The sequence below is a fragment of the Melanerpes formicivorus genome, unplaced genomic scaffold, assembly GCF_026170545.1.
Source record: "Melanerpes formicivorus ecotype bairdi unplaced genomic scaffold, bMelFor1.0.p_v2 SCAF_129, whole genome shotgun sequence".
Lineage (NCBI taxonomy): Eukaryota > Metazoa > Chordata > Aves > Piciformes > Picidae > Melanerpes > Melanerpes formicivorus.
The window spans coordinates 795,717-928,234 of NW_027142481.1; the positions used below are offsets into that span (position 1 = coordinate 795,717).

At 58.1% G+C, this 132,518-nt stretch overlaps 3 protein-coding genes across 16 annotated transcripts; 2 read left to right on the forward strand and 1 right to left on the reverse strand.

The window, feature by feature from the left end:
• Nucleotides 1-320: 320 nt before the first annotated feature.
• THAP9 (THAP domain containing 9) lies at nt 321-6,478 on the reverse strand. Its single transcript, XM_068168009.1, has 5 exons — nt 6,396-6,478; nt 6,107-6,305; nt 5,733-6,027; nt 3,941-4,091; nt 321-2,709 (listed from the first exon to the last, which is right to left on the reverse strand). Exons 1-5 carry the CDS (start codon nt 6,473-6,475, stop codon nt 762-764), a joined length of 2,673 nt encoding a protein of 890 aa, XP_068024110.1. The 5' UTR covers nt 6,476-6,478; the 3' UTR covers nt 321-761.
• A 3,555-nt stretch (nt 6,479-10,033) lies between these two features.
• Nucleotides 10,034-82,599, forward strand: SEC31A (SEC31 homolog A, COPII coat complex component). 14 transcript variants are annotated; one of them, XM_068167993.1, is made up of 30 exons: nt 10,034-10,232; nt 10,580-10,819; nt 11,396-11,478; nt 12,535-12,658; nt 19,693-19,891; nt 23,885-23,980; nt 25,220-25,360; nt 27,379-27,521; nt 32,028-32,127; nt 32,737-32,898; nt 34,224-34,376; nt 35,835-36,068; nt 39,037-39,111; nt 40,479-40,529; nt 41,496-41,573; nt 42,447-42,522; nt 44,293-44,471; nt 50,289-50,415; nt 53,016-53,161; nt 55,115-55,288; nt 57,426-57,599; nt 61,022-61,114; nt 63,897-64,026; nt 65,715-66,071; nt 70,238-70,276; nt 71,878-71,933; nt 75,784-76,056; nt 76,687-76,806; nt 80,464-80,535; nt 81,885-82,599. In XM_068167993.1, exons 3-30 carry the CDS (start codon nt 11,400-11,402, stop codon nt 82,062-82,064), a joined length of 3,831 nt encoding a protein of 1,276 aa, XP_068024094.1. In that variant the 5' UTR covers nt 10,034-10,232; nt 10,580-10,819; nt 11,396-11,399; the 3' UTR covers nt 82,065-82,599. The 14 variants fall into 14 exon arrangements, with proteins under 14 accessions (XP_068024094.1, XP_068024095.1, XP_068024098.1 ...); XM_068167994.1 differs by having other exon boundaries at nt 71,878-71,928; nt 75,782-76,056; XM_068167997.1 differs by having other exon boundaries at nt 65,715-66,026.
• Nucleotides 82,600-90,114: 7,515 nt separating this feature from the next.
• Nucleotides 90,115-124,280, forward strand: SCD5 (stearoyl-CoA desaturase 5). The gene is made up of 5 exons (XM_068168039.1): nt 90,115-90,376; nt 114,989-115,119; nt 116,894-117,099; nt 119,844-120,076; nt 123,101-124,280. The coding sequence occupies exons 1-5, from the start codon at nt 90,238-90,240 to the stop codon at nt 123,289-123,291; spliced, it is 900 nt and encodes a 299-aa protein (XP_068024140.1). The 5' UTR covers nt 90,115-90,237; the 3' UTR covers nt 123,292-124,280.
• Nucleotides 124,281-132,518: the final 8,238 nt, after the last annotated feature.

Sequence of the window (132,518 nt, forward strand, 5' to 3'; positions counted from 1 at the left end):
ACCTGCTGGGGCCACGTGGTGGGACCTGAAATGTTCACCCTGCTGCAGCACACCCCTGGGTGGCTTCTGCCCAGAGAGGAGGGTTTCAGTGCCCCAAGTGCTGCTAGGCCCAGCAGCCTTATCACAGCAGCCTCAGCATCACCCTCTCACCTTCATGGCCAACAGTCTCCCCAGCAGGCATCCAGCACCTCACCTGGGAACCACAAGTGATGCTTTAAGGGCTGCTCTTTGCTACTGCTGTGTCCTCTCCTCAACAGCTTCTTGAGCTGCTTGAGGAGAGAGATGCAGGAGTGGGGGTGAGAAGGGGCAGACAACCTGAGTGCCATTTTCATGTCATAGCTTTATTCTGCAAGTCAGAGCTTTGTAGGCTTGCTTTCCTCCAGCTCTTTTTAAAGCAGGTCTGCTTTGGTAAGGTCAAACTGCCAGTCACACACGATCCCCACAGCAACCATGGGAGACAACATCCATTCTCTTCTGTCAAGAGCACTCACAAGCCCTCAGCCACCCAGCACCTCCAGGTGTCCCCTACCGCTTCCCCAGGCATCCTGAGCTCATCCTGACCTGCCACCCAAGCCTCACGGAGTCTGTGCCTGCCTTGCAGGACTCTAGCTCTACACAGGGTGTGCTTTTGCTCAGATGGCTTGCAGGGGCCCAGCACACCACACCACTGCTCCTCACTGCCAGCTTTGCCAGCTCAGTGATGGCAGGACACCCCCCTGTGCCCTCACTGTGGCTGCATACCGGGGCCCAGCAGCCAGCACTCAGAACTCTGCATGGGTCTGGCTTGACTGACAGCCACCCGGGGGCGTCCCCTTCAGTCTCTTCCACCTGTGCCTCCCGCACTGGTAGCTCAAGTTCAGGTGCCTGGTGGGGTCTGTTCTGATGTCCAAGTAGCGGCGCATGACCTGCCTCACCAAGGTGGTGTAGTGATTGTCAACACACAGCTCCCTCTCCAGGAAGTGGGCAGTGAAGCTGGGGAAGAGAGGACGTCCTCCCAGCAGCTCCTGGAGGACTTTCTGCTCTAGAGACAAACGCTGCAGCTCGGTGGCTCTGCCGCCCTCTCCTGCTTTGCTGTGCCACTTCAGGACGCGTTCCGAGGCGCGGACGATGCGGCACAGGCTGGCCGAGGGCAGGACCACTCCGGCTGCCTTCCTGACGTAGAGCACCGCCCCGTGCCCTGGCCTGCTCTCATCCAGCTGGAAGAGGGAGGCCAGGCAGTCCTGGCAGCCCAAGCCCTCGGCCAGCTGCTCCGCCACGTGGCCGGTGGCGCTGGCGAGGCTCCGTGTCCGCAGGGACAGGTCCGTCAGCGCCTCGCTCAGCAGAGAGCTGCCCATGGGGGCTGCGCAGCAGGACCGCTGCACCGCCAGCAGCCCCCTGCCCGCCGGGGCGCACCGAGCGCGAACGCTGCCCAGGGTCAGATCCCTGCTGCCCGACGGGGCCGGCGCCAGGCCCAGGGAGCCGGCGTGGCCTGAGGAGCTGCCGCCGCGCGCCGAGCCCGGGGCCAGGCTGCAGGCCCCCAGCAGTCTGTGGTAGGCAGCCTGGAAGGCGGCGCAGGTGGGGCTCCTGCTGCCACAGGCTTCCAGCAGGGCCCTGACAAACTGCTCCAGAGGGGCGAGGCTGAAGGCAGAGGCGAGGAGGTGGTGGGAAGGAGCGTCTTCTGAACACATGTAATTGGTGTAAAGCCACCTGAGGCTCTGGGTGTTGAGCAGGAAGCTCAGGAAGCCCAGCTTACGTTTGCCCTTGATAACGAGTCTGCCCCTGGAGTCCCTGAGGGTGGTAAAGCAGCTCCTGATCTCCTTGGAGAGGTGGCCGATTTTGGTGTGATTTGCAGCCAGCGAAAGCCCCCTCAGCTTCCTCCTGCAGGCCCCTCTGCCGTCAAACAGGGCGCACAGCCTGCTCATCAGGCGCAGGAAACTGGCAGTGCCGCTGCAGTTCCGGAAGGGGGCCAGGCGCAGCTTCTGCAGGTGTTCCAGAGCCTCAGCAGCGCCCTCGCTGAACACCAGCGCGGCAAGGTTGACCTTAAGGTAGGAGTTCTTACTCCTGGGCCGGCGTGACTTGGGGCCGCTGATTCTCGGCGCCTTCTGCTCCGGCAGAGCCGCCAGCTCCACCACGTGCTGCCACTGCACGGCGCCGTCCAGCCACTCCACCTTCTGGAAGTCCTGCAGGGCGCTGCTCACCAGCTGCAGAGCGTGGCAGACGTCGTACAGGAAGGTGATGCTGTGCGCGGAGCCCGGGGGGTGCCGGAAGGTGCACTGCACCCTCTCGGGGTCTACCCTGATGCCCAGGGCGGCGGCGGTGGCGGCGCCGCGGGCGGTGGCGCCCGAGGTCACGGCCAGCACCGTGACGCCGATGTTGTTCAGCTTGCTGATGCTGTGCCGAAGCAGCTGGGCGAGCAAGGGGCCGCTGGCGCCGCTCACCAGGAAGTAGCCGAGCGGGGCAGCCCAGGGGCTGGAGATGCCCACCGCCATCAGCAGGATGGCCTCCGAGGCCAGCGGAACCTCGTCGGCGTCCAGGGCGCCCGTGCCCAAGTCGATGAAGCCTGCCTGGCACCGGTCCTGCAGCTCCCACTCCTGCTGCCTCTGCAGGGGCACGTCCTGCACCATCAGGGCACAGTAGCAGTAGGCCTTCTCTCCTCTCTCCAGCTTCTCCTGGAGGCGTGTGAAGACGCTGCTGCTGAAGCCTGCAGCGGCCTCGCTGGTGGACAGCCAGCTGGAAGACAAGAGGGAGAGATGCAGTTAGGAGGCGGACTCCTGAGGCACCTGCAGCAACAACCAGCACCTCGCACCACCGTGCCCAGAGCTGCAGAGCAGGGCACGCAGAGCAAGCAGCCCTGCCTTCCTCAGGGCATACTCTCAGCTCATTTGTCCCCTAGTGAAGGGGAGCCAAGCCTGGGTGGAAGCAGGCAGGCAGCTTCCTGCCTCCCTGACATACAGGCTATCGGGAGAGATAAAAATAAACCGAACACAGAAGTGCAACTCAGGTCAGTGTCAGCAACACCAGGCTGCTGGCCTTCCCCACTGCCTCTCTCCAGACTGCAAATCCAGCTTGGAAGAGGTGAAAGCCTCAGCAGCCCACATGGAATGCTCCTGGCAACCCCTTCCAAGCAGGTGCTCTGAGGGACCGTGTGTGAGCACCACCCCCCGCCCAGGCTGGCATGGATCTGTTGGGCATCCTCCAACTGCACCTCAGGAGTCTGCAGGGGGAGAATTCTCTCAGCTTTTTCTGGTGTGCTGTTAGAGCTTCACTGCTCTTGTAACAGGTCTCACAGCAGCTCAGGTAGGAAATGCTGAGCCTACACCACCCCCTGGGATGGGCGATGCAGCTGAGCTATGGGACACAGAGACATCTCCCTGGGCTGCCTTTCCAACAGACACTTGTCAAGCTCCACGTGTTGACCTCCCAGAGTCCTTGTAAGCCCTCCTCTCATTGCTTGATGCAGTCCTTCGCTTTCTCATGTTCCCTTCTTGGCTTCTCCTTCCCCCAGAAAAGGCTTCCAAACATTTCCATGACCTTGCTGCTATTTGCCCCCACCCCCACTACCTGGCTGCTCCCTCCCCTCTCTGGGTATTTCAGAGCAGGAGCACGTGCTCCTCTTTGCTCCCCAGGGGCACAGCCACAAACACAGCCCCTCCAACAGCCCTCCCAGGGGGCTTTTCTCACACATCTGGGAACACCTGGCACTTTCCACACTAGCCCTGAACCTGCTGCTGTGAGGAACAGGCAACTCCCATGCTGTGACCACGAGCAACACTTCAGCTTCCAGAGATGAGGGCTATCAATCAGTAGTTCTGGATGCCTGCTGCCCACTCTGCTTCTGTTACTAAACCAAAGCAGGGGACAAAAAAATGCTCCTGCTGGATCCTTTCAGGACAGAGCCATCAGACTCCTTCCACACAGGAAAGAAGGGAGATACTCCCTGAGAGAATGAGTGACAACTTGCTTTGTCAGGCTGTAAGGATTGGGGAGGGGAAACATCTTCCGCAGACAGTCGTAGGCCTTCCTGTTGTAGAGTTGGAGAGCACAGGCAAACTGCCTCATCTCTAGTGAGTACTCTGCCATCTTCCTCCAGCTCTGCTGCTCACAAGGTAGATCTGCTCAGAACAAAAACAGACCAGGTCAGCCTTACAGGAGCAAACTAAACACCTCAGAACTTCACAGAGGACACAACACGGCAAGAAATCCAGGCTGGGGGAGGAGGGGCTGGAGAGCAGCCTGCAGGAGAAGGCCTTGGGGGGGTCAGGTGGGGACAAACTCCCCAGGAGCCAGCAGTGGTCCCTGGCAGCCCAGAGCCAGCTGAGTGCTGAGCTGCAGGCAGAGCAGGGAGAGCAGCAGCACAGGGAGGGGATTCTGAGTGCTGAGCTGCAGGGAGAGCAGCAGCACAGGGAGGGGATTCTGTGTGCTGAGCTGCAGGGAGAGCAGCAGCACAGGGAGGGGATTCTGTGTGCTGAGCTGCAGGGAGAGCAGCAGCACAGGGAGGGGATTCTGTGTGCTGAGCTGCAGGGAGAGCAGCAGCACAGGGAGGGGATTCTGTGTGCTGAGCTGCAGGGAGAGCAGCAGCACAGGGAGGGGATTCTGCCCCTCTGCTCTGCTCTGCTCAGCCCCCACCTGCAGCACTGCCTCCAGCTCTGGGGCCCCCAGCACAAGAAGGACCTGGAGCTGCTCCAGAGGAGGCCATGAAGATGACCAGAGGGCTGGAGACCATCCCCTGTGGGGCCAGGCTGGGAGAGCTGGGGCTGTTCAGCCTGGAGAAGGCTGCAGGGAGACCTCAGAGCAGCCTTCCAGTACTTGAAGGGGCTCCAGGAGAGCTGGGGAAGGACTTTTGGCAAGGGCTGGGAGTGAGAGGACAAGGGACAATGGCTTTGAGCTGGGAAGAGGGGAGATTTAGCCTAGAGATTAGGAAGCAATTCTTGACAGTGAGGGTGGGGAGACACTGGAACAGGTTGCCCAAGGAAGTTGTGGATGTCTGTTCCCCAGAGGTGTTCAAGGCCAGGCAGGATGAGGTCTTGCACAACCTGGCCTAATTTTCTAGAAGCTGTCCCTGCCCATGGCAGGGGGGTTGGAACTGGGTGGTCTTTAAGGTCCCTTACAACCATCCCATGAGCAGGGTGGCTGCTGAACCACACAGTCCTGTAGGCTGAGGTAAGGCTACAGCTCAGCAGTGACACCTCTGTGCCTCACCCTTCTGATGGCCACGCAGTGGCCCAGCAGCACAGGCCCCACCACGCTGTCTGGGGCCTCTTCCTCCCCAGTGGCACACCATGCATGAGGGAAGGAGTGTCCTACATGTGGCTGCTGCTTAAAGACTTGCTGGACAGGAGGGAACCCACTGATTTATGGCTGACTGTGCAAGCTGAAATGCCTTCTTCAGGGTGTACTCAACAGAGCTGGCTTCTGGAGAGCACAAACAACACGGGTTTCCCAGTTAAATGCCCCCCCAGTCTGGAGTCACTGGTCAGCTGGAGCGTGGCATGGTTTGCTCTGGCAGCCTTGGCCACAGGGCTCGGCCTCAGCGCTGCAGCCAGCCTCCAGTAACTGCACCTCTCAGAGAGATTTAATCCCTTGCATCACTTGGGTGCTGCAGTCCTGCCCTGCATGTCACAAAGCTTCCGGGCCTGGGAGGCCAGCGCTGCTCAGGGAGTGCAGACCTGACAAAACTCAGCCAGGCTCACAGAGCCGGGGGCGAGGGCGCAGCCCCCCGCAGCGCTCTGCCTCGGCAGCCCCTCCAGCAGTACCTGAGAACTGGGCCAGCAGCAAGCTCATGGTTTCCTCGGGCAGGTGCTGCTTCTCTGCCAGCTCCCGCAGGATGGTCCCCACCGTCCTGGGCTGGGGCGCGGGACCGGCGCTCTCGCCCGCAGGCGGGGTCTGCGGCGGCGGCGGCGGCGGCGGCGGCGGGGGGGCGGCGCCCGCCTCCTCCTCCTTCAGGCTGTAGTTGTGGTCGCCGGCCGCGATCTCCGCGGCGGGGCTGGGCACGGGCTGCTTCAGCGACCGGATGGAGGGCTTGCACCACCAGCCGATGCCCACCGGCTCCTAGAGGGGGAGGCAGAGGGGAGGTGAGCCCGCAGCGCCGCCGCCCCGCGGGGGGCAGAGCCCCGGTACCCGCACGCACCAGCACGGGGAAGAAGCGGGAGGGCACGGCCCCCCGCCGCAGCTTCCGCCGCATGCCGTAGCGCTCGAAGTCGTCCTCGGTGAAGTGCCTGGAGCAGAGGATGGCCCCAGGGCCGGGCCGCCAGGCCTGCCGGCTCCGCGGGTCCATACGGTTCACGGCGCGGATCCACTCGCGGCGCTGCGCGGCGTCCACGGGGAACCTGCGGGAGAGAGGGAGGTGAGGGCAGGGCAGGGCAGGGAAGGCGCGGCGCCGCCGGGGCTATCCCCGCCGAGCCCCGGCCCGCACTCACTGGTGGAAGGAGATGCCGCGCTCCCGGCTGCGCCCCGTGTCGCGGGCGGTGCAGCCCAGCGCCGAGCAGCTCCGCGTCATGGCTGCCCCCAGCGCCGCCGCCGTCGGCGGCTCCGGCCCCCAGCGCCGGCTCCTATTGGCTGCCGCCGCCCGGCCTGCCGCGCCGCACGGCAGCGCCCTGTCACTGCGCGGCCGGGGCGGGAAGGCAGCGCCGCAGCTCAGCAGCGCCGCAGCGCGGCCGCGCCAGCCCCTCTGCGCCGGGAATGCCTGTAGTGAGAATAGACCGCTATTGAGGATAGACCTGTATTGAGGATAAACCTTTATTGAGAATAGACCAAACCAGCTCGGAAGAGACCTTCAAGATCATCGTGTCCAACCCATCAACCAATCCAACCCACCCAAACAGCTAACCCATGGCACCAAGCACCCCATCAAGTCTCCTCCTGAACACCTCCAGGGATGGGGACTCCACCACCTCCCCAGGCAGCACATTCCAATGGGCAATCACTCTCTCTGTATAGAACTTCTTCCTAATATCCATCCTGAACCTCCCCTGGTGCAGCTTGAGACTGTGTCCTCTTGTTCTGGTGCTGGGTGCCTGGGAGAAGAGACCAACCCCCTCCTGGCTACAACCTCCCTGCAGGGAGTTGGAGAGAGCAAGAAGGTCTCCCCTGAGCCTCCTCTTCTGCAGGCTAAGCAACCCCAGCTCCCTCAGCCTCTCCTCACAGGGCTGTGCCCCAGACCCCTCCCCAGCTTTGTTGCCCTTCTCTGGACACCTTCCAGCATCTCAACCTCCTTCCTAACCTGAGGAGCCCAGAACTGGACACAGGACTCAAGGTGTGGCCTAACCAGTGCAGTGTACAGGGGCAGAATGACCTCCCTGCTCCTGCTGGCCACACTCTTCCTGATGCAGGCCAGGATGCCATTGGCCCTCTTGGCTGCCTGGGCACACTGCAGGCTCATGTTCAGCCTACCATCAACCAGTACCCCCAGGTCCCTCTCTGCCTGGCTGCTCTCAGCCACTCTGCCCCCAGCCTGTGGCACTGCCTGGGGTTGCTGTGGCCAATGTGCAGCCCCTGGCACTTGGATGTGTTCAATCTCCTGCCCTTGGCCTCTGCCCATCTGCCCAGCCTGGCAAGGTCCCTCTGCAGAGCCTCTCTACCCTCCAGCAGATCAACTCCTGCCCCCAGCTTGGTGTCATCAGCAAATTTACTGATGATGGACTCAATGCCCTGGTCCTGATCATCAATGAAGATGTTAAAGAGCATGGGGCCCAGCCCTGCTCCCTGGGGCACAGCACTGGTGCCTGGCTGCCAGCTGGCTGTGGCACCATTCACCACCACTCTCTGGGCTCAGCCTCCAGCCAGTTCCTAACCCAGCTCAGAGCTGCTGTCCCAGCCAGGGGCTGACAGCTTGGCCAGGAGCTTGCTGGGGGGGATGGTGGCAAAAGCCTTGCTGCAGTCCAGGCAGACCACATCCACAGCCTGCCCCACATCCACCAGGCAGTCACCTGGGCATGGAAGGAGCTCAGGTTGGTCAGGCAGGAGCTGCCCTTCCTAAATCCCTGCTGGCTGGGCCTGAGCCCTTGGCCATCCTGTCAGTGCTGTGTGATTGCACTCAGGATGACCATGATGACCTGCAGGGATGGAGCCTCAGCCACCTCCCTGGGCAACCACTTCCCGTGTTCCACCACCCTCACAGAGAAGAGCTCTCCTGCCTTTCTTTAGCCCAGAGGCAGGAAGAGGGCTGAGGGCAGGGTAAAGAATCCTGCAGCATATCCTAGAATGGTCCAGGCCAGGAGGGACCTCCAAAGCTCCTCCAGTCTGACCTCCCTGCAGTCAGCAGGGACATCCCCAACTACATCAGGCTGCCCAGGGCCTCCTTGAGCCTCACCTTGAATGTCTCCAGGGAAGGAGCCTTAACCATCTTCCTGGGCAACCTGTTGCAGTGTTCCAACATCCTCATGGTGAAGAACCTGTTCCTAATATCCAGTCTAAGTCTCCTCTTCTCTAATCTGAAGCCATTGCCCCTGGTCCTGTCCCTGCAGGCCTTTGCAAAGGGACCAAGGGCAATGGCTTCTATCCTTCAGGTACTGCCAGGCTGCTATTAGGTCTCCCTGGAGCCTTCTCTTCTCCAGGCTGAACACCCCCAGCTCCCTCAGCCTGGCCTCAGAGCAGAGCTGCTCCAACCCCCTGAGCATTTTCATGGCCCTTCTCTGGACCCTCTCCATCAGCTCCAGGTCCTTCCTGCATTGAGGGCTCCAGACCTGCACACAGCACTGCAGGTGAAGTCTCACCAGAGCAGAGCAAAGTGGCAGAATCACTTATCTGGATCTCTGGCAGCACTGCTTTGGATGCAGCCCAGGCTGCCACTGTTCTGAGCTGCAAGCTTACCCTGCCTGCTCCTGTCCAGCTTCTCCCCCACCAGCACCCCCAAGTCCTTTTCCACAGGACTGCTTTCCATCCCCTCCTGCCCCAGCCTGTGTTGATAGTGAGGATTGTTCCAGCCCAGGTGCACAGCCCTGCACTTGCTCTTGTTGAACCTCACGAGGTTCCCCTGTTGCCACCTCTGCAGCTTGTCCAGGCCCCTCTGGATGCCATCCTGTCCCTCTGGTGCACTGACAGCACCACTCAGCTTGGTGCCATCTGCACACTTGCTGGTCCCAGCGTGATAGGACTAGGGGGAATGGAATGAAGCTGGAGGTGGGGAGATTCAGGCTGGAGGGGAGGAGGAAGTTCTTCCCCATGAGAGTGGTGAAGCCCTGGGATGGGTTGTGCAGGGAGGTGGTTGGGGCCCTGTCCCTGGAGGTGTTTAAGCCCAGGCTGGATGAGGCTCTGGGCAGCCTGATCTAGTGTGGGGTGTCCCTGTCCATGGCAGGGGGGTTGGAACTGGCTGATCCTTGTGGTCCCTTCCAACCCTGACTGATTCTATGATACTATGATACCCCTGAGGGACACCACTGCCACTGCTCTCCATCTGGACTTCAAGCCATGGAGCACCACCCTCTGGATGCGACCATCCAGCCCATTCCTTACCCACTGAACACTCCACCCAGCAAATCCCCGTGTCTACAACTTGGTGAGCAGGACGTTGTGGGGGGACCGTGTCTAAGGCCTTGCACAAGTCCAGCCAGATCACCACCGCAGGGTCACATCCACAAGTCGTCCCTCATCTCCTGACACAGTCACTGTATCGTGAGCAGCTACGAGGTTGTCCAGGCAGAATTCGCCCCTAGGAAAACCACGTTGGCTGTCCTGAATCGCCTCCCTGTGCCCCGTGTGCCTCAGGGGGACGTCCAGGAGGATCTCCCCGGGCACGGAGCGGGGTCTGACAGGACGCCGCTGCCCAGGGCCCGCCTCTCTGCCTCCTCGAGCGTGGCTCCCATTGGCTGCTCAGCCGCCACTCCCGCCGGAAGGAGCTGCTGCCCTATTGGGCGTGGCGGCGGCTGCCGCACTTCCGCCTCGGTTTGACGGGAGCAGGGAAGCCAGGCGGCGGGAACCGTGCCAACCAGTGAGCGGCAGCAGAAGGAAGAGCAGCCAATGGCAAGCAGCGATCCTCACAACCAATGGGAGCCGCGCTCCCAGTCCCTATATGTAGCGGGCGCGGGAGCGCGGGCTTCCTCTCCTTGCGCGCTCTCCGCCGGCGGCGCCGCTCGCCCGAGCGATGTTCGGCTGCGCCTACGCTGGCCGCGGCCGCTCGGCTGCGCGCAGCGGGGCGCCGCAGCCGGGCCATGGGGCCGAGGCAGCGCCCGCCCCGGGCACAGTGTCTGCCCGCTAGGCGACCGCGGGACCCGGCGGCAGGAGGCAGCAGCGGGGCTGCGCTCCGGCTGTTGTGAGAGGTGGGTCGGGGGCCGCGTTCAGAGGCGCCCCTAGCCACGCCCGCAGCCTGCCCCCGCCCCGGGCCTGTGAAAGGCGCCGAGCCGCCGGGTGCGGCGGCTGGGTGGCTGCTGACTCGGGCTTGTTGGCGCCGCTCCCCCGCGCCGAGAGGCGGGGGAAGCCCCGCTCCCGTGTCCGGCCCCGCTCCGATGATGAGCCTCACTGCTGTTCACATCATGACACTGCCATGATTACTGCTGTTGAGCTGAGGACAGGCGGCACCGGAGCTCCCGAGTTACGCGCAGCCTTCCCCCGGCTCCTCGACGCCTCCCCGGGGCAGCCCCTTAACGCCTGTCTCCCTCTTCCCCAGGGCCGACCGCCGCTCCTGCCCCGCGAAACCCGGAGAGACACCCCCCCACACAGCCCAAAGGAGGAGGTGGCAGCACCCCCCCGACCCCCAGGACGCTGTTCCTGCGCGGGGCAGGCGGAGCCGCGGTGCCGGCCGCCCGGAAGCGGCGGGGCGCGCCCGGAAGCTGCGGCGGGCGGGAGGCGGCGCCACGGCTGCCACGTTGGAGCGGGCCGGGGACGGCTGAGCGCCGGGGACGCGGAGGTGAGCGGGGGGGAAGCCCTTCCTTTCCGCCTTTCTCTTTTTGCCTTTGGGTTTGTGTGGGAAACGGGGCGCGGGTGCCGGCGGAGGGGCTGCCCCCCACCCCCTGGCCGCGCACGGTGCGTCCGCAGCTGGGGCAGCCCTGGGGCGTGGGGAAAGGACCCGAAAAGGAGGAGGTGGATGGGGGTTAAAGCGTTGTTTTGCTCTCCCATCCGGCTGGCTGCTGAGGGGTCTTGAGCGAGAGGCGAGGGGGCGGTTTTTGGAGGGGGCTCTGTTCCGTGGGTTGCTGCTGTGGGCTGCTTGGTGTGCATCCTGGTGCCGCTGCAAGAGGGGTTTCGGGGCAGTTGAGGCTCTGCTCAGCAGCCACCAGCCCCCTTTACGCGTCGGTGTTACTCTGCAGAGGGAGACTGCTTCCTCTCCTCCGGGTGTGCTGTGCAGGGGATGGCCTGGCTGGCCGTGCCATGGCTTTGGGCTCACCCCGGCTGCCTCTGCCACGTCTCCGTGCAGCTGCCGAGCCCCCGGCAGTGCGGTCTCCCCACGCTCCCTTTAAGCATCACCTCTCCTGGTTTTGTTTTCCAGCGAGATGAAGCTGAAGGAGGTTGATCGAACTGCCATGCAGGCATGGAGCCCTGCCCAGCAGCACCCCATTTACCTGGCCACAGGTGAGTTCCTCGGGAGCTAGCAGGGCCTGGGGCTGTGTGTGCTGGCTGCTGTGATGTGCAAGCAGGAGGAGAGGTATTTCAGGCCCTGAAGGCTGCAGCAGGTTCTGTGCTGTGGTGCCCTCAGAGGAGTTCTCCAGTTGTGCTATGCATGCTGCAGGGGACAGCAAGCAGTCTCTGCTTTAAGCCAGGGTGCAGTGCTGGCAAGCCTTAGCTGCTAGTTCCCTGCCCCTCACTGCTCAGCTGTGACCTCAGTCCTTTTCTGAGTGTTGTCAGGGAGAGAGCTGTACGTGGCCAAAGCTTTTCCTCTTCATCTTGGTTAAGAAACTCCCAATGGGAAAAGAACCCAGCACTGGTTAGGCCACACCTGGAGTCCTGTGTCCAGTTCTGGGCTCCTGAGGTTAGGAAAGATGTTGAGCTGCTGGAAGGTGTCCAGAGAAGGGCAACAAAGCTGGGGAGGGGTGTGGGGCCCAAGGCTGGGGAGGGGTGTGGGGCACAGCCCTGTGAGGAGAGGCTGAGGGAGCTGGGGTTGCTTAGCCTGGAGAAGAGGAGGCTCAGGGGAGACCTTCTTGCTCTCTCCAACTCCCTGCAGGGAGGTTGTAGCCAGGTGGGGGTTGGTCTCTTCTCCCAGGCCCCCAGCAGCAAAATAAGAGGACACAGTCTCAAGCTGTGCCAGGGGAAGTTTAGGCTGGAGGGGAGGATGAAGTTCTTCCCAGACAGAGAGATTGGCCATTGGGATGTGCTGCCCAAGGAGGTGGTGGAGTCCCCATCACTGGAGGTGTTTAGGAGGAGACTGGATGGGGTGCTTGGTGCCATGGTTGAGTTGCTCAGATGGTGCTGGGTGATAGGTTGGCCTTGATGATCTCCAAGGCCTTTTCCAACCTGGTTCATTCAACTCTGCTCTAACCATGAGGAGAGTGATGTGCAGCCACACTGAAGCAGCAGCAGCCTGACTGCATCCCAGGGTCACTTTTTGCAGAGGTGATGTCTCTGTGCTGCTGTTGCAGTTGCTGTTCTGTGCCTCATGGCTCTCTCACAGCCCAGCACCCTCCCCTGCAGGTACATCAGCTCAGCAGCTGGATGCCACCTTCAGCACAAGTGCTTCTCTGGAGATATTTGAGCTGGACTTAGCAGACCCTTCGCTGGACATGAAGTCCTGTGCCACTTTCTCATCTTCTCACAGGTAAGCAGTGGGGCTGTGAGGGAGAAGCAGTGGCTGTGGAGCTGTTGGGTGGGGTGGGGTGTTGGCAAGACCACTTCAGGCTTATTCTACAGTAGGTGAGGAAAGGAGAAGCTCAGCACTGGAGGGTGAAGGTGTGGTGAGTGCCACTGGTGGTGTGGCACACTGTGAAGGCAGCAAGCTTGGACTTGGGGAGCTGCAGGTGGTGGTTTGTGCTCTGACATCAGTGTGAAAGCTCTGACATGGGCTGGTGTGTTGTGATGCTGATTGTCTCAGGAGCCTCTGGGACTCTCCAGGGAGCAGCAGGGAATGTCAAGCTGTGAAAAATGCAGTCACAGCTGCTCCCACTGCCCCATCCTGTTTGCATTGAGGTGTTTCAGGGAGACTCCTGTAGCAGAGCTAAACTGGGCTGTGTGTATCATACCTCACCCTGCAGCTGGGAAGCCACCTGCCTGACTCTGCAGCTTCCTTTAGCTCTTAGCTTCTTACTGTGTGCCTGTTAAGAGAGATATTGTTCACATCAGAAGCTCCACTTTCCATCCCAGCAGTGCCTTGTAGCTGCTCTCTGGTGGCTGGTCCAGTGCTGCTCCTTATCAGCCAGCTGGGAAGCCACCTTCCTGACTCTGCAGCTCCCTTTAGCTCTTAGCTTCTTACTGTGTGCCTGTCAAGAGAGGTATTGTTCACATCAGAAGCTCCACTTTCCATCCCAGCAGTGCCTTGTAGCTGCTCTCTGGTGGCTGGTCCAGTGCTGCTCCTTGTTGTCAGCCAGCTGGAAGCCACCTTCTTGACTCTGCAACTCCCTTTAGCTCTTATTTCTCTGGACAGGCACACAGTAAGAAGCTATTGTTCACATCAGAAGCTCCACTTTCCATCCCAGCAGGGCCTTGTAGCTGCTCTCTGGTGGCTGGTCCAGTGCTGCTCCTTATCAGCCAGCTGGGAAGCCACCTTCCTGACTCTGCAGCTCCCTTTAGCTGTTAGCTTCTAATTGTGTGCCTGTCCAGAGAAATGTTGTTCACATCAGAAGCTCCAGTTTCTATCCCAGCAGTGCCTTGTAGCTGCTCTCTGGTGGCTGGTCCAGTGCTGCTCCTTGTTGTCAGCCAGCTGGAAGCCACCTTCTTGACTGTGCAGCTCCCTTTAGCTCTTATTTTCCTGGACAGGCACACAGTAAGAAGCTATTGTTCACATCAGAAGCTCCACTTTCCATCCCAGCAGTGCCTTGTGGCTGCTCTCTGGTGGCTGGTCCAGTGCTGCTCCTTGTCAGCCAGCTGGGAAGCTACCTTCCTGACTCTGCAGCTCCCTTTAGCTCTTAGCTTCTTACTGTGTGCCTGTCTAGAGAGATATTGTTCACATCAGAAGCTCCACTTTCCATCCCAGCAGTGCCTTGTAGCTGCTCTCTGGTGGCTGGCCCTTTGCTGCTCCTTGTTGTCAGCCAGCTGGAAGAGCATAGATGGAAGTGCAGGATGTTTCTGTGGGTGGAGCAGGTGGAAGTGCTCATTGCCAGTGGGCTGGATCTGTGACTCCTCTGCACCAGCCACGCTGTCAGTGTGGGCACTCTTTCCCTTGGGGGCCCAAAAGGGCCTGGCAAGGTGCAAGCAATTATTTCACCTATATCTTCAAGGGAGAATTTGACCCTTTTGGAGGGGCAGCTGCTGCCTCTTACCTCTGGCACAAGCTGACATTGGTTAGATTCCATCATTATGTGCTCTGAAGCTCGAACTTCAAGACCTAAGGACCTGCAACTCTTCCCTGAAGTTGTTAGGCAGCTGCAGTTTGGGCTCCTAGAGGCTGTTGAGAGTGTGTGCAGCTGGACACAGGTCCTGACCTACTTTGGGTGAGCAGTGGCTGTGGTAGGTTCTGCAGCAGGAAGCACAAGCTGCAAGGTGCTGGCTTTGTGCTGTGTCAGCCCTGGGGTCTGGCAGAGCAGTGGTGCTGGCAGGCAGCTCACAGCCTCTGCCCTGCAGCTGTTTGTGCTGTAGTGCAGAGAGCTTGTGAGAAACAGCCTCCCCCAGTCTCCACTGAGTGCCCTGCAAGGTGCTGTTAACAGATCTCTTGAGCTGCTGGGAGCAGGAGGAGGTGTTGGGTCTCTCACAGTGTGCTTGTGCTGTGTTGTTTTACCTGGGACTGAAGGGACACTTCCTCCCTGAACTGCACAGTGTCACAGTATCACTGAGGTTGCAAAGGACCTTGAGGATTGAGTCCAACCTATCAACACAGACCTCATGACTAGACCATGGCCCCAAGTGCCACATCCAATCCCCTCCTGAACACCTCCAGGGATGGGGACTCCACCACCTCCCTGGGCAGCTCATCCCAATGGATAACAACTCTCTCTGGGAAGAACTTTCTCCTCCCCTCCAGCCTAAACCTCCCCTGGCACAGCTTCAGACTGTGTCCTCTTGTTCTGGTGCTGGGGGCCTGGGAGAAGAGGCCAACCCCCAGCTGGCTACAACCTCCCTGCAGGGAGTTGGAGAGAGCAAGAAGGTCTCCCCTGAGCCTCCTCTTCTCCAGGCTAAGCAACCCCAGCTCCCTCAGCCTCTCCTCACAGGGCTGTGCCCCAGACCCCTCCCCAGCTTTGTTGCCCTTCTCTGGACACCTTCCAGCAGCTCAACCTCTTTCCTAACCTCAGCAGCCCAGAACTGGACACAGGACTCAAGCTGTGGCCTCAGCAGTGCTGAGCACAGGGCACAAGGACTTCCCTGCTCCTGCTGGCCACACTCTTCCTGACCCAGGCCAGGATGCCCTTGGCCTTCTTGGCCCCCTGGGCACACTGCTGGCTCATGTTCAGGCAGCTATCAATCAGCACCCCCAGGTCCCTCTCTGCCTGGCTGCTCTCAGCCACTCTGCCCCCAGCCTGTAGCTCTGCCTGGGGTTGCTGTGGCCAAAGTGCAGCCCCTGGCACTTGGACTTGTTGAATGCCATCCTGTTGGCCTCTGCCCATCTGTCCAGCCTGGCAAGGTCCCTCTGCAGAGCCCTTCTGTCCTCTCACTGACCAACATCTGCTCCCAGCTTGGTGTCATCTGCAAACTTGCTGCTGACTGACTCAATCCCCTCCTCCAGATCATCAATGAAGATGTTAAAGAGGCTGGGGCCCAGCACTGCTCCCTGGGGCACAGCACTGGTGCCTGGCTGCCAGCTGGCTGTGGCACCATTCACCACCACTCTCTGGGCTCAGCCTCCAGCCAGTTCCTAACCCAGCACTGAGTGTAGTGGTCCAAGCCATGAGCTGACAGCTTAGGCAGCAGTTTGCTGTGGGGGACAATGTCAAAGGCCTTGCTGCAGTCCAGGCAGACCACATCCACAGCCTGCCCCACATCCCCCAGGCAGTCACCTGATCATAGAAGGAGATCAGGTTGGAGAGGCAGGACCTGCCCTTCCTAAATCCCTGCTGGCTGGGCCTGAGCCCTTGGCCATCCTTCAGGTGCAGTTATTGCCCCCAGGATAATCTGCTCCATCACTTTCCCTGGCACTGAGGTCAGGCTGCCAGGCCTGGAGTTTACAGCTTCCTCCATCTGACCTTTCTTACTCCTTACAGGGTGCAGTGCTCCCTTGCAAGCACTTCCCTTGATGAGCAGCAGCAGGATTTGACTTTGCCCTAGGAAATGCATTGCCCAGGAGCCTGGATTCATTTATTAGTTGACCTTTAGCTCAAGATAAGGAGGAGTGCCCCAGCTGGGAGTAAATCAGGCTTGGCTTTGATTTGCAGCACCTGCCAAGTGGCCAGGGGATCAACCCCCCAAAAGATAAAGCCTCCACCAGGCTTCTGGCAGTTCATCCTTGAGGGAAAGTTGTGCCCTGGTTTCATAGAGCCATGCTGTGTCTTGGCAGGAGCAGAGGGCAAGGGGAAGGTAATTGCTCACTTCACTCTGGTGCCTGTTCCTCACTCTCCTCTCCTTTCACTGTGGGTTAAGCCATGGAATGGTTTGGGCTGGCAGGGAGCTCCAAAGCTCCTCCAGTCCAACCCCCCCTGCAGTCAGCAGGGACATCCTCCACTGGAGCAGGTTGCTCAGAGCCCTCTCCCAGCCTCACCTTGAATACCTTCAGGGATGGAGCTTCAACCTCACCTCCCTGGGCAACCTCTTCCAGTGTTGCACCACCCTCCTGCTGCTGAACTTGTTCCTTACTTCCACTCTAAATTTCCTCCTCCCTCATTTCAAACCACTGTCCCTCAGGCTACCACTGCAGGCCTTTGCAAGCAGTCCCTCTGCAGCCTTCTTGGAGCCCCCTTCAGGGACTGGCAGGCTGCTGTTAGGTCTCCTCAGAGCCTTCTCTTCTCCAGGCTGAACAACCCCAGCTCCCTCAGCCTGTGCCCATGAGGAGAGGTGCTCCAGGCTCTTGGTCATTTCTGTAGCCTCCTGGGCCCCCTCTCCATCAGGTCCATGTCCTTTGCTGTGTTGAGAGCTCCAGAGCTGGGCACAGCACTCTGCTGCTGCAGCAGTGATGCCTGTGCAGCCTTAGGCCTTCCATTTCTCATAACCTTGCCTTGTGAGGTGCAGGAGTGTGAAAATCCTACCTAGGGAAAGGGTCTGCCTGACGTCCCTGACCAGTTCCTGTTGTTCTTTGGTGAACCCCCCCTGAACACTGCCCTAGCAGGGCAAGGGCTTGGCTGTGGCAGTGTTTTTCACCCAGTCTGTGCTCTGACTTGCTGCAGTGTGTGTGCTCTCATGCTGAAGTTGCTGTGGCTTGATGAGATCACTTGCAGGCTGCTCAGAGATAAGATGATTCCTAACAGCAGAGTGACTGCCAAAGAAGTCCTTGCCCCCACCTGGCCAGGGTGGGTTTGCTCTGTGCTTGCCTGGGGCTGGTCTGTGGCAGCTGTCCTGGGGTGTAGGTCATGGCTGAGCACACAGGAATCGGGGTTTGCTTGTGCAGCAGCTTCAGTGAGGTGAAGGAGGTTGGGTTCTTCTGGGTGGGGATGGGTTATTCCTCTTGACTGAGCCTGGGAAATGGACAGGAGCCAGCCCTGGGCACTGGCAGCACAGGAGGCCAAGGGCAGCCTGGGCTGCATCCACAGCAGTGTGGTCAGAGATGGAGAGAGGATCCTGCTCCTCTGCTCTGCTCTGGGGAGACCTCACCTGCAGGGCTGGGGCCAGCTCTGGAGCCCTCAGCACAGGAAGGACATAGACCTGGTGGAGTGCATCCAGAGGAGGCCACAAGGATGCTCAGGGGCCTGGAGATCCTCTGCTGTGGGGACAGGCTGAGGGAGCTGGCGGTGTTCAGCCTGAAGAGAAGGCTTCAGGGAGGCCTCAAAGCAACCTGGAGGGGGCTCCAAGAAGGCTGCAGAGGGACTGTTTGCAAAGGCCTGCAGGGACAGGACCAGGGACAAGGGTTTGACAGTATACAAGAGGAGACTTAGATTGGATGCTTGGAACAAGTTCTGCACCATGAGGGTGGTGAAACATTGGAGCAAGTTGCACAGGGAGGTAGCTGAGGCTCCATCCCTGGAGATACTCCAGGTCAGGCTCTACAAGGCTCTGGGCAGCCTGATCTAGTTGAAGATGTCCCTGCTGACTGCAGGAGGGTTGGACTGGATGAGCTTTGGAGGTCCCTTCCAACCCAGACCATTCTAGGATGCTATGAAAATAGATTGTGGTCCAGGAGATGTCTCTGATGTGAACAAAGCACTTCCTGATCCTGCAGCACAGCAGAGAAGCCAGCAGTGAGCACCTGCAGCCCATAGAGCCAAGCAGAGCCTGGGCTGCAGCAAGAGAAGTGTGGCCAGCAGGGCCAGGGAGGGGATTCTGCCCCTCTGCTCCACTCTGCTGAGCCCACAGCTGCAGCTCTGGGGCCAGCTCTGGAGCCTCTGTGCCAGGAAGGCTCTGGAGGGGCTGGAAGGTGTCCAGAGCAGGGCCAGGAGGAGGAGCAGAGGGCTGGAGCTGCTCTGCTGTGAGCACAGCCTGAGAGAGTTGGGCTTGTGCAGGCTGGAGAGGAGAAGGCTCCCAGGAGACCTTCTGGTGGCCTTGCAGGAGCTGCAGGGGGCTGCAAGCAAGCTGGGGAGGGACTTTGGAGGGGGTGAGGGAGGGACAGGAGTGGGGGGGCTGGAGCTTGGCTGTGAGGAAGAAGTTGTTGGGCAGGAGGGTGGTGAGAGCCTGGCCCAGGCTGCCCAGGGAGGTGGTGGAAGCCTCCTGGCTGGAGGTGTTTGCAGCCAGGCTGGAGGTGGCTGTGAGCAAGCTGCTGTGGTGTGAGGTGTCCCTGCCCATGGCAGGGGGGTTGGGGCTGGCTGAGCCTTGAGCTCCCTTCCAACCCTGCCAGCTCTGTGGTTCTATGGGTGTTGCCCATCCAGAAGCAGAGATGTGGAAAACAAATTGGGGTTTTTCCTGTACTTCCACTTTTTTTCTCCCCTCCAAGGGCATCCTGGCCTGGGTCAGGCAGAGTGTGGCCAGCAGGAGCAGGGAAGTCCTTGTGCCCTGTGCTCAGCACTGCTGAGGCCACAGCTTGAGTCCTGTGTCCAGCTCTGGGCTCCTGAGGTTAGGAAAAAGGTTGAGTTGCTGGAAGGTGTCCAGAGAAGGGCAACAAAGCTGGGGAGGGGTCTGGGGCACAGCCCTGTGAGGAGAGGCTGAGGGAGCTGGGGTTGCTTAGCCTGGAGAAGAGGAGGCTCAGGGGAGACCTCATTGCTCTCTCCAACTCCCTGCAGGGAGGTTGTAGCCAGCTGGGGGTTGGTCTCTTCTCCCAGGCCCCCAGCAGCAGAACAAGAGGACACAGTCTCAAGCTGTGCCAGGGGAGGTTTAGACTGGAGATTAGGAGGAAGTTCTACACAGAGAGAGTTGTTAGCCATTGGGATGTGCTGCCCAGGGAGGTGGTGGAGTCCCCATCCCTGGAGGTGTTCAGGAGGGGATTGGATGTGGCACTTGGTGCCATGGTTTGGTTGTCAGGAGGGGTTTGGTGACAGCTTGGACTTGGTGATCTCTGAGGTCTTTTCCAAGCTTCCTGGTTCTGTGGTTGTCTGGATGGTGGCAGTGCTTTGGTGGCTGGGGCACAGCAGTGGGTGTGGAGCTGCTGGTGGATGGCTCTGGGATGTTGGGGACCTCTGTGCCTTGCAGGTACCACAAGCTGCTCTGGGGGCCCCACAGCATGAGCTTGGCCGAGAGAGTCTCCGGAGTGCTGCTTGCTGGGGGGGAGAATGGCAGTGTCATCCTCTATGACCCAGCCAAGATCATTGCTGGAGACAAGGAAGTCATCATAGCCCAGAAGGACAAGCACACAGGACCAGTCAGAGCCCTTGATGTCAACATGTTCCAGGTGGGTTCTGCTGCTCAGTCACTTCCTCACTCGCTGGCACCTGAGGGCCTTGCAGCCTTCCATCCTCCTCTCCCTTTCTCATCTCCTAAAAGCCATCAGCTGAGTCTGGTGTTGGGCTGTCTGCTGGGGGCAGGACAGACCTGGCCTCTTACCTGCTTTTCAGGTTGGGGGGTCAAAGTTTAAGGTGTCTGGCCCAGGTTCATTCCTTCCTCAGCTGCTGCTGTCACTTCAGTGAGGCTGTTCAGCTCCCTTGCCTGGAGAGCAGAGGCAGTCCTCTGGTGCTGTGGTACTTTTAGGCTGTGTACCTTCAAGATTTTCCACAGAGCTCAACCATTTCTTCCTCCTCTCCACTCTCAGTCTCTCCTCTCCCAACTCCAAGCCATTGTTCCTCAGCCTGGCACTCCCAGCCCTTGGCCAAAGTCCCTCTCCAGCTCTCCTGGAGCTCCTTCAGGTACTGGAATGCTGCTCTGAGATCTCCCTGCAGCCTTTTTCTTCTCCAGGCTGCACAGCCCCAGCTCTCCCAGCCTGTGCTCACAGGGGAGGTTCTGCAGCCCTCTGCTCAAGCCAGTCTCCCTCACCCTTGTCAGAAGTCCTGGGGTAGCTTTAGGCTATGCCTTTAAAATGTTCCCCAGATCTTGAACAGGAGGTGGTCAAATGTGACTGAGTCCCTCTGGGGTGTGGAAAGGAACATGCTGATAGTTCCAAACAATCCCCAGGGGAGGCTTCCCTGCCATAGGAATTAGCTCTGCAAACTCTCACTCTCCCTCTCTCTTTTGGCTTCCTTGCTCTGGGAGATCCTAACTGTGCTGTGCTGGCTTCTGCCTGACCTTGCCTGCATTGTTTTGCCTAAGCTCTCACTGTTCTCTGCTCTTTTCTCTTGTCCCTTTGTGTCCAGGGAGGTAAGGAGAGGAGGGGGGAGAGGGTCAGGGAGTGGGAAGCTAATTAGCTCCCCTGGTTTTTGGCCTGGGGTGGGGTTGGATCTTACGATGCTTATGGATGGTGAACCCCATGGCTGAGTTGATCAGATGGTGCTGGGTGATAGGTTGGACTCAGTGACCTCAAAGGTCCTTTCCAACCTGGTGGATTCTGTGCTAACTGTTGTAACTCCTGTGTGTTCTGTACACATTCCTTGCATGCCACTGTAGGCTGCAGCTCTGCTTGTGAGCACAGCTCTCACTTGCTTCCAGCTGGGCTGGCAAAGTTCATGCTGGAACTTCTGGTTCATGTTGGTGCTCTCAGCAGGACTCCTTTGCCAGCCCTGGCACTCTGTGCCCCTGTTCTCACCACACAGGGAGGCTTTTTCCTGCTCCCACTCCTGTTTCTGGTGACATCAGCTGCTTGGCTGTCCCCTTGGGTGTTGGCTTTGCAGCCCTCTGAGTGTATTGTTCTTGGAAGGAGGAGGCAGAGCAGAGGAAATGTGGTGAGGTGGCCTCTGGCAGAAGAGCTCTCAAGGCCAGCAGGCTCTCCCCTCTCACTGCAAGTGTTTGCTTCCTCCCAGAGGCAGTGAGCTGTGTTTGCCTTGTCCCACCAGCTGTGCCTCAGGGTTGTTGCCTGAGTAGCCCTTCTGTCCCTGCACACTTGCTTCCAGCAGGCCACACTCTGCTCCTTGTCCTCTGAAGTGCTTCCCTTTGCTTTCTGCCCCTGATGGAGTCCAGCCTTGCTTGTCACCAGCCACAGGATGTGGTCAAAGGGCTCTGCCTGCCCTCAACTGGTGTTGCCCTGCCTGGACTCTTGCATCCCAGAGGCAGGACTGCTCTGGGTGGTTAGAATAGAATTAGCCAGGTTGGAAAAGACCTTGGAGGTCATCAAGTCCAACCTATCACCCAGCACCATCTGGTCAACTCCACCATCGCACCAAGGGCCTCATCCAGGCTCTTCCTGAACACCTCCAGGGATGGGGACTCCACCACCTCCCTGGGCAGCACATTCCAGTGGCCAATTCCTCTTGCTGGGAAGAATTTCTTCCTAACAGCCAGCCTAAACCTCCCCTGGCACAGCTTGAGACTGTGTCCTGCTGTTCTGTTGCCCTCCCTCAGGGCAGGGTGCTGGACTCACAACCACCACACTCCTTCCAGCTGCCCAGATCACAACCCTGTAGCACCCTCACCCTGATTCCTCCTCACCTGCCCCCTCCCAGCAGTGTCCCTGCTCTCTCCACCCTCTTGCCTGTGGCTGTAGCCCCTCCATGGGTGTTTGCTGGGCAGTGGAGGAGCAGCCCACAGGAGGGGAGCCCTGGGCTTGGCAGTCTGGTGCAGGGGATGGATTTGAGATTGACTCAGCCTTGCCTTGCTCTCTCTCAAACCCAAAGGCTGTCTCCTGAGCTGGCAGGAGAAACTGGCACAGTCATGGAGCTGCTACCACTGTGAGGACTGAAAATCAGGGAGTCACAGGATGGGTTGGATGGGCAGGGACCTTCAAGCTCATCCAGTTCCACCCCCCTGCCATGGGCAGGGTCACCTCCCACCAGCCCAGGTTGCTTCAAAGCCTCATCCAGCCTGGCCTTGAACACCTCTAGGGAGAGGACAGCCACAGCCTCCCTGGGCAACCTGTGCCAGAGTCTCCCCAGCCTCACTGCCAACAATTTCTTCCTCATCTCCAGTCTCACTCTCCCTTCTCCAAGCCCAAAGCCATTGTTCCTCAGCCTGGCACTCCCATGCTTGTCCAAAGTCCCTCCCCAGCTCTCCTGGAGCCCTTCAGGTACTGGAAGGTTGCTCTGAGGTCTCTGTGGAGCCTTCTCTCCAGGCTGAACAGCCCCAACTCTCACAGTGTCACAGTATCACTAAGGTTGGAAGAGACCTCAAGGATCGAGTCCAACCTATCAACACAGACCCCATGACTAGACCATGGCTCCAAGTGCCACATCCAATCCCCTCTTGAACACCTCTAGGGATGGGGACTCCACCACCTCCCTGGGCAGCACATTCCAATGACAAATGATTCTCTTGGTGAAGAACTTTCTCCTCACCTCCAGCCTCAACATCCCCTGGCACAGCTTGAGACTGTGTCCTCTTGTTCTGGTGCTGGTTGCCTGGGAGAAGAGACCAACCCCCAGCTGGCTACAACCTCCTTGCAGGGAATTGAAGAGAGCAAGAAGGTCTCCCCTGAACCTCCTCTTCTCCAGGCTAAGCAGCCCCAGCTCCCTCAGCCTCTCCTCACAGGGCTGTGCTCCAGACCCCTCCCCAGCTTTCTTGCCCTTCTCTGGACACCTTCCAGCATCTCAACCTCCTTCCTAAACAGAGAGGCCCTGAACTGGACACAGGACTCAAGGTGTGGCCTAACCAGTGCAGTGTACAGGGGCAGAATGACCTCCCTGCTCCTGCTGGCCACACTCTTCCTGATCCAGGCCAGGATGCCCTTGGCCTTCTTGGCCACCTGGGCACACTGCTGGCTCATGTTCAGCTGCTGTCCACCAGCACCCCCAGGTCCCTCTCTGCCTGGCTGCTCTCAGCCACTCTGTCCCCAGCCTGTAGCTCTGCCTGGGGGTGCTGTGGCCAAAGTGCAGCCCCTGGCACTTGGACTTGTTGAATGCCATCCTGTTGGCCTCTGTCCAGCCTGGCAAGGTCCCTCTGCAGAGCCCTTCTGCCCTCTCACTGACCAACATCTCTCCCAGCCTGGCCCCACAGGGGAGGTTCTGCAGCCCTCTGGTCATCTTTGTGGCCTCCTCTGGACCCACTCCAGCAGCTCCAGGTCCTTCTTGGACTGGGGGCATAAGATGAAAAAGAGGGTTCAAAAACCTGTGCTGAAAGGCTATCAAGGCTTAAGCAGATGTCCTCTAGGGAAAGGACATCCACAGCCTCCCTGGGCAGCCTGTGCCAGAGTCTCCCCAGCCTCACTCTCAAGGATCTCTTCCTCATCTCCACTCTCAGTCTCTCCTCTCCCAGCTCCAAGCCAATTTCCCTCATCCTGTCACTCCTAAGCCTTGTCAAAAGTCTCTCCTCAGCTCCCCTTTAGGCACTGGCAATACTCTTTAACCTCTGTTCCTGTGTCTTGCAGACCAATCTGGTGGCCTCTGGTGCTAATGAGTCTGAAATCTACATCTGGGACCTGAACAACTTTGCCACACCGATGACACCAGGAGCCAAGACTCAGGTACCAGACCTGTGCCTGTTCCAGGCTGCAGAGCAGACTGCTGTCTGTCTGGATGGCACTGGGGTTGAGAGCACACTGGAAGCTGCAGTTGTAAAGCTCTGTCAGGATGGGGGGGGAGGATGGGGGGGACCCTCTTCAAGAGCAATGTGGGTAGCAGTTAAGGGTAGTCAGCCATGGGCTGCCTGGTTCTGTTAGGTGCAGCCCTTGAGGGCTGGTACAACACAGCTCTCACATCACAGAGTGGTTTGGGTTGGAAGGGACCTCCAAAGGTCATCCAGTCCAACCCTCCCCCTGCAGTCAGCAGGGACATCCTCCACTAGATCAAGTTGCTCAGAGCCCTGTCCAGCCTCACCTTGAATGTTTCCAGGGCTGAGGCCACAACCACCTCCCTGGGCAACCTGCTGCAGTGTTCCAGCAGCCTCCTGGTGCAGAACTTCTTCCTCACATCCAATCTTAAAGAATCACAGAACTGGCAGGGTTGGAAGGGAGCTCCAGGCTCAGCCAGCCCCAACCCCCTGCCATGGGCAGGGACACCTCACACCACAGCAGCTTGCTCACAGCCACCTCCAGCCTGGCTGCAAACACCTCCAGCTAGGAGGCTTCCACCACCTCCCTGGGCAGCCTGGGCCAGGCTCTCACCACCCTCCTGCCCAACAACTTCTTCCTCACAGCCAAGCTCCAGCTCCCCACTTCTACTTCTGCTCCAGCCCCCCCACTCCTGTCCCTCCCTCACCCCCTCCAAAGTCCCTCCCCAGCTTGCTTGCAGCCCCCTGCAGCTCCTGCAAGGCCACCAGAAGGTCTCCTGGGAGCCTTCTCCTCTCCAGCCTGCACAAGCCCAACTCTCTTGGCTTGTCCTCATAGGAGGGGAGCTCCAGCTGCAGGAAGTCACTCTAAGCACCTTCTGAAAGCAAATGGCTTCAAACAATGGGAGTTGGCTTAAAGTAGAAAGCAAAGAGTGTAGAACTCAGAGCTTAAAACCAAGCTGGGAGCCTTCTCCTCTCCAGCCTGTACAACCCCAACTCTCTCAGGCTGTGCTCAGAGCAGAGCAGCTCCAGCCCTCTGCTCCTCCTCCTGGCCCTGCTCTGGGCGCCTTGCAGCCCCTCCAGAGCCTTTCCTGCACTAGGGGGACTGCAGAACTGGACAGAGAGCTGCAGGTGGGACCTGGGGTGAGGGTTGTGGGCTGTGCCAGGCTGTGGCTTGGGGCAGGCTGTGAGAAGGCTGCTGTGTGTTGTGCCCCAGCCTCTGGAGGACGTCAGCTGCCTGGCCTGGAACCGTCAGGTCCAGCACATCCTGGCCTCCGCCAGCCCCAGCGGCCGCGCCACCGTCTGGGACCTGCGGAAGAACGAGCCCATCATCAAAGTCAGCGACCACAACAACAGGGTGAGTCAGCCCTGCTGGGCCTGGGGGGCCTCTGGCAGGGGTGGGGAGCCTCTCACATGATGGGAGGAGAGCAGTGCCTGCCTGGTTTGTGTGATTCAGCAAGGCCTTTGATGCTGTCAGCCCCCGGCTGGGACAGCAGCTCTGAGCTGGGTTAGGAAGTGGCTGGAGGCTGAGCCCAGAGAGTGGTGGTGAATGGTGCCACAGCCAGCTGGCAGCCAGGCACCAGTGCTGTGCCCCAGGGAGCAGTGCTGGGCCCCAGCCTGATCAATATCTTTATTGATCATCTGGAGGAGGGGATGGAGTCCATCAGCAGTGAATGTGCAGCTGACAGCAAGCTGGGGGCAGGAGTTGAGCTGTTAGAGGGGAGCAGAGCTCTGCAGAGGGACCTTGGCAGGCTGGGCAGATGGGCAGAGGCCAAGGGCAGGAGATTGAACACATCCAAGTGCCAGGGGCTGCACATTGGCCACAGCAACCCCAGGCAGTGCCACAGGCTGGGGGCAGAGTGGCTGAGAGCAGCCAGGCAGAGAGGGACCTGGGGGTGCTGGTGGAGAGCAGCTGAGCATGAGTCTGCAGTGTGCCCAGGGGGCCAAGAAGGCCAAGGGCATCCTGGCCTGGGTCAGGAAGAGTGTGGCCAGCAGGAGCAGGGAAGTCCTTGTGCCCTGTGCTCAGCACTGGTTAGGCCACAGCTTGAGTCCTGTGTCCAGCTCTGGGCTCCTGAGGTTAGGAAAGAGGTTGAGCTGCTGGAAGGTGTCCAGAGAAGGGCAACAAAGCTGGGGAGGGGTCTGGGGCACAGGGCTGGGGAGGGGTCTGGGGCACAGCCCTGTGAGGAGAGGCTGAGGGAGCTGGGGTTGCTTAGCCTGGAGAAGAGGAGGCTCAGGGGAGACCTTCTTGCTCTCTCCAACTCCCTGCAGGGAGGTTGTAGCCAGGTGGGGGTTGGTCTCTTCTCCCAGGCCCCCAGCAGCAGAACAAGAGGACACAGTCTCAAGCTGTGCCTGGGGAGGTTTAGGCTGGATGTTAGGAAGAAACTCTTCATAGAAAGAGAGATTGGCCATTGGAATGTGCTGCCTGGGGAGGTGGTGGAGTCACCATCCCTGGAGGTGTTCAGGAGGGGACTTGATGGGGTGCTTGGTGCCATGGGTTAGTTGTCTAGGTGGGTTGGATTGGTTGATGGGTTGGACATGATCTTGAAGGTCTCTTCCAACCTGGCCTATTGTATTCTGTTCTCCATCATGGGTTGGAAGGGACAGAGTCCCAGCAACATTCAGGTTGGGTCACTGAGGATCACCCAGTCCAACCATTACCCCTGTTCTACAAGGCTCACCCCTAAGCCATATCCCCAAGCACCACATCCAGACCACCTTTGAGCACCTCCAGGCTTGGTGACTCCACTGTCTCCCTGGGCAGCCTCTGCCAGTGCCTGACCACTCTGGCTGGGGAAAAACCTTTCCCAATGCCCAGTCTAAGCCTACCCAGTCACAGCTTGTGACAGAACAACCCTAATGGCCTCTAATTACCTGGGAGAAGAGACCAGCACCAACCCCTCCACAACTTACTTTCAGGCAGTTGTAGACAGCAATGAGGTCTCCCCTCAGCCTTCTCTGTTTCACACTAACCATCCCCAGCTCCTTCAGTTGCTCTTCAGATTTATTCTCCAGGCCCTTCACAGCTTCCTTGCCCTCCTCTGCCCTGGCTCCAGCACCTCCACATCTCTCTGGCACTGAGGTGCCCAAAACTGGGCACAGTACTCCAGGTGTGGCCTCCCCAGAGCTGAGTACCAGGGGACAGTCACCTCCCTGCTCCTGCTGGCCACAGCATTGCCTGTCCCAGCCAGGATGCTATTGGCTTTCTTGGGCACACTGCTGGCTGCTCTTCAGCTGCTTGTCCATTGGAACCCCCAGGGGGAGGGCAGGCAGCCAGCCTCCCCCAGAGCAGACTCATGTAGCTACACCGGGTCTAGCTCTGTGTTGTCCTTCTGTGCTGCCTGGTTCTTAACACTGTGGGGCCCTGTTGTCCTCCAGATGCACTGCTCGGGCCTGGCTTGGCACCCTGATGTGGCCACCCAGATGGTTTTGGCCTCAGAGGACGACAGGCTGCCTGTGATCCAGATGTGGGACCTCAGATTTGCCTCCTCGCCCCTGCGTGTTTTGGAAAGCCACACAAGGTATGGAGCTGGCGGAGCCTGAGCTGCCTGCCGGCCCCGCTGCTGCTGCCGGCGGCGGCGCTGCCGCTGTCTGTCTGTCTGTCCAGCTCCTTTCTGCTGCCGCTGGCACTGCTGCTGTCTGTCTGTCCAGCTCCTCTCTGCTGCCGCTGGCACTGCTGTCTGTCTGTCTGTCCAGCTCCTTTCTGCTGCCGCTGGCACTGCTGTCTGTCTGTCCAGCTCCTTTCTGCTGCCGCTGGCACTGCTGTCTGTCTGTCCAGCTCCTCTCTGCTGCCGCTGGCACTGCCGCTGTCTGTCTGTCTGTCCAGCTCCTCTCTGCTGCCGCTGGCACTGCCGCTGTCTGTCTGTCAGTCTGTCCAGCTCCTCTCTGCTGCCGCTGGCACTGCTGTCTGTCTGTCTGTCCAGCTCCTTTCTGCTGCCGCTGGCACTGCTGTCTGTCAGTCTGTCCAGCTCCTCTCTGCTGCCGCTGGCACTGCTGCTGTCTGTCTGTCAGTCTGTCCAGCTCCTCTCTGCTGCCACTGGCACTGCTGCTGGCTGTCTGTCAGTCTGTCCAGCTCCTTTCTGCTGCCACTGGCACTGCTGCTGGCTGGCTGTCAGTCTGTCCAGCTCCTTTCTGCTGCCACTGGCACTGCTGCTGGCTGGCTGTCAGTCTGTCCAGCTCCTTTCTGCTGCCGCTGGCACTGCTGCTGGCTGGCTGTCAGTCTGTCCAGCTCCTCTCTGCTGCCGCTGGCACTGCTGCTGGCTGTCTGTCAGTCTGTCCAGCTCCTCTCTGCTGCCGCTGGCACTGCTGCTGGCTGTCTGTCCAGCTCCTCTCTGCTGCCGCTGGCACTGCTGCTGGCTGGCTGTCAGTCTGTCCAGCTCCTCTCTGCTGCCGCTGGCACTGCTGCTGGCTGTCTGTCCAGCTCCTCTCTGCTGCCGCTGGCACTGCTGGCTGTCTGTCTGTCAGTCTGTCCAGCTCCTCTCTGCTGCCGCTGGCACTGCTGCTGGCTGGCTGTCAGTCTGTCCAGCTCCTCTCTGCTGCCGCTGGCACTGCTGCTGTCTGTCTGTCCAGCTCCTCTCTGCTGCCGCTGGCACTGCTGCTGTCTGTCTGTCTGTCCAGCCCCTTTCTGCTGCCGCTGGCACTGCTGTCTGTCAGTCTGTCCAGCTCCTCTCTGCTGCTGCTGGCACTGCTGCTGGCTGGCTGTCAGTCTGTCCAGCTCCTCTCTGCTGCCGCTGGCACTGCTGCTGGCTGTCTGTCAGTCTGTCCAGCTCCTTTCTGCTGCCGCTGGCACTGCTGCTGGCTGGCTGTCAGTCTGTCCAGCCCCTTTCTGCTGCTTCTTGGTGCTGGCTGGCTGTCAGTCTGTCCAGCCCCTTTCTGCTGCTTCTTGGTGCTGGCTGGCTGTCAGTCTGTCCAGCCCCTCTCTGCTGCCGGCCCTGCTGCTGGCTGTCTGTCAGTCTGTCCAGCTCCTCTCTGCTGCCACTGGCACTGCTGCTGGCTGTCTGTCAGTCTGTCCAGCTCCTCTCTGCTGCCGCTGGCACTGCTGCTGGCTGTCTGTCAGTCTGTCCAGCTCCTCTCTGCTGCCGCTGGCACTGCTGCTGTCTGTCTGTCAGTCTGTCCAGCTCCTCTCTGCTGCCGCTGGCACTGCTGCTGGCTGTCTGTCAGTCTGTCCAGCTCCTCTCTGCTGCCGCTGGCACTGCTGCTGTCTGTCTGTCAGTCTGTCCAGCTCCTTTCTGTTGCCGCTGGCACTGCTTCTGTCAGTCTGTCCAGCTCCTCTCTGCTGCCGCTGGCACTGCTGCTGGCTGTCTGTCAGTCTGTCCAGCTCCTCTCTGCTGCCGCTGGCACTGCTGCTGGCTGTCTGTCAGTCTGTCCAGCTCCTCTCTGCTGCCGCTGGCACTGCTGTCTGTCAGTCTGTCCAGCTCCTCTCTGCTGCTGCTGGCACTGCTGCTGGCTGGCTGTCAGTCTGTCCAGCTCCTCTCTGCTGCCGCTGGCACTGCTGCTGGCTGTCTGTCAGTCTGTCCAGCTCCTTTCTGCTGCCGCTGGCACTGCTGCTGGCTGGCTGTCAGTCTGTCCAGCCCCTTTCTGCTGCTTCTTGGTGCTGGCTGGCTGTCAGTCTGTCCAGCCCCTTTCTGCTGCTTCTTGGTGCTGGCTGGCTGTCAGTCTGTCCAGCCCCTCTCTGCTGCCGGCCCTGCTGCTGGCTGTCTGTCAGTCTGTCCAGCTCCTCTCTGCTGCCACTGGCACTGCTGCTGGCTGTCTGTCAGTCTGTCCAGCTCCTCTCTGCTGCCGCTGGCACTGCTGCTGGCTGTCTGTCAGTCTGTCCAGCTCCTCTCTGCTGCCGCTGGCACTGCTGCTGTCTGTCTGTCAGTCTGTCCAGCTCCTCTCTGCTGCCGCTGGCACTGCTGCTGGCTGTCTGTCAGTCTGTCCAGCTCCTCTCTGCTGCCGCTGGCACTGCTGCTGTCTGTCTGTCAGTCTGTCCAGCTCCTTTCTGTTGCCGCTGGCACTGCTTCTGTCAGTCTGTCCAGCTCCTCTCTGCTGCCGCTGGCACTGCTGCTGGCTGTCTGTCAGTCTGTCCAGCTCCTCTCTGCTGCCGCTGGCACTGCTGCTGGCTGTCTGTCAGTCTGTCCAGCTCCTCTCTGCTGCCGCTGGCACTGCTGCTGTCTGTCTGTCAGTCTGTCCAGCTCCTTTCTGTTGCCGCTGGCTCTGCTTCTGTCAGTCTGTCCAGCTCCTCTCTGCTGCCACTGGCACTGCTGCTGGCTGTCTGTCAGTCTGTCCAGCTCCTCTCTGCTGCCACTGGCACTGCTGCTGGCTGTCTGTCAGTCTGTCCAGCTCCTCTCTGCTGCCGCTGGCACTGCTGCTGGCTGTCTGTCAGTCTGTCCAGCTCCTCTCTGCTGCCACTGGCACTGCTGCTGGCTGTCTGTCAGTCTGTCCAGCTCCTCTCTGCTGCCACTGGCACTGCTGCTGGCTGTCTGTCAGTCTGTCCAGCTCCTCTCTGCTGCCACTGGCACTGCTGCTGGCTGTCTGTCAGTCTGTCCAGCTCCTCTCTGCTGCCGCTGGCACTGCTGCTGGCTGTCTGTCAGTCTGTCCAGCTCCTTTCTGCTGCCGCTGGCACTGCTGTCTGTCTGTCTGTCCAGCTCCTTTCTGCCGCCGGCCCTGCTGGTGGCTGTCTGTCAGTCTGTCCAGCCCCTTTCTGCTGCCGGCCCTGCTGCTGGCTGTCTGTCAGTCTGTCCAGCCCCTTTCTGCTGCCGGCCCTGCTGCTGTCTGTCTGTCAGTCTGTCCAGCCCCTTTCTGCCGCCAGCCCTGCTGCCGCTTGTCTGTCAGTCTGTCCAGCCCCTTTCTGCTGCCGGCCCTGCTGGTGGCTGTCTGTCAGTCTGTCCAGCCCCTTTCTGCTGCTCCTTGGTGCTGGCTGGCTGTCAGTCTGTCCAGTCCCTTTCTGCTGCTCCTTGGTGCTGGCTGGCTGTCAGTCTGTCCAGTCCCTTTCTGCTGCTCCTTGGTGCTGGCTGGCTGTCAGTCTGTCCAGCCCCTTTCTGCTGCTCCTTGGTGCTGGCTGTCTGTCAGTCTGTCCAGCCCCTTTCTGCTGCTGGCCCTGCTGGTGGCTGTCTGTCAGTCTGTCCAGCCCCTTTCTGCTGCCGGCCCTGCTGGTGGCTGTCTGTCAGTCTGTCCAGCCCCTTTGGGCTGCTGGCACTGCTGCTCACCACCTGTCTCTTGCTGCTGAGTTCCCTCTGAGGTCTGACCTGGTTGCAGGCAGTGAGGCATGCTGGCTTGCTGACTTGCCAGCCCTCTGTCCTTAGGGGCTTGAGGTGTTGGGGCCTGCTAGTTTGAGGAGCACTGACCCCCAAACAATCTCTACCATCCTGCTGAGTTACTGAAGCTGTTAGGTTGCTGCTGCCTTGCTCAAGAAGAGGGAGCTGAGGTGCAGAGAGCAGTGCAGGGTTTTGCTTGAGTGATGGACTTGAGAGTTACCCCATGGCACATCCTCACATGTGGACAGAGTTTCCCTGCCCCTCAGTTCTCTGCATGCCTTCAATTTGGGCTCAGGAACAGGTTTGGCTTCTTGCCTCTCCTCAGCTGTCAGTAAAAGCTTCTCTCCTGCCCTAAACCAGCCCCTGGTACAAGGACAGGGGGAGAGCAGCAGCTGCTCTGTGTTGGGGCTGCTGCCACAGCTGCTGCCAGGGGTTGTGCTGCCTGCAGTCTGCTGCTGGCAGAGCTCCTGGTCCCTGATGGTTTGCACACTGCAGGGCAATGATACTGCAGGCAAGCAAACCCGTTTGTAACCTTGGTGTCTAGCTTCTCCCTCATGGCTCCTGCATTGGATTTTCCAACCCCTGCACCTTTATGCCTCTGGAAGCAGGGAAGAGGAAGCATCTCTTTCACTCAGTGAAGTGCTGGTGGCACTGAGCAGTTTGTCCTCCTGTAAGAGGGGAGGAGTGGGGAGGGGGAATGCTCAACTGAGGCAGAAACTCAGCCCCTGGATGTGCTGTGTCTGTAACCACCCTGTGCTGACATGAACCTCCTGCCTCTGGCTCTTCCCACAGGGGTGTGTTGGCCATTGCTTGGAGTATGGCAGATTCAGAGCTGCTGCTGAGCTGTGGGAAGGATGCAAAGATCCTCTGCTCCAACCCCAACACAGGAGAGGTATGGCACAGCCCTCCCCACACTTCTTCACAGCAGCTCCCCTCAGGGGTGGGGAGTGCAGAGCAGTTGGTGGTGTGCTTGCCCTCCTGGGCAGGGTGTTCCTGTGGGATGTCCTGCCCTCTCCTGTGGCCCTGTGCTTGGGCCATGTGCCTTTAGAAGCTGTGCTGGTGCTGAAGGATTCCCTCCTGAGACTGCTGGCCTCCAGCTTTCCACTCACTGCTGCCCTCCTCAGTGAGGTCCCTGCTCAGATCAGGGCTTGGCTCCACTCTAAGTCTTTGCTCCCTGCTCTTCTGGTGGCTGCTGGGCTGCTGCTGCCTTGTTCCACCTGGGAGTGCAACTTCAGCCCAGAGGAACTGGGAGGCTGCTGGAGGCAGAGCAGTGAGGGGCTCTGGGATGTGTTTCCCCCCCCCCCTGCCCTTTTGGGCCTGGAGAATCATGGAATGGTTTGGGTTGGAAGAAACATCAGAGACCATCTAGTTCCACACAGATACTGATCAGGCTGGGGCCCAGCCCTGATCCCTGCAGACTTACTGCTGATGCACTCAGTCCCCTGGATGGTTGCTGCTGGCTGTGGTGCCCTGATCTGTGGGCCTTGTTCTTGCTGCCCAGGTGCTGTATGAGCTGCCCACAAACACCCAGTGGTGCTTTGACATCCAGTGGTGTCCCAGGAACCCCTCGGTGCTCTCTGCAGCTTCCTTCGACGGCCGGATCAGCGTTTACTCCATCATGGGAGGCAGCATGGATGGCCTCAGGCAGAAGCAGGCTGACCAGGTACTGAGAAACCCCTGGGCTCAGGGGGGGCCTTCAGTGGCTGTCTGCAGCCCTGCTTGCAGGTACAAATAAGCCACAGCATGGTTTTGGTTGGGAAAGCTCTCTAAGCTCACCCAGTCCAACCATCCTCTGCCCAGGCTGGGGCTGAGCCATGGCCTCAGCATCACAGCTCTGCCTCTCTGAAACCCCTCCAGGGATGAGCATCCAACCCCCTCCCTGGGCAGCCTGGGCCAGGCTGGAAGAACCCTTGCAGGGAAGAAGTTGCTTCTGATGCCTAACCTAAACCTCTCCTGGGGCAACTTCAGGCCACTTCGTCTTGTCCTACCCACCTGGCTCTTCTCAGGGAGTTGCTGAGAGTGAGAACCTCTCCCCTCAGCCTCCTCTGCTCCACACTCCCCACCCCCAGCTCCCTCAGCCTCCTCTGCTCCACACTCCCCACCCCCAGCTCCCTCAGCCTCCCCTGCTCCACACTCACCACCCCCAGCTCCCTCAGCCTCCCCTGCTCCACACTCACCACCCCCAGCTCCCTCAGCCTCCCCTGCTCCACACTCACCACCCCCAGCTCCCTCAGCCTCCCCTGCTCCACACTCACCACCCCCAGCTCCCTCAGCCTCCCCTGCTCCACACTCACCACCCCTAGCTCCCTCAGCCTCCCCTGCTCCACACTCCCCACCCCCAGCTCCTTCAGCCACTCCTCCCCAGCCCTCTTCTCCAGACCCTTCCCCATTGTTGCTCTTCTCTGCACCTCCTCCAGCCCCTCACTGTCTTGCCTGGAGTGAGGCACCCAGCTCAGTACTGAAGCTGTGGCCTCACCAGTGCTGAGTCCAGGGGTGTGATCCCTTCCCTGCTCTTGCTGGCCACACCATTGCTGCTCCAGGCTAGGCTGTTGGTGGCCTTCCTGGGCACCCCCTGGCTCATCTTCAGCCAGCTGTTGAGCAGCACCCCCAGGGCTTTCTCTGCTGGGTGGTCTCCAGCCACTCTGCCCCAAGCCTGGGGCTTTCATGGGGTGGTTGTGACCCAGGTGCAGGGCCCAGCCCTTGGCCTTGCTGAACCTGGCCTTGGCCCAGCCAGCCAGCCTGGCCAGGGTCCTTCTGCAGAGCCTTCCTACCCTCCAGCAGAGCAACACTGCCACCCCTTTTAGTGCCACCTGCAAGCTTCCTGAGGGTGCCCTCAATGTCTTTGTGTCTCCTTTACCAGTGACAAAGGCACTGCAGAGAGCTGTCCCCAGCCCTGAGCCCTGGGGAGCAGATGGTTTCGTGCACTGGAGATGTGACACTGGTTTTCTTGTGGTGTTTCCTTCTCTCCCCCCCTTTTTGTTACTGAAGCTTTCATCATCTTTTGGGAACCTTGATCCATTTGGTACAGGCCAGCCCCTGCCCCCCCTGCAGCTGCCCCAGCAGGCTGCCCCCCAGAGCATGGTCCTGCCCCTCAAGAAGCCACCCAAGTGGATCCGGCGCCCCGTGGGAGCATCCTTCTCGGTGAGCAGCAGGCAGGGCTGGGGCAGGGCTGGCCAGGCAGGGGGGTGGAGAGGGGAGGTGGCACCTGCAAAACACTCCAGGCTGAGGGGGAGGTCAGTGTTGTGCTCCACCTGGGGAGAGCTGCTCCTGTTTGCCATCATCATGGGAGCTGGATCGGTGCAGCAGCCTCCAGGCTGGGCACCTGGGGGCTGCAGGTTGGCACAGGGCTGGCAGAACTGCTTGGGAAGAAGGAAGGAGGAGGTGGGGTGATGGCAGCAGGCACCTGCTTCCCTCTGGGGGGGTTAGGGCTTGGCTTTGCTTTGGGAAGGGCTTGCTTGGAAGGAAAGAAATAGACACTGGGATAGGCACTGAGCTGGGCACCCAGCTGGGAGGCTGGGAGAGGGGGCACCCAGCTGGGCAAGCCTCTGGGAGGCTGGGAAAGAGGGGGCACCCAGCTGGGCAAGGGTCTGAGAGGCTGGGAGAGGGGGCAGCCAGCTGGGCAAGGGTCTGAGAGGCTGGGAGAGGGGGCAGCCAGCTGGGCAAGGGTCTGAGAGGCTGGGAGAGGGGGCAGCCAGCTGGGCAAGGGTCTGAGAGGCTGGGAGAGAGGGGGCATCCGGCTGGGCAAGGGTCTGAGAGGCTGGGAGAGAGGGGGCAGCCAGCTGGGCAAGGGTCTGGGAGGCTGGGAGAGAGGGGGCACCCAGCTGGGCAAGGCTCTGAGAGGCTGGGAGAGAGGGGGCACCCAGCTGGGCAAGGGTCTGAGAGGCTGGGAGAGAGGGGGCAGCCAGCTGGGCAAGGGTGTGAGAGGCTGGGAGAGGGGGCACCCTGCTGGGCAAGGGTCTGGGAGGCTGGGAGAGAGGGGGGCACCCAGCTGGGCAAGGCTCTGAGAGGCTGGGAGAGAGGGGGCAGCCAGCTGGGCAAGGGTCTGAGAGGCTGGGAGAGGGGGCAGCCAGCTGGGCAAGGGTCTGAGAGGCTGGGAGAGAGGGGGCAGCCAGCTGGGTAAGGGTCTGAGAGGCTGGGAGAGAGGGGGCAGCCAGCTGGGCAAGGGTCTGAGAGGCTGGGAGAGAGGGGGCAGCCAGCTGGGCAAGGGTCTGGGAGGCTGGGAGAGGGGGCACCCAGCTGGGCAAGGGTCTGAGAGGCTGGCTGATCCCTGATTCCTGGGGTGGTTCTCCCCCAGCTGCAGGACTGCCCTTGGTGAATGGCATTGGGCTGCTCCCTGCCCAGCTCTGCAGCCTGCCCAGGTCAGCCTGGCTGGCAGCACAGCCTGGCAGGGTGTCAGCCACTCCTCCCAGTTGGGTGCCATCACAAAGTGGCTGAGGGAACAGCTCTGTCCCTTTGGCTGTATCATTGATGTGTAGTGGGTAGGGCTGGAGGCTGTGGCCAAGCTCAGTGAGCTGATGTCAGGAAGGGTGCTGCATGCATGTGTGTGCCCTGTCACACCCCCTCCAGTCACACCTGTGCCTTTCTCTGCCTTGGTTGCAGTTTGGAGGCAAGCTGGTGACCTTTGAGAACCCCAAGGCTCAGCAGCAGCCAGGCCTGGAGCAGCAGCAGGGTCACCAGGTCTACGTCAGCCAGGTGGTCACGGAGAAGGAGTTCCTGGCCCGCTCAAACCAGCTGCAGGAGGCTGTGCAGTCTGAGGGCTTTGTCAGCTACTGCCAGGAGAAGGTGGACATGGCCCAGACTGACTTTGAGAAGAATGTGTGGGCCTTCCTGAAGGTAACAGCAGCCTGGGAGCTACCCACTCCCTTGGAAAGCCAGGGCAGGAATCCTGCTCGTGGTGCTGGTGTAGCAGAAGAGGAGCTGGGAGCCAAAGCTGGAGCTGTGCCCACAAGCACTGTTGGGGGGGGCTGAAGTTTCCCCCAGCAGGATTTAGGAAGGTGGATGTGGGGCAGGCTGTGGATGTGGTCTGCCTGGACTGCAGCAAGGCCTTTGCCACCATCCCCCCCAGCAAGCTCCTGGCCAAGCTGTCAGCCCCTGGCTGGGACAGCAGCTCTGAGCTGGGTTAGGAACTGGCTGGAGGCTGAGCCCAGAGAGTGGTGGTGAATGGTGCCACAGCCAGCTGGCAGCCAGGCACCAGTGCTGTGCCCCAGGGAGCAGTGCTGGGCCCTAGCCTGATCAATATCTTCATTGATGATCTGGAGGAGGGGATGGAGTCCATCAGCAGTGAATGTGCAGCTGACAGCAAGCTGGGGGCAGGAGTTGATCTGCTGGAGGGTAGAGAGGCTCTGCAGAGGGACCTTGCCAGGCTGGGCAGATGGGCAGAGGCCAAGGGCAGGAGATTGAACACATCCAAGTGCCAGGGGCTGCACATTGGCCACAGCAACCCCAGGCAGTGCCACAGGCTGGGGACAGAGTGGCTGAGAGCAGGCAGGCAGAGAGGGAGCTGGGGGTGCTGGTAGAGAGCAGCTGAAGAGGAGCCAGCAGTGTGCCCAAGGGGCCAAGAAGGCCAAGGGCATCCTGGCCTGCAACAGGAAGAGTGTGGCCAGCAGGAGCAGGGAGGTCATTCTGCCCCTGTACACTGCACTGCTGAGGCCACAGCTTGAGTCCTGTGTCCAGTTCTGGGCTCCTCAGTTTAGGAAGGAGGTTGACTTGCTGGAAGGTGTCCAGAGAAGGGCAACAAAGCTGGGGAGGGGTTTAGGGCACAGCCCTGTGAGGAGAGGCTGAGGGAGCTGGGGTTGCTTAGCCTGGAGAAGAGGAGGCTCAGGGGAGACCTTCTTGCTCTCTCCAACTCCCTGCAGGGAGGTTGTAGCCAGCTGGGGGTTGGTCTCTTCTGCCAGGCCCCCAGCAGCAGAACAAGAGGACACAGTCTCAAGCTGTGCCAGAGGAGGTTTAGGCTGGAGGTTAGGAAGAAGTTCTACACAGAGAGAGATTGGCCTTTGGAATGTGCTGCCCAGGGAGGTGGTGGAGTCCCCATCCCTGGAGGTGTTCAGGAGGAGGCTGGATGGGGTGTTTGGTGCCATGGGTTAGTTGTTTAGGTGGTGTTGGATGATAGGTTGGATGTGATGATCTTGAAGGTCTCTTCCAACCTGGTCTATTCTATGCAGCCAGACTAACTCATTTTTAAAGGCATAGCCTAAAACCACCACCCCTGCCTTGGGAGGTGGCTCACCAGAGGAAGGAGGGTGCCCAGGGTCTGGGATCATTTCAGGAGAAACCATGGCACGAGCCAAGGCTTGGGGAAGGCAGTCTGTGGGGTTTGACATCCTCCATCAGCACATCTGGGAATGAAGCTGGAGGTGGGGAGATTCAGGCTGGAGGGGAGGAGGAAGTTCTTCCCCATGAGAGTGGTGAAACCCTGGAATGGGTTGTCCAGGGAGGTGGTTGGGGCCCTGTCCCTGGAGGTGTTTAAGGCCAGGCTGGATGAGGCTCTGGGCAGCCTGCTCTAGTGTGGGGTGTCCCTGCCCATGGCAGGGGGGTTGGAACTAGATGATCCTTGTGGTCCTTTCCAACCCTGAATGATACTATGATCTTTGTGGAGGGAGCTGGTGAGAAGGGAGAAGCTTTGGGATAGCTCTAGGTGCACTTTTCACTGCTCACTATGAGCACTTTGCTTCAGGATGCACTTGGCATCCTTAGGCTATTCACCTGCAGTCCCCAGAGTGGAGCCCTGCCTGCTCAGGTGCCCAACTCCCTGAAGACCACCTCAGCTCTTGCCTGCACTCAGTCCCCACAGTCAGCAGCTCTCTCTGGCAATCTGTGACAGGGAGGGAGGGAGATAAATCATAGCCTCAATAAGGTTGGAAAAGACCTCAAAGATTATCAAGTCCAAGCTGTCACCCAACACCTCCTGACAACTAACCCATGGCTCCAAGTGCCACATCCAATCCCCTCTTGAACACCTCCAGGGATGGGGACTCCACCACCTCCCCAGGCAGCACATTCCCATGACCAATCTCTCTTGCTGGGAAGAACTTTCTCCTCGCCTCCAGCCTCAACCTCCCCTGGCACAGCTTGAGACTGTGTCCTCTTGTTCTGCTGCTGGGGGCCTGGGAGAAGAGACCAACCCCCAGCTGGCTACAACCTCCCTGCAGGGAGTGGAGAGAGCAAGAAGGTCTCCCCTGAGGCCTCCTCTTCTCCAGGCTAAGCAACCCCAGCTCCCTCAGCCTCTCCTCACAGGGCTGTGCCCCAGACCCCTCCCCAGCTTTGTTGCCCTTCTCTGGACACCTTCAAGTCTCTTAATGCCCTTCTTAACCTGAGGAGCCCAGAGCTGGACACAGGACTCAAGCTGTGGCCTCAGCAGTGCTGAGCACAGGGCACAAGGACTTCCCTGCTCCTGCTGGCCACACTCTGCCTGACCCAGGCCAGGATGCCCTTGGCCTTCTTGGCCCCCTGGGCACACTGCTGGCTCCTGTTCAGCTGCTCTCCCCCAGCACCCCCAGGTCCCTCTCAGCCACTCTGCCCCCAGCCTGTAGCTCTGCCTGGGGTTGCTGTGGCCAAAGTGCAGCCCCTGGCACTTGGATGTGTGCAGTGCCATCCTGCTGGCCTCTGCCCATCTGCCCAGCCTGGCAAGGTCCCTCTGCAGAGCTCTGCTCCCCTCTAACAGCTCAACTCCTGCCCCCAGCTTGCTGTCAGCTGCAATCTTGCTCCTGATGGACTCCATCCCCTCCCACCCAGCTCCTCAGCAAATGAAGCCTTGTGAATTGCAGTGGTGCTTAACTCTTTCTGTTTTGGCTCCTTTCTGAAGGTGAACTTTGAAGAGGATTCCCGTGGCAAATACCTTGAGCTCCTGGGGTACAGGAAAGATGAGCTGAAGAAGAAGGTAAATGTGCCTGGCAGCTCTGCTGCTGCTCAGTGCTCCAAAATGCTGACCCATGGCAGGGATGGCTGCAGTGCCCTGGGAGAGCAGATCCCAGTGTCCACAGGCTGCTCAGCACAGCAGGCCTCCTGCACAGCACTCTTGTCAGGCTGGTTCCAAGCAGGTGCTGGCTGTCAGGGCTGCAGCTCTCCTCCTGCCCATGGTGCCAGAGCCTCTGGCTTGGATGTGATTGGAGGAATTCCTCTGTCTCAGAGGACACTGGAAGTCTTGCACTGCTTTTGTGAGGAAGTGGGGGGCTCCCATGAGGCACCTGGAGCTGCTGGGGGGGGGGTGGTCCAGAGCAGGACACAATAATCAGGGGGCTGCAGAACCTCCCCTGTGGGGATAGGCTGGGAGAGTTGGGGCTGTTCAGCTGCAGAGAGACCTCAGAGCAGCCTCCCAGTACCTGAAGGGGCTCCAGGAGAGCTGGGGAGGGACTTTGGGCAAGGGCTGGGAGTGCCAGGCTGAGGAACAATGGCTTTGAGCTGGGAGAGGAGAGATGGAGACCCTTGTGAGGCTGTGCAGGTGCTTCTGCAGAGGGGTTGGGGACACCTCAGAGCTTCTCACAGGGCATACAGATACCAGTGCCTGGCTGGTTTATGAGCCATGGTAAATCCTACAATGGTTTGAGTTGGAAGGGACCTTAAAGATCATCCAGTTCCAACCCCCTGCCATTGGCAGGGACACCTCACACTAGGAGCAGCTTGCTCAAGGCCCCATCCAACCTAAGCCTTGAGCACTTCAAGCCCTGGAGCTTCCAAATGGGAACAACCTATTCCAGTCTCTCCCCACCCTCACTCTCAACAATTCCTTCCTCATCTCCAGTCTGTATCTGCTCTCTCCCAGCTCCAAGCCATTGTTCCTCATCCTGGCCCTCCAAGCCTTTGTCCAAGTCCCTCCCAGCTCTCCTGGAGAGCCCCTTCAGGTACTGGAAGGCTGCTCTGAGATCTCCTTGGAGCCTTCTCTTCTCCTGACAGGCTCCCTGCTCCCCAGGGGTCACCACCACTTCCTTTTCCCTAACCAGAGCAGAAGTTGGCAGCTGCTCTGATCCTGTTTTCATGCCTGTGCTTTCCATCAGCAGCAGTGAGGTTTGAGGTCCTTGAGTTCCCAACTCTGAGATCTCAAGCCACAGAACAGCTGTTGTTGCCATCAGAGCTTGGGGTGCAGCAGGCTTAGCAGGGAATCCATCCCCCCCAGGCTGGGAAAGTGCTGGAGTTCCCTGTGGGGTGTTCTGGAAGCCACACAGCAGCCCCAGGTGCCAGCCCTGCAGCCCAGGAGGGGAGTGAGAGCTCTGTGCAAGGGCACTCACTGAAGCCTTGCTTGCCTTCCAGATTTCCTCCACCCTGAAGAAGAACCTTCTGGCAGATGGGGACTTGGGAGAGGTAAGCAAGCACCTGGGCACAGCTCTGCCTGCTTGGTCATGCCACAATCAGAAGCACTTCTCTTGCTGCTGGCCCCCAAGGCAGTCACAGCCCAGCAGGTGCCAAGCTCCTGTCTTCAGTTAGCTGAAAGCATTTCAAGTGGCAGCCACTCCTCCTACTGCTTGTCCAGCACAGGCCTCTGGCACAGCTTTGACTTCAGGGCCTCAGTCAGGTCCTCCACTTCTTGCTGCCTCTGTCTTGCTCTCTGGGACACTTTGTGCTGCCTGTGAGACAGGGCAGAGCCTTGCTGCCTGGCAGCTGATTGCAGCCTGAGGAAAAACCTCTCTGGTGTGAGGCTGCTGGAGGCCTGGAGCAGGCTGCCCAGGGGGGCTGTGGAGTCTCCTTCTCATGGAGCTTCTCAAGCCCCCTCTGGATGTGTTGCTGTGTGACCTGCCCTGGGTGACCCTGCTGTGGCAGGGGAGCTGGGCTTGCTCTCCAGAGGTCTTTTCCAAGCCCTCCCACTCTGTGATTCAAGAGCAGCTCCTTGGCCAGGCTTTGGGAACAGGCAGGGTTGAGAGTGTGGCCCTGCAAGAGTGAGAGCCACACCTGAGGCATGGCCTGGGGTAGCTGCAGTGGCCTCAGGCTGCCCCCAGGGCACTGCCTTGCTGTTGTGCCAGAGGCATTCTGGATGCCATCTGCAGGTTTTAAGAGGGGAGGAGAAGCTTTGCTGCCTGTTCTGAGGCAGCTGAGATGCAAACAGCACCAGGTGGTGTGCAGTGCCCCAGAGCTAGGGCAGGGAGGGCCTCTGCCATGCTGCTTGTGCTCAGGCAGGTGTCCCCAGAGCCTTTCTCTGCTGTCCAGCCTGGTTGTGGCTGCTGCTGGTGGTGGGAAGGTGGCTGTGCTCTGCAGGGCAAAGGATTGCTTCCTCTTCCCCCTGGCTTTTTGGGTTTGTTGTGGTTTCATTGTGGCCTCCTCTCCCTTCTGAAGGCTCCTGCAGGGTCTGATGAAGCTGTGCTGAGCAATGGGGACAAAGGCCTGGCTACAGAGGAGCAGCTCCTGCCAGAGGTATCTGGTGCCCACCAGACTGGGGCCCTCCTGGCTGGGTGGCTGCCTGCCTGGGAGGGGATCCCCTCTTGGCCCTGGGTGGGTGCCTGCCTGGGAGGGGGTGCCCTCTGGGCCCTGGGTGGGTGCCTGCCTGGGAGGGGGTGCCCTCTGGGCCCTGGGTGGGTGCCTGCCTGGGAGGGGGTGCCCTCTGGGCCCTGGGTGGGTGCCTGCCTGGGAGGGGGTGCCCTCTGGGCCCTGGGTGGGTGCCTGCCTGGGAGGGGGTCCCCTCTTGGCCCTGGGTGGGTGCCTGCCTGGGAGGGGGTTCCCTCTTGGCCTTGGGTGCCTGCCTGCCTGGGAGGAGGTCCTCTCTTGGCCCTGGGTGGGTGCCTGCCTGGGACAGGGTGGGGGACCCCAGGGGCTGTGGAGGTGTCTGCTTGGGGGGGGACCTGTCCCCAGGAGCCAGGTGAGTGGTTGCTGGTGTATGGTGCTCTCCCTGTGTGCACATGGCTCCTGCAGAAGCCTTCCCTGGTGGGAAGCCTTCCAGCTCTTTTCTTCCCCCCATCCCTCCCTTGAGATCCATTTCTCAAGTGCTCCTCTCTTCCCTCCCAGAGCAGTGATGTAACAGTGCTGGGGTGACTTGCCCTGAAGGCCCTTTGGGGCCCAGGCCTTCCTCAGTGTGCTTAGGAGGTGGCTTTGTGCTGGCACCAGGGGCAGTCCCTTACCCTGTGCTCTGGTGGTGAAGGGCAGGGGCACACCTCCCTTCTGAGTTAGTGACCTCTCAGGTGGTTGGGAGCCTGAAGGGCTGCCCTTGACTTGGCATGCAGGAGCCAGCTGTGTGTCTCATGGGCAGGCTTGTTCCATAGTGCCAGCAGGGATGCTTTCCCTCTCTCTTAGGGGCTGAAGGACCACCAAAAGGAAACTGAAGACCTGGGAGCTGCCCAGAAGACTTTCAACATCTCTGTTAGTGGAGGTAAAAAAATCCCCTTCAGATCCTGGTGTGGGTTGTAGGTGCTGGGGAGTGCTGCTGGTGGTGCTGGGGCAGCAGAATGACAGCAAAGCTTCTGCACAGGATGTGGAGGGATTGTCTTCACTCAGGCTGGAGAGCAGCCTGGGGGGAGAAGGCCTTGGGGGTGTCAGGTGGTGACACACAGGAGCCAGCAGCCCACAGAAAACCCTGTGTAGGCCTGCCTGTGGTGGAGTTGGAGAGCACAGGCTAACTGCCTCATCTCTGCTCAGTACTCTGCCATCTTCCTCCAGCTCTGCTGCTCACAAGGTAGATCTGCTCAGAACTAAACAAACCAGGTCAGCCTTAGAGGAGCAAACTAAACACCTCAGAACTTCACAGAGGTCAGCAGGGGACACAACATGGCAAGAAATCCAGGCTGGGTGAGGAGTGGCTGGAGAGCAGCCTGGAGGAGAAGGCCTTGGGGGTGTCAGGTGGTGACAAACTCCCCAGGAGCCAGCAGTGGTCCCTGGCAGCCCAGAGGCAGCTGAGTGCTGAGCTGCAGGGAGAGCAGCAGCACAGGGAGGGGATTCTGTGTGCTGAGCTGCAGGGAGAGCAGCAGCACAGGGAGGGGATTCTGAGTGCTGAGCTGCAGGGAGAGCAGCAGCACAGGGAGGGGATTCTGAGTGCTGAGCTGCAGGGAGAGCAGCAGCACAGGGAGGGGATTCTGAGTGCTGAGCTGCAGGGAGAGCAGCAGCACAGGGAGGGGATTCTGAGTGCTGAGCTGCAGGGAGAGCAGCAGCACAGGGAGGGGATTCTGTGTGCTGAGCTGCAGGGAGAGCAGCAGCACAGGGAGGGGATTCTGTGTGCTGAGCTGCAGGGAGAGCAGCAGCACAGGGAGGGGATTCTGTGTGCTGAGCTGCAGGGAGAGCAGCAGCACAGGGAGGGGATTCTGTGTGCTGAGCTGCAGGGAGAGCAGCAGCACAGGGAGGGGATTCTGTCCCTCTGCTCTGCTCAGCCCCCACCTGCAGCACTGCCTCCAGCTCTGGGGCCCCCAGAAAAGGAGGAACTGGAGGTGCTGGAGAGGCTCCAGAGGAGGCTGTAGAGGGCTGGTGACCATGAAACCATCCCCTGTGGGGACAGCCTGGAGAGTTGGGGCTGTTGAGCTGGAGCTGGAGAAGAGAAGGCTCCAGGGAGACCTCAGAGCAACCTTCCAGTACCTGAAGGGCTCCAGGAGAGCTGGGGAGGGACTTTGGACAAGGGCTGGGAGTGCCAGGCTGAGGAACAATGGCTTTGAGCTGGGAGAGGAGAGACTGAGAGTGGAGAGGAGGGAGGGAGGGGTCTGGGGGCAACATGGCCGTTGGGGGGAGGGGCTGAGGGAGCTGGGGTTGCCTAGCCTGGAGAAGAGGAGGCTCAGGGGAGACCTTCTTGCTCTCTCCAACTCCCTGCAGGGAGGTTGGAGCCAGCTGGGGGTTGGTCTCTTCTCCCAGGCCCCCAGCAGCAGAACAAGAGGACACAGTCTCAAGCTGTGCCAGGGGAAAGTTTGGGCAGGATGTGAGGAGGAAATTCTTCCCAGCCAGAGGGATTGGCTGTGGGGATGAGCTGCCCAGGGAGGTGGTGGAGTCCCCATCCCTGGAGGTGCCGTGGCCGAGCCGCTCCGCTGCTGCCGGGGGCTGGGTCGGGCTCGGTGCTCTCGGGGTTGATTCTGTGCCGGTGCGAAGCGCCCTGAGGGCTGGGTGGCCCTGTGCCCTTGGCTGGCCCTGTGCCCTCGGCTGGCAGGCCCCTGTGTGCTTGCAGATGTGGATGGCTTGCTGAGCCAGGCCCTGCTGACGGGGGACTTCGAGGGGGCGGTGGAGCTGTGCCTCTACGACAACCGCATGGCCGACGCCATCATCCTGGCCATCGCCGGCGGCCGCGACCTGCTCGCCAGGACCCAGCACAAGTACTTTGCCAAGATGCAGAGCAAAATCACCAGGGTACTGCTGCCTTGCCTCTTCTCCTCCTTCTTCCACTTCAGCTGCTCTCCAGCTCCCCTCTCTTTTTTGGTCCCTTAAAAGTGTTTCCTTTCCTTGCTCCGCCCTGGTTCAGCTGCAGCCGGCGTGGCCCTGTGGTGTCTTGAGAGCAAGCAGAGCTGGGCCACCTCTTTCTGACAGGAGGGTGTGAGGGTCAAGACTTCCCCTTTAGGGGGAAGTCCTGGCTCACTGGAGAGGTCCCAGATGACAGGAAGGGCTGGATGGAGGAAGCTGCAAACTCCTGGCCTGGCAGCCTGATCTCAGTGCCAGGGAAAATGATGGAGCAGATGCTCTTGGGGGCAATCACTGAGCATTTGAAGGATGGCCAAGGGCTCAGGGCCAGCCAGCAGGATTTAGGAAGGGCAGGTCCTGCCTTTCCAGCCTGATTTCCTTCTATGCCCAGGTGACTGACTGGGGGATGTGGGGCAGGCTGTGGATGTGGTCTGCCTGGACTGCAGCAAGGCCTCTGCCACCATCCCCCCCAGCAAGCTCCTGGCCAAGCTGTCAGCCCCTGGCTGGGACAGCAGCTCTGAGCTGGGTTAGGAACTGGCTGGAGGCTGAGCCCAGAGAGTGGTGGTGAATGGTGCCACAGCCAGCTGGCAGCCAGGCACCAGTGCTGTGCCCTAGGGAGCAGTGCTGGGCCCCAGACTGATCAATATCTTCATTGATGATCTGGAGGAGGGCATTGAGTCCATCAGCAGTGAATGTGCAGCTGACAGCAAGCTGGGGGCAGGAGCTGAGCTGTGAGAGGGGAGCAGAGCTCTGCAGAGGGACCTTGCCAGGCTGGGCAGATGGGCAGAGGCCAAGGGCAGGAGATTGGACACATCCAAGTGCCAGGGGCTGCACATTGGCCACAGCAACCCCAGGCAGTGCCACAGGCTGGGGACAGAGTGGCTGAGAGCAGCCAGGCAGAGAGGGACAGCCCCAGGGGCAATGGTTTGAAGTGAGAGCAGAGCAGATGGAGATTGGATGTGAGGAACAAGTTCTGCAGGAGGAGGCTGCTGAAACACTGCAACAGATAGCTCAGGGTGGCTGTGGATGCTCCCTCTGTGGAGGTATTCAAGGCCACACTGGACAGGGCCCTGAGCAAGCTGGGGCTGGTGGGAGGTGTCCCTGCCCATGGCAGGGGGTTGGAACTGGATGATCTTTAAGGTCCCTTCCTTGTTTCCAGTGTGTCTGAGTTCCATATCCATTGGGAGACTCTCACTGCTGAAGCTGGGCACCTGCAGGGCCCTACCTTGCAGTCTGTTCCCATGTCAGCTGTCTCCAGAGCTGCTCAGAGCAGCAGCTTGATGTTGACTTCTGCCTGGGATGACTCTCAGCAGGCCCTGCCAAGGCTTGGTTTCACTGCATGCCCAGCAGGGAGCTGAGCATGCCAGGGCAGATCAGGCCCCCTTTGTCCAGCAGCCAGCCTGTTCCCAGCCAGCTGCTTGTTGTTCTTGGCAGCTTTTTGCAGTGCTAGCAGTTGCTGAGGCTGCTGGTTCACATCTTTTGTCCTTCTCTGCCACCATGAGAAAGTAGCAGCAACAGCAGCAGGGCTGAAACAGCAGCAGACTTCAGAGAGCACAGGGCAGTGGGGTGGGCACATGTGGCTGCTTTCAGTTGCTCATGGTCACCTCCTAGCAGTCCACTGTCCAAGAAGGACATTTGAGAGAGTAGCAGGAGGCAGGCTGTGAGGTGGGCATGTGCTCAGCTTGCTCTCCTGGAGCAGGGCTGAAGGCCACAGAGCTCTCCCCAGAGGCTTGGGGAGTCAGGGTGCACAGCACCACATGCTGGTGGGGGGGCTGGAGGTGGCATCTTGCTGATCACCTGGAATCCAGCTTCAGGTAGGAATCATTTGCATGTTTGTCATGGGAGCATTGATCAACAGCTGGCTGAAGGGGAGCCAGCAGGAGCAGGGCAAGGATTGTGCCCCTGTGCTCAGCACTGGGGAGGCCCCACCTCAAGTGCTGGGTTCCCTCACTCACAGAAGGGCATTGAGGAGCTGGGGCAGGGCCAGGGAAGGGCAAGAAAGGTGGGGAAGGGTCTGGAGAAGAGGGCTGGGGAGGAGCAGCTGAGGGAGCTGGGGTTGGTTAGAAGCCTGAGGGGAAATCTTCTGGCTCTCTACAGCTCCCTGAAAGGAGGTTGGAGTGAGGTGGGGGTTGGGCTCTTCTCCTTAGCAGCAAGGGATAGGAAGAAAGAAAATGGACTCAAGTGGCACCAGGGGAGGTTTGTGTTGGACATCAGAAGAAGCATCTCCACTGAAAGGCTTCTCTCCAAGCCTGGCACAGGCTGCCCAGGGAGGTAGTGGAGTCCCCATCCCTGGAGGTGTTTCAGGAGGCAGAGCTGTGGTGCTGAGGGATGTGGTTGAGCCCCAGCCTGGGCAGAGTTAGAGTTGGTTGGCCTGGGTGACCTCCAAGGACTTTTCCCAACCCAAACCATTCTGTGGTCCTGGCCCAGCCTCAGCACCACTCAGCTGCTTGTCCACCCCTCCCCCAGAGGACAGGAGGGAGGATCAGGAGAAAAGAAGGTGAAACCTCCTGGGTTGAGATGAGGAGAGCTTAACAGAGCAGCACAAAGAGAGAGGAAGCAACAGGAGCAGGAATAACAGAAGTGAAGCCCTGTAGAGAATGGGATGTACAACACAGCTGCTCAGCAGCCAGGCCTGGCTGGCTGCCTGTGGGAGCTGCACCTCTCCCTCAGACAGCTCCTCCTGTGCTTGCTTGCTTGGTGGTTCAGCTGGCCAGCCTGGATCATAGAATCTATGGGCTGGGCTGGAAGGGACCTCCAAAGCTCCTCCATCCTGACCTCCCTGCAGTCAGCAGTGAGACCCCCAGCTAGACCAGGCTGCCCAGGGCCTCCTTGAGCCTCAGATGTGGCCACTCTCAACTTCTTGGGACAGTTACCCCATCCTAGCTGAACCTAAGACACATTTCTAGTCGTGGGTGAGCATTAAGGAGGAAATCTCAGGTGCTGAGCTGGAGCTGGGGGTGTTCAGCCTGGAGAAGAGGAGGCTCTGGGGAGACCTAATAGCAGCCTGCCAGTACCTGAAGGGGGCTACAAGAAGGATGGGGAGAGACTGTTTGCAAGGGCCTGCAGGGACAGGAGGGACAATGGCTTCAGACTAGAGGAGGGCAAATTCAGATGGGATGTTCGTGGGTGCCATGGACAGTGGCACTGAGTGCAGCCTCAGCAGGTTTGCTGATGACACCAAGCTGTGTGGTGCAGCAGACAGCTGGAGGGAAGGGATCCATCCAGAGGGACTTGGGCAGGCTGGAGAGGTGGGCACAAGCCAACCTCAGGAGGTTCAACAAGCCCAAGGGCAGGGTCCTGCAGCTGGGTGGAGGCAATCCCAGGCACAAATCCAGGCTGGGCAGGGACTGGCTGGAAAGCAGCCCTGAGGAGAGAGCCTTGGGGGTGCTGGGGGAGGAGAAGCTCACCAGGAGCTCTCAGTGTGCACTTGCAGCCCAGAAAGCCAACCAGATCCTGGGCTGCAGCAGGAGAAGTGTGGCCAGCAGGTCAAGGGAGGTGATCCTCCCCCTCTGCTCAGCTCTGGGGAGACCCCACCTGGAGTACTGCCTCCAGGTCTGGAGCCCCTGTTGCAAGAGGGATGTGGAGGTGCTGGAAGGTGTCCAGAGAAGGGCCAGGAGGATGGGCAGAGGGTTGGAGCACCTCTCCTATGAGGACAGACTGAAGGAGTTGGGGCTGTTCAGTCTGGAGAAGAGAAGGCTCTGAGGTGACCTCATTGTGGCCTTCCAGGATCTGAAGGGGGCTCCAGGAAGGCTGGGGAGGGACTGCTCAGGATCTCAGGCAGTGATAGGACTAGGGGGAATGGAATGAAGCTGGAGGTGGGGAGATTGAGGCTGGAGGTGAGGAGGAAGTTCTTCCCCATGAGAGTGGTGAAGCCCTGGAATGGGTTGTGCAGGGAGGTGGTTGGGGCCCTGTCCCTGGAGGTGTTTAAGGCCAGGCTGGATGAGGCTCTGGGCAGCCTGCTCTAGTGTGGGGTGTCCCTGCCCATGGCAGGGGGGTTGGAACTGGATGATCCTTGTGGTCCCTTCCAACCCTGACTGATACTATGTTAGGAACAGGCTCTTTACTATGAGGGTGGTGAAACACTGGAACAAATTTCCCAGGCAGGTGGTTGAGGCTCCTTCCCTTGAGACATTCAAGGTGAAGCTCAACGAGGCCCTGGGCAGCCTGATCTAGTTGGGGATGTCCCTGCTGACTGCAGGGGAGCTGGACTTGGATGAGCTTTGGAGGTCCCTCCTGGCCTGGACCATCCTATGGCTGGCTGCAGGATTCCTTACCCTGCCCTCAGCCCTTTTCCTCCCTCTGGGCTAATGCAATGCAGGAGAGTTTGGTGGTCTGGGGAACATTGTCCCACTGCAGTTCCATTCTTTGGGGCAAAGGTCTTTTTGTGGGGAGCTACCCAGTGGTGACCTTGTAGTTAGGACCTGGCAATCTGTTCTCCAGGGAGGTGTTTTGTTCTTGCCTAGTCCCAAAATGCACACTTGAGTGCTTGTTCAGCTGTTCCTGGGCTTGTGCTCTTGGCATGACAAGGGCTTTGCTCACTGAAGAGCAGCAGAGCTGCCAAGTCTGCTTTTGATCTGAAGCAGAATAACTGGGAGCAGAGTTTGAGGCAGAGGCAGCTGGAATCCTCTCCTGAGAGCTGGGTGCAGGCTTAGGGGTGCTGCAGCCAGCTTGGCTTGGTCCTGCTGCCAGTTTGCCTCTTACAAGCAGCCCTCCTCAATTGCCTCTCACTGCTCAGCCTGAGGCCAAGAGCTTAAAAGCCAACTGAAAGCAGTTTGACAAACAACAGTGATGCCCCTTGCTGGGCATGGTGTCAAAAGCTTCCAGCTCAAGAGAATCATAGAAGTGTCAGGGCTGGAAGGGGAGGTACAGCACAGCTCTCACATCAGAGAGTGGTTTGGGTTGGAAGGGACCTCCAAAGGTCATCCAGTCCAAGCCCTCCCCCTGCAGTCAGCAGGGACATCCTCCACTAGATCAAGTTGCTCAGAGCCTTGTCCAGCCTCACCTTGAATGTTTCCAGGGTTGGGGCCTCAACTACCTCCCTGGGAAACCTGCTGCAGTGTTCCAGCAGCCTCCTGGTGCAGAACTTCTTCCTCACATCCAGTCTTAAAGAATCACAGAACTGGCAGGGTTGGAAGGGAGCTCAAGACACAGCCAGCCCCAACCCCCTGCCATGGGCAGGGACACCTCACACCACAGCAGCTTGCTCACAGCCACCTCCAGCCTGGCTGCAAACACCTCCAGCCAGGAGGCTTCCACCACCTCCCTGGGCAGCCTGGGCCAGGCTCTCACCACCCTCCTGCCCAACAACTTCTTCCTCACAGCCAATCTGAATCTACCCACTTCTGGTTTTGTTCCATCCCCCCCACTCCTAGCCCTCCCTCACCCCCTCCAAAGTCCCTCCCCAGCTTGCTTGCAGCCCCCTGCAGCTCCTGCAAGGCCACCAGAAGGTCTCCTGGGAGCCTTCTCCTCTCCAGCCTGGCCTTGGGGTTGTTCTCTTAGTCAGCAAAAGCAGTGCTGGAAGGCACTGCAGTAAGTGCCAGCCTGCAGAGAGCTGTGCATTCCTCTCCTGTGCGTTTTGTGGCAGGGTGAGCAGTGCTGCCTGTGTTGCCAGGAGCTTGTTCTGGGGCTGCACTGAAGTGGTTTGGAAGCCTCTCTGCAGCCGCTGAGAGCTGCGGCGTGGCGACCTGTTGGGGTGGGGAAGTTCCCTGAGGCAGTTCCTCCCTAGGGTCTTTTTCACTGTGCTCTCTCTCTCTCTCTCTCCTGCTGTAGCTCATCACTGCAGTGGTAATGAAGAACTGGAAAGAGATTGTGCAGTCCTGTGACCTGCAGAACTGGAGAGAGGCTCTGGCTGCCGTGCTGACCTACGCCAGGCCAGACGAGTTCGCAGCCCTTTGCGGTAAGGTCGCTCTGTGGGCTGGGTGCCATTTGTTCCACTGGGAGCAGCACTGCAGCTTCCCAGGGCTGCTTTCCTCTCAGCAAACTGCTCTAATGACTTGCTGGCTTCTTTGCTGGCTAATACACTGCTTTGGGCCTGTTGCAGAGCTGGAGGGGAGCCTCCAGCCTGCTGTGTTGCCTGGTTTCCCGGGTGCCGAAGGCCCCCAGGCCTTTGTGAGCAGCAGTGTCCTGGCACCCCCAGTGTCCTGGCACCCCCAGTGTCCTGGCACCCCCAGTGTCCTGGCACCCCCAGTGTCCTGGCACCCCCAGTGTCCTGGCACCCCCAGTGTCCTGGCACCCCCAGTGTCCTGGCACCCCCAGTGTCCTGGCACCCCCAGTGTCCTGGCACCCCCAGTGTCCTGGCACCCCCAGTGTCCTGGCACCCCCAGTGTCCTGGCACCCCCAGTGTCCTGGCACCCCCAGTGTCCTGGCACCCCCAGTGTCCTGGCACCCCCAGTGTCCTGGCACCCCCAGTGTCCTGGCACCCCCAGTGTCCTGGCACCCCCCAGTGTCCTGGCACCCCCAGTGTCCTGGCACCCCCAGTGTCCTGGCACCCCCAGTGTCCTGGCACCCCCAGTGTCCTGGCACCCCCCAGTGTCCTGGCACCCCCAGTGTCCTGGCACCCCCAGTGTCCTGGCACCCCCAGTGTCCTGGCACCCCCAGTGTCCTGGCACCCCCAGTGTCCTGGCACCCCCAGTGTCCTGGCACCCCCAGTGTCCTGGCACCCCCAGTGTCCTGGCACCCCCAGTGTCCTGGCACCCCCAGTGTCCTGGCACCCCCAGTGTCCTGGCACCCCCAGTGTCCTGGCACCCCCAGTGTCCTGGCACCCCCAGTGTCCTGGCACCCCCAGTGTCCTGCACAGCTGCTTTGCTCTTACCATTTCCAGATGGGGGATGGTGGTGCTGATGTGGCAGCCAAGGCACCAGTGTCTTAGTGCCTGGGACACAAATCACAGAGTCACCAAGGTTGGAAGAGACCTCAGAGATCATCGAGTCCAACCTGTCACCACAGACCTCATGGCTAAACCATGGCACCAAGTGCCACATCCAAGCCCCTCTTGAGCACCTCCAGGGATGGGGACTCCACCACCTCCCTGGGCAGCTCATTCCAGTGGCTAACAACTCTCTCTGTGAAGAACTTTCTCCTCACCTCCAGCCTAAACTTCCCCTGGCACAGCTTGATTCTGTGTCCTCTTGTTCTGGTGCTGGTTGCCTGGGAGAAGAGACCAACCCCCAGCTGGCTACAACCTCCCTTCAGGGAGTTGGAGAGAGCAAGAAGGTCTCCCCTGAGCCTCCTCTTCTCCAGGCTAAACAACCCCAGCTGCCTCAGCCTCAGAAGTGTTCAGGTTGGAAAAGACCCTCAGGATCACAACCATTAACCCTGCTCCACAAGGCTCACCCCTGAGCACCACATCCAGACCACCTTCAAACTCATCCAGGGTTGGTGACTCCACCACCCCCCTGGCCAGCTCATTCCACTCCCTGTCCACTCCTTCCATGAAAAAATGCTTCCTACTGTCCACTCTGGACCCTCCCCAGTGGCAGCTTCAGGCCATTCCCTCTTCTTCTGTCAGTAATTACCTGTGAGAGGAGACCAGGGAAGCTTTCTGCCCTTCTTTCCCAAGAGCAATTTTGGCTTCTTGGAAGGAGCCCTCAATTCCCAGGCAATGGGCATTGAGCCCTGCTGTGTGCTGCCTGGTTTTAACCCACAGGGCAGTTATGGCCCATAGCTGTGTGCCTGGCACCCATGTGCCCCTCAGACATGGTGTCTGGGGAGCTGCCTGACTCCTGTCAGCATGGCTCTGCTGCTCACTGACCCTTGGCTGCTTGCAAGCTCAAGTGCTGCTGCTGAAGTGAGGGGTCTGGGGCACAGCCCTGTGAGGAGAGGCTGAGGGAGCTGGGGTTGCTTAGCCTGGAGAAGAGGAGGCTCAGGGGAGACCTTCTTGCTCTCTCCAACTCCCTGCAGGGAGGTTGTAGCCAGGTGGGGGTTGGTCTCTTCTCCCAGGCCCCCAGCATCAGAACAAGAGGACACAGTCTCAAGCTGTACCAGGGGAAGTTTAGGCTGGAGGTGAGGACAAAGCTCTTCACAGAGAGAGTAATTGGCCACAGGAATGTGCTGCCCAGGGAGGTGGTGGAGTCCCCTTCCCTGGAGGTGTTCAGGAAAGGCTTGGATGTGGCACTTGGAGCCTTGGGTTAGTTGTCAGGAGGTGTTAGGTATTAGGCCATAGGTTGGACTTGATGATCTCTGAGGCCTTTTCCAACCTGGTTGATTGTGTGACTCCAAAGAGTGGGTGAGCAAACAGAACCCTGGCCTCTTGCCATGTGTGCAGGTCCCCTCTGACCTGTCCTGGGTTTGGAGCCATTTCCCAAGCCCTGCTTCTGAAGTGCCCTGGGCTCCCATCAGACACTCTGCTGGACACCAGAGCCCCTGGTGCCCAGAGCTGCTATCCCTCTGCACTGTGCTGAGCAGAGAGGCACAGCAGGTGGTGCAGATTTCCTCAGCAGTGCTGGAGGGAGCACCCAAGGAACTCATCAGCATCTTCTCTGCTCCTGCTTCTCCTAGATCTGCTGGGGAGCAGGCTGGAGAGCGAGGGGGACAGCCTGCTGCAGACACAGGCCTGCCTCTGCTACATCTGTGCTGGCAACGTGGAAAAGCTTGTGGCCTGTTGGACCAAAGCTCAGGATGGCAACAGCCCCCTGGCCCTTCAGGTGGGTAAAGCCCTGGAGAAAGGGGGGGAAGGTAACACACTGCAGCCCCCTGGCCCTTCAGTCACCCAGAGGGCAGCTTTGCTGGCTCACACCTGCCTGCATTTCAGGCTGCAAGCCTGTTCCCCCTGGAGCTGGGTGGCTGGGGGGGGGGGAGAGGGGATGCCTTTTCCCCCCTGGAGCTGGGTGGCTTGATGCCTTTTCCCCCCTGGAGCTGGGTGGCTCGATGCCTTTCCCCCCCTGGAGCTGGGTGGCTCGATGCCTTTCCCCCCCTGGAGCTGGGTGGCTTGATGCCTTTCCCCCCCTGGAGCTGGGTGGCTCGATGCCTTTCCCCCCCTGGAGCTGGGTGGCTCGATGCCTTTCCCCCCCTGGAGCTGGGTGGCTCGATGCCTTTCCCCCCCTGGAGCTGGGTGGCTCGATGCCTTTCCCCCCCTGGAGCTGGGTGGCTCGATGCCTTTCCCCCCCTGGAGCTGGGTGGCTCGATGCCTTTCCCTCCCTGGAGCTGGGTGGCTCGATGCCTTTCCCCCCCTGGAGCTGGGTGGCTCGATGCCTTTTTGCCCTGGAGCTGGGTGGCTTTGGGGGAGGGGGGAGCTTAGATGGGTTTTGATCAAGGTGGTTAAAACCTGACTTGCTGAAGTGCTGCCAATGATTGTAGCAGTGGTGATGAGTGGGATACTTTCTCTCTGCTGGCTCTCCCCAGATACTTTCATGGCAGCTTACTCTTTTGGTGGCCATGCTCTAGTGCTGGTGGTGCCCTGAGGTCCTGTTTGCTCCAAGCACTTCTTTTGCCTTTGAGCTGTGGCTGTGTTAGAAGCCACTTGGTGCACAGCTGCTGTTGTGTGGTCTCCCATGCTAGGAAATCCCTCTCTGCAGCACAGCTCTGCCTGCCTGCCCTGGATCTGGGCTTCCCCTGCAGGGAGAAGGCTTCTGCAGGGCTACCCTGAGGAGCAGCTCTCCATGTGAACACCCAACCACTCTCTCCCAGTCAGCTGTTGCTCCCTTTCCCAGCACAGGGCTCTGGCACAGCTTTTAGTTCAGGGCCTCAGTCAGGTCCTCCACTTCTTGCTGCCTTTGTCTTGCTCTCTGGGACACTTTGTGCTGCCTGTGAGACAGGGCAGAGCCTTGCTGCCTGGCAGCTGATTGCAGCCTGAGGAAAAACCTCTTTGGTGTGAGGCTGCTGGAGGCCTGGAGCAGGCTGCCCAGGGGGGCTGTGGAGTCTCCTTCTCATGGAGCCTTTCAAGCCCCCTCTGGATGTGTTGCTGTGTGACCTGCCCTGGGTGACCCTGCTGTGGCAGGGGAGCTGGGCTTGCTCTCCAGAGGTCTTTTCCAAGCCCTCCCACTCTGTGATTCCAGAGCAGCTCCTTGGCCAGGCTTTGGGAACAGGCAGGGCTGAGAGTGTGGCCCTGCAAGAGTGAGAGCCACACTTGAGGCATGGCCTGGGGTAGTTGCAGTGGCCTCAGGCTGCCCCAAGGGCACTGCCTTGCTGTTGTGCCAGAGGCATTGTGGATGCCATCTGCAGGTTTTAAGAGGGGAGGAGAAGCTTTGCTGCCTGTTCTGAGGCAGCTGAGATGCAAACAGCACCAGGTGGTGTGCAGTGCCCCAGAGCTAGGGCAGGGAGGGCCTCTGCCATGCTGCTTGTGTTCAGGCAGGTGTCCCCAGAGCCTTTCTCTGCTGTCCAGCCTGGTTGTGGCTGCTGCTGGTGGTGGGAAGGTGGCTGTGCTCTGCAGGGCTAAGGATTGCTTCCTCTCTGGAGACTTTCAGGACCCTCCTGACTGTGTTCCTGGGTGACCTGCCCTGGGTGACCCTGCTGGGGCAGGGAACGTCGCACTCTGTCTGCAGTGTTCTCTTCCATCCCCTCCCATCCTGAGACTCTCAGCTGCCCTGCTTCACCCTGGGGTTCTCATTTGTGATTTGCTTTAGGGTTTATGATGGGTTTTTTCCCTCTTCATCTGCCAGGATTTGATTGAGAAGGTGGTGATCCTGCGCAGAGCCGTGCAGCTCACCCAGGCTGCGGACCCCAACGCCGTGGGGGCCCTCTTGGCTGAGAAGATGAGCCAGTATGCCAACCTGCTGGCTGCCCAGGGCAGCATTGCTGCTGCTCTGACCTTCCTGCCTGCCAACACCAACCAGGTACAGCCCCCCTGGGGCCTCTTCTCTATCCCTCTAGTCTGTGTGAAGAGAGACACTTCAAGTCAAGGTCTCCTGCGTGGTGAAATGTGCCTCAGGATGTGGCAGGCTGCTTCCCCCCCCTGCCTGCCTGAGTTGATCAGGTGGTGTTGGGTGATAGGTTGGATTTGGTGATCTTAAAGGTCTCTTCCAACCTGGTTAATTCTATTTCTATTCTTATTTCTTGCCCTGGCCTTGCTGGGCTGCCAGAGGGACATGGCTTTGTTGGCCTCCTTCTTTGGTTCAAAATCCTTGTCCTTGCAGCCAGTGGCTGCTCAAAGGGGTAGCTGTGCCTCCTTCTGCAAGCCAGACCCAGCCCAACAGCTCCCTTGGCACTTGGTTGCTGGCTTGCTTTTGGTTTTGGGGAGCTTGCCCCAGGCCCTGGGAGCTTGCCCCAGGCCCTGGGAGCTTGCCCCAGGCCCTATGTAGCCCAAGATAGGAGGCAGGCAAACATCTCTTGTGCAGAAGAGACTCACTCCAATCAGACAGAGCACAGCAGGCTTCTGAGAGAGGGCCTCACCCTCAGTGTGGCCAGTTGTGGTGGGTTGAAATTTCCCCCCTACCCCCAACATCAAACTGCCAGACCAGCTCAGCTGGAAAGCAAATGAAGCTGTGTTTACAAGCAGAGCTACAATCCAAACCAGGGAATGCAGTGGATGTGTCCAAAATAGGCAATATTTACAGGTACATTCACAAACAGCACAAGAACCCCCCTGGACAAACCAGGGGGCTACCAACAGCTTCCCCCCTCCCTGCTCCCTTCCCTCCCCACTGTACACAGGACAAGAGGAGGAGAAGAGCAGAGAGCTCTCTGTCCATAGCTAGCCACCACAAAGCAATGCAGCCAAGCCAGCAGGTAGTATCTGCTGGAGAGATGGAGTCAGGGAGGAAGTTAGTGCACAGAACTAACCTCAGTGCTGGGCCCCATCCTCTTTAACATCTTCACTGATGATCTGGAGGAGGGGATGGAGTCAGTCAGCAGCACATTTGCAGATGACACCAAGCTGGGAGCAGATGTTGGTCAGTGAGAGGGCAGGAGGGCTCTGCAGAGGGACCTTGCCAGGCTGGGCAGATGGGCAGAGGCCAACAGGATGACATTCAACAAGTCCAAGTGCCAGGGGCTGCACTTTGGCCACAGCAACCCCAGGCAGAGCTACAGGCTGGGGTCAGAGTGGCTGAGAGCTGCCAGGAAGACAGGGACCTGGGGGTGCTGATTGAGAGCTGCCTAAACATGAGCTAGCAGTGTGCCCAGGGGGCCAAGAAGGCCAAGGGCATCCTGGCCTGCATCAGGAAGAGTGTGGCCAGCAGGAGCAGGGAAGTCCTTGTGCCCTGTGCTCAGCACTGCTTAGGCCACAGCTTGAGTCCTGTGTCCAGTTCTGGGCCCCTCAGTTTAGGAAGGACATTGAGAGACTTGAAGGTGTCCAGAGAAGGGCAACAAGGCTGGGGAGGGGTCTGGGGCACAGCCCTGTGAGGAGAGGCTGAGGGAGCTGGGGTTGCTTAGCCTGGAGAAGAGGAGGCTCAGGGGAGACCTCATTGCTCTCTCCAACTCCCTGAATGGAGGTTGTAGCCAGGTGGGGGTTGGTCTCTTCTCCCAGGCAACCAGCACCAGAACAAGAGGACACAGTCTGAAGCTGTGCCAGGGGAGGTTTAGACTCAAGGTGAGGAGAAAGTTCTTCACTGAGAGAGTTGTTAGCCATTGGAATGTGCTGCCCAGGGAGGTGGTGGAGTCCCCATCCCTGGAGGTGTTCAGGAGGGGATTGGATGTGGCACTTGGAGCCATGGTTTAGCCATGAGGTCTGTGGTGCCAGGTTGGACTGGATGATCCTGGAGGTCTCTTCCAGCCTTAGTGACACTGTGACACTGTAACTTTGATGTCAGAGACCTCTCCCCTGAGGACTCTTCAGACCTGGTCATTGTTTCCCTCTTCCACCTCCAGTGGTGACTGATTGACCTTCTCCCCCTTGGCTCTTCCAAGACCTGTGGGAAAACTCCTGAGGCACAGCCTTCAAACTTCCCACCCCAGCCTGTCCCCTGCTGGGCCACTCTGGGGGGGGCCCAGGCTGTGCCCTTAACCTGCCTCTTCCTGTCCCTTCTCTTGCAGCCCAACATCGTGCTGCTGCGCGACCGGCTGTGCCGAGCCCAGGAGGAGCTGCCCGGGGCCCAGCAGCCCCCCAGGGCAGCCACTGAGAGGCAGCCTGTGCCCAAGGGACGAGCTGGCCCCGGGGCTGGCCAGCTGCAGGGGACCCAGCCTCCAGCCCAGCAGTATTACCAACAGGTATGGGGGTTTCACTTATGGGGGGGGGGGGCATCATACCTGGGGACAGAGGCATTGGTTTCCTTTCTTCTGACCTGAGAAAGGGCTCGGATCATTGCTGAGAGCTGCTTGGTCCTCTTGGAGTAGCTCTCAGTAGATCTTCACTCAGATCTGAGATCTCTACATACCTCTACTAAGAGCCCTGTGGTGCTGCTTCTCAGGCAGTACAGGGCTCAGGTCTCTGCTGAGAGCTGCCTGGTCCCCTTGGAGTATCTCAGTAGATCTTCACTCAGATCTGAGGTCTCTACATACCTCTTGGGAGAGCCCTGTGGTGCTGCTTTTCAGGCAGTACAGGGCTCAGACCTCTGCTGAGAGCTGCTTGGTCCCCTTGGAGTAGCTCTCAGTAGATCTCTACTCAGATCTGAGGTCTCTTTGTACCTCTGTTGAGAGCTGCTTGGTCTCCTTAGAGTAGCTCCCAGTAGATCTTCACTCAGATCTGAGGTCTCTTTGTACCTCTGCTGAGAGCCCTGTGGTGCTGCTTTTCAGGCAGTACAGGGCTCAGGTCTCGGCTGAGAGCTGCCTGGTCCCCTTGGAGTATCTCAGTAGATCTTCACTCAGATCTGAGGTCTCTACATACCTCTTGGGAGAGCCCTGTGGTGCTGCTTTTCAGGCAGTACAGGGCTCAGACCTCTGTTGAGAGCTGCTTGGTCCCCTTGGAGTAGCTCTCAGTAGATCTTCACTCAGATCTGAGGTCTCTTTGTACCTCTGTTGAGAGCTGCTTGGTCTCCTTAGAGTAGCTCCCAGTAGATCTCCACACAGATCTGAGGTCTCTTTGTAGCTCTGCTGAGAGCCCTGTGGTGCTGCTTTTCAGGCAGCACAGGCACAGCCTTTACTCCTCTTCTGGAAACATTCCTCAATCACCTTGTCCAGGAGCCTGCTCCTGAGGCTTAAGTGTTTGGCAGTGTGCTTCAGTGCCAGGAGTGGTGGTGTGGGAGAGCAGAGTGGGATTGTGCTGTGCTTTGCTGTCACAGCCCCTGATGTCCTCCCATCCCTGCAGGCCTTGTGCTGCTCACCAGGCTCTTCTGGGCCTGCCTCTTTCCACCCCCAGCTCTGCTCTTGGCTGCAGAGGCTGCTGAGGGGTGGCAGTAAAAAACACCAGTTCAGCAGTTGTGGATGCAGCCTGCAGTGAGGACATCTCCCTGGCCTGGTGTCAGGGGGTACAGGCAGGGATGAGGGGAGTGTGGCAGGGCAGGCCTGGGCTGGCAGTCAGCTGTGCCAAAAGAAAGGTGAGGGAGGAAGCTGGGGGCTGTGCAGGGAGGGGCAGAAATGCAAGAGGGCAGCTGCCTTGGTTTAGATCTTTCTCCTGAGGACATCAGACCACCTTGGCCATCACTGGAGGGTGGTGTTGGGGGGCAGCCCTGACTGTGGGCATGCTTAAAGAGGGTGGCCACATCCCTCAGCACAGAGCTGGGGCTCCTCTGGCCCTGCTCTGCACAGCAGCTTGGGGCTGGGCTGTGCTGAGAGCAGAGCTGTGCCAGTCCTGCAGGTGCTCTCCTCCTGCAGAGCAGACTGGCAGCAGCTCAGGCATGGCTCTGGCAGTGCTGGCCAGAAAAGTGGGGCCAGGAAGGAAGGGTTTGAAAGGTGGTTGGGGTGGGGGTTGGGGGGTAGGGTGGGGCAGTTGGGCTTTGTTCCTTCTCCCTTGGTGTCATCAACTGTGTGTGGCTTCCCCTTCTCCCCAGGGTGTTAACAAGGTAGATCTCAGAGGGACACAGCCTTCACCCTGCTCACACAGGATCACCTTGCTAACACCCCTGCAGCTGATTGGAAATGCATCAGTGTCAATCATTAACTCTCTGCTCTTCTTTTCCTGTGCCTTTGGCCTTCCCCCCTGCCAGCAGCGCCCTGCCCCACGCAGCTCTGCTGCCTGTGCCCCCAGGGGGCTGTGGCAAGCAGCAGCTGCCTCGCTGGGGTGGTCTGAGCACTGCTTGCTTTAAAGCAGGGTTTTCCCCCTCGTGTCTCCTGTTTCAGGGACACCTCAAGCTGTTCCTTAAGCAAAGCCTTCCTCATTAAGAAGAGGCTGGGTGCCTCACAAGCTCACTGTGTGCGAGTGAGTTCATCCTGTGTTCTCGGGCTCAGCAGAAGCTTGGGGGAGAGAGAGGGGCCAGGAAGGTGCCCAGCAGTATGCTGATGAATGAGAATTGGGGGGGGAGGCAAAAAAAAAGCCTGGCTTTGAGTCTTGGGAGATCTCTTTTGTGCTTTTAAGGAAGTTTGTGAGCTTGTTCAAGCTTGAGGAAGCCCTTGTTGAGCTGCTGCCCCAAATAGGATCATCTGCTTAAGCCTTGATAGCCTTTCAGCACAGGTTTTTGAACCCTCTTTTTCATCTTATGCCCCCAGTCCAAGAAGGACCTGGAGCTGCTGGAGTGGGTCCAGAGGAGGCCACAAAGATGATCAGAGGGCTGGAGAAGCTCCCCTGTGGGGCCAGGCTGGGAGAGTTGGGGCTGCTCAGCCTGGAGAGAAGGCGGCTTCAGGGAAACCTTAGAGCAGCTTCCAGTACCTGAAGGGCTCCAGGAGAGCTGGGGAGGGACTTTGGACAAGGGTTGGGAGTGATAAGATGAGGAACAATGGCTTTGAGCTGGGAGAAGGGAGATTGAGGCTAGAGATTAGGAAGAAATGGTTGGCAGTGAGGCTGGGGAGACTCTGGCACAGGCTGCCCAGGGAGGCTGTGGCTGCCTCCTGCCTGGAGGTGTTGAAGGGATGGAGATGTGAGCGAGCTGGGGCTGGTGGGAGGTGTCCCTTCTATGGCAGGGGAGTTGGAACTAGATGATCTTCACGGTCCTTTCCCACCCAACCCCCTCTGTGGATCTATGCAGAAGGAAGCCAGAGGAGAGGAGCAGGGGGAGCCTGGCTGGGGGGCCCTCAGCACCCAGCTGCCTGGCGGTGCATGTGCAGGAGCCGAGTGCCAGCTTCTAACCTTTCTCAAACTCATCTTGAGCTTGATGTGAAGCAGGGCTGCTTTTGTGTGAGGCTGAGTTTAACATGGGACCCTGGCCCCTTCCAGCTGTGGGTGTGGGGGGAGCTTCTGCCACAGGTAAATGTGACAGAGGAGGAAGAGGAAGCAGACCTGGCTCACCGGCACCTGTAACCCCGCACTGGCTCCACAGCCTCCTGGTGCTGCATCCCCCACTGTGCTTCACCTTCACTTCAGCTCCAGTGCAGTGATTATTTTCTGTGTCTGTCTTGAATGCACTTCCCCTTCTTCCTCTGAGGTGATTTATGTGGGTTTTTTTTTTCCCCATGGCTGTGTGACAAGTTGCCAGCATGCAAATCCCACCACCCCCCAACCCTGTGCAGCTCCTTTGGTGGCCACCCTGCAGCTTCTTCTTGGGTCACTGTTGGTCTTTTGCTTTTGTTTTCCATGATTGGTGTTTCTTTGTTCAATTCAGGTTAGAATTGCCCCTACTGTCACTACCTGGAGTAACAAAACTCCTACTGCCCTTCCCAGCCATCCTTCTGCAGGCTGTCCCTCTGACACACAGGTATAATACCTTCGTTCTTCCTCTCTGAGCCCCTGCTCCACCCCAGTAAAGTCCTTCCCCTGCCATAGCCTGGTGCAGGGAGTTGGAAGGAGCAGCTTCCAGGTGTGCTCTGGCTCTGCTCCTCTGCATCTCAGGGTTTTTGGTGTGGTTTCTTGTTGCTGTTTGGGGGTTTTTATTTGAGGTGCTGCTGTGGAAAGCCTGAAGCGTGGGAGCTCAGTGTGAGCTGACCCTCCCCATCCTCACCCCTTGCTCCACACTGCAATATTTGAAGTGTGAGGCTAGATTCTTGGGTTGGTTTTTTTCTCCCCCCTCTTTCCCATGGCAATCAGAAAGTTCAGAGTGAAAGTCTCAGGTGTTGAGCTGAAAGCTGTGGATGGCAGGGAGCTCTTGGGCTGCCTTGGGTAGTGCTGGTGGGGATCTCCTGCTGGAGCAGGCAGGGACCTCCTGGGCTGCCTTGGGTGGAGCTGGCAGGGACCTCCTGCTGGAGCTGGCAGGGACCTCCTGGGGCTTCCTTGGGTAGTGCAGGTAGGGACCTCCTGGGCTGCCTTGGGTGGAGCTGGCAGGGACCTCCTGCTGGAGCTGGCAGGGACCTCCTGGGGCTTCCTTGGGTGGAGCAGGCAGGGACCTCCTGAGGCTGCCTTGGGTGGAGCAGGCAGGGACCTCCTGAGGCTGCCTTGGGTGGAGCAGGCAGGGACCTCCTGGGGCTGCCTTGGGTGGAGCAGGCAGGGACCTCCTGGGGCTGCCTTGGGTGGAGCAGGCAGGGACCTCCTGGGGCTGCCTTGGGTGGAGCAGGCAGGGACCTCCTGGGGCTGCCTTGGGTGGAGCAGGCAGGGACCTCCTGGGGCTGCCTTGGGTGGAGCAGGCAGAGACCTCCTGGGGCTGCCTTGGGTGGAGCAGGCAGAGACCTCCTGGGGCTGCCTTGGGTGGAGCTGGCAGAGACCTCCTGGGCTGCCTTGGGTGGAGCAGGCAGAGACCTCCTGCTGGAGCAGGCAGGGACCTCCTGGGGCTGCCTTGGGTGGAGCAGGCAGAGACCTCCTGGGGCTGCCTTGGGTGGAGCAGGCAGAGACCTCCTGGGCTGCCTTGGGTGGAACAGGCAGAGACCTCCTGCTGGAGCTGGCAGGGACCTCCTGGGGCTGCCTTGGGTGGAGCAGGCAGAGACCTCCTGGGGCTGCCTTGGGTGGAGCTGGCAGAGACCTCCTGGGCTGCCTTGGGTGGAACAGGCAGGGACCTCCTGCTGGAGCTGGCAGGGACCTCCTGGGGCTTCCTTGGGTAGTGCAGGCAGGGACCTCCTGGGGCTGCCTTGGGTGGAGCAGGCAGAGACCTCCTGGGGCTGCCTTGGGTGGAGCAGGCAGAGACCTCCTGGGGCTGCCTTGGGTGGAGCAGGCAGAGACCTCCTGGGGCTGCCTTGGGTGGAGCTGGCAGAGACCTCCTGGGCTGCCTTGGGTGGAGCAGGCAGAGACCTCCTGCTGGAGCAGGCAGGGACCTCCTGGGGCTGCCTTGGGTGGAGCAGGCAGAGACCTCCTGGGCTGCCTTGGGTGGAGCTGGCAGGGACCTCCTGCTGGAGCTGGCAGGGACCTCCTGGGGCTTCCTTGGGTAGTGCAGGTAGGGACCTCCTGAGGCTGCCTTGGGTGGAGCTGGCAGGGACCTCCTGCTGGAGCTGGCAGGGACCTCCTGGGGCTTCCTTGGGTAGTGCAGGTAGGGACCTCCTGGGCTGCCTTGGGTGGAGCTGGCAGGGACCTCCTGCTGGAGCTGGCAGGGACCTCCTGGGGCTTCCTTGGGTGGAGCAGGCAGGGACCTCCTGAGGCTGCCTTGGGTGGAGCAGGCAGGGACCTCCTGAGGCTGCCTTGGGTGGAGCAGGCAGGGACCTCCTGGGGCTGCCTTGGGTGGAGCAGGCAGGGACCTCCTGGGGCTGCCTTGGGTGGAGCAGGCAGAGACCTCCTGGGGCTGCCTTGGGTGGAGCAGGCAGGGACCTCCTGGGCTGCCTTGGGTGGAGCAGGCAGGGACCTCCTGGGGCTGCCTTGGGTGGAGCAGGCAGGGACCTCCTGGGGCTGCCTTGGGTGGAGCAGGCAGAGACCTCCTGGGCTGCCTTGGGTGGAGCTGGCAGAGACCTCCTGGGCTGCCTTGGGTGGAGCAGGCAGAGACCTCCTGCTGGAGCTGGCAGGGACCTCCTGGGGCTGCCTTGGGTGGAGCAGGCAGAGACCTCCTGGGGCTGCCTTGGGTGGAGCTGGCAGAGACCTCCTGGGCTGCCTTGGGTGGAACAGGCAGGGACCTCCTGCTGGAGCTGGCAGGGACCTCCTGGGGCTGCCTTGGGTGGAGCAGGCAGAGACCTCCTGGGGCTGCCTTGGGTGGAGCAGGCAGAGACCTCCTGGGGCTGCCTTGGGTGGAGCAGGCAGAGACCTCCTGGGGCTGCCTTGGGTGGAGCAGGCAGAGACCTCCTGGGGCTGCCTTGGGTGGAGCAGGCAGAGACCTCCTGGGGCTGCCTTGGGTGGAGCAGGCAGGGACCTCCTGCTGGAGCAGGCCAGGTTTGTGCTGCTCTGCTGCTGGGATCCCTGCACACACAGGCTGTGCTTGCAGCATCAGGCTGGGCACCAGGAGGCCCTGGCAGGGCTGGAGCAGGGCTGGAGGCTTTCACCCCTGTGGCCCTTCCAGGGCGCCTGGCTTCAGGCCTCGACACATCTCAACCTCTCCTGCCGTGGTACAGTTTGGCTTCAGCACTGCCTCCCTGCTGCTGACTGAACCCCATCTCCCCCCCTCCCCTTTCTCCTGCCTTCTCTTTCCACAGGGAGACAACCCTCCTCCTGCAGGCTTCATCGTGCCAGGCGCCCTCAGCCCTGCCGTGCCGGCGCAGCAGGCTCCAGCCTCCGGCTACAGCCTCTACTCGCAGGCAGGCGCCCGCCCAGCCTACCCTCAGCGTGAGTACCAGCAGCTCCCCTGCCCCCAGCCCCCTGGGACATGAGCAAAGTGATGATAAGGTCTAAAGAATCCCCCCACCTTCACCTGAGGGTAGCCACTCACCCTCCTGGGGGCTGCGAGGGCTCAGACCAAGCCAGTCTCACTTTGCAGCTAGCTCAGGGCAATCCCAGGCACTGATCCAGGCTGGGCAGGGACTGGCTGAAGAGCAGCCCTGGAGAAAAGGCCTTGGGGGTGCTGGGGGAGGAGAGAAGCTCCCCAGGAGCCAGCAGGGAGCACTTGCAGCCCAGAGAGCCAAGCAGAGCCTGGGCTGCAGCAAGAGAAGTGTGGCCAGCAGGGCCAGGGAGGGGATTCTGCCCCTCTGCTCCACTCTGCTGAGCCCACAGCTGCAGCTCTGGGGCCAGCTCTGGAGCCTCTGTGCCAGGAAGGCTGTGGAGGGGCTGGAAGGTGTCCAGAGCAGGGCCAGGAGGAGGAGCAGAGGGCTGGAGCTGCTCTGCTCTGAGCACAGCCTGAGAGAGTTGGGGTTGTGCAGGCTGGAGAGGAGAAGGCTCCCAGGAGACCTTCCGGTGGCCTTGCAGGAGCTGCAGGGGGCTGCAAGCAAGCTGGGGAGGGACTTTGGAGGGGGTGAGGGAGGGCTAGGAGTGGGGGGGCTGGAGCAGAAGTAGAAGTGGGGAGCTGGAGCTTGGCTGTGAGGAAGAAGTTGTTGGGCAGGAGGGTGGTGAGAGCCTGGCCCAGGCTGCCCAGGGAGGTGGTGGAAGCCTCCTGGCTGGAGGTGTTTGCAGCCAGGCTGGAGGTGGCTGTGAGCAAGCTGCTGTGGTGTGAGGTGTCCCTGCCCATGGCAGGGGGTTGGGGCTGGCTGAGCCTTGAGCTCCCTTCCAGCCCTGCCAGCTCTGTGCTGCTGGGGCATGGGGAAAGCTCCCAAGATGACATCTGAGGACTGTTGTGCCTTGCTGTGGTCCAGCCATCAGGCACCTCCTGTCAGACACTGTCCTTTGCTGGAAGGTGTCTGCCCACAGCTCACTCCTCAGCTGGCCCTTCCCAAGGGTGTGCTGGGATCAGAACCCTCCTCAGTGAGTCCTGGAGAAGCAGCATGGGGCTGGCAAGGAGGAGCCCAACCCCTCCACGTGGGGCTGCTGCTCATGTGGCCTCTGTGAAGATGCAGAAGGGGGTGAGGAGATAAGGGCAGGAGCAGAGGGCAGGGAGGAGGGGGGCAGAGCCCTGGCACAGTCAAAGCAGGCAGACAGTGGTTATAGCTGGGCAGAGGCAGTGTTGCTAAGCTGCAGTGGGAGGCTGTGAGCTTGCATTCACCTCAGGGACTTGCTCACCCCCTTGGCCTAGGCTTTCCCTTTGTGCCAGCCTGGGGCAGGGGTTCCCTTCCCTGGGGGGCATGGTGAGGGTTACAGTGCTCTGCAGTTGGCCACATGCCTCAGCCCCACCCTGGGCAGCAGGAGAGTCTGGGGGCAGAATGGGAGCCCTTACAGCCAAGGAAGCCCTTTCTCTGGCATCCTGTTCCCTGTGCCATGCTGAGGTCTTGAGCAGTCCTTCAAGTGCAGGCAGAGCTGGGGGAGCCAGGGGGGAGGAGGGAAGGGTGAGGATGAGGGGGAGGCAGGGGCAGAAGGAAGCAGAGGCAGGTGGAGCCTGCTCCCCGTTGTCAGCTCACTGACCCCCTGTCTTTTCTCCCTGTTTGTAGTGTATCAGGCCACACAGCAGTACTCCTGTGGAACAGGGGGACCAGCACTCTATCAGCTTCAGCAGCCTCTCACTGCCCCTGCTTCAGCCTCTTACCCTAACCCTGCTCCCAACACCACCCCTCCCTACCTCTCCTCTGCCCCTGCCCCCTCCGTGCCCTCCCCGCTGTACCCCGGGCAGCCTCAACCCTCCCCGACCAGCCTCACCCCAGGCTCCTCCTTCCCCCCTCCTCCTTCTGGCACTTCCTTTCAGCATGGCAGGCCAGGACCACCAGCAACCTCTGTGGCTTATGCATTACCTCCTGGACCAACAGGTACTCTGCCTGCAACCAGTGACCTTCCTGCATCCCAGAGAACAGGTCTGCGCTTGGACAGCAGGGCAGGCAGGGAGGGGGAGGGAGGTGCTGCTGTGCTTCCTCACACAGTGAAACCTGCCCCTTTGCCTGGGGAATGCTCTCTGCAAGGTCTGCTTTTGCTTCTACAGGCTCAGCTGAAAAGCATTTCTAAACCACACTCCCCCTCCACCCTTCCCCACAGAGGTGGCAGTGGTACAGCTGTGCTGCTGCTGCAGCAGCGGTGTGAGCCAGGCCTTGCCACTAGCACAGCTCTTTGGCTCAGGGCAGCACTGGGTGGATGGAGGCACAGTTTCAACCTTGTGAGGCTGGCCTCAGAGCCTGCTGTGTGGTGGAGAGCAGGATACAGAGCCCAGCAAGCTTTCCCCTGTGCTGCAGGGGAGAGGTGATCCCAGGTCTGCAGAGGGAAGGTGTTCCTGCAGCCCTGCTGGGGGAGCAGCAGCAGCTTCTCTTCAAACAGCATTTGCTGTGGCATCAGCTTGCTTCCACTGTGGCCCTCCCTTAACCACTCAGTGGAAGTGGTAAAGGCCAGGCTGGAGGAGGCCTTGAGCAAGCTGATGTGGTGGGAGGTGTCCCTCCCCATGGATGATCTTCAAGGCCCCTTCCAAGCCAACCCATCCTGTGGGTGTGATTCAGGGGAGCTGTGAATGCCTTCCCAGGCAAGCAGGAGTGATTTAGAAATGCTTTTGCATGGCCTTTGAGTGTCCCATGTGTGTGGCTGAGCTGTTAAGAGCATGCTGGAGTGTGCATGGGGAGAGAGCACGAGCTGAGCTGGGGCTCTTGTGTCTCCTTGGGACTGCCTGGACATAACTGTGTGCTGGGGGACAGTGACCTCACCTTGTGGTAACAAACCTGTCTCTTTGGTCAGCAGCCTGGGGAGCAGCTGTGCAGGAAGTGCTGAGGGATCCTGCTCTGATCACCTCCCAGCCAGGTGGAGAGAGGAGGCTGAGATCTGCAGAGCAGGGAGCAGAGGGAGTGGCAGGCAGGATTTGAGGGGTGCTCCAGGGGTGTTTCCTCTGCTGAGGACCACACTGGGCCTTCCCTCTCTTGTTTTCAAAGCCAGCTGGGGTGGTGCAGTGCAGGCAGAGCACTTTGCCTTTGTCTTGGCTGCAGCACTCCTGGGAGCCCACAGCTCTCCTGGCACTGCCTTCACACTCACACATCATGTGTCAGAGGGAAAGGCTCTTTTGCTCTCTCAAACATCAGAGGGGACTGCTGTTGAGCAGCCAGCAGGGCTACAAGGCAAGAGAGGAGGCCTTTTCCCTCCACCCTGCAGCCAGGTTCAGTCTCCTGTGTGGCAGATGCTGCAGCCTGCCCTCTCCTGAGCTCAATGTCAGCTTTGTGGCCTTCAGGCAGAGGACTTAGCACACTGGAGAGAGGCAGAGGTGTGCTGGATGGGATTCCAGGCTGGGCTGCAGAGCAGCACATTGTAATGCAGACAGCACAGCTCCTGCACCTCCAGAGGGATGCAAGGAACAAGCAAATGGCTCTTTCTTCCTGCCCTGCTTGCAGCACTGGCAGGCACTGAACCTGAAGCAGGAGCCAGGGAGGGATAGGACTAGGGGGAATGGAACAGTCTAGAAGTGGGGAGAGTTCTGCACTTTGTGCTTTATGCTTTGAGCAAACTCCCAGTTTTGGAAGCCATTTGCTTTCAGAAGGTGCTTAGAATGGCTTCCCTGCAGCTGGGGCTGCTCTGCTCTGAGCACAGCCTGAGAGAGTTGGGCTTGTGCAGGCTGGAGAGGAGAAGGCTCCCAGGAGACCTGGTGGCCTTGCAGGAGCTGCAGGGGGCTGCAAGCAAGCTGGGGAGGGACTTTGGAGGGGGTGAGGGAGGGCTAGGAGTGGGGGGGCTGGAGCAGAAGTAGAAGTGGGGAGCTGGAGCTTGGCTGTGAGGAAGAAGTTGTTGGGCAGGAGGGTGGTGAGAGCCTGGCCCAGGCTGCCCAGGGAGGTGGTGGAAGCCTCCTGGCTGGAGGTGTTTGCAGCCAGGCTGGAGGTGGCTGTGAGCAAGCTGCTGTGGAGTGAGGTGTCCCTGCCCATGGCAGGGGGTTGGGGCTGGCTGAGCCTTGAGCTCCCTTCCAGCCCTGCCAGCTCTGTGAATCCAAGCTTACTGTTAGCAGTAAAAGGACCCAGTCAGGGTGGCTTGCTCAGAGCAGGTGAAGCTCTGGGCTGTAGGAATGAGAGACATCAATGACCAATTCATCTTCCCTGTGTCACTTCCATGGCAAGGGAATGGGAGCAGTCATTGTCCTTGCTGGAGAGCAGCTCTGCCAAGGGAGCTGGGAGTGCTGGGGGACAGCAGGATGCCCATGAGCCAGCAGTGTGGCCTTGTGGCCAAGAAGGCCAAGGGCTTCCTGGGGGGCATCAAGAAGAGTGTGGCCAGCAGGCAGAGGAAGGTTCACCTTCCCCTCTACTCTGCCCTGGTGAGGGCTCACCTGGAGTATGGTGTCCAGTTCTGGGCTCCTCAGCTCAGGAAGCACAGAGAGCTGCTGGAGAGAGTCCAGCAGAGGGCCAGGGAGGTGCTGAGGGGCCTGGAACATCTCTCCTGTGAGGAGAGGCTGAGAGCCCTGGGGCTGGTCAGGCTGGAGGAGAGGAGGCTGAGGGGCAGCTGATCAATGCTTACAAATAGCTCAGGGTGGCTGTCAGGAGGATGGGGCCAGACTCTTCCCTGTGCTCCCCAGTGCCAGGACAAGGGGCAATGGGCACAAACCTGACCACAGGAAGTTCCATCTAAGCATGAGGAGGAACTTCTTGAATGTGAGGGTGGCAGAGCCCTGGGGCAGGCTGCCCAGAGAGGTGCTGGAGTCTCCTCTGGAGACTTTCAAGGCTCACCTGGATGTGTTCCTGTGTGACCTGCTTTAGGTGCCCCTGCTCTGGCAGGGGGGTTTGGACTTGATCTCCAGAGGTCCCTTCCACCCCCTACAGTTCTGTCATTGTCCACATGGCCAAATTTCCTTCCAGAATTAGAAGTTGTCCATGCCAGGCTTTGTATAAAGCTTTGAGAAGTTCTCAGTGCTGCTTGTGTTTCCCTCAGCAGCCAACACAGAATGTCAGACCTGCAGGAACCCAGACTTGGGCAGGAGGTGGACCCCAGGGCACAGTGAGGGGCTGAGGCCAGGTGGCTCATGTGGGTGGGCTGCTGGCACACAGCTCCTGCCTGCAGCTGGAGAGCTATGGGGAAAAGCTAGGAGCTGTCTGAAGAGCACACTCTGTCCTCCTCCAGCTCTTAGATGAGTCCCAGAGAACTCCATATAAACAAGAAGGAAAGAACCCTAACATCAGCCAAGAAGGCCAAGGGCATCCTGGCCTGGGTCAGGCAGAGTGTGGCCAGCAGGAGCAGGGAAGTCCTTGTGCCCTGTGCTCAGCACTGCTGAGGCCACAGCTTGAGTCCTGTGTCCAGCTCTGGGCTCCTGAGGTTAGGAAAGAGGTTGAGCTGCTGGAAGGTGTCCAGAGAAGGGCAACAAAGCTGGGGAGGGGTCTGGGGCACAAGGCTGGGGAGGGGTCTGGGGCACAGCCCTGTGAGGAGAGGCTGAGGGAGCTGGGGTTGCTTAGCCTGGAGAAGAGGAGGCTCAGGGGAGACCTTCTTGCTCTCTCCAACTCCCTGCAGGGAGGTTGTAGCCAGCTGGGGGTTGGGCTCTTCTCCCAGGCCCCCAGCAGCAGAACAAGAGGACACAGTCTGAAGCTGTGCCAGGGGAGGTTGAGGCTGGAGGGGAGGAGAAAGTTCTTCCCAGCAAGAGAGATTGGCCACTGGGATGAGCTGCCCAGGGAGGTGGTGGAGTCCCCATCCCTGGAGGTGTTCAGGAGGAGCTTGGATGTGGCACTTGGAGCCTTGGTGTTTAGTTGCCAGGAGGTGCTGGGTGCCAGGTTGGACTGGATGATCCCTGAGGTCTTTTCCAACCTTATTGATTCTCTCCTGGGAGCCCTTGCTTTGGAAGGGCAGAGATGTGTGCCCATGCTGCCTGGCCTGGACCACCAGAGCAGCTGCAGTGGTCAGAGGAGGACACCTTGGTAGGAGCTCCCCCAGGAACCTCAGAGGCTGTTCCTCTGACTCCTCCTGCTTGATGGAAGCTCCCTTGCCAGTCAGGAATTCCAGACCAGTTCTTCTCCTCCTTTCCCAAGGACAGTGCTGGGCTTGCTCAGGTTTTTTTTTCTCAGCTCTCTTTGCATTTTATCTGCAGATCACTTCCCAGCTCCAGACCAGGCCTCTCTCCTCACAGGTACCACCTGAGCTGACCCTAATCACAGCCACACCAATCAAGCCAGACCCCCAGCAGTGGGCATCCAGTGCCATGCCTGCTTGCCAATCCAGCTTGAGTCAAGTCCAGTGTTGGTTAATTCCTTCCTTAAAAGCCAGCAACCAGGCATCTGCACTTCTGAACCACAGAATCAAATGCTGGGGGCTGAGGGGCAGAGCAAATGACTGCAGGCAGGCAATGAGCAGCTGGGAGATTGCCTTCAGGCCTTGCCACTGCCCCCAGGGATCCCACCTGGGATTTCTGTGGCTAGGGAGGGAGCAGAGGAGCTCCCCCAGGGGCCTGTGGCTGCCAGGAGGTAGCACTGCAGGTGTGGAAAGGCTTTTGAGCAGTGTTTTCACTTAGCCCCTTTTTGACCTGCCCTGGGTGTGGAACTTGCTCCAACAAAAGCTCAGAGGCAGATGGAGCACATCCTGCAGTGCTGGTGAGGCTCTGCTGCCTGAGGTGAAGTCATCTGCTAGGTGGGAAGATAAAAAGCTGGGGGGGGGAAAGCCTCCTGGGTTCTGGGGGGGGATTTGTGGCTTTGTGCAGTACATCCTGGTTGCTCTGCAAGGCTGTGGTGATGCTGGGGACAATCACAGGCTCTCTGGTGGCATGGGGGGCAGCAGGGCTGAGGCACTAATTGTGGGCTTGGGTGTAGCAATCATGCACACAGAGCAGCCCAGAGTGAGCCAGTTGGCTCAGACATCCTCTGTGCTGCTTCTGCTCTCCAAGGAACTGCCCTGGGTGTGCCAAGCTACAGGTTTGCCACCTTGCTCCAGCAGCTCTGCTCTGTTTGTGGGACAGCAGGCAGCCAGAAGCACGTTGGCTGGCAGGGCAAACCTGCACTCATGACCCTGCTGTCTCACCAGGGATGGCTGGGTGAAGCTGCCCTGAAATACTGAAGGCCTCTTGTTGCCCCTGAGGCCTCTTTTTCCTTCTGCCTTGACTGTCATGTAGTCACTTGGCTGTGCCTGAGCTGGCCTGTGTCTGCCACAGCAAGCAGCTCATGGGAAGTGGAGGCAGCTTCATGATGTCCTCCTTTGCCTGTGGTTTCTGACACCTGTGCTGCTGGATTGATGTGTATTAGAAGGTTAACATTGATCAGGGCAAGCAAGCAAACAAAAAGGGGATCCAAACCAGTTCTGATTGCCTCTGTGGTACCAATTCCGTGCTAGCTGAAGCTGTCCTCAGGCACCCAGGCTGTGGGGCAGAGCTGCTTGGGGCATGGTTGGCAATCTCTGCTCCTTCCAAGCATGTCTGCTCAAAGAGATTTGTCCTGCAAGAGTTAAAAACACAGTTAATTATAATGATTAAACCTACCCCCAACTAATCAGCTTCTCTCAAAGCCAAGAGCAGATTGGTCCAGCTGCCAAACCTGAGCAGTGGGTGCAGAGCCCAAAGGGTTTGATGGCTCTGGTGGGGTGTTGGGAGGCTCTGGTTGGCACAGCAGCTCTTCTGCCTCCCAGTGAAGGGCAGAAGCCTCTGCCAGTGGAGCCATGGTGGGGAGCTGGCCCTGCTGAGCTCCAGAAGGCATCACTGCCCTCCTCTGAGGTACTCAGAGTTTCTCTTTTCTCCCTGTCCAGGACCTCAGAATGGATGGAATGACCCTCCTGCCCTGAACAGAGCTGCCAAGAAGAAGGTACCCTAGAAAATCCTACCTTGACACAGGGGTGTGCTGGGCCCTTGATAAGCAGCAGCTGAAGTTGCTCCTGGGAAGCCAATTGGCAGGGAAAGGGAGGGAAAAAAGAGTCAGCAGCAAACAAAAGCTGCAGCTCCAAGCCCATGGCTTGGACAGGAGCACACTGCATTGGGTGAGGAGCTGGCTGGAGGCTGAGCCCAGAGAGTGGTGGTGAATGGTGCCACAGCCAGCTGGCAGCCAGGCACCAGTGCTGTGCCCCAGGGAGCAGTGCTGGGCCCCAGCCTGATCAATATCTTCATTGATGATCTGGAGGAGGGGATGGAGTCCATCAGCAGTGAATGTGCAGCTGACAGCAAGCTGGGGGCAGGAGCTGAGCTGTGAGAGGGGAGCAGAGCTCTGCAGAGGGACCTTGCCAGGCTGGGCAGATGGGCAGAGGCCAAGGGCAGGAGATTGAACACATCCAAGTGCCAGGGGCTGCACATTGGCCACAGCAACCCCAGGCAGTGCCACAGGCTGGGGACAGGGTGGCTGAGAGCAGCCAGGCAGAGAGGGACCTGGGGGTGCTGGGGGACAGCAACTGAACAGGAGCCAGCAGTGTGCCCAGGGGGCCAAGAAGGCCAAGGGCATCCTGGCCTGGGTCAGGCAGAGTGTGGCCAGCAGGAGCAGGGAAGTCCTTGTGCCCTGTGCTCAGCACTGCTGAGGCCACAGCTTGAGTCCTGTGTCCAGCTCTGGGCTGCTGAGGTTAGGAAAGAGGTTGAGCTGCTGGAAGGTGTCCAGAGAAGGGCAACAAAGCTGGGGAGGGGTCTGGGGCACAAGGCTGGGGAGGGGTCTGGGGCACAGCCCTGTGAGGAGAGGCTGAGGGAGCTGGGGTTGCTTAGCCTGGAGAAGAGGAGGCTCAGGGGAGACCTTCTTGCTCTCTCCAACTCCCTGCAGGGAGGTTGCAGCTAGCTGGGGGTTGGTCTCTTCTGCCAGGCCCCCAGCATCAGAACAAGAGGACACAGTCTCAAGCTGTGCCAGGGGAGGTTTAGGCTGGAGGTGAGGAGAAATTCTTCCCAGCAAGAGGGTTTGGCCACTGGGATGAGCTGCCCAGGGAGGTGGTGGAGTCCCCATCACTGGAGGTGTTCAGGGGGAGACTTGATAGGGTGCTTGGTGCCATGGGTTAGTTGATTAGGTGGTGTTGGGTGATAGGTTGGACTCGATGACCTTGAAGGTCTCTTCCAACCTGGTTTATTCTATTCTAAAAGACCTTTAAGATCACTGAGTCCAACCATTATCTAACTGTAGTTCCAGAAGGCTCCCAGGAGACCTTTTGGTGGCCTTCCAGGATCTGCAGGGGGCTCCAAGCAAGCTGGGGAGGGACTTTGGAGGGTGTGAGGGAGGGCTAGGAGTGGGGGGGCTGGAGCAGAAGTAGAAGTGGGGAGCTGGAGATTGGCTGTGAGGAAGAAGTTGTTGGGCAGGAGGGTGGTGAGAGCCTGGCCCAGGCTGCCCAGGGAGGTGGTGGAAGCCTCCTGGCTGGAGGTGTTTGCAGCCAGGCTGGAGGTGGCTGTGAGCAAGCTGCTGTGGTGTGAGGTGTCCCTGCCCATGGCAGGGGCTTGGGGCTGGCTGAGCCTGGAGCTCCCTTCCAGCCCTGACAACTCTGTGATACAATCTCCATACCTGGAGCTGGTGCTGAAACAGAGAGGGGAGATTGAACCTGGAGATGAGGATGAAATTGAGAGTGAGGGTGGTGAGACACTGGCACAGGTTGCCCAGGGAGGCTGTGGATGCCCCCTCCCTGGAGGTGTTCAGTGCCAGCTTGGATGTGGCTGTGAGCAACCTGATTCAGTGTGAGGTGTCCCTGGCCAGGGCAGGGGGGATCAGAACTGGATGATCCTTGGGATCCCTTCCAGCCCTGGCAATCAGTTCCAACCCCTCTACCATGGGCAGGGCCACCACACACTAGATCAGGCTGCTCACAGCCACACATCCCCTTCCAAACCTCCAGGGATGGAGCTTCCACCACCTCCCTGGGCATGCTGCCTCCTGGAGCTTCAGGCTCTGAAGGAGGAGGAGGAGATAGAGGAGGGAAGCAGTCTGAGCCTAACTGCTGGCCCTGGGAGCACAGCAAGCAGCAGCCTCCTCCAAACAGCTGCTGTGTGTGTGTGTGTGCCCCAGGCAGGGCTGGAGGGCTGCCTCCCTTTGAGCTGTGTTTGTTGTGTTTCCCTTGCTGGGGGTGGAACAAAGCCCTGTCAGAAATGTTGCTGTGTTTGTTTCCCCGATGTCCACCGCGGGGGGGGAGATGGTTCAGGATGTTGTCGGTGACTCACCGCAGGGGCTGTTGGCAGCCACAACCATCTGGCAGCTTTCTAAGCCCCCAGCAAGCGTTTGCCACTGGTTTTCCAGCTCAGGGAGGCTGTCCCCCAGCCCTCCAAAGGGTCTGGCTGTGATTCACTGCTTTTATAGCTTGCCTGTGCTGCTGCCTTGGGTTTGCTTTTTCCAGCTGAAGCCTGGCACCACTTGGTAGCCAGGGGGCTGGAATCTTCCTCTCTATGCAGTGCAGTAAGGACAAGTGCAGGGTCCTGCACCTAGGGGAGGAATCACAGCAGGCACCAGGACAGGGTAGGGGCTGTCCTGCTGGAGAGCAGCTCCACAAAGACCTGGTGGGCAGCAAGTTCTGCATGGGACAGCAAAATGCCCTCCTGGCCAAGAGAGCCTAATGGGATCCTGGGGGGCAGTAAGGAGAGTGTGGCCAGCAGGGCTGGGGAGGTTCTGCTCCCCCTCTGCTCTGCCCTGCTGAGCCCACAGCTGCAATCCTGTGCCCAGCTCTGGGCTCCCCAGGTGCAGAGAGACAGAGAGCTGCTGGGGAGAGCCCAAGGGAGAGCTGCTGGGGAGAGCCCAAGGGAGAGCTGCTGGGGAGAGCCCAAGGGAGAGCTGCTGGGGAGAGCCCAAGGGAGAGCTGCTGGGGAGAGCCCAAGGGAGAGCTGCTGGGGAGAGCCCAAGGGAGAGCTGCTGGGGAGAGCCCAAGGGAGAGCTGCTGGGGAGAGCCCAAGGGAGAGCTGCTGGGGAGAGCCCAAGGGAGAGCTGCTGGGGAGAGCCCAAGGGAGAGCTGCTGGGGAGAGCCCAAGGGAGAGCTGCTGGGGAGAGCCCAAGGGAGAGCTGCTGGGGAGAGCCCAAGGGAGAGCTGCTGGGGAGAGCCCAAGGGAGAGCTGCTGGGGAGAGCCCAAGGGAGAGCTGCTGGGGAGAGCCCAAGGGAGAGCTGCTGGGGAGAGCCCAAGGGAGAGCTGCTGGGGAGAGCCCAAGGGAGAGCTGCTGGGGAGAGCCCAAGGGAGAGCTGCTGGGGAGAGCCCGGAGGAGGAGTTGGGGACTTGAGCATCTCCCCTGTGGAGAGAGGCTGAGAGCCCTGGGGGTGGTTAGCCTGGAGAGGAGCAGGCTGAGAGGGATCTGATCAATGCCTATCAATAGCTGAGGGGTGGGGGGCAAGGGGAGGAGGCCAAGCTCTGTTGGGTGGTGTGCAGTGATAAGCCAAGGAGCAATGGCCACAAAGTGGAGCAGAGAAGGTTTCAGCTCAACATGAGGAGAAACTTCTTTCCAGTGAGGGTGAGTGGCTGTGATCTGAGGTGGCTGCTGTGCCAGGGGCAGGCCAGACAGGAGTGGGGGCTCCAGGGCACTTCCCCCTGTGCAGTGCAGCCAGGGGAAGGGTTGGTGTGGCCAGGGTGTGCTCCTGTGCTGCCTGCCCCTGGCACTTCTGTGTCCTGGGGACTCTGCAGAGCAGAGCTGCTGGCTGCTGGGGGGGAGAGGGGTGGTCTGTAGGAGCTGGGTGCTGTGCTGTGCCCACAGCAGCACCAATGCCCTGTCTGCTTTTGTTGCCCAGGTCCCTGATAACTTCCAGCCCCCGGTGCCCATCACCTCCCCCATCATGAACCCGCTGGCAGAGGCCCAGTGCCCGCTGCAGCAGCCCCCGGCTCCGGCCCCCCTCCTGGGCACGCCTGGCTTCCAGCCCCCACAGCAGCTGCTGCCAGGGCCCCCAGGCCAGGGGGGCTTCTCCCCTGCACCCCAGCCCCCAGGGCCCTGCATCCTGCCGCCTGCTGCCTCCAAGCCCAGCACGGAGGGGGCTCCCGGGGCCCCCATTGGCAATGCCATCCAGGTAAGGCAGCCCCGGCGGGCACGGGGTGGGGGTGGGGTGTGTGTGTGCATCAGGGGAGCCTTGCCTGGGGGCCCCTCTTGTGCTCCCAAAGGCCTCTGCAGAGTCTTTGGTCTCCAGCTCTGCACCACACTGGCACTCTGCTCCTGCCCTCTCCACCCAGACACTGCTGCTTTGCAGTTCGTCTGGATACAAACTGCAGCCCAGGAGGCTCCACCTCACCACGAGGAGGAACTTCTTCCCTGTGAGGCTCACAGAGCTCTGGAACAGGCTGCCCAGAGGGCTTCTGGGGTCTCCCTCTCTGGAGACTTTGAAGCCCCATCTGGATGTGCTCCTCTGTGACCTGTGCTGGCTTCTATGGCCCTGCTCTGGCAGGGGCAGGGTTGGACTGGATGATCTGCAGAGGTCCCTTCCAACTCCTGACATCCTGTGGGCCTATGAACGTCCTGGAGCAGCAAGCTGCTTCCTTCTGCAACTTCCCAGCCCTCCAGAGGGAGTGAGAGCAGCTGCTGATGGTGTCACCTCCCCAGAGGGAAGGAGCTGGGGTTGTGCTCAGCTGCCCAGCAATGCCACTGGGGCGAACTGAATACAGAACTCCCTGGAACAGCCTCACCCTGCTCCCTTGTTTCTCAGCATGTGCAGGCCCTGCCAACAGAGAAGATAACCAAGAAGCCCATCCCTGAGGAGCACCTTATTCTGAAGACCACCTTTGAGGCTCTCATCCAGAGGTGCCTGCTGTCTGCCTCCGACCCGGTAGGTCTGTGGGGTGTGCCCAGAGTGTTTGGGGTGAAGGCACAGCTCACCACAACCCCTCCCTCAGGCAGCTTCCTTCTTCTTACTGCTTGCAGTGTGTAGCAAAGTGTGGTGGGTTGAAATTCCCCCTCCCCCCCCCACCATCACCTTTGCCAGCCCAGCTGGAAGCAAGTGAGAGCTGTGTTTCCAGGCAGGACTGCAGTCTACAAGGGGATGCAAGCTGAGCCCATCTGGGCTGAGGATCCTTCTCTCATCACTGGCCTTCATAGTACCTCAAATGAAGCTTGGCTTCTGAGCTAGAAAAGTGGTAACTGCCTTAGTAAATGAACAACTTGTTGGAATTCTGCTGTGCCTGTGTAAGAATGGGGACAAAAGGTCCAGGAGTTACAGTATTGACAGGGGTCTGCAACTAATGAACAGCACAAGAGCCCACCCAGCTCAAAGAGCAGGGGAAGCTGCCAGCTTCTCCTTCCCTGCCTACCCCTGACCCCCCTGGACAAAAGAAGGGAGGAAGGAGCAGAGGAGTTAACACCAAAACAGCGCAGCCCAGGTCAAGCAGAAGCAAGTTAGGATCTCTCCAGAGCAAAGCGGCAGGAAGAGAGGAGGAAATTGTTTGGGTACAACCAATCTTGTGGTAGATCTCTCCAGTGGGGGTGGTTTAGATTGATCTTTGTTTTCCTTTTGCCACCCAACAGTGGTTTATTGACATTTTAACTGCTTCTCTGCTCAGGATCTGTGGGGGGAAACAATTTAAAGGCACAGCCTGAAACTACCACAGGAGTTCTGAGAAGGGCTGGGAGTGACAGGGTGAGGGACAATGACAGCTTGGTCAGAGGGCTGCAGGACCTCCCCTGGGGGCACAGGCTGTGGGAGAGTTGGGGCTGGTCAGCCTGGAGAAGATAAGGCTCCAAGGGAGACCTCAGAGCAGCTTTCCAGTGCCTGAAGGGCTCCAGGAGAGCTGGGGAGGGACTTTGGGCAAGGGCTGGGAGTGCCAGGATGAGGAACAATGGCTTTGAGATGGGAGAGGGGAGATTCAACAATTTCTTCCTCATTTCCAGTCTGAGAGTGAGGCTGGGGAGACTCTGGCACAGATTGCCCAGGGAGGCTGTGGCTGCCTCCTCCCTGGAGGTGTTCAAGGTCTTGAACAGCCTGGGCTGGTGGGAGGTGTCCCTGCCCATGGCAGGGGGTTGCAACTGGATCATCTTTAAGGTCCCTTCCAGCCCAAACCATTCCATGTCCCATTCCATGTCCCACCCACTGTCCCACAAAGCCTTGTGCTCAGCTGGGACAGTCTGGGGCCAAGAGCACAGCTTCCAGCAGGTGGAAGGTGGACATATGGCAAGAAGACTCTGAGCTCTTCATGTCACTTCCTGTGGTCAGCTTCAGCAGGGATGAGCATGAGCTCCCCTGTTGGGAAGAAAGCCTCCCCCCAGTGCTCTGCTCAAGCTGGGAACACTGGAAAGTGTTCAGTTCCAGCTCTCTTCTTGTTCTGGGGCACAGAAGCAGGCTGGTTTGGGTGGAGGCAAAGGAATGAACTGGCTATGGGCCTAGGCCACTTTGCTCTGCCCTGGGGAGACCTCACCTGGAGTACTGTGTGCAGGTCTGGAGCCCTCAATACAGGAAGGACATGGACCTGATGGAGAGGGTCCAGAGGAGACAATGAAAATGCTCAGGGGGTTGGAGCAGCTCTGCTCTGAGGCCAGGCTGAGGGAGCTGGGGGTGTTCAGCCTGGAGAAGAGAAGGCTCCAGGGAGACCTCATAGCAGCCTGGCAGTACCTGAAGGATAGAAGCCGTTGCCCTTGGTCCCTTTGCAAAGGCCTGCAGGGACAGGGCCAGGGGCAATGGCTTCAGATTAGAGAAGAGGAGACTTAGACTGGATATTAGGAGCAGGTTCTTCACTATGGGGGTGGTGGAACACTGGAGCAGGTTGCCCAGGGAGGTGGTTGAGGCTCCTTCCCTGGGGACATTCAAGGTGAGGCTCAGTGAGGCCTGATCCAGTTGGGGATGTCCCTGCTGACTGCAGAGGGGGTTGGACTGGATGAGCTTTGGAAGTCCCACCTGGCCTGGACCATTCTATCATTCTGGGAGGTCCCCCAGCCTCCACACACCTGGGGGCACCTGAAGGTGCACAGACCTTCCTCTGGGTGATTCCAGCTGCAGACCCACAGGAGGAGCAAGCGCAGGGAGCAGCCAGCTCTCTGGCGGCAATAACTGCACCTGAAGGATGGCCAAGGGCTCAGGGCCAGCCAGCAGGGATTCAGGAAGGGCAGCTCCTGCCTCTGCAACCTGATCTCCTTCTATGATCAGGTGACTGCCTGGTGGATGTGGGGCAGGCTGTGGATGTGGTCTGCCTGGACTGCAGCAAGGCCTTTGACACCATCCCCCACAGCAAACTGCTGGCCAAGCTGTCAGCTCGTGGCTTGGACCACTACACTCTGAGCTGGGTTAGGAACTGGCTGGAGGCTGAGCCCAGAGAGTGGTGGTGAATGGTGCCACAGCCAGCTGGCAGCCAGGCACCAGTGCTGTGCCCCAGGGAGCAGTGCTGGGCCCCAGCCTCTTCAACATCTTCACTGATGATCTGGAGGAGGGGATGGAGTCAGTCAGCAGCAAGTTTGCAGATGACAGCAAGTTAGGAGCAGATGTTGGTCAGTTAGAGGGCAGAAGGGCTCTGCAGAGGGACCTTGCCAGGCTGGACAGATGGGCAGAGGCCAACAGGATGGCATTCAACAAGTCCAAGTGCCAGGGGCTGCACTTTGGCCACAGCAACCCCAGGCAGTGCTACAGGCTGGGGTCAGAGTGGCTGAGAGCTGCCAAACAGAGAGGGACCTGGGGGTGCTGATTGACAGCTGCCTGAACATGAGCCAGCAGTGTGCCCAGGTGGCCAAGAGGGCCAATGGTATCCTGGCCTGCATTAGGAAGAGTGTGGCCAGCAGGAGCAGGGAAGTCCTTGTGCCCTGTGCTCAGCACTGCTTAGGCCACAGCTTGAGTCCTGTGTCCAGTTCTGGGGCCCTCAGTTTAGGAAGGACATTGAGAGACTTGAAGGTGTCCAGAGAAGGGCAACAAAGCTGGGGAGAGGCCTTGAGCACAGCCCTGTGAGGAGAGGCTGAGGGAGCTGGGGTTGTTTAGGCTGGAGAAGAGGCTCAGGGGAGACCTCATTGCCCTCTACAACTACCTGAAAGGTGGTTGTAGCCAGGAAGGGGTTGGTCTCTTCTGCCAGGCAACCAGCACCAGAACAAGAGGACACAGTCTCAAGCTGTGCCAGAGGAGGTTTAGACTGGAGGTGAGAAGGGAGTTCTTCACCGAGAGAGTCATTCATCATTGGAATGTGCTGCCCAGGGAGGTGGTGGAGTCCCCATCCCTGGAGGTGTTCAAGAGGTGACTGGACGTGGCACTTGGTGCCATGGTCTAGGCATGGGGTCTGTGTTGATAGGTTGGACTCAATGATCCTCGAAGTCCTTTCCAACCTAAGTGATACTGTGAGACTGTGATACCCCAGAGGAGCCAGCTCCTGGCTTACTGCTTCAGGAGACTGCATCTTGTTTTCCTTTCCCCTGAGTAACTTGGGTTGGGTTGATGGTCAGGCTGGCTGATCTTAAAGGTCTCCTCCAGCTGCCAGGGCTCTGTGGCCCTGTGCTAATGAGTTCCTTTCTCTTGCAGCAAACCAAGAGGAAGCTTGACGATGCCAACAAGCGCCTGGAGTTCCTCTATGACAAGCTGAGGGAGCAGACAGTAAGTCCTGCTTTGCCTCCCCCCAGCCCCAGCACATGTTGCAGGGGTGGCCAAGAGCCTCAGCAGTGCTGTGGGTTCCTCTGCAGGTGCTTGCTCTTTCTACAGGAGAGCTGGGGAGGGACTTGTGACAAAGGCTTGGAGGGCCAGGATGAGAAACAATGGCCTTGAGCTGGGATAGAGCAGATTCAGACTGGAGATGAGGAAGGAATTGTTGAGAGTGAGGGTGAGGAGAGACTGGAATAGGTTGTTCCCATTTGGAAGCTCCAAGCCTTGAAGTGCTCAAGGCTTAGGTTGGATGGGGCCTTGAGCAAGCTGCTCTAGTGGGAGGTGTCCCTGCCAATGGCAGGGGATTGGAACTGGATGATCTTTAAGGTCCCTTCCCACTCAAACCATTCTAGGATTTACCATGGCTCATAAACCAGCCAGGCACTGGTATCTGTATGCCCTGTGAGAAGCTCTGAGGTGTCCCCAACCCCTCTGCAGAAGCACCTGCACAGCCTCACAAGGGTCTCCATCTCCCCTTTCCCAGCTCAAAGCCATTGTTCCTCAGCCTGGCACTCCCAGCCCTTGCCCAAAGTCCCTCCCCAGCTCTCCTGGAGCCCCTTCAGGTACTGGAAGGCTGGTCTGAGGTCTCCCTGCAGCCTTCTCTTCTCCAGGCTGAACAGTCCCAGCCCTCCCAAGCCTGTCCCCATAGGCTCTCTGATCATCTCTGGACCCACTCCAGCAGCTCCAGGCCCTTGGGCTGGGCTTCCCAAGTCAGTTTCCTGAGTGTGTCCATGCACTTCCCCAGAAGCACTAGTAAGTCAAGTTCAGCTGGGGTTGCTTAGCCTGGAGAAGAGGAGGCTCAGGGGAGACCTCATTGCTCTCTCCAACTCCCTGCAGGGAGGTTGTAGCCAGCTGGGGGTTGGTCTCTTCTGCCAGGCCCCCAGCACCAGAACAAGAGGACACAGTCTGAAGCTGTGCCAGGGGAGGTTTAGACTGGATGTTAGGAGGAAATTCTCCACAGAGAGAGTGATTGCCCATTGGAATGTGCTGCCCAGGGAGGTGGTGGAGTCCCCATCCCTGGAGGTGTTCAAGAGGGGCTTGGATGTGGCAGTTGGTGCCATGGTTTAGTCATGAGGTCTGTGGTGCCAGGTTGGACTTGATGATCTTTGAGGTCTCTTCCAACCTTTGTGACTCTGTGATGACAACTTCCTACCCAACACCTCTGTGACCCCCAGCCCACGTCCTGCAGCACCACATCTGGTTATTGATAGAACCATTGGGGTTGGAGAAGCTCTGCTAGCAGGGAGGGTGTGTGCAGGCAGGCCTTGCTTTCTGCTGACCTGCCTTGCCTGGCTCCCTTGCAGCTCTCCCCAGCCATCCTCAGCGGCTTGCACAGCATGGTGAAGAGCATCGAGGGCCGCAACTACCAGGAGGGGCTGAACATCCACACGCACATCGTCAGCACCAGCAACTTCAGCGAGACCTCTGCTTTCATGCCTGTCCTGAAGGTTGTCCTGACCCAGGCCAACAAGCTGGGGGTCTGAGGGCAGCCTGCTCTGGCCAGGCCTTTGAGGGTTGCTTTTCCAAAGAAGCTCATCCCCACAGCCGAGGGGCGGGGGGGGCCGGAGCGGGAGCCGCTCCCCGCGGCGCAGGCGAGCGGCGCTTCCACCCTCCCCTCTAGGAGGGCCCTGGAGCCCTGGTGCTTCCCTTGTTTTACTCCTCCTCCCACCCCCCAACTCTCCAGGTAGCCTGTTTAATGGATGCTGCCCCTCCTCTCAGTTTTTAGATGCATGTCTTACTGCTCCCCAGTGGCTTTTAATGACGGATCTGCGTGAAGGCGAGGCCGGAGGCTGTGTCTCAGAGCCCCAAACCAGGTGGTTCCCTTCACCCCCCCACCCCCCCACTCTCCCTGCTCCACCAGATTAAAGAGCCTGATCCCTACTATCAAGTGTAGTTGGTCTTTCATTTTCTGGAGCTGCTTTGGCACTTCTCCATGGTCAGTAGCTGCCTTTTGCACTGGGCCCAAAGAGCAAAGTAAAGGCTGATGTGATATTTTCAATAAATGTTAATTTATAAGAACCTGTCTCTTCTCAAGTGCACCTTGGAGGGGGTTCAGCCCAGACAGCTCTTGGGGTGTGCTGGGCACCATCACTCAAACCTCTGTTTAACAGCCCCTTGACCTTGACAGGCTGCAGAGCTGGGCCCGCGACAGCCTCAGGAGGTTCAACAAGGCCAAATGCTGCAAGGTCCTGCAGCTGGGGCAGGGCAATCCCAAGCACTGATCCAGGCTGGGCAGGGACTGGCTGGAGAGCAGCCTTGGAGAAAAGGCCTTGGGGGTGCTGGGGGAGGAGAAGCTCCACAGGAGCCAGCAAGGAGCACTTGCAGCCCAGAGAGCCAAGCAGAGCCTGGGCTGCAGCAAGAGAAGTGTGGCCAGCAGGGCCAGGGAGGGGATTCTGCCCCTCTGCTCCACTCTGCTGAGCCCACAGCTGCAGCTCTGGGGCCAGCTCTGGAGCCTCTGTGCCAGGAAGGCTCTGGAGGGGCTGGAAGGTGTCCAGAGCAGGGCCAGGAGGAGGAGCAGAGGGCTGGAGCTGCTCTGCTCTGAGCACAGCCTGAGAGAGTTGGGCTTGTGCAGGCTGGAGAGGAAAAGGCTCCCAGGAGACCTTCTGGTGGCCTTGCAGGAGCTGCAGGGGGCTGCAAGCAAGCTGGGGAGGGACTTTGGAGGGGGTGAAGGAGGGCTAGGAGTGGGGGGGCTGGAGCAGAAGTAGAAGTGGGGAGCTGGAGCTTGGCTGTGAGGAAGAAGTTGTTGGGCAGGAGGGTGGTGAGAGCCTGGCCCAGGCTGCCCAGGGAGGTGGTGGAAGCCTCCTGGCTGGAGGTGTTTGCAGCCAGGCTGGAGGTGGCTGTGAGCAAGCTGCTGTGGTGTGAGGTGTCCCTGGGCATGGCAGGGGGTTGGGGCTGGCTGAGCCTGGAGCTCCCTTCCAGCCCTGCCAGCTCTGTGATTTCCATTTCAAGGAGAGGTTTAGCAATGGTTGTGGCACAGGTGGCCCAGGGAGGTTGTGAATGCTCTCTCCCTGGAGGTGTTCAAGGCCCTTGAGCAAGCTGCTCTAGGGGAGGGTGCCCCTGCCCAGCACAGGGGCTGGGAACTAGATGGTGTTTTAAGTTCCCTTCAAACCAGACCATTTTATGAGCCTGTGACACATCCCTGTGTATTTTTAAGAGCTAAGAGTGGAACTAAGGCAGTGTTTAGCCCACCCATCCAGTGGGCAGCGGCTTCTTGCAGCCCTCTGAAGCTGGAGCTGCTGCTCTGCTGGCTCCTGTGGGCATCTCCTGCTGGCTGTGAGCAGCTTGGGGAGGGGGGAGAGTTTCCCAGGTGTGTTTTCCTAGGGCACAGCTGGAGCTGGCTTGGAGTTGTCCACATCTGCAGTGGTGTGCCAGGAACAGCAAGGGTGCCAAGGGACGAAAGGAGTTGCAAGACAGCCCCAGGAGTGGAGGAAAAAAAAATAGAGCAGCTTTGCCTGAGCAACACCAAAAATAAGCAGTGCCTGTGGGCTGCAGGCTTGGCAGCTCATCCTGTGGGAAGCATTATCAGTCACAGAGCTTATCAGTGGGACTGTTCAGCCTGGGGCTGAGAAGGCTGCTGCAAGACCTTGGAGCAGCCTGCCAGGGTTTGAAGGGAGCTACAGGCAAGCCAGAGAAGACTTGTTCCAAAGGCCTGGTGAGACAAGGTGAGGGGTCATGGCTTCAAACTGGAAGAAGCTGGCTTCAGATCAGACATTAGGAGGAAATTCTTCCCTGGGGGGGTGTGGGGCTCTGGAGCAGGTTCCCCAGAGGAGTTGTGGAGACTCCAAGCTTCCAAGTGTTGTAAGCCAGGTGGGACAGGGGCTTGAGCAAGCTGGGCTAGGAGGAGCTGTCCCTGCTCATGGCAGCTGCTTGGAACTAGATGATCCTTGAGGTCCTTTCCAGCTCACCAGCTGGTGTCCCTGCCCATGGCAGGTGGTTGGAACTAGATGATCCTTGAGGTCCTTTCCAGCTCATAAGCTGGTGTCCCTGCCATGGCAGGTGGCTGGAACTAGATGATCTCTAAAGTCCTTTCCAGTTCATAAGCTGGTGTCCCTGCCCATGGCAGGTGGCTGGAACTAGATGATCCTTGAGGTCCTTTCCAGCTCATCAGCTGGTGTCCCTGCCATGGCAGGTGGCTGGAACTAGATGATCCTTGAGGTCCTTTCCAGTTCCTAAGCTGGTGTCCCTGCCCAGGGTAGTGGGATTGGAACTAGATGATCCTTGAGGTCACTTCCAAACCTAACAATTCTATGATCTCTATTCTATGAATAAGAGGAGCCAGCAGGACTGGAAAGGATGAGCTAGGAGCAGTGGCTTTGTAAAACCAAGGAAGCTTTCCAGGCGTTGCAGAAGCCTTTGTGAGACTTCCATCCATCTAAAAGAGGATGCCAGGTGAGGAGGGACCCAGCAAGGCATGCAGATGTTGGGGACTGAAGAGTTTGTTGAACAGGAGGAGACTTAAACACACTTGTTCACCCAGGGGAGAGCAAGGAGGGAAGCAGGTTGAGTGGAACTGAAGAGCAGTGTTAGCATGAGAAGAAATGTGACCTTAGCTGGCCACAGGTAAGCTGGGTTGGGACACTGAAGTGGTCAAAAGTGGGACCACCAGCTCAGAGAGAAACACTGAGGGGTTTGAGGTGATGGCATCTTGGGGTGCTGTGATGTTGCAGCACCAGCCTGGACTCTGCACCAGCTCTCCTCACTGGAAGCAAAGGTATCCTTGCCCTCAGCTGTCCCCAAGAGCTCAGGCCTGGAGCACTGCCCTGCCCAAGCACTTCACAGCAGTGGGGGCAAAAATCTGTGCCTCTCCTGAGAGCAGCTGAGATGAAGAAGAACAGTCCATCAGCTCTGCTGCCATCTGGTCAGGTCTTCAAGGAGTGCCAAGCAATTAGCCCCCCCAGGTGATGGTACAAATGCAAATGGCCCTCTCCATTCACAGAGGGCAAAGAGGCTCTGCCAGTTTATACCAGAAAAAGAGTCTGGCCCAAAATAACCTAGTTTTGATCTCCAGGAGTGGGAGGAGGCTGACACCCTGGCATCACTGCCAAGCTGCTCCTCTTGGTGGCCCCCTCCAGGCTGCAGATTTAGAAGGAAAAAGGATGGAAGGGAACTCAGGGCTGTGGTGTGCAGCAGGGGTGCTGCCCAAGAAGGGCAGCTGCCAGCAGGAGGTATCTTTCTGCCTCAGGAGTCACCATCCAGGCAGGAGCTCCAGCAGGAGGGTCTGTGGGGAAGGGCAGCATTACTGCAGCTCTGCTGCTGAGGAGGGGAGTTGGGATGCAGCAGGGCCAGCGCCGCAGAGCTGACTGGGGGCTGAGCACTGGAGAGGGATGTCCAGTGAAAAGCTTTTCCTGCCTCTGGAGCTCTGTGCCTTGGTTTTCATAGAGTCAATAAGGTTGGAAAAGACCTCAAAGATCATCAAGTCCAACCTGTTTTGATGGCAGAAGCCCCAGGTCAGCACTAGACAGGGCTGCTGGAGATGGGGTTTCAGTCTCTGCAGCGCTGCCAGCCTGTGTGGGGTGTAGCATCCTTGTCCTGGGCTGTGCCTTTGGAGGGGCTGCTGCTCACAGGCTGTTAAGGGTTGGAAGGGACCACTGGAGATGATCCAGTCCAACCCTCCCCTGCCAAAGCAGGACCATAGAATCCAGCACAGGTCACACAGGAACACATCCAGATGGGGCTTGACAGGCTCCAGAGAAGGAGGCTCCACAACCTCTCTGGGCAGCCTGTTCAGTAGCTGTGTTTCCTCTGCCCAGAAGCCAGCAGATGTTAGCCTGACTGGGCTAGTGAGAGAAAGGAGGGAGGGTCTTGCTGCCAGAGCCCCCAAAGCCATGGAGGGGAGGGGGCATGCCTGGCAGAGGCAGCATGCAGAGCCATGGCACCACTCCCCAGAGCCCTGCAGCCTCCTCTCAGCTTCATCCTCGCCCTCATCACCACGTTGGTCCTTTTCTCCAGCAGCACAAACCCAGCAGGGCTGGAGGCTCTGTTATGCCTGAAAGGGGTAAAGAAGGAGGCTCTGGGTCAGCTATTTCCCTCCCTTGTCTCCCCTCACCACATCCAGAGTCCTGTGTGGCTCCAAACCCAGAAGGGTTTGCTGTTGTGAGCTTTGTTAAGCCCCCACTGCAAAGCCAGGGCAGCACAGCTGGAGCCAGGCAGGGCTGAGAGCTAAAAGCTTGTGTGGGCAGAGGGCTGCCCTGACTGATTCTGCCTCCCTGGCCAGGGGTGCTGAGCAGCACTGAGCAGAGTCACTCAGCCTTCAGGAAGAGCCAAGGCCACTGCCAGAGCACACTGAGGGAGGCTGATAAATGAGGCACTGACACCAGAACGGCTTCAACACATCCAGTCTTCAGTGGGCACCTTCAGGATCATCTCCCAGCCTTGACTCACTGCAGGCTGAGCTGGTGCCTCACATTTCCCCCTCCTCTAAGCCCTATGGGTCAGGCAGGTAACAGCAGCAAAGGCCAGGGAGGAGCTATGGAGGCAGTCAGTGCACCTCTCACCCACAAGAGACCAGAGACAATTCCTACAAGCTTCACAGCTGTAGGTTAGCCAGAAGAGAGTTTAACCAGGAGAGGGTTTACAGCTGACCTCACCTGTAGGTCTGTGCCTGCCTGGACAGCACAAGGGAGGCTTCTTGGGAGCTTGTTGCTCAGCTTCTTTGCCAGGTACATGAGGAACTCTTCAAACATCAACACTGAGCACAGGTCTTGTTCCTCTGATGTTTTATTCATAGAAGGGTTTGGGTTGGAAGGGACCTTCCTGGACAGCCTGTGCCAGAGCCTCCCCAGCCTCACTCTCAACCATTTCTTCCTCCTCTCCACTCTCAGTCTCTCCTCTCCCAGCTCAAAGCCATTGTTCCTCAGCCTGGCACTCCCAGCCCTTGTCCAGAGTCCATCCCCAGCTCTCCTGGAGCCCCTTCAGGTACTGGAAGCTGCTCTAAGGTCTCCTTGGAGCCTTCTCTCCTCCAGGCTGAACAGCCCCAACTCTCCCAGCCTGGCCCCACAGGGGAGGTTCTGCAGCCCTCTGATCATCTTTGTGGCCTCCTCTGGAGCCTCTCCAACAGTTCCATGTCCCTCTTAGGGGGGGAGGGCACCAGAACTGGACACAGTGCTCCAGGTGGGGGGGTCTCACAAGAGCAGAGCAGGCTTCATTTCTTTCTTTACCACTTAAAGCCTTCATCTGAACAATGCTTTGGGGTCATTGCTCCATTTTTCATGGCAAGATAGAAGCAGGAGAAGAAAATAAAGGCCACTCCTGCTTTCAAAGAGCTCTGTGCTGAAATGTGGAGGGAGCAGGCAGCAGGGGAACTAGAAGGATCCTCACTGTGTCCTTCTGTGAAGCACTTGCTACCTTCCAGCACCTTTGTCACCTTCCTTCCTTCCACATGGAGAATTCTAGAGGGATGCTTAACATCTATCCAAGCCAATCTTGGGTTTCATTACATGCTCTCTGCTGACTCACTTGCCTCAGGGGGGTTACTTAGTAATTCATTAGCACAGCAGACTCATGTGCTGTGTACCAGAGGTTTGTACCTGTTATCACCCATCCTAAAACCACTCTCCCCCAGGCCCAGCTCCTTGTCCCTAGCAACTGCCCATCAGGAGTGGAGGCCAATGCTGCCCTGCTGAAGGCCCAAAGGGAAAATGCTTCCAGGGCACAGAATCACAGAAGGGTTTCAGATGGAAAAGTCCTTTAAGCTCATCCACTTCAACCATTCTCTGCCTCTGCCCAGGCTGGGGCTAAGCCATGGCCTCAGCACCACAGCTCTGCCTCCTGGAAACACCTCCAGGGATGGGCATTCGACCACCTCCCTGGGCAGCCTGGGCCAGGCTTGCAGAACCCTTGCAGGGAAGAAGTTTCTTCTGATGTCCAACCTAAACCTCCCCTGGGGCAACTTGAGGCTATTTGCTCTTGTCCTTTCACTTTTTACTGGGGAGAAGAGACCAACCCTGCCCTGGTTCCAACCTCCTTTCAGGGAGTTGTAGAGAGCAAGGAGTTCTCCCCTCAGCCTCCCCCAAACTAACCAACCCCAGCTCCCTCATCTGCTCCTCCCCAGCCCTGTTCTCCAGACCCTTCCCCAGCTTTGTTGCCCTTCTCTGGATCTGCTCCAGCCCCTCAATGCCCTTCTGTGAGTGAGGGCCCCACGCTGAACCTGGTGCTCAAGGTGTGGCCTCCCCAGTGCTGAGTACTGGGGGAGAGCAAACAACTGAGGAAGGACAAACTCTGGAGCGGTGCAAAGTCAGAGCTCAGTTTTTGCTGTTCATTAAACCTTTGTCATTAACAGGAAACAGCAAAAGTCTGCCTAAGACATTGCAAACAAAGCCTGTTTATCCCTTTGCAGCCTCAGCTTGAGAATTGTCCCAGCCAAGCACAGCTTAAGCGACACAGGGTCCCACAGCAGCTTGGCAGGAGGCTGTGGTGTCCTGGGGGGCACCACCTGTCCCCTTCAGATAATGAAAGGCAGCTCTAAGGTCTCTTCTCCCGTCCAGGCTGAACAGCCCCAATTCCTGCATCCTGTCTTCGCAGGACGGCCTCCCGAACCCCTGCAAGGTGTCCCTGCCCATGGCAGGGGGTTTGGAACTAGACGATGATGGAGTACTGTGTCCAGCTCTGGAGCCCCTATTGCAAGAGGGATGTGGAGGTGCTGGAAGGTGTCCAGAGAAGGGCCAGGAGGATGATCAGAGGGCTGGAGCACCTCTCCTATGAGGACAGGCTGAAGGAGTTGGGGCTGTTCAGTCTGGAGAAGAGAAGGCTCCCAGGTGACCTCATTGTGGCCTTCCAGGATCTGAAAGGGGCTACAGGAAGGCTGGGGAGGGACTGCTCAGGATCTCAGGTAGTGATAGGAGTAGGGGGAATGGAATGAAGCTGGAGGTGGGGAGATTCAGGCTGGATGTGAGGAGGAGGTTCTTCACCATGAGAGTAGTGAAACCCTGGGATGGGTTGTCCAGGGAGGTGATCGAGGCCCCATCCCTGGAGGTGTTTAAGCCCAGGCTGGATGAGGCTCTGGGCAGCTGATCTAGTGTGGGGTATCCCTGCCCATGGCAGGAGGGTTGGAAGTAGATGATCCTTGTGGTCCCTTCCAACCCTGAATGAAACTATGAAACTATGAAACTATGATTCTTGAGGTGCTTTCCCACCCTAACAATTCAATGATTCTACGAAACCCTCCCCCGGGGGCCGTCGACCGCCTCAGCCCTGGGGCAGGTCGCCGGCGCCGGGGCCTCCCCTGAAAGCTGCCCCCCGAGTGGTGGCAGGCGGCGAGGACGGAAGCCTCGACCCTCTCGGCCAGCGGGAGCGCAGGCTGGGCAGCCGCCGGCCAGCAGCGTCCCTGCAGCAGGGCAGGGTAGGGCAGGGCAGGGACTCGGCAGCCGGCGGCGGCGCTCCCCGAGCGGCGGCCCCGCGCCGAGAGCGGGGCGCGGGGCGCGGGGCGGAGCGCGGCGGTGCGGGGCCGCTATTGGCTGTCGCTATGCAGGGCTTCTGCCGCCTCCCCGCCCGGCCCCCGCCGCGCTGCGGGGCGCAGCCGGCGGCGCGGGAGCTCCATGGAGGCGGCGGCGGCGGCGGCAGCGGCAGAAACAGATGCGGCGGCGCGGCCCTGCCTCCCTTAGTCGCCGCCGCTCTCCGGCCGCACTGCGCGGGGACCGCCGCTAGCGCCCCGCCGGCGAGATGGCCGTGCCCCGGCGGGCGGCGGGCGGCGGGCAGGCCATCGTCTGGCGCAACGTGGTGCTGATGGGGCTGCTGCACCTGGGCGCCGTCTACGCGCTCAGCCTGCTGCCGCGGGCGCAGCTCCTCACCCTGCTCTGGGGTGAGTGCGGGGGGCGCGCCACAGGTGGGGAGGGGGCCGAGGGGATGGGGGGGGTCCTGGGCGGGGGTGGGGGGCGAGGCGCTGCTCGCCCGTGTGCGGGCACCCCCCCTGCTTCTTTGTGCCCCTTTCCCTCCCGGGATGCCATTGCCAGCGCCGCGCCGGCCCCGCGGTTGCTGTAGAAACGGGAGGCAGCTTCCCGGGGGCTCCGTTGATCCGTGGGGTTGGCTGGTTTTTGTTTGTTTGGGGTTTTTTTCCTTACGTTTTCCTTTGAGTTAAACAAGAGCCGAGCGGCTGCTCCTCCGTCTTTAAAAGTCTGCTGGAGGGAGACTGCCCTTGGCTGCTTCCTCTCGTTACTTTGGGAAGAGCCACGTCGGTGCTCCGGCCGGGGAGCGGGGAGCAGCGTGTCCTCCTTTGTCTCTCGGGGAAGCTGCTACAGCTCTTCCCAGGCGAGATTTGCAAGCCCAGGAAGAGCTGCGAGACGCTGAGCGAGGAGGAAAATAATCCCAGCTATGCTTTCTGGTGCGAGGTGACCCTGCTGCGTCTGCCGCCTTCATGCTGGCCCTGAAAAGCCCCCCAGGACTCGGGGTGGGAAGGGGAGTATGAAATGCAGGGGGTTGGCTTCCATCCTACAGCTTGAGATCGTCATTCCTCCACAAAAGAGCAGGGCTGAGGGGGAAGAGCTCCACGGAAGCACTGCAGCACCTTGCAAGGCTTCTTTGGCACCCTGCAAGGCTTCTTTGGCACCCTGCAGGGCTTCTTCAGCACCCTGCAAGGCTTCTTCAGCACCCTGCAAGGCTTCTTCGGCACCCTGCAAGGCTTCTTCAGCACCCTGCAAGGCTTCTTCAGGGTTTGTGAGGCTAAGAGCTGGTGGGGATGTCAGAATCATCCTTCACCAGGAGAACTGTGTCTGGAAGTCATGGAAATGGGGGGAGGGGGGACAAGAGAGAGGATGAATCCTGCTTAGAGCTGGTGCTATTGCCCGGGTAAAAGAGCTGCTCTGGGGGTGCTCTTTGAGTGGAGGGAGAATGTACTGGCCAGGGACTGATCCAAATGGAGGGAAGAAGGGTCTTTGCTGCAGGGAACTCACAGATGGGGAGCTGAGGCTGCCACCAGCTGTGCTGAGGTGACCCTCAAGAAGCCCAGGCCAAGTGCTGTAGCAGTCAGGGTTGTTTCTGCTGCGGGCAGAAGCCCTGCATCTGTTTTTCAGTGGTTCAGCTTTTGATGTTCTGTCTTAAAGCCTTAGCTAATAGCCCCTGTTTGCAGCTGGGAAATGAACCTTTCTGTCAATTACTGCCCCTGTGGCAAGTTCTTAACTGGGAAGCTGTTTCTGGGTCCCTCGTGGGGCACCCGGCACTTGCCTGGCCGCTGGTTTTGCACAAACCATTACGTGGCTCACTTTGCAACCAGAAGAAGGTTTAGGGGGTGGCTGTGTTTTGCTTAGTTGCCTTCTGTGATTGCTGCTCCTCTTCCCTCCCTATTCCTGGTGGTGGTCAGGCTGATTTCATTGTTTACCTTGGCCCTGCCTTGCTGGCTGGGGAGAGCAGGACAGGCTGCAGGAGCTGCGTGCCCGGAGCGCAGAGCAATGAGGTCTGCCCGCAACCCTTTTGGGTCCTGCAGGGTGCAGGAAGGAAGGTGGGCTTGCTTTTTACCTCTTCTGACAGCTTGAAATACCTCTGCTTTTGCTCTGCCCCCCTAGGAAGGGGCTGCTGGAGCCCAGCTGCCTGCTCAGAGGGCTCCTTTCCGGCGGGCATGTGTGGGCGCTGCTCTGGCTGGACACAGTAGACAATGGGGCAGCGCTGCCAAGCACAGACTGGCTGGTTGTGCACTGGGGATTACCTGTGCCCACCTGTGCCCATTGCCTCCTGCCCTGGCACCTGGAGGCCCAGCAGTGAGTGGAAGAGCTGTAAGGTGGGCACTGAGGTGTTAGTGTGGGAGGGGATGGGCACACGTTCTGAGCGGGGCAGGGCGCCTCACCCGGAGCTGTGGGAGCCGAGGCCTCTTTCCCAGCATGTGGAGAGAAACTGGTTAAAACAGGCTTTCAGGGCCATCCCAGGGCCAGCCTCTGTGGAATTTGGTTTCAGTCCAAGCTGAACAAAACAATAAAAGTGCTCATTTCAAAATTTTCCATCAGCTGGGAGCTGCCTCGACCTGAGAGGCAGCAGATGATCCACACAAGGCATCCGGCAGCTCTGGAGCTGTGTCCTGGCAGATGCCTTTCAAACACCCTCCACTCAGCCTGCCTGTGCTCACTGGGAGCCCTCTCACCCTGCTCTTCCCCAACATGACCTTTTTGTGTGGAGAAAACCCTGGTGCCCTCCCCTTTCCCTCCTGATCTAGAGCCAGGCAGCTCAAGCCACAGGCTCCCTCCTTCCTCTTGGTGCTTGGCTGGCTGACTGTGCTGTTCCCTAGCTGACAACTGCTTTGGGGCATGCCTGCACTTGGGGTTCCTAGCCTTGGAAGGTGATGGGAATTGTTGAGGGAGGGTGCCATGAGTCATGGATGGAGCTGAGGCTCCACCAGTAGGCTTGCTGGGTGCACCCAGCAGGTTTGACAGGGTTCAGCATCCGTCCTGCAAAGCCCGGATGCTGGAGCAGCCCAGGCCCCAAGGAGCTGCCACATGGACCTTCCCCTTCAGCTCTCCCTTTGCCCACCTGCTCTTGCAGGGATTTCACAGTATCACAGTGTCACTAAGGTTGGAAGAGACCTCGAGGATGGTCGAGTCCAACCTGTCACCACAGACCTCATGGCTAGACCATGGCACCAAGTGCCACGTCCAATCTCCCCTTGATTTGGGCTCCATGTGCTTAGCACTCCCTGTAGAGGTTTGAGGCAGAGGCAGGGATCACTGTTCCCTGCAGCCTGAGGTGGGGAACCGAAGCAGGGTGGCAGCACCAGGCTGTTGGTGAGGCCAGGAACCCAGAGCAGTGTGATGGCTCCTGTGGCTAGGCCAGGGGTGGGAAGGTGATTCTGTCCCTCTGCTCTGCTCTGGTGAGGCCCCACCTGGAGCACTGTGTCCAGTTCTGGAGCCTCTGTGCCAGGAAGGCTGTGGAGGGGCTGGAAGGTGTCCAGAGCAGGGCCAGGAGGAGGAGCAGAGGGCTGGAGCTGCTGTGCTGTGAGCACAGCCTGAGAGAGTTGGGGTTGTGCAGGCTGGAGAGGAGAAGGCTCCCAGGAGCCCTTCTGGTGGCCTTGCAGGAGCTGCAGGGGGCTGCAAGCAAGCTGGGGAGGGACTTTGGAGGGGGTGAGGGAGGGCTAGGAGTGGGGGGGCTGGAGCAGAAGTAGAAGTGGGGAGCTGGAGCTTGGCTGTGAGGAAGAAGTTGTTGGGCAGGAGGGTGGTGAGAGCCTGGCCCAGGCTGCCCAGGGAGGTGGTGGAAGCCTCCTGGCTGGAAGTGTTTGCAGCCAGGCTGGAGGTGGCTGTGAGCAAGCTGCTGTGGTGTGAGGTGTCCCTGCCCATGGCAGGGGGTTGGGGCTGGCTGAGCCTTGTGATCCCTTCCAGCCCTGCCAGTGCTGTGATTCTGTGATTCCCCAGGAATGAGCTCTTGCAAAGGTGTCCTTTGGCCAGCTGGGGCTATGGCTGTGGCCTCTCTCAGGCCAGACATGTTGCACCTCCTTCCACAGGCCACTTGGCTGGAAACTCTGAGGGTGTGCCTCACCTCCCAAGTTCATCACAGCCATCAGATGATACTTCTTAGCCAGGAACTTCTTTCTTCCAACCAGCTCTGGCCTGCTGCAGGCCTGGTGAGGTTGTCTGTGAGGGTAGCAAAGCAAAAAGCTCTGAAATCCCTGCATGGAGAACAAGAGGACACAGTCTCAAGCTGTGCCAGGGGAGGTTTAGGCTGGATGGTAGGAAGAAGTTCTTCCCAGCAAGAGAGATTGGCCACTGGAATGTGCTACCCAGGGAGGTGGTGGAGTCCCCATCCCTGGAGGTGTTTAGGAAGAGCCTGGATGGGGTGCTTGGTGCCATGGTTTAGTTGATTAGATGGTGCTGGGGGAGAGGTTGGACTGGATGGTCTCAAAGGTCTCTTCCAACTTGGTTAATTCTGTTCTATCCTATCCTATCCTATCCTATCCTATCCTATCCCTATCCTGTTCCTATCCTCTCCTCCTTGCATCTCCCTAATCCTTCTCCAGACTTTTCCAACCTGGTTAATTCTATTCTATTCTATTCTATTCTATTCTATTCTATTCTATTCTATTCTATTCTATTCTATTCTATTCTATTCTATTCTATCCCATCCCATCCCATCCCATCCCATCCCATCCCATCCCATCCCATCCCATCCCATCCCATCCCATCCCATCCCATCCCACATTCCCAGCATGTGTCCCTGCAGGGCCCAGTGCTTCTGCTGCTAGCAGCTTTGTTGGGCTCATGATAGCTTCTTGGGGGACTCCATTCATCACAAGGTGTGCAAGTGCCTCTTGGGGGGGGGGAAAACAAGGTGCATTGAGCTGTTTATCTTCTTCAAAAGCTTTTCTCTCAGGCTGCTGAGCATGACCAGTGCTGGCACAGGCAGGGCCACCCAGGCACCCTGTATCATCTGGGTGCATTGCCCAGCGCTGCCTGGCAGCCAGCTCACTCTGCCAAGGCCTGGGATCAGGGAGGAGGATGTGTGGTGGGTTGAAATTTCCCCCCCTCCCCCTTCCCAGCATAGAATTGCCAGACCAGCTCAGCTGGAAAGCAGATGAAGCTGTGTTTACAAGCAGTGCTGCAATCTAAACCAGGGCATGCAATGGATGTGTCTAAAATAGACAACATTTACAGGTATTGACACACCAGGGGGCTACCAACAGCTTCCCCAGCCCTGCTGCCTTCCCTCCCCCCTGTACAGGGCACAAGAGGAAGAGCAGAGAGTTGCTGTCAGTTGCTGAACCACAACAAGGAGGTTTGGTTTGCCACCATCCCCCCCAGCAAGCTCCTGGCCAAGCTGCAAGCTCCTGGCCAAGCTGTCAGCCCCTAGCTGGGACAGCAGCTCTGAGCTGGGTTGGGAACTGGCTGGAGGCTGAGCCCAGAGAGTGGTGGTGAATGGTGCCACAGCCAGCTGGCAGCCAGGCACCAGTGGTGTGCCCCAGGGATCAGTGCTGGGCCCTGTGCTCTTTAACATCTTCACTGATGATCTGGAGGAGGGGATGGAGTCCATCAGCAGTGAATGTGCAGCTGACAGCAAGCTGGGGGCAGGAGTTGAGCTGTTGGAGGGTAGAAGAGCTCTGCAGAGGGACCTTGCCAGGCTGGGCAGATGGGCAGAGGCCAAGGGCAGGAGATTGAACACATCCAAGTGCCAGGGGCTGCACTTTGGCCACAGCAACCCCAGGCAGTGCCACAGGCTGGGGGCAGAGTGGCTGAGAGCAGCCAGGCAGAGAGGGACCTGGGGGTGCTGGTTGAGGGTAGGCTGAACATGAGCCTGCAATGTGCCCAGGTGGCCAAGAAGGCCAAGGGCATCCTGGCCTGGGTCAGGAAGAGTGTGGCCAGCAGGAGCAGGGAAGTCCTTGTGCCCTGTGCTCAGCACTGCTGAGGCCACAGCTTGAGTCCTGTGTCCAGTTCTGGGCTCCTGAGGTTAGGAAAGAGGTTGAGCTGGTGGAAGGTGTCCAGAGAAGGGCAACAAAGCTGGGGAGGGGTCTGGGGCACAAGGCTGGGGAGGGGTCTGGGGCACAGCCCTGTGAGGAGAGGCTGAGGGAGCTGGGGTTGCTTAGCCTGCAGAAGAGGAGGCTCAGGGGAGACCTTCTTGCTCTCTCCAACTCCCTGCAGGGAGGTTGTAGCCAGCTGGGGGCTGGGCTCTTCTCCCAGGCAATCAGCATCAGAAGAAGAAGACACAGTCTCAAGCTGTGCCAGGGGAGGTTGAGGCTGGAGGTTAGGAGAAAGTTCTTCACAGAGAGAGTTGTTAGGCTTTGGAATGTGCTGCCCAGCGAGGTGGTGGAGTCCCCATCATTGGAGGTGTTCAAGGGGGGATTGAATGTGGCCCTTGGAGCCTTGGTTTAGTTAGTCAGGAGGTGTTGGGTGACAGCTTGGACTTGATGATCTCTGAGGTCTTTTCCAACCTTAATAATTCTCTGAGTTAAGAGCCCCCAGCTCCCTCAGCCTTTCCCCATTTCATTAGAGGATGCTGTGGTGCAGAGCCTGCAGAGCACAGGCTGCTCCCAGGCAGGGCTCTGCACCCAAATCTTGCTGCCTGTGTCCCTTCCCTGAGGCAGGGTCAGAGCAGCTGTGGTGCCAGCAGCTTGGGTCGCTGTGGCTGGGGGGCAGCTGCCCAGCTCCCGGGGCACGTGTTGCTGCTGGGCACTGCAGGTGTTGAGTTTTGTCAGCCCTCAGCGCTTCCAGGTCTTGCATATTCTTCAGTGCCATCTGCTGGCTTGTGGGTTGGGAGCTGCCTTCAGTCCTGCAGGATTCCTGGACAGGAAGTGGTCAGGGAAGGTGTGGACGTGGCGCTTCAGGGCATGGCGTAGTGGCCGCGGTGGGCTGAGGTTGAAGGTTGGACTCCATGGTCCAGAGAGCTTTTCCAGCCCGAACCACTCTGTGCTTCCATGGTGGATGGCTGTAAATAAGACCACCTAGCTCCAAGGAAGTTCCATTTGGTACCTCTGAGGCCTCTGCAGACAAAGAGGAGTGGAAATGTTGTGTCTGACTGAAATGCCTCCTGCTTGCCCTCTAGGCCAGAGCACCCTCTGGGTCCTGCTGAGTGCTTGTGGCACTGATGGCAGAGGGCTGGAGCTGCTCTGCTCTGAGCACAGCCTGAGAGAGTTGGGGTTGTGCAGGCTGGAGAGGAGAAGGCTCCCAGGAGACCTTCTGGTGGCCTCCCAGGATCTGCAGGGGGCTGCAAGCAAGCTGGGGAGGGACATTGGAGGGGGTGAGGGAGGGCTAGGATTGGGGGGCATGGAGCAAAAGTAGAAGTGGGGAGCTGGAGCTTGGCTGTGAGGAAGAAGTTGTTGGGCAGGAGGGTGGTGAGAGCCTGGGCCAGGCTGCCCAGGGAGGTGGTGGAAGCCTCCTGGCTGGAGGTGTTTGCAGCCAGGCTGGAGGTGGCTGTGAGCAAGCTGCTGTGGTGTGAGGTGTCCCTGCCCATGGCAGGGGGTTGGAGCTGGCTGAGCCTTGAGCTCCCTTCCAACCCTGCCAGCTCTGTGAGTCTCCAGGAGATGCCAGCAGGCAGGGCAGTGTGAGCTGTGCAGGCCTGCCTGTCTGGGGTGGCTGCAGGTGCTGTCAGGGAGGCAGAAGTGTTGCTGTCTCCCCTGGCAGGGCAGGGCAGAGCAGGGGAAAGCTGGCTCACCCAGCAGGATTTAGCATGCATCCCCATCGCTGCCACTGCCCCTTCCCTGCCTGCAGTTCCAGTGGCACTTCTAATCAACACTGGTGCCAGGATTGAAGCCAGGCCATCTCTTGCAGTCAGGTTCTATTCTTTGCCATGCAGGCTCACAGTGAAATGTGCTGCCCCACTGGAGAGCTGGAATGTGACCAATGGCTGTGCAAAGCAGGGCTGCTGTGCAAGAGGGAGGGAGGGCTGTTTGCCAGGTGCTGCTCAGGAATCCTGCATGGCCATCCTTCTTCTGCAGGCACCTCAGCACCAGGAGGATGGGCATTGCTGGAGGCACACTGAAAGGAGGATCCTTCTCAGCCCATTTTTGGCCACTGGCTTTCCAAAGTGATGTTCTGAGCAGCTCAGAGTAAGATAACCTGGTCTGGAATGATCTCTGTCTTGCTCTTTGAGCTCTGTTCTTTGGCTGACCTTTGTGGTTTGGAGTGTTTCACATCTTCCCCACCCCAGCCTCTCTGTAGTGATTCCTGTGCCCATAGGATCATCCTGGGTCAGTGGGAAAGGGTTGCAGTGTCTGGCTGCTCCCCCCCTCTGCATCTGGAGTAGTTCAGAGGGTGTCTCCTAACATGGTCACACAGCTGGATCTGTGCAGAGGCTTCTGCCCAGGCCCTTAGGTGGCATTTCAGAAGCAAGGGAGAGGGCACCTGGAAGGAGTTTGTGCTCTTCTAACCAGCAGGTGCTGCAGTTCCAGGCCTGGGATGGACATGAAAGTCCTCAGTGCCCTGCTGGACACCCAGGAGCCTGGGGAGAAGCTGGGTTGCTGGGATGAGACAAGGTGTTTCTGAGGCTTGTTTCGTGTCCTGCATGGGTGGATGAGAAGGAGCTGGGATGCAGGAGGTCTGCAGCTGAGGTAGAGGAGTGCTTGGGCAGAGCAGCAAATGTGGGTCCTGATGGGAAGGACTGGAAACAGGCTCTCTGAGCCCTGGCAGCCCATGGGGTGGAAGGAGAGCAGTCCTGGGCTCCCACTTGGTGCTTGTTGCTACCTTTGGGTGATCCTTCAGGTCAGTTGCTAGCAGGGCACTGGGGAAGGGAAATGCATGGCTGCTGGGTTGGAATTTTGCAGGGAAAGGTCAGAAACTCTGTCATTTATAGGGGACTGAGACCATGAAGTCATTTTGTTGGCCAACACCAGGAAGTTCTACCTGCTTTCCAGATGCATTTGGCTGTAGGTGTGGAAAGCAGGATCTTCAAAGTCAGCTGAAGCAATGGGCTGCAGGGGTGGTGGTGGCAGATGCTCAGTTTTCATTGTGAGCTGCTCCTTCCCCTGTTGCAGTCAGCTGGGCTGGGCTGCAGTGAGGCAAACATCTGTCCGGCTCTGGAGCCTCTGTGCCAGGAAGGCTGTGGAGGGGCTGGAAGGTGTCCAGAGCAGGGCCAGGAGGAGGAGCAGAGGGCTGGAGCTGCTGTGCTGTGAGCACAGCCTGAGAGAGTTGGGCTTGTGCAGGCTGGAGAGGAGAAGGCTCCCAGGAGACCTTCTGGTGGCCTTGCAGGAGCTGCAGGGGGCTGCAAGCAAGCTGGGGAGGGACTTTGGAGGGGGTGAGGGAGGGCTAGGAGTGGGGGGTCTGGAGCAGAAGTAGAAGTGGGGAGCTGGAGATTGGCTGTGAGGGAGAAGTCGTTGGGCAGGAGGGTGGTGAGAGCCTGGCCCAGGCTGCCCAGGGAGGTGGTGGAAGCCTCCTGGCTGGAGGTGTTTGCAGCCAGGCTGGAGGTGGCTGTGAGCAAGCTGCTGTGGTGTGAGGTGTCCCTGCCCATGGCAGGGGGTTGGGGCTGGCTGAGCCTGGAGCTCCCTTCCAACTCTTAACAATTCTATGACTCCATGCCAGCGTGGCCAGACCTCCTCCCAGGAGCCACAGCCATAGCAGGGCTCTCCTTGTTGGCTTGGGCTCCTCCTGGTGCTGCAGAGGGCTGGGCTTGTGTGCTCCAGTTGGCCAAACGCTGCCCGGCTCCTGCTCAGCAGAGAAATGAAAGCTGAGCTCCTCCTGCAGTGCAGGGGGGGGAAATATGAAACCCACCTGGCTGGCTGGGTGGGTGGGTGGAGGGAGAGAGACCCAGTGTGGGGCCTTCTGCCTGTGCCAGAGCTGGAGACAAAGAAGCCTTTCTGTGCCCTGCCACCAGCCTCTGCCTGATGGCTCTGGGTAACCGAGCGGCCTGCTGGCTGGCTGCAGGAGCCTTGTGCCCTCTGCTTGGAAGGAGGCTCTGAGGATCAAGCTGCCAAGAGGTTTAGGTTGGATATTAGGATAGGATAGGATAGGATAGGATAGGATAGGATAGGATAGGATAGGATAGGGTAGGATAGGATAGGATAGAATTAACCAGGTTGGAAAAGACCTCAGAGATCATCAAGTCCAACCTATCACCCAGCACCATCTGATGAACTAAACCATGGCACTGAGTGCCTCATCCAGGCTCTTCCCAAACACCTCCAGGGATGGGGACTCCACCACCTCCCTGGGCAGCACATTCCAGTGGTCAGTTCCTCTTTCTGTGAAGAAAGAGGAAAAAAGGGTGTGAAAATCCTGTGTTTGAAAGCAATTCTGCTTTGAAGTCTGGAGAAGGATTAGGGAGATGCAAGGAGCCTACTTAAAGCCTGGATTTAATCCTCCTCCTTTGAAGCAGATCCTGCTTTACCCTCCAGGCAGAGGCAGGTCTCAGGGCTTGGTTTGTGAGCTGTGTGGAGCTCAGAGCTCCTGGCACAGGTCATGGAATCATGGGATCAATAAGAGACCTCAAAGATGATCAAGTCCAACCTGCCACCCAAGACCTCCTGACTGCTAAACCATGGCACTGAGTGCCTCATCCAGTCTCTTCCTAAACACCTCCAGGGATGGGGACTCCACCACCTCCCTGGGCAGCACATCCCAATGGCCAATTCCTCTTGCTGGGAAGAACTTTCTCCTTACATCCAGCCTAAACTTCCCCTGGCACAGCTTGAGACTGTGTCCTCTTGTTCTGGTGCTGGGTGCCTGGGAGAAGAGCCCAACTCCCAGCTGGCTACAACCTCCCTGCAGGGAGTTGTGGACAGCTTGAAGGGTCTCCCCTGAGCCTCCTTATTGCTCCTTGTTAGGAAGCAGTTCCTCACAGAGAGGCTGATTGGGCACTGGAGGGGGCTGCCCAGGGAGGTGGTGGCGTTGCCATTGCTGGAGGTGGGTTGGATGTGGCACTTGGTGGCATGGCTTAGCTGATGCCCTGGTGTTGGGTCACAGGCTGGGCTTGATGATCTCAGAGGTTCTTTCCCAGCCTCAATAATGCTGTGGCTCACTCTGTGTGAGGAGACAGAGCTAGCAGAGGCCATGGTTCTGCCGCCACAGGGTTCCTGGGAGCGCTGTTTGGTTTCGCTGAGGGGGGGAGATGGTGCAGGAGCTGACAGCACAGCAGGGATGCAGGCACAGAGCATCTGGTGGTACACAGGGGCATGGGTGCTACACAGCCTTGAGGCTGCCCAGGGAGGTAGTTGAGGCCTCATCCCTGGAGCTATTCAAGGTGAGGCTGGAGAGGGCTCTGGGCAACCTGAAGCAGTGGAGGATGTCCCTGCTGAGTGCAGGGGGTTGGACTGGATGAGAGTAGAGTAGAGTAGAGTAGAGTAGAGTAGAGTAGAGTAGAGTAGAGTAGAGTAGAGTAGAGTAGAGTAGGATAGGATAGGGTAGGGTAGGGTAGGATAGGATAGGATAGGATAGAATAGAATAGAATAGAATAGAATAGAATAGAATAGAATAGAATAGAATAGACCAGGTTGCAAGAGACCTTCAAGATCATCAAGTCCAACCTATCATCCAACACCATCTAATCAATTAAACCATGGCACCAAGCACCCCATCCAGTCTCCTCCTGAACACCTCCAGTGATGGCAACTCCACCACCTCCCCAGGCAGCACATTCCAATGGGCAATCACTCTCTCTGTGTAAAACTTCCTCCTAACCTCCAGCCTAAACCTCCCCTGGCACAGCCTGAGACTGTGTCCTCTTGTTGCAGTGCTGGGTGCCTAGGTGAAGAGCCCAACCCCCTCCTGGCTACAACCTCCCTTCAGGGAGTTGGAGAGAGCAAGAAGGTCTCCCCTGAGCCTCCTCTTCTCCAGGCTAAGCAACCTCAGCTCCCTCAGCCACCCCTCCCCAGTCTTGTGCTCCAGACCTCTCCCCAGTCTTGTGCTCCAGACCCCTCCCCAGCTTTGTTGCCCTTCTCTGGACACCTTCCAGCAAGTCAACCTCCTTCCTAAACTCAGGAGCCCAGAACTGGACACAGGACTCAAGCTGTGGCCTCACCAGTGCAGTGCACAGGGGCAGAATGACCTCCCTGCTCCTGCTGGCCACACTCTTCCTGATGCAGGCCAGGATGCCCTTGGCCCTCCTGGCTGCCTGGGCACACTGCTGGCTCATGTTCAGCCTACCATCAACCAGCTTTGGAGCTCCCTTCCAACCCAGACCATTCTGTGATTCTGTGGCAGCAGCACCACCCAGAAGCTGAAGTTCTGAGAAGTCAAAAGCATCAGAGCTCTGCTGTGGCAGGGAGGGCACTGGATCATGGCAGGATCTGTCCTGTGCAGTGGATCTCACTCAGCTGGGACAGAAGGGCTGCTCCCTCCCCCTTGAATCCTTCTTAGAGCCCCAGCGGTGCAGCAGGGGACTGCTCCCTGCTGAGCCCTGCTCCTGGAGGCTCTGTCAGCTCTCAGCTTGACCACAGCCTCATTGCTAACAGCCAAGCAGCTGCTGTCCCCTGGCTTCCTGCTTTGGGTGGTCTCAGGAGTGTGCACAGTGTGAGCAGCAGGGTGAGGCCATTCCCCTGCCATGGGCCCAGGTGTGGAGGACAGGCTTTGGGCAGTGCTGGGCAGGGCTGCTAACTACCTACCTACCTACCTACCTACCTACCTACCTACCTACCTACCTACCTACCTACCTACCTAACTAACTAACTAACCAACCAACCCACCCTTCTTTCTGGAGGCAGAGCTGCATGCAGGGCTCTGGAGTGCTGTGCTAAAGGCTTAACCACAGGATTTCTTTGTACTGTCCTTGAGGGGAGGGGGGGGAAAAAAAAGAGGCAGAATTGGCTTGAATTCATTCTTGGCATTTATAGAGCACTTAAAGCCCAGGGGAGCCCCAGCCCTGTGTGTGGCTTAGTGAGGTCACAGGGAGAGAAGTGAAAATCTGCCTGTGGGTTTGTGATGAAGCAGGATTTGGCTGAGCTGAGCTGAGCTGAGCTGAGAGGGGCTGCACATAAGCACCAAGTGTTGCAGGGAAACCAGAGCAACTTCCAAGCCTTCTCTTTTGATCTAAAAATACCCAGCAACCCAGCAGAGCATCTCAAGGCAGTTCTTCAGCTGCTGGTGAGATCAGGGGATGTGTGTTTGCTTCCTAGGAGGATCTGAGCTCTCTCTGGGCTGTTTGCTGCCATTGCTGCCTGGGCTTTGTTTCTGTCCTGCTGGCTGCAGTTGTCAGGGTGAACCTGTCTGCTGCTCCAGCTGAAAAGAAAAGGCTTTTGTATTGCCAGGCCAAAGGGCTGGCTCTGGGGGATGCTCCTGAGAGTGCAAACACAGCCATGTGCAGCCATGCAGAGCCAGCCTGGGTTTCACCAGTGGGTGATGGAAGGGCCCCATGACAACCTCAGGAGGTTCAACAAGACCAAGTGTGAGGTCCTGCAGCTATGTCAGGGCAATCCCAAGCACTGATCCAGGTTGGGCAGGGACTGGCTGGAGAGCAGCCCTGAAGAAAAGGCCTTGGGGGTGCTGGGGGAGGAGAAGCTCCACAGGAGCCAGCAGGGAGCACTTGCAGCCCAGAGAGCCAAGCAGAGCCTGGGCTGCAGCAAGAGAAGTGTGGCCAGCAGGGCCAGGGAGGGGATTCTGCCCCTCTGCTCCACTCTGCTGAGCCCACAGCTGCAGCTCTGGGGCCAGCTCTGGAGCCTCTGTGGCAGGAAGGCTGTGGAGGGGCTGGAAGGTGTCCAGAGCAGGGCCAGGAGGAGGAGCAGAGGGCTGGAGCTGCTCTGCTGTGAGCACAGGCTGAGAGAGTTGGGCTTGTGCAGGCTGGAGAGGAGAAGGCTCCCAGGAGACCTTCTGGTGGCCTTGCAGGAGCTGCAGGGGGCTGCAGGAAAGCTGGGGAGGGACTTTGGAGGGGGTGAGGGAGGGCTAGGAGTGGGGGGGAGTAGAACAAAAGTAGAAATGGGGAGATTCAAATTGGTTGTTAGGAAGAATCTCTTCCCCATGAAGGTTGTGAGAGTCTGGCACAGGTTGCCCAGGGAGAAGGTACAATAGTGGCCACACTCTTCCTGACCCAGGCCAGGATGCCCTTGGCCTTCTTGGCCTCCTGGGCACACTGCTGGCTCATGCTCAGCCTACTATCAATCACTATCCCCAGGTCCCTCTCTGCCTGGCTGCTCTCAGCCACTCTGCCCCCAGCCTGTAGCTCTGCCTGGGGTTGCTGTGGCCAAAGTGCAGCCCCTGGCACTTGGACTTGTTGAATGCCATCCTGTTGGCCTCTGCCCATCTGCCCAGCCTGGCAAGGTCCCTCTGCAGAGCTCTCCTACCCTCCAACAGATCAACTCCTGCCCCCAGCTTGCTGTCAGCTGCACATTCACTGCTGATGGACTCCACGCCCTGGTCCAGATCATCAGTAAAGATATTGATCAGGCTGGGGCCCAGCACTGATCCCTGGGGGACACCCCTGGTGCCTGGCTGCCAGCTGGCTGTGGCACAACAGACACTGCTCTGTCTGTTGACAGCAGCACCACTCTGAGTGTGCAATTGATTTCCTTTCACCTCCCCAGGTTTTTCTGTCTGATGCTTTGCCCCTCAGGGCTAATTGGGATTTGCTCCATCCCACTGGGTTCTGTTTGACATGGCAGCCTTGGGATGGTGGCTGGCTGGCTCAGTGTCACCTTGTCACCTAGTGATGGTGAATAGAGAATTAACCACATTGGAAAAGATCTCAGAGATCATCAAATCCAACCTCTCACCCAGCACCATAGTATCATAGTATCACAGTATCAGTCAGGGTTGGAAGGGACCACAAGGATCAGCGAGTTCCAACCCCCCTGCCATGGGCAGGGACACCCCACACTAGAGCAGGCTGCCCAGAGCCTCATCCAGCCTGGCCTTAAACACCTCCAGGGACAGGGCCCCAACCACCTCCCTGCACAACCCATCCCAGGGCTTCACCACTCTCATGGGGAAGAACTTCCTCCTCCCCTCCAGCCTCAATCTCCCCACCTCCAGCTTCATTCCATTCCCACTAGTCCTATCACTGCCTGAGATCCTGAGCAGTCCCTCCCCAGCCTTCCTGTAGCCCCCTTCAGATCCTGGAAGGCCACAATGAGGTCTCCTGGGAGCCTTCTCTTCTGCAGACTGAACAGCCCCAACTCCTTCAGTCTGTCCTCACAGCAGAGCAGCTCCAGCCCTCTGCTCATCCTCCTGGCCCTTCTCTGGACACCTTCCAGCACCTCCACATCCCTCTTGTCACAGGGGCTCCAGAACTGGAGGCAGTACTCCAGGTGGGGTCTCCCCAGAGCTGAGCAGAGGGGGAGAATCACCTCCCTTGCCCTGCTGGCCACACTTCTCCTGCTGCAGCCCAGGCTCTGGTTGGCTTTCTGGGCTGCAAGTGCACATTGAGAGCTCCTGGTGAGCTTCTCCTCCCCCAGCACCCCCAAGTCTCTCTCCTCAGGGCTGCTTTCCAGCCAGTCCCTGCCCAGCCTGGATTTGTGCCTGGGATTGCCTCCACCCAGCTGCAGGACCCTGCCCTTGCTCTTGTTGAACCTCCTGAGGTTGGCTTGTGCCCACCTCTCCAGCCTGCCCAGGTCCCTCTGGATGGATCCCTTCCCTCCAGCTGTCTGCTGCACCACACAGCTTGGTGTCATCAGCAAACCTGCTGAGGGTGCACTCAGTGCCACTGTCCATGGCACCCACAGGGATGTTGAACAGGCCTGGTCCCAGGACTGATCCCTGAGGGACTCTGCTTGTCCCTGGCCTCCACTGGGACATGGAGCCACTGACAGCCACTCTTTGGGTGCAGCCATCAAGCCAGTTCCTTATCCATCTAGTGGTCACCCATCACACCCATGTGTCACCAGCCTGCAGACCAGGACGTGGTGTGGGACAGTGTCGAAGGCTTTGCTCAGGGCCAGGTAAATGACATCAGTTGCTCACCCCTCAGCTATTGATGTTGTCACCTGCTCATAGAAGGCCACCAGGTTGCCCAGGCAGGATTTGCCCTTGGCAAAGCCATGCTGACTGTTCCCAATCACCTCTTCACTTTTCTTCTGAGCCAGTAGTGCCTCCAGGAGGATCTGCTCCATGATCTTTCCAGGCACAGAGGTGAGACTGACTGGCCTGGAGTTCCCTGGTTCCTCCTTCTTACCCTTTTTGCAGATGGGGGCAATGTTTCCCCTTTAACAGTCTATGAGGACTGCCCCAGACTGCCATGACTTTTGGGACATAATAGAGAGGGGTTCAGCAACCTCCTCTGCCAGTTCTCTCAGCACCCGTGGGTGTATCCCGTCGGGTCCCATGGACTTGAACACTTGAACACTTTCACCAAATCACCAACCTGATCTTCACTTACAAGACCATCTGATCAACTCAACCATGGCACCAAGTGCCTCATCCAGGCTCTTCTTAAACCCCTCCAGTGGTGGTGATCTGTGCCTAAGAAGGATGTGGGTGTACATCCTCTCATCTCTTTCAGGAGGCAGCATTGTCTCTTGAGGTGTGCAGAGTGAGCCCAGTGCTTGCTGGGCTCCTTGTTCTGGTTGGTTTGTTGGCTTTTCTTAGAGCCAGGTGAAAGGCAAAAGCAATCTGGGATTTGCAGGACTGGCTAGCAATAAATGCCTCTGGGATGGGCTGCCCAGGGAGGTTGTGGCTGCCTCCTCCCAAGGCCAGGTTGGATGAGGCCTTGAGCAGCTGAGTCTAGTTGAGAGGTGTCCCTGCCCATGGCAGGCAGGATGGAGCAGAGGATCTCTCAGGTCCCTTCCAACCTGAGCCATTCTGTGCATCTGTGATGATTCTATGTGGTTAATCATAGAGTGGTTTGGGTTGGAAGAGACCTCCAAGATCATCCAGTCCAACCATCAACCCCACACCACCATGGCCACTAAACCATGGCCCCCATGTGCCATGGCCACAGGTTTCCTGAACACCTCCAGGGCTGGGGACTCCACCACCTTCCTGGGCAGCCTCTGGCAGCAAAGAAATTGTTTCTATGTCATAGAACCTATAGAATCAGAGAGTCAATAAGGTTGGAATATACCTCAGAGATCATCAAGTCCAAGCTGTCACCCAGCACCTCCTGACAACTAAGCCATGGCTCCAAGTGCCACATCCAATCCCCTCTTGAACACCTCCAGGGATGGGGACTCCACCACCACCCTGGGCAGCTCATCACAGTGGCAAATTCCTCTTGCTGGGAAGAACTTTCTCCTCACCTCCAGCCTCAACCTCCCCTGGCACAGCTTGAGACTGTGTCCTCTTGTTCTGGTGCTGGTTGCCTGGGAGAAGAGACCAACCCCCAGCTGGCTCCAACCTCCCTGCAGGGAGTTGGAGAGAGCAAGAAGGTCTCCCCTGAGCCTCCTCTTCTCCAGGCTAAGCAACCCCAGCTCCCTCAGCCTCTCCTCACAGGGCTGTGCCCCAGACCCCTCCCCAGCTTTGCTGCCCTTCTCTGGCCATGTTCTCTTTCCAACCTAACCCTCCCCTTGCACAATTTCAGGCCATTTCTTCTCCTTCCTTTGGTAGCCTGTCCTGAAAGGATGTTGTGGAGAGGCTGCTGCTGGTCTCTTCTCCCAGGAAATTAGTGATAGAACAAGAGGGAATGGCCTCAAGCTGTGACTGGGGAGGTTTAGACTGGACATTAGGTAAAGATTTTTCCCATCAAGAGTGGTCAGGCACTGGAATGTGCTGCCCAGGGAGGTGGTGGAGTCACCTAGCTTGGGATGTGTTTAAAGGTGGTTTGGATGTGGTGCTTGGGGCTATGGTTTAGGGGGGAACCTTGTAGAGCAGGGGTTGGACTTGGTGATCCTGAGTGATCCAACCTGAATGTTGCTGTGACTCTGTGATTCTATCACCTGAGGCTAGGGAGCAGAGCCCAACCCCCCCCCTCTCCCTGCAACCTCCTTTCAGGGAGCTGTAGAGAGCAGTGAGGCCAGCCCTCAGCCTCCCCTAGCCTCCTGTGGCCCCAGGTTTGCAGGAACTGCTCTAATTTTGGTACTGAGCATAATATTCAGTTCATTTTTTTTTGGTGGGCAGAGATCTGCCCCAGTTTAAGCAACCACTTCGAGCAGGGGATGTTTTCCTGGGGCCTGTGAAGCTGCTACAGACTGTGGCAGTATCTCCCCAGAGGTCAGTCCCCTGGACACTCAGGTTTTCAGGCAAGCCTGGCACAGGGCACAGTGAAGGCTTCCTGGAAATCCAGCCCTAGGGTAATGAGCTGTGGTGAAGAAGATGGCTCAGATGTTTTATGCTGCTGAGCTCCTCTTCCCTTCCATTTTTAAACACTTTGCCTGGCATACTTTTCATTGCTTCTCTCTGACAGTGAGATGGTAGCACTGTGCCTGCTGTTCAAAATCACACTGATGTCAACAGGAGCCAGCAGGGAGCACTTGCAGCCCGGAGAGCCAAGCAGAGCCTGGGCTGCAGCAAGAGAAGTGTGGCCAGCAGGGCCAGGGAGGGGATTCTGCCCCTCTGCTCCACTCTGCTGAGCCCACAGCTGCAGCTCTGGGGCCAGCTCTGGAGCCTCTGTGCCAGGAAGGCTGTGGAGGGGCTGGAAGGTGTCCAGAGCAGGGCCAGGAGGAGGAGCAGAGGGCTGGAGCTGCTCTGCTGTGAGCACAGCCTGAGAGAGTTGGGGTTGTGCAGGCTGGAGAGGAGAAGGCTCCCAGGAGAGCTTCTGGTGGCCTTGCAGGAGCTGCAGGGGGCTGCAAGCAAGCTGGGGAGGGACTTTGGAGGGGGTGAGGGAGGGCTAGGAGTGGGGGGCATGGAGCAAAAGTAGAAGTGGGGAGCTGGAGCTTGGCTGTGAGGAAGAAGCTGTTGGGCAGGAGGGTGGTGAGAGCCTGGCCCAGGCTGCCCAGGGAGGTGGTGGAAGCCTCCTGGCTGGAGGTGTTTGCAGCCAGGCTGGAGGTGGCTGTGAGCAAGCTACTGTGGTGTGAGGTGTCCCTGCCCATGGCAGGGGGTTGGAGCTGGCTGAGCCTTGAGCTCCCTTCCATCCCTGCCAGTTCCATGGCCCTGTGCTGTTTCCTGCCTTATCACATTGCACACTCAGAATATTTTATGAGCTGCTGGTGCTCCTCCTTGCAGGCTCCTGCTTGCCCAGGCACCTCACCCTCGTTGCAGTGCCCTGCCTGCAGTCACTGCCCCCTGAGCTGCATTACTTTGCTCTTTCTATCCAGGCAGAGCTTTATCTTGAGCCCTTTCCCCCCCAGCCCCCTTGCTGCGTGGATCCTTTGGTGTCCCCTAGCTCGCTCCCTGCTGCTCCCAATTTAGCCTCCTCTGCAGCTGTAATTAATGTGCTGTTTACCTTTGTTTCAGGTCATTAATAGGAATGTTGACTGAAAAAAAAATCTTCTGCCTATTGATTCTGGCATGTTCCCATAAATAGCAGCTGTGCACAGGCAGAGTGTTTGGCAGCCTAGCAACCTGCCAGCTCCATCCTCGCAGGGCTCTTTAACCCCCCCTCTATCCCATCTCTCCCCCTTCCCCTCCTCTGCTTCTCTCTGATGTGCTTACTCCTTGTTTTCTTCCCCCCCCCCCCCCACCTTCTCTTGCTGATTGTTCCCTCTTCTGAATGTTTCTCCCACTGCTCCAGCAGCATTTTGCTTGGGCTGTACTGTGTCAGTGAAGTCGTGCCCCCCAGGGGAGGGATTGCCTGTCCCCCTCAAGGGAGGGATGGCCTGCCCCCCAGGGGAAGGATGGTCTGCCCCCCAGGGGAGGGATAGCCTGCCCCCCTGGGGAAGGATGGTCTGCCCCCCAAGGGAGGGATTGCCTGTCCCCCCCAGGGGAAGGATGGCCTGCCCCCCATGGGGAAGGATGGCCTGCCCCCCAGGGGAGGGATGGCCTGTCCCCCAGGGGAGGGATGGCCTGCCCCCCAGGTGAAGGATGGCCTGTCCCCCAGGGGGAGGATTTCACACCAGTTTACTCCAGCAGTGTCTGGTTTGTGAGTTCCACAGCTTGCAGGGAGAGTCTTGGAGAGAACAGAAGTAAAAGATGTGGAAATCCTGTGTTTGAAAGTGATTCTGCCTTGAAGTCTGGAGAAGGATTAGGGAGATGGAAGGAGGAGAGGATAGGGATAGGATAGGATAGGATAGGATAGGATAGGATAGGATAGGATAGGATAGGATAGGATAGGATAGGGATAGGGATAGGATGGGATAGGATAGGATAGGATAGGATAGGATAGGATAGGATAGGATAGGATAGGATAGGATAGGATAGGATAGGATAGGATAGGATAGGGTAGGATAGGATAGGATAGGATAGGGTAGGATAGGATAGGATAGGATAGGGTAGGATAGGATTAACCAGGTTGGAAGAGACCTTTGAGATCATCGAGCCAAACCTATCACCCAGCACCATCTGATCAACTCAACCATGGCACCAAGGGCCTCATCCAGGCTCTTCCCAAACACCTCCAGGGATGGGGACTCCACCACCTCCCTGGGCAGCACATTCCAGTGGCCAATTACTCTTTCTGTGAAGAAAGAGGAAAAAAGGGTGTAAAAATCCTGTGTTTGAAAGCAATTCTGCTTTGAAGTCTGGAGAAGGATTAGGGAGATGCAAGGAGCCTACTTAAAGCCTGGATTTAATCCTCCTCCTTTGAAGCAGATCCTGCTTTACCCTCCAGTCCAAGGCAGGTCTCAGGGCTTGGTGTGTGAGCTGTGTGGAGCTCAGAGCTCCTGGCACAGGTCATAGAATCATGGGATCAATAAGAGACCTCAAGGATCATCAAGTCCAGCCTGCCACCCAAGACCTGCTGACTGTTAAACCATGGCACTGAGTGCCTCATCCAGTCTCTTCCTAAACACCTCCAGGGATGGGGACTCCACCACCTCCCTGGGCAGCTCATTCCAGTGGCCAATTCCTCTTGCTGGGAAGAACTTTCTCCTTACATCCAGCCTAAACTTCCCCTGGCACAGCTTGAGACTGTGTCCTCTTGTTCTGGTGCTGGTTGCCTGGGAGAAGAGCCCAACCCCCAGCTGGCTACAACCTCCCTGCAGGGAGTTGGAGAGAGCAATGAGGTCTCCCCTGAGCCTCCTCTTCCTTGCACTTAGGTCTCAGACTTGTCATGGACCTGCAGCAAGCCCTAAAGCTGCCTGCAGAGCTTTGGGTCCTAGCTGGGATGGCAGCTGGAGCTGGGGACATTTGGTTTGTATTCAGTGAGGGTGGCAGAGGGCCCTGGTTGGTGCTGCTGTGATCAAGGATCCAGCTGGTGAGGTGATGAGATCAGAGCCACCTGGGACTTCTCTACAGCTGTGGGCACCCTCCTGGCTGCTGTGGGCACCCTCCTGGCTGCTGTGGGCACCTGGGCTGGTGTAGCTGAGCACAGCTCTGGACATGTCTGTGGCTTGCTGTAGAAGAAGGTGCAGGGGCTGTGTTCCCAGGGGATTGTCCTGTAGCCTTTCTGTTCAGATAAATGGGAGAAAAGGGGAGCTGGCCAAAGCTGAAGCTGCTGGAATCATTGCTTGGAGCAGTGGTTCAAAGCCAACCACAGCCAGCTGAAGTCCTCCACAGCTAGGTAAACCCAGGGCTAGCCCTGGCTCCTGGGAGCCACAGGCATCACTGCTCTGCTTTACCCTACTCTGCTGAGACCCCCACCTGGAGCACTGTGTCCAGTTCTGGAGCCTCTGTGCCAGGAAGGCTGTGGAGGGGCTGGAAGGTGTCCAGAGCAGGGCCAGGAGGAGGAGCAGAGGGCTGGAGCTGCTCTGCTGTGAGCACAGCCTGAGAGAGTTGGGCTTGTGCAGGCTGGAGAGGAGAAGGCTCCCAGGAGACCTTCTGGTGGCCTTGCAGGATCTGCAGGGGGCTGCAAGCAAGCTGGGGAGGGACTTTGGAGGGGGTGAGGGAGGGCTAGGAGTGGGGGGGCTGGAGCAGAAGTAGAAGTGGGGAGCTGGAGCTTGGCTGTGAGGAAGAAGTTGTTGTGCAGGAGGGTGGTGAGAGCCTGGCCCAGGCTGCCCAGGGAGGTGGTGGAAGCCTCCTGGCTGGAGGTGTTTGCAGCCAGGCTGGAGGTGGCTGTGAGCAAGCTGCTGTGGTGTGAGGTGTCCCTGCCCATGGCAGGGGGCTGGGGCTGGCTGAGCCTGGAGCTCCCTTCCAGCCCTGACAATGCTCTGATTCCATGGCACAGGGCATTCCACACCATCCTAGGGGCTGAAGAAATAATTCATCTCTTGATCTGAGTAATTCCTCAAGAGAAGGATTTTAGAGTAGGAGAAGAAGGAGTGAAGGTTCAGGAGGTCCCTGCAGAGCTGTGGAGCTCGTGGCCATGAGCTGTCACAGCATCCAGAAGGTGCAGAGGTGTGTGGGGCTGACAAGTGCCTCATGCCATGGCTGTCTCCATTAACAGAGCAGCTCTGAACTCTCACACTGAGCATGGTCACCAGAGCTGAGGCTGAGGAGCCGCTCTGGGGTCTGTGTGTGGCAGAAGAACCCTGCTGCAGGCGTGAGATGTCCTGCAGAGCCATGGAGTCAGCACTGGGATGTGTTCCCAGCCCAGTGGCACACTTAGCTCCATGCCAGGCAGGTGGCTCCCTGCCAGCAGCTCACTGAAGCAGACATTCCACACTGCCTTCAGCCCATCAGTGAGGCACAACTGAGCCCCCAGGCAGAAAACAGCTTGACAGGCTCTGCCTCTTCCCCCTCTGGCTGCAGTGTGAGGCCGTGGTGGCACAGCGCTGGCTTGCTGTGAGCAGCACCAGGAATGCCAGCCTTAAACCTGGATTCACTGCCTGCCCTGTGGCCTCCCCCATCTCAGGGCTCTCCAGTCAGCTTTTGCTGCTCTCTTAACTCTTGGCTTTTCATTTTTCTAACTCTCAGAGTCCTCACTCTGCTCCCTTTATTCATTGTCCTTTACCTTGGCATGACAACAACCTTCTGTCAGGTGGCTTCGGAGCTCCTGCTCAGCCTGGCAGCATTCCCTTGCTCAGGCTCTCCTTTTAGCTGCTGGCCCTGCCTGCACAGCAGCTCTCTGTGCTCTGTCTCCAGGCTTGTGACTTGGGAGTCCTCCCCCAGCCCTTTTCTAGCTCCATCTTCCTTTCCCCTCGAGCAGCTCTCATGTGCCAAGCAAGCAGCCCTCTCTGTGCAGCGAGCACTGTGGCCAGCTTGGCTCCCTGGTGAGGACAGCACCATGGCAATGCTTCTTGACTACAGCCCAGGAGGTTCCCCCTCAACATGAGGAGGAACTTCTTCACTGGGAGGCTCACAGAGCCTTGGAGCAGCCTGCCCAGAGAGGTTGTGGAGTCTCCTTCCCTGGAGAGAGACTTTCCAGCCCCATCTGGATGTGTTCCTCTGTGACCTGTGCTGGATTCTATGGTCCTGCTCTGGCAGATGGGTTGGATTTGATGATCTCCAGAGGTCCCTAACGTCCTGTGAGCCTGTGACATGCCCACCTGGGCACCTTGGGGGAAATGGGGATGCTGCCAGCTTGCTGTTCTTCCTTCCCACCTCTCGTCAGTGGCTGATGCCGACCTCCTCTGCCACCCTCCGGCGCAGCCTTCTCCCGAGCTGCGCTCCTGCCAGCCCTGCAGCACTGCCTGAGGGCAGGAGAAGCTCCATGTTACTGCTCCTCGATGGGGTGGCCACCTGTGCTCTGAATTCAGAGCCTCTGCCCCTTGGGGTGGCCTGGGGTGGTGTGGGAAGCCAGCATGGCTAGCACAGCTCGCTGGAGGTCGCAGTGCTGCCGTTCCCTTGGGAGTGTGACCTCTCCTTTGATAAGTCAGCCCAGTGAGTGGCAGAGCTCACAAAGCAGCCAGAGGCCTGAGCTGGCTATTTTAGCAGCTTCTTTGTACAGCAGGTCCCTCACTGAACTAAAAAGAACCTTGGCCATTAACTCTGGGAGCTCCAGGTTGCTTATGGGGAATTTTCCTTGGGGTTTTTGTTCCTCCTTTCCTCTGCACTGACTATGCTGCTTCCATAGAATCATTCAGGTTGGAGATGACCCTTGAGGTCATCAGGTCCAACCAGTAACCCTGAGGTTTAACCCTGAGATCATCAGGCCCAACCATTACCAAGTTCTACCAAGTTCACCACTAAACCATATGGCTGAGTGCCACATCTAAGTGACCTTCAAACACCTCCAGGGATGGTGACTCAACCACCTCCCTGAGCAGCCTGTTGCAATGCTTGGGCAATCCCAAGCACTGATCCAGGCTGGGCAGGGTCTGGCTTGAGAGCAGCCCTGGAGAAAAGGCCTTGGGGGTGCTGGGGGAGGAGAAGCTCAGCAGGAGCCAGCAGGGAGCACTTGCAGCCCAGAGAGCCAAGCAGAGCCTGGGCTGCAGCAAGAGAAGTGTGGCCAGCAGGGCCAGGGAGGGGATTCTGCCCCTCTGCTCCACTCTGCTGAGCCCACAGCTGCAGCTCTGGGGCCAGCTCTGGAGCCTCTGTGGCAGGAAGGCTGTGGAGGGGCTGGAAGGTGTCCAGAGCAGGGCCAGGAGGAGGAGCAGAGGGCTGGAGCTGCTCTGCTGTGAGCACAGCCTGAGAGAGTTGGGCTTGTGCAGGCTGGAGAGGAGAAGGCTCCCAGGAGACCTTCTGGTGGCCTTGCAGGATCTGCAGGGGGCTGCAAGCAAGCTGGGGAGGGACTTTGGAGGGGGTGAGGGAGGGCTAGGAGTGGGGGGGCTGGAGCAGAAGTAGAAGTGGGGAGCTGGAGCTTGGCTGTGAGGAAGAAGTTGTTGGGCAGGAGGGTGGTGAGAGCCTGGCCCAGGCTGCCCAGGGAGGTGGTGGAAGCCTCCTGGCTGGAGGTGTTTGCAGCCAGGCTGGAGGTGGCTGTGAGCAAGCTGCTGTGGTGTGAGGTGTCCCTGCCCATGGCAGGGGGCTGGGGCTGGCTGAGCCTGGAGCTCCCTTCCAGCCCTGACAGCTCTGTGGTTCTGTGATTCTTTCAGTGATCTTTCACTTAGAATCCTCAGAAGGAAGGAGGAGAAATCTGGCTGTGAATGCCTTCCTAGCACCCCCTGGGCAGGGGGGGTGGGAAGTGGAATGATGTGGCCCCCCAGAGCAGAGCTGGGCTGGGAGCCTCCTGTGTCTGCCCTGCCTCCTCTTCTGAGCCACCCTGCAGGCAGTGGCAGGGAGGGGCAGGGATAATCATCACATCAAAAGCAAGCAGAGGTAATGGCAGCTGGCCCCTGGCACACCTTGTGTTCTGTTTTTCTGTCTTGCAGCATATTTGTGTTTCCTGATGACAGCCCTGGGGGTGACAGCCGGTGCCCATCGCCTGTGGAGCCACCGCTCCTACAAAGCCAAGCTGCCTTTGCGGATCTTCCTGGCTGTAGCTAACTCCATGGCTTTCCAGGTGGGCTTGGGGTTCCCTCTCCTGCTTCTTGGCCTCCAGGCAGCTGTTCTGTCTCGTGCACGGGTCCCCTCAGCTTAGAGACAGGGAAGAGAAACAAAAACACAGTGGCAAGAAGTCTTTGCTGCTGATGCCCTGCTGGCTCGGGGCACGCAGAGTCCCTCTCACTGCCCATCCAGCTGGGGAGTGGTGGAGTGGAATGGAATGGAATGGGATGGGATGGAATGGAATGGAATGGAATGGAATGGAATAGAATTAGAATAGATTAGATTAGATTAGATTAGATTAGAATAGAATAGAATAGAATAGAATAGAATAGAATGGAGTGGAGTGGAGTGGAGTGGAATGGAATGGAATAGAATAGAATAGAATGGAGTGGAGTGGAGTGGAGTGGAGTGGAGTGGAGTGGAGTGGAATGGAATGGAATGGAATAGAATAGAATAGAATAGAATAGAATAGAATAGAATAGAATAGAATAGAATAGAATAGAATGGAATGGAATGGAATGGAATGGAATGGAATGGAATGGAATGGAATAGAATTAACCAGGTTGGAAAAGACCTTTGAGATCATCAAGTCCAACCTATCACCCAGCACCATCTAATCAACTAAACCATGGCACCAAGTGCCACATCCAATACCCTCCTGAACACCTCCAGGGATGGGGACTCCACCACCTCCCTAGGGAGCACATCCCAGCAGCCAGTTCCTCTTGCTGGGAAGAACTTTCTCCTCCCCTCCAGCCTAAACCTCCCCTGGCACAGCTTGAGACTGTGTCCTCTTGTTCTGGTGCTGGGTGCCTGGGAGAAGAGACCAACCCCTACCTGGCTACAACCTCCCTTCAGGTAGTTGGAGAGAGCAAGAAGGTCTCCTCTGAGCCTCCTCTTCTCCAGGCTAAGCAACCCCAGCTCCCTCAGCCTCTCCTCACAGGGCTGTGCCCCAGACCCCTCCCCAGCTTTGTTGCCCTTCTCTGGACACCTTCCAGCAGCTCAACCTCTCTCCTAACCTGAGGAGCCCAGAACTGGACACAGGACTCAAGCTGTGGCCTAAGCAGTGCTGAGCACAGGGCACAAGGACCTCCCTGCTCCTGCTGGCCGCACTAAGCAGCCACTAATTAAGGACCAAGCTGCATGTGCTTGGCTCAGGGCCCTCAGCACCCTGTCAGCAGCCTGTCTGTGGCACAGATCAGGCCTCACCCTTCACAGGACAAGGTGGAGACCGGCTGTCAGGGCCCACTGGATGCAGATATGGCAGAGCAGCTTTGGATGGGGCAGGCAGCTGCAGGTTTGGATGTGCCCCGAAAGGAGAGCAGGCATCTTCTCACAGTCCCAGTCTGGCCCTGCCTCTGTCCTCTGTCACCAGGGAGGTTCAGATGTGTTTGCAAGGCAGCCTGTTCCTAGCTCTGTGCTTCCTGATAGTCAGCCTCAGACCTCAGGGATCTTTGTGTAACACCCAGCTGGCGACAGGAGTTAGCCCCAAGCCGGCAGCTTCTCGGTGTGACTTCAGTTCCTCCTTTGGCTGCTCAGAGCAGGGAGAGGAGCCTGTGCTGGGATGGAGCTTCCTGAGCTGGGTCTTTGCCTCTTTGTTCCATCCTTTATGGAGGTGATGGGAGCCAAGGAGAACCATCGGGAAGAAGAGACCCACCCCCACCTCACGACAACCTCCCGTACGGGAGGTTGTCGTGAGGTGGGGGTGGGTCTCTTCTTCCCAGCTGGCTTCTTCTAAGTGGGGAAACTCCCTTTGGGCTTTTGGGGGGTGGGGGGGGTTTGTCTTGCAGAATGACATCTATGAGTGGAGCAGGGACCACCGGGTGCACCACAAGTACTCGGAGACGGACGCCGACCCCCACAACGCCCGGCGCGGCTTCTTCTTCGCCCACGTGGGGTGGCTCTTTGTGCGCAAGCACCGCGAGGTCATCGAGAAGGGCAGCAAGCTGGACTTCTCTGACCTGCTGGAGGACCCTGTGGTCAGGTTCCAGAGGAAGTAAGTGGCTTGGAAGGGAGCCTTAGAGGGGAAAGGGTCTCCACCCGGGGATGCCAGGATGGAGCGGGGCCGGAGGAGGGGCAGGAGGATGGGGCTGAGGGAGCTGGGGGTGCGCAGCCCGGAGAAGAGGAGGCTGCAGGGTGACCTCAGAGCGGCCTTGGAGAACCTGAAGGGGCTTCAGGAGAGCTGAGGAGGGACTTTGGACAAGGGCTGGGAGTGCCAGGATGAGGGGCAATGGTTGTGAGCTGGGAGAGGGGAGATTGTCCTTTTTACACCCAGTGGTGATTGCTTTACATTCTGTCACCTTCTGCTCAAGAATCTGTGGGAGATTTAAAAGGCACAGCCTGAAACTAGAATCATAGGGTCATACAAGCACAGAATCACAGAATGAACCAGGCTGGAAAAGACCTCAGAGATCATCAAGTCCAACCTATGGCCTAATCCCTAACACCTCCAGACAACTAAACCATGGCTCCAAGTGCCACATCCAAGCCCCTCTTGAACACCTCCAGGGATGGGGACTCCACCACCTCCCTGGGCAGCTCATCCCAGCAGCCAATTCCTCTTGCTGGGAAGAACCTTGTCCTCACCTCCAGCCTAAACTTCCCTGGCACAGCTTGAGACTGTGTCCTCTTGTTCTGGTGCTGGGGGCCTGGGAGAAGAGCCCAACCCCCAGCTGGCTCCAACCTCCCTGCAGGGAGTTGGAGAGAGCAAGAAGATCTCCCCTGAGCCTCCTCTTCTGCAGGCTAAGCAACCCCAGCTCCCTCAGCCTCTCCTCACAGGGCTGTGCCCCAGACCCCTCCCCAGCTTTGTTGCCCTTCTCTGGACACCTTCCAGCAGCTCAACCTCTTTCCTAACCTCAGGAGCCCAGAACTGGACACAGGACTCAATCTGTGGCCTCAGCAGTGCTGAGCACAAGGCACAAGGACTTCCCTGCTCCTGCTGGCCACACTCTTCCTGACCCAGGCCAGGATGCCCTTGGCCTTCTTTGCCCCCTGGGCATACTGCTGGCTCCTGTTCAGCTACTCTCCACCAGAAGAGACCAACCCCCACCTGGCTACAACCTCCCTGCAGGGAGTTGGAGAGAGCAAGAAGGTCTCCCCTGAGCCTCCTCTTCTCCAGGCTAAGCAACCCCAGCTCCCTCAGCCTCTCCTCATAGGGCTGCCACATCTTCTCTTGCTGAAGCCACTGGCTACAGCAGAGGTCTTGTCCCACACAGGGCAGTGGCACTCCCAGCCAACTTTATCAAGTGCTCTTGTGACAAACTCCTCAGCAGTCTTACTTAGAATCATAGTATCAGTCAGAATTGGAAGGCACCACAAGGATCATCCAGTGCCAACCCCCCTGCCATGGGCAGGGACAACCCACACTAGAGCAGGCTGCCCAGAGCCTCATCCAGCCTGGGCTTAAACACCTCCAGGGACAGGGCCCCAACCACCTCCCTGCACAACCCATTCCAGGGCTTCACCACTCTCATGGGGAAGAACTTCCTCCTCCCCTCCAGCCTGAATCTCCCCACCTCCAGCTTCATTCCATTCCCCCTAGTCCTATCACTGCCTGAGATCCTGAGCAGTCCCTCCCCAGCCTTCCTGTAGCCCCCTTCAGATCCTGGAAGGCCACAATGAGGTCACCTGGGAGCCTTCTCTTCTCCAGACTGTACAGCCCCAACTCCTTCAGTCTGTCCTCACAGGAGAGGTGCTCCAGCCCTCTGCTCATCCTCATGGCCCTTCTCTGGACACCTTCCAGCACCTCCACATCCCTCTTGTCACAGGGGCTCCAGAACTGGAGGCAGTACTCCAGGTGGGGTCTCCCCAGAGCTGAGCAGAGGGGGAGGATCACCTCCCTTGCCCTGCTGGCCACACTTCTCCTGCTGCAGCCCAGGCTCTGGTTGGCTTTCTGGGCTGCAAGTGCACACTGAGAGCTCCTGGTGAGCTTCTCCTCCCCCAGCACCCCCAAGGCTCTCTCCTCAGGGCTGCTTTCCAGCCAGTCCCTGCCCAGCCTGGATTTGTGCCTGGGATTGCCTCCACCCAGCTGCAGGACCCTGCACTTGGTCTTGTTGAACCTCCTGAGGTTGGCTTGTGCCCATCTCTCCAGCCTGTCCAGGTCCCTCTGGATGGATCCCTTCCCTCCAGCCTGTCTGCTGCACCACACAGCTTGGTGTCATCAGCAAACCTGCTGAGGGTGCACTCAGTGCCACTGTCCATGGCACCCACAGAGATGTTGAACAAGCCTGGTCCCAGGGCTGATCCCTGAGGGACTCTGCTTGTCCCTGGCCTCCACTGGGACATGGAGCCACTGACAGCCACTCTTTGGGTGCAGCCATCAAGCCAGTTCCTTATCCATCTAGTGGTCACCCATCACACCCATGTGTCACCAGCCTGCAGACCAGGATGTGGTGTGGGACAGTGTGGAAGGCTTTGCTCAGCTCCAGGCAAATCACATCAGCTGCTCTCCCCTCAGCTATTGATGTTGTCACCTGCTCATAGAAGGCCACCAGGTTGCTCAGGCAGGATTTGCCCTTGGCAAAGCCATGCTGACTGTTCCCAATCACCTCTTCACTTTTCTTCTGAGCCAGTAGTGCCTCCAGGAGGATCTGCTCCCTGATCTTTCCAGGCACCCCTCAGGCTGTCCCTCCATGCCCTTGTCATTCCCATCAGGGTATTGAGAGTGCAGCTCCAGCAGTGCTAGCTGGAGAGAAGGAGGCACAGCCTGAAACCGCCACATGCCCTCCCTCCCCGCCGCAGGTACTACAAGAGCTCAGTGGTGCTGATGTGCTTCGTGGTCCCCACCGTGGTGCCGTGGTGCCTGTGGGGCGAGAGCCTGTGGAACGCCTACTTCCTGGCCTCCATCCTGAGGTACACCATCTCCCTCAACGTCACCTGGCTGGTCAACAGCGCTGCCCACATGTACGGCACCCGCCCCTACGACAGGCACATCAACCCCAGGCAGAACACCTTGGTCACCCTGGGAGCCATCGGTAAGTGCTGCAGCCCTGGGCGACCCTGCCGGCCACCTGCCCCTCCTCTTCCGCTGGGCTGGCTTGGAAATGCCTCCCCCACCCCCTCACCCCCAACAGAAAACTGCCAGGCCAGCTCAGTTAGAGTCATTGGGTTGTGAGGGTTGGAAGAGACCTCAGTGGAAGGGACCTCAAGGATCAGCCAGGGAGAAAGCAAATGAAGCTGCATTCACAAGCAGTACAGTCTAACATATGGAAGGGATTGAATGGGTGCAAAATAGAATCACTGAGTTGTTAAGGTTGGAAAGGACCTCAAGGATGATCCAGGGAGAAAGCAAATGAAGCTGTATTCACAAGCAGAACTATAATCTGACATAAGAAATGGATTAAATGGGTACAAAATAGAATCATTGAGTTGTTAGGGTTGGAAGGCACCTCAAGGATCAGCCAGGTAGAAAGCAAATGGACCTGTATTTATCAGCTGTATTTATAAGCAGAACTACAGTCTAACATATGGAATGGATTGGATGGGTGCAAAATAGAATCATTGAGTTGGTAGGGTTGGAAGGGACCTCAAGGATCAGCCAGGTAGAAAGCAAATGAAGCTGCATTCACAAGCAGAACTACAGTCTATCATATGGAATGGATTGGATGGGTGCAAAATAGAATCATTGAGTTGGTAGGGTTGGAAGGGACCTCAAGGATCAGCCAGGTAGAAAGCAAATGAAGCTGTATTTATCAGCTGTATTTATAAGCAGAACTACAGTCTAACATATGGAATGGATTGGATGGGTGCAAAATAGAATCACTGAGTTGGTAGGGTTGGAAAGGACCTCAAGGATCAGCCAGGGAGAAAGCAAATGAAGCTGCATTCACAAGCAGAACTACAGTCTAACATATGGAATGGATTAAATGGGTACAAAATAGAATCAATGAGTTGTTAGGGTTGGAAGGGACCTCAAGGATCAGCTAGTTGGAAAGCAAATGAAGCTGTATTTATAAGCTGTATTTACAAGCAGAACTACAGTCTAACATATGGAATGGATTGGATGGGTGCAAAATAGAATCATTGAGTTGGTAGGGTTGGAAGGGACCTCAAGGATCAGCCAGGTAGAAAGCAAATGAACCTGTATTTATCAGCTGTATTTATAAGCAGAACTACAGTCTAACATATGGAATGGATTGGATGGGTACAAAATAGAATCATTGAGTTGGTAGGGTTGGAAGGGACCTCAAGGATCAGCCAGGTAGAAAGCAAATGAAGCTGCATTCACAAGCAGAACTACAGTCTATCATATGGAATGGATTGGATGGGTGCAAAATAGAATCATTGAGTTGGTAGGGTTGGAAGGGACCTCAAGGATCAGCCAGGTAGAAAGCAAATGAAGCTGCATTCACAAGCAGAACTACAGTCTAACATATGGAATGGATTAAATGGGTACAAAATAGAATCAATGAGTTGTTAGGGTTGGAAGGGACCTCAAGGATCAGCTAGTTGGAAAGCAAATGAAGCTGTATTTATAAGCTGTATTTACAAGCAGAACTACAGTCTAACATATGGAATGGATTGGATGGGTGCAAAATAGAATCATTGAGTTGGTAGGGTTGGAAGGGACCTCAAGGATCAGCCAGGTAGAAAGCAAATGAACCTGTATTTATCAGCTGTATTTATAAGCAGAACTACAGTCTAACATATGGAATGGATTGGATGGGTACAAAATAGAATCACTGAGTTGGTAGGGTTGGAAAGGACCTCAAGGATGATCCAGGGAGAAAGCAAATGAAGCTGTATTCACAAGCAGAACTACAGTCTAACATATGGAATGGATTGGATGGGTACAAAATAGAATCACTGAGTTGTTAAGGTTGGAAAGGACCTCAAGGATCAGCTAGTTGGAAAGCAAATGAAGCTGTATTTATAAGCTGTATTCACAAGCAGAACTACAGTCTAACATATGGAGTGGATTGGATGGGTAGAAACTAGAATCACTGAGTTGTTAGGGTTGGAAGGGACCTCAAGGATCAGCTAGTTGGAAAGCAAATGAAGCTGTATTTATAAGCAGAACTACAGTCTAACATATGGAATGGATTGAATGGATACAAAATAGAACCATTGAGTTGTTAGGGTTGGAAAGGACCTCAAGGATGATCCAGGGAGAAAGCAAATGAAGCTGTATTCACAAGCAGAACTACAGTCTAACATATGGAATGGATTGAATATGGAATGGATTGAAGGGTCCTCAAGGCTCATCCAGTTCCAGCCCCCCTGCCATGGGCAGGGACACCTCACACTACAGCAGGTTGCTCACAGCCACATCCAGCCTGTTAGTATCTCTCAGCCTGAGGAAGAGAGAAAGAAGCTAAGTTATTTACCAAACTAATTCTTGTGGCAGATGAGTCTCCCCTGGGCATTGTTTAGAGCTTACCATTATTTTCCTTTTCACACCCAATAGTGTTTTATTTACATTTTACTACTTTCTGTTCAAGATCTGTGGAACATTTTAAAGGCATTGCCTCAAACTACCACAGGACTTTTGCCAAGGGCTGGGAGTGACAGGATGAGGAACAACGGCTTGATCAGAGGGCTGCAGAACCACCCCTGGGGGTACAGGCTGGGAGAGTTCAGCCTGGAGAAGTGAAGGCTGCAGGGAGACCTCAGACCAGCCTTCCAGCACCTGAAGGGGCTCCAGGAGAGCTGGGGAGGGACTTTGGACAAGGGCTGGGAGTGCCAGGCTGAGGAACAATGGCTTTGAGCTGGGAGAGGAGAGATTGAGAGTGGAGATGAGGAAGAAATTGTTGGGAGTGAGGCTGGGGAGACTCTGGCACAGGTTGCCCAGGGAGGCTGTGGCTGCCTCCTCCAAGGTCTTGAACAGCCTGGGCTGGTGGGAGGTGTCCCTGCCCATGGCAGGGGGGTTGGAACTGGATGATCATCAAGGTCCCTTCCAACCCAACCCACTCCATGGTTCCATGTCCCACCCATCTGCCTTCCTACATCCCTGAGCTTGCCGACTGCGTGGTCTTTAAGCTGCCTCTCTGTTTTTTCAGGTGAAGGTTTTCACAACTACCACCACACCTTCCCATTTGACTACTCAGCCAGCGAGCTGGGCATGGCATTCAACCCCACCACCTGGTTCATTGACTTCATGTTTTGGTTGGGGTTGGTCACCGACCGCAAGCAGGCTCCCAAGGAGATGATCCAGGCCCGCAAGGAAAGGACTGGAGATGGCAGCGCTTGAAGAGCTCCAGCAGCGCTTGAAGAGCTCCAGCAGCGCCCTGGGAGGGTGTGCTGCACCCCTCTGCCTGTGCTGGCTTCCTTCTCCTCTGGGTAAAAGTGACTTTGTTCAGATCAGCTGGGCTGAATGAGTCGTGTCCCCCCCCCAAGGAACAAATTCAGCCCCAGCTTGTTTTGTTTTGTTCTGTTTGTTCTTTCCTTATTAGCTGTCTTCTGTCCAGACTTCAGCCTACTCAGTGTACAGATGTTCTCTATGATTTGATATTCTAGTGAAACAGGAGAGAGGTTTGAGTTTAGTCCCTGTAGTTCATGTCTGAAATACTTTTGTGAGTTGCTTGTTGATGGCAAACGCTGGCGGCTCGCAGGAGCCAGCCAGGAGAGGTTTAGTTCTGCTGTTAACCAAATCAGCTTTGGAGGCGCATCACAGAGGGGATGGGACAGGGCCCAGCGTGCTGGTTCACCTCCAGACAGGAAGGACAGGAGCAGCACTGATGGAAACCAGGACATCCAAGAGGAAAAAGGGGCCTCAGCTGAGTGAGACACCAGGCTGTAAACCTTCTTTCCTCTTCCCCTGCCAGCCAGCCAGCCCACGGCGCTGCTCTCTGTGCTAGATGTGAAAGCCCCTTGGTTGCTGAGCAGGCTTTGTGTCGAGGGTCAGGCTCGATCCAGGCCCAAGCTCCAGCTGATGCAGTGCTGGGCTGCTTCCCTTCTTGCATACACATTGTGGTTTGTCAAGGTCTAGAGCTCAGCCACGTCTCAAAAGCCAAATGAAGCTTTGGTTTAGCCGTTTGGAAGCCTGAGTTGTGTTCCAGTCGCTCATGGCCATTGCTGCATGCATATTTTTAGCTCCTTTTGCACAAGAGGCCTCTTCATTTCTTTTTCTGCCTTGGATTAATAACATTAAAAAGAAAAAAGGAAAAACAAACAAAAAAAAAAGAGCTTTATTTCAGTGAGAGTCTCTACTAAGATTTCAGCTGCATGCAACATCCATTGGTTTCTGAGCAAAACAGAAAGGCAGTTCTGTAGGTTCTGAATTTTATCAGTTGCCTTGTTTAAAAAAAATAAGAAGAAAAAAAATCAAACCAAAGGGGAAAACAAAGGGAGGGAAAAAAGGGGGGGAAAAGAAGAAGAAAATTGAAGAAAAAAAGGGGGAAAGGAGAAAAGGGAGGAAAAAAAGGGGGGAAAAGGGGAAAAAAAAAGAAGAAAAAAATGAAGAAAAAAGGGGGGGAAAGGAGAAAAGGGGGGAAAAGGGAGGAAAAAAAGGGGGGGGAGGAGGAAAGGGGGGAAAAGGGGAGGAAAAAAGGGGGGAAAAGGAGAAAAGGGGGAAAAGGAGAAAAGGGAAAGGGAGGAAAAAAGGGGGGGAAAGGAGAAAAGGGGGAAAAGGAGAAAAGGGAAAGGGAGGAAAAAAGGGGGGGAAAGGAGAAAAGGGGGAAAAAAGGGGAAAGGGGAAAAAAGAGAAATAAAGGAAAAAAGAGAAAAGGGGAAAGAAAAATTAGAGGATAAAAGAGAAAAGGGGAAAGAAGAAAAAAGGGGGGAAAGAGAAAAGGGAAAATAAAAAGGGGGGAAAGAGAAAAAGGGAAAAAGAAAAGGGGGGGAAAAGGGGGAAAGAGAAAAGGGAAAAAGAGGAAAGGGGAAAAAGAAATAAAGGAAAAAAAGAGGAAAGGGGAAAGAAAAATTAGAGGAAAAAAGAGAAAAGGGGAAAAAGAAAAGGGGGAAAAGGGGGAAAAGAGAAAAGGAGGGGAAAGAGGAAAGAGGAAAAAGATAAAAGGGGGAAAAGAGAAATAAAGGAAAAAAGAGAAAAGGGGGGAAAGAAAAATTAGAGGAAAAAAGAGAAAAGGGGAAAAAGAGAAAAGGGGGGAAGAGAAAAGGGGGAAAGAGAAAAGGGGAAAGAGAGAAAAGGAAAAGAGAAAAGGGGAAAAAGAGGGGGGAAAGAGGGGGGAAGAGGAAAGAGGGGAAAGAGAAAAGGGGAAAAAGAAAAGGGGAAAGAGAAAAGGGGAAAGAGAAAAGGGGGAAAAGAGAAAAGAGGAAAGAGAGAAAAGGGGAAAGAGGAAAAGGAAAAGAGAAAAGGGGGAAAAAGAGAAAAGGGGGGAAGAGAAAAGGGGAAAGAGAAAAGGGGGGAAGAGAAAAGGGGGAAAAAGAGAAAAGGGGGAAAAAGAGAAAAGGGGGAAAAAGAGAAAAGGGGGAAAAAGAGAAAAGGGGGGAAAAGTGAAGGAAGAAAAGGGGGAAAAAAAGAGGGAAAGGGGAAAAAAAGAAAGAAAAGAAAGGCATGAAAGAAAGGCATCCTGTGGAGTGAATGGGGTGGGGTGGGATGTGTAAGCCCTTTAGACGTTTGCCAGTGCAGGAGGCAGGCTTTGCTCTGGCAGCACTGGAGCGCTTTGGCAGGTGCAGGGCTTGGGTTTCTCCTCTAGAGCCTTGCCCAGGAGTGGCCCACAGCCCTGATGGGCAACCCAGAGGTCTGCAGGTAACCGAGGGTCAGGCCCTAGGGGGTTCAGGGAAGATGTAGAACCGGAGGGGTGGGGTGGGGGAACCAAACCGACCAACCACCTAAAGATGAAAACGATTTCTCTGTTCTGTTCTGTTTCTTCTTTTTTTTAAATGATGCCATATGATCTACAAGAGTTGTCCTGATTCTGTCTGTCATCCAGCAGGTGTTTCTGACAGTGTTCCTTTGCCATTACTGATGTGTAAACTCTTGGAGTGGTTTCCAATAAACAGTTACCAGTCAGCCTGGCCCCTGGCTTTCTGTCTGGGAAGGTCTCCCACAGCACAGGGCTCCAGTCTTCACACAGCTGGGCTGGGGGGGTTTGCTTGGTGTGGCCAAACCACCCTCCCTGCAGCACAGCTGGGCTCCTCCTCAAGGTAAGGGAAGCACTGCCAAACAGAAGGGTGCCGGGAGATGTCACTGTGGCTTGGACAGCAGCTCTCTGAGCTGGGTTAGGAGCTGGCTGCAGGCTGAGCCCAGAGAGTGGTGGTGAATGGTGCCACAGCCAGCTGGCAGCCAGGCACCAGTGGTGTCCCCCAGGGATCAGGACTGGGCCCCAGCCTGATCAATATCTTCATTGATGATCTGGAGGAGGGGATGGAGTCCATCAGCAGTGAATGTGCAGCTGACAGCAAGCTGGGGGCAGGAGTTGATCTGCTGGAGGGTAGAGAGGCTCTGCAGAGGGACCTTGCCAGGCTGGACAGATGGGCAGAGGCCAAGGGCAGGAAACTGAACACATCTAAGTGCTCAGACCTCAGAGCAGCTTTCCAGTACCTGAAGGGCTTCAGGAGAGCTGGGAAGGGACTTTGGACAAGGGCTGGGAGTGCCAGGCTGAGGAACAATGGCTTTGAGCTGGGAGAGGAGAGATTAAGAGCGGAGATGAGGAAGAAATTGTTGAGAGTGAGGCTGGGGAGAGCCTGGCACAGGTTGCTCAGGGAGGCTGTGGCTGCCTCCTGCCTGGAGGTGTTCAAGGCCAGGCTGGATGAGGCCTTGAGCACCCTGGGGCTGGTGGGAGGTGTCCCTGCCCATGGCAGTGGGGTTGGAACTGGATGAGCTTCAAGGTTCCTTCCAAGCCAAACCATTCTGTGCTTCTGTGATTCCTTTATTCCACGTCTCACCACCACCCCCTGCAGTGCCTGCAGGAAGGAGCTGGAAGCTGTCTCAGAGAGCTGGGAGGTTCCTGCCTTGCTGATGAGGCAGCTGGCACTGGCTTCCCTCCTTCAGGCTGCTGAGAGGCAGCTGCAGGGTGGCTGGAGAGGTCATGGTGAGGTGGGGGTTAGGCTCTTCTCCCTAGTCTCAGGTTGTAGAACAAGAGGCAGTGGCCTGAAACTGTGCCAGGGGAGGGTTAGGTTGGACAGGGAGGGAAATGTCAGCTCCTGCTGGCTGCCATCATTTTGTGCAGCTTCCTGACTGCATCCCTGTGTTCCTGCAGGGGTTGTACACCTCAGGCACTTGGATACACAGCTGCCTCCTGATCTCTATCACACCTTAGATCCTTTTGGTTTCATTCTTCCTTCTGCCCTCTTATGACTTGGACTTCCTTGAGCTGATTCCTGTTGAGCACATGCTGTGAGAGGAACAAGTGGCCCTGCACAGAGGTACTGGCTGTCCCCAGCCTCTCCCTGAGGAAGTGACATTACAACAGCAGTTCCAGTGGGATTCAGAGATCCCAGGCTGTGAAACCCCTGGCAAGTTTCCCATGGCTGTGAAAAGCTGGAAGTAGAGAAGCAACATTGCTCAAGCTGCACCAGGGGAGGGGCAGGCTGGAGAGGAGGAAAAAAATTCATTGCTGCCAGAGTGGTCAGGGACTGGCAGAGGCTGCCCAGGGAGGTGGTGGAGTCCCCATGGCTGGGGGTGCTCAACCAAGGACACTTTGGGACATGGCCCCACTGCCCTTGGAGGTGTTGGGTAGAATCACAGGATCAACCAGGTTGGAATATACCTCAAAGCTCATCAACTCCAACCTGTCACCCAAGACCTCATGCCTACTAGACTATGGCACCAAGGGCCTCATCCAATCCCCTCTTGAACACCTCCAGGGATGGGGACTCCACCACCTCCCTGGGCAACACATCCCAATGGCCAATCTCTCTCTCACTGGAAAGAACTTTCTCCTCACCTCCAGCCTAAACTTCCCCTGGCACAGCTTGAGACTGTGTCCTCTTGTTCTGGTGCTGGTTGCCTGGGAGAGGAGACCAACCCCCACCTGGCTACAACCTCCCTGCAGGGAGTTGGAGAGAGCAAGAAGGTCTCCCCTGAGCCTCCTCTTCTGCAGGCTAAGCAACCCCAGCTCCCTCAGCCTCTCCTCACAGGGCTGTGCCCCAGACCCCTCCCCAGCTTTGTTGCCCTTCTCTGGACACCTTCAAATCTCTCAATGTCCTTCTTAACCTGAGGAGCCCAGAGCTGGACACAGGACTCAAGCTGTGGCCTCAGCAGTGCTGAGCACAGGGCACAAGGACTTCCCTGCTCCTGCTGGCCACACTCTTCCTGACCCAGGCCAGGATGCCCTTGGCTTTCTTGGCCCCCCTGGGCACACTGCTGGCTCATGTTTAGGCAGCTCTCAATCAGCACCCCCAGGTCCTTCTCTGCCTGGCTGCTCTCAGCCACTCTGCCCCTCGCCTGTAGCTCTGCCTGGGGTTGGTTTGGCCAATGTGCAACCCCTGGCACTTGGACTTGTTGAATGCCATCCTGTTGGCCTCTGCCCATCTGCCCAGCCTGGCAAGGTTCCTCTGCAGAGCTCTGCTCCCCTCTAACAGATCAACTTCTGCCCCCAGCTTGGTCTCCTCTGTAAATTTACTGATGATGGACTCAATCCCCTCATCCAGATCATCAATGAAGATACTAAACAGGACTTGAAGGTTGGACTTCATGTTCTTAGAGGTCTTTCCCAATGCTGAGGATACTGTGAGTGTAACCCTGGGAGGTGGCTGCCTCCCTATCTCCCTCTGCAGCCTGCACGTGCAGGGTGACTGTTGTCCTCTGGCTGGCACTGATAAGTTTCCAGGCTCAGAAACTGGCAGCCAGAGCACAGCTTTGTGGAAACAAGCCCAGAAATTGGGAGACAGAGCATGACCTTAGGGATCTCATCAAGCTATTGGGGTGGAGGCTCCCAGGAGAGAAAAAAGGCTTCTAAAAAGTCTCCTCTGCTGGGTTAGGAGCTGGCTGGAGGCTGAGCCCAGAGAGTGGTGGTGAATGGTGCCACAGCCAGCTGGCAGCCAGGCACCAGTGGTGTGCCCCAGGGATCAGGGCTGGGTCCTGTGCTCTTTGATATCTTCACTGATGATCAGGACCAGGGGATCGAGTCTATCATCAGTAAATTTGCAGCTGACAGCAAGCTGGGGGCAGGAGTTGAGCTGTTAGAGGGGAGCAGAGCTCTGCACAGGGACCTTGCCAGGCTGGGCAGGTGGGCAGAGGCCAAGGGCAGGAGATTGAACACATCCAAGTGCCAGGGGCTGCACATTGGCCACAGCAACCCCAGGCAGTGCTACAGGCTGGGAGCAGATTTGATAGCAGGTTGAACATAAGCCAGCAGTGTGCCCAGGTGGCCAAGAAGGCCAAGGGCATCCTGGCCTGCATCAGGCAGAGTGTGGCCAGCAGGAGCAGGGAAGTCCTTGTGCCCTGTGCTCAGCACTGCTTAGGCCACAGCTTGAGTCCTGTGTCCAGCTCTGGACTCCTGAGGTTAGGAAAGAGGTTGATCTGCTGGAAGGTGTCCAGAGAAGGGCAACAAAGCTGGGGAGGGGTCTGGGGCACAGCCCTGTGAGGAGAGGCTGAGGGAGCTGGGGTTGCTTAGCCTGGAGAAGAGGAGGCTCAGGGGAGACCTTCTTGCTCTCTCCAACTCCCTGCAGGGAGATTGGAGCCAGCTGGGGGTTGGTCTCTTCTTCCAGGCCCCTAGCAGCAGAACAAGAGGAGACAGTCTCAAGCTGTGCCAAGGGAGGCTTAGGCTGGAGGGGAGGAGAAAGTTCTTTCCAGAGAGAGAGAGATTGGCCATTGGGATGAGCTGCCTGGGGAGGTGGTGGAGTCCCCATCCCTGGAGGTGTTTAGGAAGAGCCTGGATGTGGTGCTTGGTGCCATGGTTGAGTTGATGAGATGGTGCTGGGTGATAGGTTGGACTTGATGATGTTCTATTCTATTCTATTCTATTCTATTCTATTCTATTCTATTCTATTCTATTCTATTCTATTCTATTCTATTCTATTCTATTCTATTCCATTCCATTCCATTCCATTCCATTCCATTCCATTCCATTCCAATGTATTCTACTCTATTCTATTCTATTCCATCCCATCCCACCCCATCCTCCCAGCACCTCTGTGAACACCCTTCCCTGGAGGGGCTCCAGCAGGCTGCTGCTGTCCCCAGGCCCTGCCCTTTCCTTCCCCCCCGCCCCCCTCATGTGTTTGTGGGTGTGATTCGGGCGAGGTCTGCCGGTGGGGCTGCCGCCAGCAGGCGTGCTGTGCTTCCCAGCACCCGGAGGGACACCATCTGCTGGGAAAGGAGCTGTGAACAAAATGTCTCAAGACGCTGAGGAGTTTACCCAAAATGAAATTGCTTCCCAGTCCCCATCTGCTTCTCTGTCTCCCTTCCAGCTTCTCCTGGTGGCAGGGGTGAAGTGACTAAGAGGGTTTTTCTGGGGAGCTTTGCTGCGGTTGTGTTTGTTTGGTTCTGGCCCAGAATCGCTGGGGCTGAGAGCTTGCCACTTCTCACCTCCTTAGCAGGAGCTTTTCTCCCTCCTTGGCTGCTGAAGGCCAGAGGTTACTGAGCTCAGAGGTCTCTCCACTCTGACATTTAAAGTGAGCTTACCTGGCTTCTGCTGCTCCTGTGGCAGGAAGCCTGGGGGCCAGGGAGGTGCTTAGAGCTGCTTGGAGCCTGCTTTTTCCCAGGCATCTGGCAGGGAGGTTGGACTGGATGATCAGTGATGGGGACTCCACCACCTCCCTGGGCAACACATCCAAATGGCCAATCTCTCGTTCTGGGAAGAACTTCCTCCTAACATCCAGCCTAAACCTCCCCTGGCACAGCTTGAGACTGTGTCCTCTTGTTCTGCTGCTGGGGGCCTGGGAGAAGAGAGCAACCCCCACCTGGCTACAACCTCCCTTCAGGGAGTTGGAGAGAGCAAGAAGGTCTCCCCTGAGCCTCCTCTTCTCCAGGCTAAGCAACCCCAGCTCCCTCAGCCTCTCCTCACAGGGCTGTGCCCCAGACCCCTCCCCAGCCTTGTGCTCCAGACCCCTCCCCAGCTTTGTTGCCCTTCTCTGGACACCTGGTTAATTTCTATTCTATTCTATTCTATTCTATTCTATTCTATTCTATTCTATTCTATTCTATTCTATTCCTATTCCTATTCCTATTCCTATTCCTATTCCTATCCTATTCTTATTCCTAGGCCTAGGCCTAGTCCAATCCTACCCTATCCTATCCTATCCTATCCTATCCTATCCTATCCTATCCTATCCTATCCTATCCTATCCTATCCTATCCTATCCTACCCTATCCTATCCTATCCTATCCTATCCTATCCTATCCTATCCTATCCTATCCTAAACTATCCTACCCTATCCTATCCTATCCTATTCCATTCCATCTTTCAAGGTCCCATCCAGCCCCTAAAATTCTATGACTCTGGCAACCCAAGGGTGACAGAGCCCTGGAGCAGGCTGCCCAGGGGGGTAGTGGAGTCTCCCTCTCTGGAGATATTCACACCCCACCTGGATGTGCTCCTGTATGATCTGCTCCAGGTGACTCTGCTCTGGCAGGATGGGATTGGACTGTGGGTGATCTCTCAAGGTCCCTTCCAGCCCCTGACATTCTGTGATTCTGATGTGGGGGTCTGTCTAGGTGAGGTGGGGGCCACAGCACCTCCTTGCCCAAGGAAAAAGCCATGCCCAGTAGTGACCTTCAGCTCCTTAGTGTATCCCTGCCATGGGGCAGCACTGGGTGCACACAGAGGGAAATTTGGCTGAGTTCTCTGACAGGCTCTTCTCCACGATGCCCAGTGCCAGCCCAAGGGGCAGTGGTGGAAGTTTGAGGTGTAGGAAGTTCCATGGGAAGAGAAGGAAGAACAGAAGGGTGACAGGGCAACAAAGCTGGGGAGGGGTTTGGGGCACAAGCCCTGTGAGGAGAGGCTGAGGGAGCTGGGGTTGCTTAGCCTGCAGAAGAGGAGGCTCAGGGGAGACCTTCTTGCTCTCTCCAACTCCCTGAAGGGAGGTCGTAGCCAGCTGGGGGTTGGTCTCTTCTCCCAGGCAACCAGCACCAGAACAAGAGGACACAGTCTCAAGCTGTGCCAGGAGAGGTTTAGGCTGAATGTTAGGAAGAAGTTCTTCCCAGAACGAGAGATTGGCCATTGGGATGTGCTGCCCAGGGAGGTGGTGGTGTCACTGTCCCTGGAGGTGTTCAAGAGGGGATTGGATGTGGCACTTGAAGCCATGGTTTAGTTAGTCCTGAGGTGTTGGGTGATAGGTTGGACTTGATGATCTTTGAGGTCTTTTCCAGCCTTATTGATTCTGTGATTCTATGACAGAACACTGGAACAGGCTGCCCAGAGGGGTAGTGGAGTCTCCCTCTCTGGAGATATTCAAACCCCACCTGGATGTGCTCCTGTGTGATCTGCTCTAGGTGACCCTGCTCTGGCAGGGGGGGGTTGGACTGTGGGTGATCTCTCAAGGTCCCTTCCAGCCCCTGACATTCTGTGAGTCTGTGATTTCGTGGGGCTGCAGAAAGCAAATGCTGCGAGGAGACATTTCATTAGCTTGGGA

Bases quoted from the DNA above. Each gene is read 5' to 3' on its own strand.
- THAP9 (XM_068168009.1), bottom strand. From the start codon at position 6,475: ATGACGCGGAGCTGCTCGGCGCTGGGCTGCACCGCCCGCGACACGGGG. The intron at 6,306-6,395 runs GTGAGTGCGGGC...TCTCTCCCGCAG, and splicing joins CGCGGCATCTCCTTCCACCA to GTTCCCCGTGGACGCCGCGC. The intron at 4,092-5,732 runs GTACTGCTGGAG...TGTTCTGAGCAG, and splicing joins GCTGCTGGCCCAGTTCTCAG to ATCTACCTTGTGAGCAGCAG.
- SEC31A (XM_068167993.1), top strand. From the start codon at position 11,400: ATGAAGCTGAAGGAGGTTGATCGAACTGCCATGCAGGCATGGAGCCCT. The intron at 40,530-41,495 runs GTAAGCAAGCAC...TCCCTTCTGAAG, and splicing joins CAGATGGGGACTTGGGAGAG to GCTCCTGCAGGGTCTGATGA. The intron at 71,934-75,783 runs GTACCCTAGAAA...TTTGTTGCCCAG, and splicing joins ACAGAGCTGCCAAGAAGAAG to GTCCCTGATAACTTCCAGCC.
- SCD5 (XM_068168039.1), top strand. From the start codon at position 90,238: ATGGCCGTGCCCCGGCGGGCGGCGGGCGGCGGGCAGGCCATCGTCTGG. The intron at 90,377-114,988 runs GTGAGTGCGGGG...TCTGTCTTGCAG, and splicing joins GCTCCTCACCCTGCTCTGGG to CATATTTGTGTTTCCTGATG. The intron at 120,077-123,100 runs GTAAGTGCTGCA...CTGTTTTTTCAG, and splicing joins GGTCACCCTGGGAGCCATCG to GTGAAGGTTTTCACAACTAC.